The 140,747-nt window shown below is 46.9% G+C and overlaps 5 protein-coding genes across 7 annotated transcripts in view; all 5 read right to left on the bottom strand.

The window, feature by feature from the left end:
* NUCKS1 (nuclear casein kinase and cyclin dependent kinase substrate 1) overlaps nt 1-32,363 on the bottom strand; it is a 32,481-nt gene extending 118 nt beyond the window's left edge. The window contains exons 1-7 of one of the 2 annotated variants that reach the window (XM_028120184.2): nt 32,286-32,363; nt 14,845-14,894; nt 12,297-12,402; nt 8,986-9,041; nt 7,397-7,549; nt 6,425-6,574; nt 1-5,317 (exon numbers count right to left, since the gene is read on the bottom strand). The exon at nt 1-5,317 is cut by the window's left edge and continues 118 nt beyond it. In XM_028120184.2, the coding sequence (XP_027975985.1) occupies nt 5,118-5,317; nt 6,425-6,574; nt 7,397-7,549; nt 8,986-9,041; nt 12,297-12,402; nt 14,845-14,894; nt 32,286-32,302 (732 nt within the window). In that variant the 5' untranslated portion in view covers nt 32,303-32,363 and the 3' untranslated portion in view covers nt 1-5,117. The remainder of the gene's footprint in view (nt 5,318-6,424; nt 6,575-7,396; nt 7,550-8,985; nt 9,042-12,296; nt 12,403-14,844; nt 14,895-32,285) is intronic. The other variant, XM_028120186.2, reaches the window with a different exon arrangement.
* An 8,240-nt stretch (nt 32,364-40,603) lies between these two features.
* On the bottom strand, nt 40,604-47,158 carry RAB29 (RAB29, member RAS oncogene family). Its single transcript, XM_028120353.2, has 5 exons — nt 46,562-47,158; nt 44,472-44,543; nt 43,390-43,571; nt 42,975-43,096; nt 40,604-42,676 (listed from the first exon to the last, which is right to left on the bottom strand). The coding sequence occupies exons 1-5, from the start codon at nt 46,683-46,685 to the stop codon at nt 42,565-42,567; spliced, it is 612 nt and encodes a 203-aa protein (XP_027976154.1). The 5' UTR covers nt 46,686-47,158; the 3' UTR covers nt 40,604-42,564.
* An 11,360-nt stretch (nt 47,159-58,518) lies between these two features.
* Nucleotides 58,519-79,963, bottom strand: SLC41A1 (solute carrier family 41 member 1). 2 transcript variants are annotated; one of them, XM_028120041.2, is made up of 11 exons: nt 79,877-79,963; nt 77,108-78,155; nt 69,667-69,774; nt 68,469-68,540; nt 67,675-67,819; nt 67,403-67,549; nt 66,622-66,769; nt 65,695-65,774; nt 64,647-64,781; nt 64,155-64,303; nt 58,519-61,019 (listed from the first exon to the last, which is right to left on the bottom strand). In XM_028120041.2, exons 2-11 carry the CDS (start codon nt 77,480-77,482, stop codon nt 60,834-60,836), a joined length of 1,545 nt encoding a protein of 514 aa, XP_027975842.1. In that variant the 5' UTR covers nt 77,483-78,155; nt 79,877-79,963; the 3' UTR covers nt 58,519-60,833. The 2 variants fall into 2 exon arrangements, with proteins under 2 accessions (XP_027975842.1, XP_027975843.1); XM_028120042.2 differs by lacking the exon at nt 69,667-69,774.
* A 9,314-nt stretch (nt 79,964-89,277) lies between these two features.
* PM20D1 (peptidase M20 domain containing 1) lies at nt 89,278-114,160 on the bottom strand. The gene is made up of 13 exons (XM_028120054.2): nt 113,937-114,160; nt 110,336-110,422; nt 108,626-108,858; nt 107,918-108,004; nt 106,706-106,839; nt 106,292-106,411; nt 105,496-105,571; nt 105,062-105,123; nt 104,739-104,817; nt 102,769-102,840; nt 97,526-97,694; nt 94,993-95,092; nt 89,278-93,799 (listed from the first exon to the last, which is right to left on the bottom strand). The coding sequence occupies exons 1-13, from the start codon at nt 114,103-114,105 to the stop codon at nt 93,676-93,678; spliced, it is 1,512 nt and encodes a 503-aa protein (XP_027975855.1). The 5' UTR covers nt 114,106-114,160; the 3' UTR covers nt 89,278-93,675.
* Nucleotides 114,161-125,360: 11,200 nt separating this feature from the next.
* Nucleotides 125,361-140,747, bottom strand: part of SLC26A9 (solute carrier family 26 member 9) — an 18,398-nt gene continuing 3,011 nt past the window's right edge. The window contains exons 3-20 of the mRNA XM_028120314.1: nt 140,719-140,747; nt 139,897-140,072; nt 138,002-138,166; nt 137,276-137,428; nt 136,889-136,971; nt 135,981-136,128; nt 135,558-135,671; nt 135,267-135,344; nt 134,615-134,710; nt 132,619-132,725; nt 131,901-131,970; nt 131,671-131,763; nt 131,425-131,538; nt 130,531-130,812; nt 129,406-129,460; nt 128,164-128,309; nt 126,614-126,685; nt 125,361-125,408 (exon numbers count right to left, since the gene is read on the bottom strand). The exon at nt 140,719-140,747 is cut by the window's right edge and continues 82 nt beyond it. Of these exons, the coding sequence (XP_027976115.1) occupies nt 125,361-125,408; nt 126,614-126,685; nt 128,164-128,309; nt 129,406-129,460; nt 130,531-130,812; nt 131,425-131,538; nt 131,671-131,763; nt 131,901-131,970; nt 132,619-132,725; nt 134,615-134,710; nt 135,267-135,344; nt 135,558-135,671; nt 135,981-136,128; nt 136,889-136,971; nt 137,276-137,428; nt 138,002-138,166; nt 139,897-140,072; nt 140,719-140,747 (2,029 nt within the window). The remainder of the gene's footprint in view (nt 125,409-126,613; nt 126,686-128,163; nt 128,310-129,405; nt 129,461-130,530; nt 130,813-131,424; nt 131,539-131,670; nt 131,764-131,900; nt 131,971-132,618; nt 132,726-134,614; nt 134,711-135,266; nt 135,345-135,557; nt 135,672-135,980; nt 136,129-136,888; nt 136,972-137,275; nt 137,429-138,001; nt 138,167-139,896; nt 140,073-140,718) is intronic.

The raw sequence follows: 140,747 nt of genomic DNA, 5'->3' as shown, positions 1-140,747 counted from the left end.
AATAAAGGGGACAATGCCAACATGCTCAACAATAAAGGGTTCTTTTTCTTATTTTTTTAATACAAAATACAAGCAAAGGATACACATACTCAAAACAGAGCTCAGGAGCAGACACGCAGTCCTGGAGACCCTTCAATAAAAGAAAGCAGGAGTTTGTTTTTTCTTTGTCTATGCAGATACATACAGAGACTGGGATATGTAAAAATTAAGTATCACAAAAGACCATCACACAAGTCTACCAATGCATGTTGCATCTATAATTCACGAACATGGTCAACAAAATCATGTTCACTTCAACCTCATTTCATTTAAATTAAAAAAGAAATCTTTTAAATAAAGTGGTTACATTCAAACTTTAACTTCCTTAGTACCACACTGCAGACGTCAGCACCGTGGTGGTATCGCAAGGACACTCAACCCCCTGGTGTCTGATCATGTATCTAGCAACACTGTAGTAGTAAGAAAGGGATGCCCCCATCTCAGCCCATGGACTAATTAAATACATTTAAACAGGTTCCTCTCTATAATCCTTCCTGCTCAGAACGTAGATTAAGAACTAAAATCAAGGAAGACTGGGAGTTTTGGAGCTGGCAAAAACGAAGTCTGAAAGATGAATCAAGGCATACAATTACTGAGAACTTGGCTGCTGCTTAACCTGGCAAGTCTTCAAGTCTTTCCTTAAATCTTGCAGGAATTAGGTGTATAAGGTTTGTTGCAACATGTTCATGGTAAACAAACTCTACTTAGAGCTCTTATTTACAAATCTTGTAACAAATACTTCTGGAGGAAAAGAAGAAGTCACTAATTTCCCGAAGACAAAAGTTTACTTGCCAGACATATACAAACACACACTCACACACACACACCCACACAATACTTCGGGGGGTTTTATACATGTTATTTAGGGCATAAGCTGAGTACTATACCCCTACACCCCATTGAAAAAGGAACAACAAAAAAAAAAATCCCAATTTTACCCTCCCCCCATAAATCTAGAAAACCCTCCCTTCACCCCTGATGTACAAAGTGTATGCACAATGGTGGCATTCCACCAGCCAGACAAAGCATGCTCAGACAGATGTCACCAGCTCAGTCCCTCCATTGGCATGGCAACAGGCAGGTTTACAGGAATTTTCCCAATAGTGGTTAATACACAGTCAGCACCACTGTGAATTTTGTGAATTAGGCTTCGAAAAAAAAGTGTAACTTAGGGATTTGGGATTCAAAGAGTCATTTTGTGTCAAGTTTATCCCAAGATGAAGGGAAAACGGGTTGCAGATGGAAACTTGGCTAGAGATAGCTTGATGTCCCAATATTCAAACTAAGTCCCTTTTCCAATAAACCCAGCTCTATGCACAGAGAAAAGACAATTTTCTGACCCCAAGAGCAAACAGCTTGTTATAGTTTCCCTATCCCGCGACAGCAAATGTTTATTACTTGTCCTGCTTAAGTATCTGTCTGAATGCCATTCAAGAGCAGAGCCCAGGTTTTGTCCTTTCCAAACTCCTAAGGTGATAGTCTCTTCACAGTGCGGCTACTGGTGACGCAGGAACAGAAAGAACTCGTCAAATCCAAACGCCCACTCTTTAGAAGAGCAACAATGGCCACATGATCTTTTATAAAGCTCTCCCTGTTGCTCCTGGTAAATTCTGCCCTTGCCTTCCTACTACTCTCAAAGCATCTCCTAAACTGGTTTAAAGAAAAGCACCTCCTTCTCCCAACCAGTTCTCTAAAATCCACTTGTTACTTGTACGTTCACGGATAAAAGAAGAAACGTTTAAAGAAAAAAAAAAAGCATCGAGTTCAGTCTAGCTGACCATATTCATGAGTGTCAAAAACTTTACTGGATTGTAACCTCAAATTCCACTCTTGATTCGTTACCTAAAAGAAAATGCTCTTTCAACAAGTGCCAAGGGTAAGTATGAACTGAGGATTGAAACGGAGGCAAAACAGTTACTGTGGGGGGAAAAAAAGCAGTATGCAAGCTCCTTCCTGGGAAATCAACTATTCTTCTTCCAGAGGAAACACTGTTACCTCCCTAAAGGAGGACACACCCCTTAATTTCCCTTCATGGACTCCACAGGGAGTGGGGCTGTGAAAGGGAGAGACGCTTCAGAAAGCAGGACAAACCTGTCACTGAAATTAACATGCGCCCTGTGGGCCACTCGGGGGCTCCATCCGAGGTGCGGAGGGCTAAAAGCAGCAGGAAGTTACAGATTGAAGAGGATGCGAGCTACCCATTTCTAGCTGTGGACGCTGGGGAGGGAAGTCTGGAAATACAGCATCGTAAGAACCAGAATGTAGTGTCAGTCAGCATTAGCTGCCGAGATCCATGTTCCAGAGGGAAACCTAACAGAGCTAAGAGAAATCAGGTACCACAAACAAGCACCTTCCGAGGGAGTGAATGTCTCACTTCCTGAGCATGACGCTCTTGCCCCTTCGCCACAGGCTCGCTAGGGGTAAAAATGGGATTGAGTCAAGGATGGTGCCAATGGCCACTGTCAGCTTCTAGCTTGTAGCCTGGTCCTGACGCCGCTGCCAAGCCTGACTACGGAGCACCTATTTCCAGTTGAGACACCACAGTTGTCCTGCTATATGCACGCATGATTTGAGGGGAAGGCTAGAGTGTTTTAAATCATCAATAGAAAGTGGAGAAAACAAAGGTCATTCAGAGCCTGTCTCACCTGGGGACACAGATCCTTTTGTCTAGTCCATTAGAAATATATAAGATATTTTTCAATCTCATGAATTAATTTTTAAAAAAGGGATCGCAACCAAATGCACACAAGTCACCTAGAAGACAGGATTACCTCTAAAGAATGAGCGTATATCACAGAGATGTTAGTGCAGATTAATATATTAAAGAGACCGCGTTACATAAAATACCGAGGCTAAAGTTTTAAAAGACCCCCCTCATCTTCACGAAACATAATCTAAGAAAAGTCCAAATGTTACTAGGAATGTAGGACTTATAAACCCCTAAAAACAGAAGTGCATGGTGGAAACACTGAGAAGTCTTTTACTAGATGAACAAGAACCTTCTTGTTAAAATTGGATACCCAAACAAACCCACTAAAGCAAACAGAATAATCTTTACCACCCTCTTACAGAGGTCACCACTCTAAAGTTAACCATCATGAAAGATAATAATCCAACTGCAACTTACGTTCAAGTTTTGCATTTTTGGCCAAGTACTAAAATCTCCAAATTCATTCTCTAACGCGCGCCGCGCACAACAGTGAAATGACTCTGCCATTGGGTGTTATTTTAAAAAGTCAGAGTAAGGGTAGTCTTGAAAGTGTCTTAAAAATCAGAGTAAAAACATTCCTTAAATAACCTTTTGTCCTAGGAATATCTGCAAGAAAGCCATGTTGTCTGAGAGAAAAACATGCTCTAACTTAAGACAGAAAGAAAACTGCATAAGATATTGAAGCAGCACACCTACATAGAGGCAGAGGTTAAATTTCACTATTTTTTTTTTTCAACTTATTAGCACACTAAGACCCCTAACCCTTGCTCCCTTGAGCTCATGGTATCAGGATGTGGAGGATCAAACCTACAGAACGATCTCCTGACCACTTTCATAAGGCATGGAAAGTCTGTTCTTGGTGGCATATAGGCTCCTAACCACATGGTCTCCGCTAGCCCTGAGCCCCTGAAACTTCTGCTTATGCAACGTGAGCAGTAAGCAGGGGCACCAGGAGAAAGACAAAAGCAAACTGAACGGTGTGGGAGCAGCATTTACCATACTCCCAGTCAAGCACAGAATGTGAAGTAAGTGAAGAAGAAAGCCAGGAGAAATCATGTCTTAGAGCAGAACTGGCAGGCTCTGGGGATGGGGTATGCAGTGGTATCCTCTGCAGGAGCAGGAAGCCGAGAGATGCACTTCATGTGTCTATGAAGAAATGGGAAGACAGGTGTGTGAAAAGACAAATGTTCTATCCCCAAATAAAAACAGAGCATGGTTCATGGGATCTGAATGCACATTTTTGGCATAAAAGAATTTCAATTTTCTATTTTCATAAAGGAAAAATCTCAAGTCTTTGTGATTGAGTTTCACATTAATTGGTACTTTATTTGCTTAAAACCTAAACATTGTCAGTTAAGAAGAAATCCACTCTGGTGTATAGATCTTGCCATTTAAATTCTAAGGTTTTTTTTTTTTTTTTTGATCCTTGGTAAAATTTTATCCGAGAAACAGAATAGATAACATATATATTTAAAAACATGAACCATTAGAGAACGAAATAGGAAATCAAGAGTGATTTAAGTTTTGGTGGCCCTTGCCTTTTTTTTGTTGTTGTTCTTTTAAAGTTCCTGAAAGACTGTAGCAGGATAAAAGGATCACTGGCTCCGGGTCTCGTTGAGATAACAAGTGATGAAATTAAAAAAAAAAAAAAAAAGAAACAAAGAAACAAACAAACAAAAAAAAACACCACACCCTCAAACAAGGTCAAGGAACACCATTCCCTGCCTTGCCCCCAAGGTAAAAAATACGAATACTTTTAGTAACAATTCAGAATTCATCTTTATGTCCTACCTGCCCCATCAGTGGAAGTTTAACATCATGATTTTTTTTTGACATCTATACTTATGTATATAGACATATAAACTTGTATTAGATGACAAGTGACTTTTTTAAGTCCAGGTAGAGAAAGAAGCAATCATTTTTAACCAAAACCCTTCTATGTTTTTTTTGATTATGATTCAACTTGCTATCGCTTAGCAAAAAGCAAAATTTCCAGAGTGTTCATCTCAAATCTTATTGCTTTACAACTGTGGTATACCTTCCATTAAAAATAAAAAGGTGAAGCAGTCAATCCAGTGATTACTTTGACATGGCTTTCATTGGGAAGGGGTGGGAAAGAGGGGTGATGGCAAAGAGAGGACCAATAGACAGAAAGGTAAATTAAACTTACAATGGTTCTCTTAAAAAAAAAAAAAAAGAGCGAATGTTATTTTCAAGAAAAGGAAAAAAAGCATTGAAAGCCCATGAGTCAAGCCACAGCCAAAACCATGTTCTATCTTAAGTAGGTTTTCTTTTTTTTCCCCCTTTTTCTTTTTTCTTTTTTTTTTCTTTTTTTAATAAAATCTCTCCCCAAACCATCATCACTTTTTTAATCCTCCCCAGACTGGGCTTCATCTTCAGACCCTTCATCCCCTGATTTCTCAGGTGGAGGACTTGCAGAGGGTTTCTTTTCTGGAGGGCTTTCTGGTTCCTCGTCTTCTTCTTTGGGAGAAGGAGTCTTTTCCTTTGATGCCTTTGAAGCTGTGGGGCGACCCACCTTCCCTTTGCCTTTCACAGGGCTTGGCGTCACTGGAAGAAGAAAAATACCAATGTAGGGAAGGGAAGAGAAGAAAAGATCTTTAAATAAAAATCGGCTATAAAACAAAACTTTAAGAATTAAATCTATAAAGACCACACCCCAACTGACTAAAAATCAAGGTGGGCACTGGTTTCCATTCACTCTTGCCAACACTATGGTGCTGCGTTAGCAGTAATGTTTATAATAAAGAAACAGGATGCTATAGAAACTGCATACTATCCTTAGTGGTTTGTGAACACAAGTTGTTTATGATAAAAGTCACGTCTAAAAAGCAGGTCAAAAAGAATGGATACAATGTGAGTAGAAACAGAAGTCACCAAAGTTTTAAAAAATTTTTTTCTAAGGACGTGTCACTCATTTTATTTTTTTAAGTAAACTCTACACCCAACGTGGGGCTCGAACTCATGACCGAGATCAAGAGTTGCATGCTCTACCACTAAGCCAGCCGGGTGCCCTCATCGAGGAACTTTTGACAATTCCATGATTCCTAGCAGTAAGAAGTGATGAGTAAAAAATGTACAAATCACCAGCCCTAGCTGTCAGAAAAAAACCAAAGCAAATCTAGCTTTCTGATTTCACAACAAACGAGCTGTGACTAGGAGACTATCTGGTAGCAACCACAATGGCGCCGAGCAAATGAATCCGTGTTGCCAAATGTGGTTTTATTCTGCGAGCACAAAGGATGGTGTAAGCATCAGACTGCAGGATTGAAATCTATGATCGCAGGTGTGCATTTTCGCAATTTCAGGTCCTTCCTAGCTGCTGGGGTCGTGATACGGGCGGGAAAAAGCGCAGGCCCAGTTCTATTGCTGCGATGTTTGTCCGCAGTGCCGGCCAACAGGTCGCTGCCAAACCTGCTGGAGGCGGCGGCAGCAGAGGGACGGGGCTGCGCCGCCAGACTCCTGCAGGGGCCACAGTCCTTATGAATAAATAAGTGATCCTTCCTGGTGTGGAAGACCGGATCCTCGCAGAATTCTCTTATTCTCGTGAGGTATGTGGCCAACGCTGAGCCCTAATGAAGAATTTCTGTAGAGAAAGTTTATTGGTTCTTGAAATTTTTCAAAGCAGCCATTTAACTTTACTTGTAGACAACTCACCTGTGGCCTTTAGCCTGGGCTTGGGCATTTTCTTTTCTTTTCTCTCAGGTTTGGACTTCTTAACCATCTTTTTGTTTTTCTTTTTTGAACTGCCATAGTCACTATCATCATCGTCTTCCATTAGGAAGTCTTCATCGCTGCCGGAATCTTCTGAGAGGAAAGAAGAATTTCAACGTCCAACTTAACGTATACATCCTTCCAAGGGAACGAAGGGAGACAGTGCTAAGCATGACGGGAGGGTGGGATCTGGGAGTCAAACACTCTTGGATTCCGGTGGCAGCTGTGCCCCAATCTGGCTGGAGTCCTCGCCAGCCCCATCTGTAGGGTGGGTTTAGCACATGCGCGCGCGCGCACACACACACAGACACAGACACACGCACACGAGAGCTGCACCACTGACTTGTTCAGTCGGTTGAAAACAGGAAGAGATAAAACTTAATCTGAATAAAAACTGACGCCATCGCAAACTTTTTTTTTTTCACCAGTAACTTTTGGTAGTTCCATCGTTCCCCTATAGTACCGGGGAGACCAGGGAAATGAAACAGAACCAATTTAGTGTGTTTGGTCCAACAATGAATAAATGAAACGAGAAAGCTAAATACAAAGCAAAAATACATGTAGTTTATTAATCTGAGTAACGTGTGAAACATCTAAATCCTGCTACTAACACTTTTTTTTTGTTAGGGGAGGAGGTCTACACCTTCTGCTCCCAGGCCAAAATACAAAACCTAATCACAACACCCACCATGTAACTGTTGCTTTAACAACTGTGTGTTTAGTATTTGAGTTCAAATGATGGACATCATAATCAAGAGAATCTAAAATAACCAATATCAAAAAACAGCCATCTCTTCTAACAGCAAATATCTAATTTAAGGGACTGACTGTAACATTTAGCAGCCGCAACAACACAGAAGTAATCAAGGTCACAAACTACAATCACGACCCGAGTAACAAGTCAGCTTCACGTACTCTCCTGGAACGGTGCCTCATCTTCTTCTTCTTGCTCTTCCTCACTGCCCACATCTTCCAGGAGCATCTCTCTCTGTTTAGAAGCTGCCTTAGAGGCTGCCTGCCGTTGCTGGCGCACATTTTTATGATCTTCTTTTTCATCTTCGCTGTCCTCTGTAAGATCAAAGTTACAATGCAGCGATCAAAGAGTTGTGCATTTATCTGAAGGCTGAAAAGGCAGTATGAGATAGAACCTGCAGCTTTATTTCATTCAAACGGGGTACATCCTATCCTTAAAAAGTCCTACAAAATATACGAAAGGGGAGCTAAAATTCAAAGAATGAACTTGAAAAAGATTACGTCCTCATTACTGCATAGAAAATAGCTTGGGCATGTAGTTTTAAGTAGTCATAAAGCTGAATTTAGGTGTGAATACATGCTTCCTGTAATGTATTTTAAACTTGTATCACTGCATTGCCCTAAAACTATCAATTACATTTCAATCTCTGTTCACAGTTTTTAGAAACTAAAGTTAAATTTTTTATTTTTTAAGAGAGAGAGAGAACACAAGCGGGGGTGGGGTGGGTGGAGGGTTGGGGGGGAGGCAAGGAGGGGCAGAGAGGCAATCTAAAGCAGACTCCACACAGACTCGGGGTTCCTGATCTCAAGACCCTGAGATCATGACCTAAGTTGAAAGCTTACCGAACTGAGCCACCCAGATGCCCCTAGAAAAATATTTTTAAATAGAAGAGGAGAAGACTGTCTTCCAATGGTATTATTCTAAGTTACAAAACCTATTTCTTGTCAACGTAGGCAGTCAGATAACAGGCTAGAAAAGGAATGAAAGCGGAGTGAATTCAGTGGAGTGAATTCAGTGGAACTTTGTCTACCCTGCACATATTAGCTAACAGCAATCTCATGTAAAGGGAGATCCAGACAGGCAAAAGCAGGGGCGTGTAAGTCAAAACTAAAGTGATTGGGAGCAACACGGAATAAACCCTCTATACTGAGAAGAGTTAAATTCAGAAATATAAATACCAACAAGTAATCAGGATTTAACATTTTGCCATGGAGTCTTTATTAATTCCTTTGAGTTAAAATTCTTACCAAGAAAGCTTTCTCTGTGACTACTGTTTCAAAGGACTACTTGCCAGTGAAACAGGTAGGGGTGAGACTACCCTTTGCTTGCTCTTTACCCCAGAGTTCATCACCGCCCCCCCTTTTTAGAGCTTTATGTCACTCAGTATTATATATGCTCTTTTAAATCAATTTAGTTTGATGTCTGTTATTTGTTCATGTAAATGGTTTTCAATGTCAATTATGCAGGAGAATAATCTCTAAATATTTTTAAAAAACAAAGCCCCAATGTCCCACTGAAACCTACTGAATCAGAAATCCTGGGGTGGGACAGAGCAGGTAAGCCTGTTAACAAAAACCCTCACAGGAGACTGTAGTAAGCCACCAGCAAGGAGCTCTTCAAAGATGGAAACCTCTCTGTAATGCCAGTATTTACAACAGTGCCTGGCATTATTATAAAACCACTTATATTAAAATGTCCAATGAATAAAGATATAAATCAATCACTTATTACATTAAAAACTGTTTATTACCTGCTGAGTGAGAATCATCCTTCTTGGTTTTCACATCTTTTTCTTCGGAGTCCTCACTAGAAAGGGAAAGAGGAGAAAGTTTTAAAAGTCTTATTAGATCAAGGGGCGCCTTAGATCATCGGGCTCCCTGCTTGGCAGGAAGCCTGCTTCTCCCTCTCCCACTCCCCCTGCTTATGTTTCCTCTCTCGCTGTGTCTCTCTCTGTCAAATAAATAAAATCTTAAAAAAAAAAAGTCTTAGATCAAAATCTAAGTGAACACAGATCCCTAGTGTCTCTCACAGGGAAGAACACCGAAGAACACCTCTTTTGTAGATGAAACACTCAAAACAGATGCTGAGGCGTGAAATTGCTTCCATTATTTCCCTAACTTTACAGGGATGCTAATGAATAAGCACAATTGTATTGACTTTTGGAAAATACTGCTTCCAAAGACCCAAAGGAAAAAAAGAAGCTACCTCAACACGGGCTGAAAATTTCTCACCTGTGGATAAGGCCTGGTTCACAAGAACATTTAATTTTTTTTTGAAAGATCTTATTTATTTATTTGACAGAGAGAGAGAGAGAGAGAACACAAGCAGGGGGAGCGGCAGGCAGAGGGAGAGGGAGACGCAGACTCCCCGCTGAGCAGGGAGCCCAACGTGGGGCTCGATCCCAGGACCCCGAGATCATGACCTGAATCAAAGACAGACGCTTAACCGACTGAGCCACTCAGGCGCCCCTCAGAAGAACATTAATAAAAAAACAATTCTCTGTTGTCAGAGGCAGAGTATAAAAATACTAAAAGTAAATTACATAATGAGTGAATGGTGCGAAAGTAGGCAAATGAATGGACAGCACCAAATATAGATGCGAAAACCACCTAGAACACAATTATTAAAGGAAATTGGAGTGCAATTATATAAATTACAATATCTCAAAATTTATCTAAAAATGAAAATAAGTCAACAACTATCTCCCATTTTTTGCCTCTAATATTTTTTCCTTTTTTTTTTTTTTTTTAGGATTTTATTTATTTATTTGACAGAGAGAGAGACACACACACACAGCCAGAGAGGGAACACAAGCAGGAGCAGAGGGAGAAGCAGGCTTCCTGCACAGCTGAGAGCTCGATGTGGGGCTCGATCCCAGGACCCTGGGATCATGACCTGAACCGAAGGCAGACGCTTAACGACTGAGCCACCCAGGCGCCCCGCCTTTAATATTTCTAATATATTAGAAACATAAACACATAGACCTGCCTTGTATCATGGAGAAAATAAGTCAGCTCAAGATCACTGCAAAGTAAAATAATAAGAAGGTGCTTCAAAGTTCAATGGAAAGTTTTATAAAACAGTTTTTTTAAGTCACAAAGATGCACACTTTATGTAGTTACAAATCTTAGCTCGGGAATCTGGGTTCTAGTGTCCTGTCTGTCATTAATTAGTTGTATGATCTCAAGCAAATCACTTGTTACTCTCTTCAGTGCTAAAATTTTATGATTCAATGAGAAATTTCAATAAACAAAAAAAGAAACAATCATACATAAAAACTGCCTTCATAGCTTTTTCAAACAGCAGGTCTTGTAAATCTCTTTCGGTATTTCCTATAATCTAGACCACACTCAAATGACAAACTACTGAACCCAAGATTCCCAAACAAAGAGAAGAACCAAATACATTTCCTTACTAAGCAATCTGATCCAAGACACGCTGTAGTTCTGAAACCTGTGACTACTCTAAATGTTTTTATGCAAAATAAGCACTTAATTCACAAGTTACAATGATGAAGAACGATTACTTTTTCTAGTTCTTTTATTACTGGGTTTATAGAGACCATTACTACCTTGAGTCCCATTACAGTAAAGTTAAGTAAAAGCTGAACTTTTAAGTAGAGACCAATAGAAAACTCAAAACAATAATGGTCTGAGGAAATAAACTATACAAGGTGGTTAATACAAATGGCAATAAAAACTGTATTTCAACCGCTCCTGACACTTAGGAAAGAAAAATAAAACCAAATGATTAGAACAAGGAAAAGTTTAGGCTACATATTAATTATATTGATGAGACACTGTTAACTGGTAGCAGGGGACAGAGAAATTCATTCCTAAGAGAAATATAAAAAATGAATATAATGAAAGAGAATCAAAGTTGGGCTGCTATATAAAACTGGATTAGAGATATACACTACAAAACCATGGAAGACCTGTCTCCCCACAGCAAAATTTTGTCTTATTTGTCCTCAAAACCACGTTTCTGAAATTTTCCAGGGAAGAAAATATTGGAGGTAAATATTGTTGTTTCTACAAATTTAGCAACCTGTGAATTCAGAATGGAAAGACTTCTGTGTGGGGCTTTATAAGATTTTAGTCCTTGAAGGCTAAGTATCTTGGAAGAACTGGTAAGAAAAGATTTCATTTCTTTGAACTCTCCTACTTAACAGTATTATTTGGAAGTAGTATCACCTAATGGTTAAAACGTGGACTTTGGAGTTCAACAGACATGGTTCCAAAACCTGTTGGTCCATTTGCTGGATAACTTGGACAAATCACTGAACCCTTCTCTAAGCTAGTATTACCCTCATAAAGGTGTTATGAGAATTAAATGATAATAAATATAAATTAGCACATAATAGAGACTGGCAAAGAATCATAAACAGTAGCGATCATCATCATCACCATTACCATCACTAAGAAGGTCTTAAAGTTACACAACACTGAGTATGAGAGTGTGCAGATCTGTGATAGCAGAGACAAAAATTACAGTGCTAGTCTCATGAAGCAATTATAGTTAAAATCACAACTCCTGTGAACTTGTTTATAAAACTAAAGGAAAGGGGAACAAAAACCCCCATGAATGATTAAGGTATCTGAACAAAGGAGAATTGATTACAGACAGTAAAACTCAGCAGGCTATACAACTTAAGATTCTATAACCTTTAGTTATGATTCTGCCAGTGCTGGGTGACTGAATGGGAGAGATCCCGCATTCTGCTATCACTACAATGAAAATGTCAATACTAACGTTAGGTAACAAATTACAACATACTTAAAACAATCTCTCTGCTTATGCTCAGGGGTTTGAGGTAATGACAAAAGTATTCCTGGAGATCACCTTGGATTCCAGCTTGAGTCCAAGCAAGCCTCGCGACCTTAAAGAGGGTAACCTCTAGACTCAAGAAGCACGCCTGAGATAGTAAGAAATATGCAAAACAACACGAAGTGGACAATAAGCACTTTCCCAAAGTAAACAGAGATCCCACCAGTTTAGAGCAGAGAGCACCTCACCGCAGTGGGGCAGTGTAAGCAGGAGCAGATTAATAATGCCTCTTACCTATCCTCCTGTGAGTTCTTCCCAGATCGCCTCTTATTTTTAGCTTCTCGAGGAGATGACCGAATTTTCTTAGCTGGAGGGCCTGAATCTCTTCCATAATCTTCATCTAAACAGAGCATTTTTCAAATTCAATGAACTATATTATGACTTTTACATGTAGAAATTATCACTGCTTATTTTTGGAGATAAGTATCTCTCAAGCTATTTAAATGGTGACGGGGCAGGATTTCCCAAATAATTTTCTTTCATTTTTTAAAAATAAATTGTTTTCAGGGCGCCTGGGTGGATCAGTCATTAAGCGCCTGCCTTCGGCTCAGGTCATGATCCCAGGGTCCTGGGATCGAGCCCCGCTTCAGGCTCCCCGCTCAGCGGGAAGCCTGCTTCTCCCTCTCCTGCTCCCCCTGCTTGTGTTCCCTCTCTCGCTGTGTCTCTGTCAAATAAATAAATAAAATCTTTAAAAAGAAATAGTTATCTAGCCCAGTCCCTTTTAGTCCTCATGTGTTTACTTTAATATGTCCATAGCCAACTATCTCTTACCATTTCGTATCCTACCATTTAATTTCTTAAAGATACTGCCATGTTTCAACATCTTCCTATTTACATGAAAACTATTATAGTAATAAAGCAATACAAGCATTTTAGAATGTAGAGAACCCACAATTCTACAACCCTAACACAATTACTGTTATCAAGTAAATTGCTTTTAAACTAAAGTATTAAATGCAGCATACTCTGACACTTGAAGAAAATACCTCTAATTTCAAGTCCTATAGAACTAAAGAAAATTACCCAATCTTAAAAAGTTTTTTTTTGTTTTGTTTTTGATGTAGTGTTCCATGATTCATTGTTTGTGCATAACACCCAGTGCTCCACGCAGAATGTGCCCTCTTTAATACCCATCACCAGGCTAACCCATCCCCCCACCCCCCTCCCCTCTAGAACCCTCAGTTTGTTCTTCAGAGTCCATCGTCTCTCATTGTTCTTTTTTTTTTTTTAAGACTTATTTATTTTAGAGAGCGACTGCACGCATGTGAGTGGGAGGAGGGGCAGAGGGAGAGGGAGAGAATCTTCAAGCAGGCTCCACGCCCAGCACAGAGCCCGACATGGGGCTCAATCCCACGACCCCAAGATTGTGACCTGAGCCAAAATCAAGAGTCAGATGCTCAACTGACTGAGCCACTCAGGTGCCCCCGAAATTGATTATTTCTAAAACTGTTTACTACACCATTATATGTAACAGTGGAGAGATCTGGAAGTAGTCTGGAGCTTTAGCAATTATTAAATGGTTGGACACATTATAAATTCCATTATGGAATATCACACAACCATTAATAGGAGTTTCTCAAATAACTTTTTTTTTTTTTGAGATTTTGTTTATTTATTTGACAGAGGGAACACAAGCAGGGGGAGCGGCAGGCAGAAGGAGAGGGAGAAGCAGTCTTCCCACTGAGCAGGGAGCCCGATGCGGGGCTCGATCCCAGGACCCTGGGATCATGACCTGAGCCGAAGGCAGCCGCTTAACGACTGAGCCACCCAGGTGCCCCTCAAATAACTTTTTATAACAGGAGAAATATACTTATAAGCAGGAGTGGGACAGAACCCAAAATTCTACTGCAAGACTTCAACTACGTTTTTAAAAGGGAGAAAAGACACAGACTTTTTAAACAAAAAGGTTAAAATGGCCATTTGCTAGCCAAGGGACCTTGAATAATATCTCTGCCTCAATTTCCTTATCTGTAAACAATAACAGTATTCCCCATTTTAATAGGACTGCTCTACTAAGGATTAAATGAATAAATGCAAATATTTAGCAGCATCTAATAAATGTTAGTAATTCTTCTGGGAGGTTGGATTGTATGTTATTACTCTTTTTTACATTTCTGTGTTTTCTAAGTTTTCCCAAATTGCACATATTACTTTTCTAAGTAAAATTAGATTAAAAAAAGGAATAGTAAATGCATCTGGAAAATAATGAGAGTAAGGACATATTCTAAAGAAACCTTTTATGGCTAAGATTTAAGACATATTATTCAGGGGTGCCTGGGTGGCTCAGTCGTTAAGCGTCTGCCTTCGGCTCACGTCATGATCCCAGGGTCCTGGGATCGAGTCCCGCATCGGGCTCCCTGCTCAGCAGGGAGCTTGCTTCTCCCTCTGCCTGCCACTCCCCCTGCTTGTGCTCTCTCTGACAAATAAATAAATAAAATATTTTTTTAAAAAAAGACATACTATTCATTCCATGATAAATTAGTTCACAATCCAAGATGTTTCAAAATACTCTCATTTAAGTTACTTTATTATGCAAAAAACTTAAACTAATATAAGGTACAAGTTTTGCTGTGATTGTAGCTGGGGACATTATCAACTAATAAATACTGCATCAGAATTACTGCACATTTAAACTATGGAATCCAAAACTGTAAGAAAAAAATTAAGTATTTATTATCAATGACTTAACTAAAGAAAGTTAAAATCCATGCAAGTTCAACTTTTGTTTTGGGTGACACAGATCTTGATATAATTTACAATTTACTGAGATCATGAAACTTACCAGCATCATCAGATTCCTGAAACTGTGAATAATCAACGACCTTTCTATTTCTGTAGAAAGAAGAGACTCTAATTAAGATCATAAAAATGTAGGGCTTTTCTATGTATTAAAACACATGCTCCTATTTCATAAACAAAATTACAACTAGCTCTGTGAAATTTTTCAGTAAGCCCCCACCTCAGCCAAAAAACCTTCACATGTTGTTACAGAAAAGTCTAACTTAAATCAAAAGTATTTCAAACTACAATTCTCCTACTGCTCATCTCAATGATAGCTCAATTATTCTCTCCCTCAAAACCTCCCACCTCCCAAAACACACTTAAACAGCAAAATGAGCCAAACTACCACATGAATTCATTAATGACACAGAAATATCACATATGCACCAACAAAAACTAAATGTTTTACATTTTTTATTCTTACTGCTATACACACATACACGTGTATACCTGATAAAATTATTACTGATTTTTTTCAAGGCAGAGTGATTTTTAAATATAATAGTTACATTATAATATACAAATTATGGTGACAGTAGATTAAGCCTTACATAGAAGAAAAAATAACTGATCCACTCAGAAGATTTTTTTTTTAAAGATTTTCTTTATTTATTTGACAGACAGAGACAAAGCGAGAGTGGGAACACAAGCGGGGGAGTGGGAAGGGGAGAAGCAGACTCCCTGCTGAGTAGGGAGCCTGATGCAGGGCTCGATCCCAGGACCCTGGGACCATGACCTGAGCCGAAGGCAGGTGCTTAATGCCTGAGCCACCCAGGCGCCCCAGAAGATGCTTTTTATTAAATGGTCTGTAATTAAGAAAAATATGAAAGTCTTACAAATTTATGTATCTACTTGACTCAATGATTTTAAGTACTTTCTACTAGGTAAGGCATCTTTAACAACTTGAACCAATCTTAATTTCCATTTTCCTACTTCATACTCTAAAAGTTTAAAATTCCTCCTTTAGAGATATATAAAAGCTTCCATGTTAGTATCCAAATAGCCTTGCTTTCAAAAGAGCCTTCCAGGTACTGTACCATTTAGATACCGAACAAGTGAACTGAAATTACTAAAAGAAACACGCCACCAACTACACTTAAACCTGAGCAGAGGAATATTCCTGATTTTATAGATTAAGACATCATTTATATCCAAAGACAACATGCTCAGAATTCAAGCATACATACACAATTTCTATGTAAGATGTGAAAATGAAAGGTGTAGGAGTGAATTCTGAAAACATGGGGCTTAGATGTGGAGAAAGGTATAGCCATACCTTGGCTTTGGAGAAGAAAGATAGGCTCTTAAGGGATTTTGCCTTCTGTTTTTCTTTGGTCTACCAGCAATGAATTATCTTTTCATTGTACTGCCTCGGTAAGTCAAGATGCAAAACTATAAAATATGCTCTAAATATGTTTTGTTAAAAGCAGCTGATTTTACAAATAAACGATACCATTGTATTAGGAAAGTTAATTTTAAAAACATGACTATTAATTCCACTTATATGAGATATCTAGAGCAGTCAAATTCAGAGACAGAAAGAATGGTGGGGGCACCTGGCTGGCTCAGTTGGTAGAGCATGCAACTCTTGATCTTGGGGTTTTGAGTCTGAGTCCCCGTTAGGTTTAAGAGATTACATAAAATAAAATAAAATAATAAAATAAAATAAAATAAAATAAAATCTGGATGGCTCATTGAGTTGAGTGTTCGACTCTTGGTTTTAGCTCAGATTATGATCTCAGGGTCTGGAGAGCGAGCCTCACAGCTGAGTCAGCTTGAGATCCCCCCACCCTCTCTGCGCACACTGCTCTCTCTCAACTAGATAAATAAAATCTTAAAAAAAATCTCCCTCTGCCTGCTGCTCCCCCTGCTTGTGCCCTCTCTCTCTCTGTCAAATAATCAAATAAATAAATAAAATCTTAAAAAAAAAGTTAAAACAATTAAAAAAAAGAAAGAAAGGAAGGAAGGAAGGAAAAAGGAAGGAGAATGATGAGGAGCGCCTGGGTGGCTCAGTCTGTTAAGCGTCTGCCTTCGGCTCAGGTCATGATCTCAGGGTCCTCGGATCCAGTCCTACATTAGGCTCCCTGCTCAGTGGGGAGTCTGCTTCTCCCTCTGCCCCTCTCCCTGCTCGTGTTCTCTCTCTCAAAAATAAGATAAAAATAAATAAAATTAAAAAAAAAAAAAGAATGGTGGATGCCAGGGGCTAGCGGGAAGGAAGGAGATAGTGAGTTAATGACATGTATAGTTTCACTTTCACAAGAGAAAGAGTTCTAGAGATTGGGTGCATAACAGCGTGAATGTATTCAACACTACAGACCTGTACACTTAAAAATGGTTAAGATGGTAAATTTCATGTGATTTTTACCACAATTTAAAAAGAATAAAATATTTCCTATAAAAAAAGACTAGTTGGTGGGGCGCCTGGGTGGCTCAGTTGGTTAAGCGACTGCCTTCGGCTCAGGTCATGATCCCGGAGTCCCGGGATCGAGTCCCACATTGGGCTCCCTGCTTAGCAGGGAGTCTGCTTCTCCCTCTGACCCTCTTCCCTCTCGTGCTCTCATTCTCTCTCTCTCAAATAAAATCTTAAAAAAAAAAAGACTAGTTGGGGGGCTGATAATTAAATGCCTACTATGTTTTAACAAAATAGTGATTTTTAATGAGAGATACTATGAAAAACAGTATAATGACTATGTTCAGCATTATTTAGGATCAAAAAAATGGGACATGTAACCAGGAAAAGAAAAGTATCCAGAAGAGGGAGTTTGAAATATTCATCTCTAATAGTTAATGTACAGGTTCTGAAATTGCAAGCATAATAATTCTAGTTTATCCATGCTGGCGGGATTGCAACTAAAATAATGGTACAATTTCCGGGTACCACATACCAATAGATATATTTTATGAGACTATATAAAGAAGGGTAACCAGAATGGCGAAGGGTTTATCATATGTAAAGCAACTAAATAAACTGGAATTTTTAACTTGTAAAAGAGAAAACATGTTAGCTACTTTAAGGCTTTAAAAATAAAAGAGCAATGAACATACAAGCTTATTAGCTTCCTGATCAGATTAAGTGTGGGTTCAACATAAACAACTTTGTAACAGTTTGCTAAGATAGTTACTTCCTTAGTCTGTCACAAGGAATACTCCAGAATGGAATTATATAGTAAAAAGTATAGAATCTTTGTTAATAGGAATCTTGGGTTCTGGTTCTAGAACTTTGGGCAAATCACATAATTTCTTTGGGCCTCAGATCCTTCTCTGCTGGAACTGATGGCCTAAATTGCTGGACAGATCTCAAAAGTTATGCCATATATATTTTTACGTTTATTTAAGTAATCTCTACACCCAGCATGGGGTTTTAACTCATAACCCCGGCATCAAGAGTTGCACACTTTTCCAACTGAGTCAGCCAGGAACCCCTATGCCATAAATTTAAATAAAATTATTATTAAAGTTCAAGGAAAAAGTTTTCGTCAATTGCAAATGGTCAACTATCCTTCTGTGTATGACACATCTTAACTCATATCGCTGTACCATTTGTTTTCTTCACTAATCTAAGCTTCTTGAAGGTAACAATGGTCTTACATCCACATTTCCCCCCATTTTTCCTTTTTTTTCAGCCTTTCTTCCTTCCTTCCTTCCTTTTTAACCACAGAGCAAGGTAAAAAGTAGACACTCAGATGTTTCTAATTTTTTGCTCTTAGGGCAAATTTAAGAGCTCTGTTAGAAACCTAATTTTAAAAGATACTTGAGAGGATAATATCCAATCTCCTTCAAGTCTTTGAAGGCCTTATCTTTTGCCACTTAATCAAGCAACCCGGAAATTTGTAATTCCTCCAATCAGGTTGTTTCATACCAGTTGGTCATGTTTCTCCTTGGCCTACACTGCTGCTTGCTTCACTCCCACTCCTATCAGATACAACCTCACCTCCTCTCAACACCTTTAATACTCTATTGATACTATATAATCTACTCAATTTGTCTTCCCTACTAAATGTGAACTTCTTGAAGACAGGGGTTGTCTCTTCTTCATTCAGAACACCAAAATCAAGAAATGCATTTGATGAGCAAATGGACTTGGCATCTGCAAAGGGTCAGGGTGGGAAAGGGTATCATGAGAAGATGTATGTAGGAGCCTTCAGCCTATCAGACACTTATTTCCCACTGCCCTTAATGACAAAAGAAAATTTAGTTTCCTCCGTATGAAATAACTAGTTATTTTAAATCTAAGAAATTAAAAAGGCAACTATTTGGTACATTTTCTTTTAGCTTAGTTTTTAACAAGCAGAACTACCAAAAAAACAAAAGTGCCATGTAGACCGTACTGATATTACAGGAGTAATCAAATTTAAATTTTTCAAAATTAAATTCAGAGGCCACTCCCTCATTTGAAACACAAAATATTTTACCTTCAGTTATGTCAAATGGTCAAAATTATCAGAATTCTCTTATGTACATAATAAATGTCATTTATCACAGAAACTATAAAGTCCAAGTAAAGCAAAATGTAAATATAGAAGCAAATCTGTCTTAAGGATAACTAGGCCAAAAAAAAAAAAAAAAAGAATGCATCCATCCATAAATGTTAGAGGAAAAAGAAAAAATAATTTAAAAAAGGATCTGCATTAACAAGGGTCATTCATAATAACTCATTATAATGATTTATAATAATAATTTGGTTCATTTCCTGCCTTCTAAAGATACTTCAAACCAATAGTAGAAATACTATTCCATTCCTTACAGATTCACCTTATTTAGGGTGGAAATCACGCCTACTGAACTTACTCCCATGTAAACTAAAAACAGAAGATATATTGGGATGGAAACACATTTTTGAGTACTATATAAGTCTAAGGGCATGAGAACTTCTACTTTGAGTTGAAAATAAAGAAACATTCTTACTTCCTCAAAATACCATCACTTAAATGCCTGAGTCTTCAGTGTAAAATGACCATCGACAACTAGGACAACTAGAATGGGGAAGACAACACAAAATTTCACTATAGCATAGAAGGTTAAAAACAGATTTTTGAACTGGGTTAAATCCTGGCTCTGCCACTTACTAGTTGTATGTCCTTGAGCAAGTTACTTCCCCTCACTGAACTTCAGTTTCCTCACCTGTAAAATAGGAATAACAACACCTCTCTCTCAAGATTGTCGTGAGGGCCAGCTACACAGCTAGCCAATAAAGAGCAGCTATTATCACCTGTAAGTACTAATTTGTTCCACCCAGAATACCACTGCAATTATGAATATACACAAGTAACACTTTCAATTATCTGAGCATGATGATTAACTTGCTGTTTTAAAGTATGTTATGTCTTAGGGAAAATCCATGTATAACTTTTGACTCCTACCCCCAAACTTAACCACGTAATAGCCTACTGTTCATTGGAAGCCTTACCAATAATATACACATATTTTGTATGTCATATGCATTCTTACAATACAGTAAACTAGAGAAAAGAAAATGTTAAGTAAATCCTAAGGATGAGAAAATAGATTTATAGTACTGTGTTGTATCTACTGAACAAATCTGCATAAAAGTGGACCCACGTAATTCAAACTCAGTGTTCAAGAGGTCAACTGGATAGGAACACAGAAACTTCAATTAAGTTTTTTCTTACTTTAAAAACATACATGATCTCTCTGTCTAGATTCTAAATGTACCTTGGTCACAATGAACCAATTCCTGAATGATCACCAGAGGGCTCTGAGATGAGAAGTCCCCACTTTTGCTCCAGGTTAAAGTGCAAAAACAAATGGTAAAAGCGGGAAGCTAGACAAAGAACATGAAAAGATCTGGTTTTGGCACAAATGGGGATAATTCAAGCAACTCAGAAGCAATAGGGACTTTTTTCTTCCACTCTTAATCAATTTCTTTCTACTAAATACTGATAAGTCTACACCCAAAATGCTCTTTCTTAGAACAGTGACTAAGACCAAAACAATGATATTCCTGAAACATGAGGCACCTCTAACCAACATTCTGAAGAGTCAAGGATCAGTGTTTGAGATGAAAATTATCACACCTTTGAAATGACCTGAGAGAAGATTAGAATCTTCTCTCTCTTTTTTTTTTAAGAGATGGAGACGGGGGGGGGGCGATGGGGAGAGGGAGAATCTTAAGCAGGCTCCATCTCACAACCCTGAGATCATGACCTGAGCAGAAATCAACCAACCGAGTCACCCAGGCACCCCCCGCCCCCAGTCTCTTTTTAAAAGTAAGCTCTTGGCTCAACACAGGGCTTGAACTCATGACCCTGAGATCAAGAGTTGCATGCTCTACCAACTGAGCCAGCCAGGTGCCCCTAACCCTCTTAACTTAACAGATGAGAAAACTAAAACCACATAATCCAGCTCTACTTTATAACAAGCCTGCACATCAAAATATGGAGATCAATAACAAGCAAACTTGGGGAGGAAGCAGAACTTCCGAATATAATTAAATTATTGACACCCTAAGCTTTATACTACCTGAAGAGCACAAAACCATTTTCTCAAGGCAAACCGGAGAAACTTTTACACAATCTATTACATTATTAAGCTCCATCAACAGACTATTCTTCCATTTTCACCCTGAAGAAGTTCTGGTCAATGCAGGGAAGAAGCATAAAAAAAAAAGAATCTACCTTGCTAACTTTCTAGAATTTAACAAGTTCCTCATTAGACACTTAAAGCACATTTGAAATCTGAGTTTTGAGAAACCTAAAATAACCAACATTGCTCTTTTGACTAATCACCTGGGTGGTAAACATCACATTTGGTCAGATGAATGAGATCCTATAGAAGTGTTTTTCAGTTGATAGGTCACAACCCACGACTGGGTCCTGATATGAATTTATTGGTGTATAACCTGCATTAAAACAACAACAAAGCAAATCAAAAATATCAGAGAAAATTGTATCTAAATAACAGTAAGTTCCTGACACTTGTTTCAGGTATTTGTGTTCTTGTGTGTAGCGACCTCATCAAACAAGTTCGAGACCCACTGCTTTAGAATAAAAAGTGGATTGCAAAAAGAGATTTCTCAAGTCATTATTATTTTTACCTTTACAAAAAACAATTTGTTACTGATCCATGGCAGCAAAAGAATAACTTCTCTTCCTATTTTAATTTTTTTTTTTTTTTGTAATTATTAAGCAGGCTCCATGCTGGGCGTGGAACCCAACATAGGGCTTGAACTCATGACTCTAAGATCAAGACCTGAGCTGAGATCAAGAGTCAGAGGCTTAACTGACTCACTCAGGTGCCGCCCCCTTTAAAGGTTTTATTTAGGGACACCTGGTGGCTCAGTTGGTTGAGTGGCTGCCTTCCGGCTCAGGTCATGATCCCAGGGTTCTAGGGTTGAGTCCAACATCGGGCTCCTTGCTCAGCAGGGAGCCTGCTTCTCCCTCTGCCTGCCACTCCCCCTGCTTGTGCTCTGACAAATAAATAAAATCTTTAAAAAAATAAAATAAAGGTTTTATTTATTTACTTAGAGAGCGCCTGTGTGGGGAGGAGCAGGAGAGGGAGAGAGAGAATCTTAAAGCAGGCTCCATGCCCAGTGCAGAGCCTGAAGAGCACGTCTCGGGGCTGGATCCCACAAACCAGAGTTCATGACCTGAGTTGAAATCAACCGACTAAGCCACCCAGGTGCCCCAGGTTTTATTTTTTTAAAGTAATCTCTACCCCTAATGTGTGGCTTGAACTCACACCCCAAGATCAAGGGATGCATGCTCTACTAACTGAGCCAGTCAGGCACCCCTAATTTCCTATCTTTTTAAAAAACTTGATTTTTCAAGTTTAAGCACTAATAGAATCTACCCAAGTTTGGCGGCTAGTGGTGGGGCAGGAAGTATGGTGACGATGATGACACCAGGTGTATTATATGTACTAGAACTACTAGACCTTAGACAATCTAATCCAGTCTTATCCCAACCTTGTTATCCTAGCGATGAATGTCCCAGAAGGGAATCCTAAGAACCTCTCATGACCTCACCAAGAAGGTGAAATCTGCCCCTAAAGTCATGTCTACCTCCTGGATTACCATGGTTTAAATCTAACCCCTCCTCCACAGAGTAGCCCTTACACTTCATAGGACAGTTTCCACTTTTTTCTTCAAGGCTAAATACTAGGGTTCCTTCAACCCTTCCTCGTGACTTATTTCAAGCATCCTCATGACCTAGTCACTACCCTGCATACCACCTGGGATTTAGTAAAGTTTATCAAGTAGTGCCCCAATCTAATCATAACAACACAATAAGGTTTACAAAGGTGTATGTGGAAGACAGAAGGAGATCAGGATTACAAATTTCCGCCTCCTGTTCTACGCTGTGTTTGTACTAATGTAATCCAAGATCTCGATTGCCTTTTGGGCTGTTATATCACACAACGTACTGGATGTTGCAATTCCAATAACCAAAACCTCCTTTTCCCAAGATCTAAAACCTTTTTGTACTTCATTTCAACATATTATTTATCTTCTCAACTTACTATCTGCAAATTTAATCAACACTGGCCAAGAACAAAGTCCTTTAAGGCATCAGTGGAAATGTTCTTTTAGGTTGACCTAAACCTATTCATCTGCCTTCTCTGGATACGGCTATTGAGGTCCAAGTCCATCACAGTGAACTAGCTTTCTGCCTACATGTCTTCATTTTTGCCACAAGGACCTCATGTGAAGCTCTATCAAAATCTTTGTTGAAAGAGAAACCCAGTGGGGCTCGTGGGTGGCTCAGTCAGTTAAGGGTCCGATTCTTGACTGCCGCACAGGTCATGATTTTAGAGTCATGAGACTGAGTCTCAAGTTGGGCTCTGGGCTGGGGGTGAAGCCTGCTTAAGATTCTCTCTGTGCCCCTCCCCTGCCCCACTCACTCTCTCTTAAAAAAAAAAAAAAAGGGATGCCTGGGTAGCTCAGTAGGTTAAGCATCTGCCTTTGGCTCAGGTCATGATCCCAGGACTCTGGGATCAAGTCCCATATGGGGCTCCCTGCTCAGCGGGGAGCCTGCTTCTACCTCTGCCTGCCCCTTCCCCTGCTTGTGTTCTCTCGCTCTGACAAATAAATTTTTTTCTTTTTTAAAGATTGTATTTATTTGACAGATAGCAAGAGCGGGAACAGAAGCAGAGGGAGTGGGAGAGGGAGAAGCAGGCTTCCCGCCGAGCAGGGAGCCCGATGTGGGGCTGGATCCCAGGACCCTGAGATCATAACCTGAGCCGAAGGAAGATGCTTAACTGACTGAGCCACCCAGGGGCCCCAATAAATAAAATCTTTTTAAAAAATGTATAAAAAGAGAGAAACCCAGTATTTTTACAGTATTCTTTTACTCTAATTAAAAAAAAAATGGGTTCGTTTAAACCAATGATAGTTAAGCTTTTAAAAAATAAACGTTTTTTGTCTGAACGAAATATTCCCAGGAACCACAAAATAAAACACAGCGAGTAAAAAGTAAAAGCAGCATTATAAGAGCATAAAGTTGTCTTATAATTTCAAATTTAAAGAATTTTCTCATTACAGATTTTCCCAACTTCTGTTGTCAAGATAGGTTTTCTAAAGATTTCCTGGCCAGATCAATTTGGGTATTATCACCTCCTTAAACAAGTGAAAGCTTTGAAAGTCCTGCATTAAAGAAATCTGCTTAACTTTGATCTCTAATATTTTAAAGACAAAATTTGAATCCAATGCTTGTGATATCCCTGAAAGCCAGCATTAGGAAGACTACTGACCTCGGACTGGCTTTTTAAGAGCCCACGCTGAATTTAAAATTATTACAACAGTAGTTACTACGATGCACCAGACACTTCACCTAAATTCTCATTTAATCTCACAATCTCACAAGAGGAGCTAATTAACATGAATTCAATTTTATCTGAAGAATCTAAAGGTCAAATAGGCTCAGCAACTTTCCTACCATTGCAAGTAATAAAGCCAATTTTCCAACTCAAGCCCATCTGAACCAATACCCCACAGGGCACTGTTGTTGCCTGTAACCTCTCAAACCTTCCCTTCCTGATCGTTCACAAATCAAACTCCTCTACAGAACGGAGACTACTGAAGTTTCTGCCTATCCACATAAAGTTCCTGTATCACTACACTACTCCCTTAAAACTTAGGACATTTGTCTCTCTCCATTCTTCTATTCCTCAAAGATTATTCATATGCCACATTTTCTCAGGACATTAAGAACATTAGTTCACAGAAGTCAGGATACCCGAACTCAAGAGTAACTTCTTAAAACTGTTTCATTCATCTTAAGCTTTAAGTTCCTTTTGGCTAAGATTTATTCCTTTGACTCTATCTTGTATCATTCTGTTACAACTAAATGTAAAATTCAAAATGTCACACGATGCAAGAAAACAGTTAAGTACAATAAAATGAACATTCTAGGAAAGCACTCCTAGGTTTCTTGGATGGAGTTTCTAATTTCTGAAAAGGGGAGGCAGTGAAGGAGTTTTGAATGATGAGCCAGACAGGTGTTTATTAGCTCACTGTCATAATCCCCTACTAAATCTTTTATCAACTTGCTAATGTTTCAGTCCAGATGAATAAATTTTAATAGGACACTTCTTACTCCTAAAAAATAGTCGGTTCCACCATATTCTCTCCATATAGGAAAATATTTTGTCTAAAGGTCATGAACACAGATTTCAGTGAGTATAAAATATTAAATAAAACAGTCTAGATTTTTCCCAACATGTAAGTTGAATGTAAAACCTATGCACTTAGGGACAGAGAAACCTCAAGTAGGTCAGACTGAAGGGGCCTCCGAAGCGCACACTACCCCCTAGAGTCCTGTCTGCAGCAGAGTGTCTCGGGAACCTCAGTGGACTCTTCCAGTGGTCTTAACTCAACCACCTGGCACAAATCTGCAGGTTGTCAGGTTTAGTGACTCATTACAATGAAGGCAATGGCACATCAAAAGTTTGGAGTACCTCACCATACAAAGGAAAACAAAAGCGTTTGGGGAAAGGTAGATTTTAGGGGAAATTTAAATGAAGCAGTATCTTGATAGGCTCCAAGCACAGGGAGAATGTGTTTAATGGGGTTAACAGCAGGTCTGACCACAACTGGGTCCTACTTCTTGGCAGAGAAGTTAAGCTGGATGTGGAATTGGGTCCAGCAGCTCCTCATCTGAAGCTCAAGTTGTAAACTGAGTTCTCCAAGTCAAAAGGACCTAGCTCTGACAAGTGTGGGACTTCATTTTTACTAATTTCAAACAGCAAAGTTTCTGACAGTCTCCGCTTTTAGAGAATCATTTCTTAGTAGGAAAGCAATAGTCACTTGAAAGAGGATTGATCTAAGTCTTACAGCTGCAGCTTATCTGTGGAAGACAGCCAGCCATGTTTGTTATCCCAGCCCAATGAATGGCAAGAGTGGATTTTTTATTTCTAAGTGGAGCTAATGTTTACTTTCTCCAGTAGTTCATCTTCTGGGTCATTTTTGCTTGACAGATGAAATCTCTTTGAAGATCACCTTGCTTAGCAAGTAACTGGAGAGGTGCAAATTAAAAAAAATAGACATGCACGAAGCAGCACCTGAAAATATGCAACACCCAGTAGAAACACTCTTTGGCAACCTGTGGTCTCTCTGCCTAAAGTATTTCAAAGACCTGTAATTACGGCTATTTGGATAGTAGTTATCTAAAAATATGGCAATGCAAGTCTCCAACCATCAGTTCTACTTCTCAGAATCTAGATAGAAATAGGTTTTTTAAAAAACAAAAACAAAAAACAAGGGGATGCCCCAGTTTGACCAAAGTGGTCCTGTGCTAAATCCAATGGTTTCTATTGTGCACAACATGGCGGTCTGTTAACTGCTAGCTCTAGTCTCAACAATCCAAAAAGCTACTTCTTCATAATCTGGAGTAATGAGATCATATTTATTCCTATCTTTGCAGCTGAGAATTTAAAAATGCAAACAGAAGTAACATTTCATGGCATACTCAATAGCTTCATTATTATTAAGTTCAAGTAGTCGAAGTTTGCAAAGCAACCCATCTGGCTGTGCAGGCTCTAATTCTTACTAACTCCAGAGGAGCACCATTCACAGGACTAGGAGATGGTGTCCTAGAATTACACACTACAGTGGTGACCTTGTTTTGTACTTCTGGGAAAAACAGGCCATATGCACAAATAAATAAAACCAATTGCCCTTTCTTTCTTCAAAATTTCTTCAAAATTACTGTCTCCTTAATTTTATTTCTAGAGTTGAAAGAAACCTATGAAAACTGTAAAATGCTTCATAAAGGCAAGCTACTATTCTAATGACGTGCAACATCTCCATCCCTAAGTAGAAACCAGAGCCTGTATTGCCTGATCCCCAGATTTCTTTCTGTACCATGTTACCTCCCCCCATTAGTTTTATTTAAAACACTAAAAATTCAACCACTTACCTTAGTTTGTAAATTTGTCAATTAAATCATCTCCAATTTTTAATTAATCTTAATTTTCCTTCTAATTTTAACATACTAAGTTTTACTATGGGTGTTGAACCTTTCCAAATGCCATGTTTTCCCTTTGTTATTTTTTTAAAGTGAGCTCTGCACCCAATGTGGGGCAGGAGCTCATGACCCCAAGATCAAGAGTCACATGCTCTACTGATTGAGCCAGCCAGGTGTCCCCTCTTTTTGTCTTTTAATATGATGTATCAGTAACAGATTTTTTTAAAAAAGATTTTATTTTTTTTGACAGAGAGAGACACAGCGGGAGAGGGAACACAAGCAGGGGGAGTGGGAGAGGGAGAAGCAGGCTTCCCGCCGAGCAGGGAGCCCGATGCGGGGCTGGATCCCAGGACCCTGGGATCACGACCTGAGTTGAAGGCAGACACTTAACGACTGAGCCACCCAGGCGCCCCTATCAGTAACAGATTTTAAGTTTTGTTCCTGGGACAAATCCTACTTGATCCTATTTAATACACATTGGATTCAGTTAGCTAATACTCTGGCATATCTGCATCTATACTTGTATGTAAAATGAGTCCATTAATTTTCTTGTGGTGTCCTTTAGGTGGCTTTGAAATCTATTCACTTAATTTAGTCAGGGAGTAAATGCCTTGTATTACAAAATGTATACATACTGACAGCAATGCCACTTATCTAACGTCCGCATTTCTCCCCCCAGGTGTCATGCTATTTCACTGCTTTTCTCTCTCCATTCAAGTTATCTTCCTTTAACCCCTTCACATATTCTATTCCTTCCGAAAAAAATTCTTTCACCCTCCTCCCCCATTTTAAAGTTGCTCCTCCCCAACAAAGTCCTATTATGAACTGTAACCCCTTCCAAAGATGGCAAAATGCGCTACTACCATGAGAAAGAATAACACCCTGTGGCAGTGTGTCTCACGGGGAAGATCACATTGGTTGTGGCTTGGTCAAACTTGGATATGAATTCCTGCTTCACCTCTTCACAGGTGAACTGGACCAGTTAATTTAGCCAAGCCTCAGCTACCTTACATATGCGATGGGAATAACATATACCTTGCTTGAAGAGTTGTTTGAAGAATGTGAAATATGTGTAAAGTTTCTGGAAGAAAATTTGGCACAAAAAAAGTTGCTCAGTGATAGTTCTTTTGAGTTTCGATGTGATTTTATTTTTTCTAAAATTGAAGGTTGAAAAAGTACTTCTGTTAAAAGTCCACAATCTCTAATCCACAATTTAGAAATTCAAAAAGTTCTGAAAACCAAATGTTTCAGGTTTACCTGAACAATGAGGGCTTTTCGTTGCATTTTTTTTAGTGTGAAAATTCAGTTTTATTAGAGATATTAAGGTGTTTGATTATAGAAGTACTACTGCAGAACTCAATGGTGATAGCCCTTAAAGCACAGTATAGGCATCATTACTTTTAAAATTTTTGAAAATAATTGAACTTCCAAAACACACATGGCCCCAATGGTTTCAAACTATACAGGGATTGTAGACCTGTTACTACATAATATGCAGAATCAAATATAGTCAATGCAAATCTAGTAGAAAGCAGAATAGCTAAAACTCACGCAGTTTAGTTTTGCAAATATTTTTACACTTTAATTCCTTTGGCTTCAAAGTCATCACTGGTAAACTGAAGGAACTGGACTTAATCTCTGAAGTTTTTAGTTTTTCAAAAACATACTTTTAGTTAAAAAGTATCTCTGAAAATTATTTTAAATTGAGTTGAAAAAAACTGCTTTTAAAACATTTCAAGTAATTTTTTAATCAACCAGTATGAACCTATGCTTTCACATCTAAACTTTCAAGGTTAAAGATTCCCTGCAATCTCAAGTACTAAACAAAAAACAACCAGATATCAAGTTATGTTCTGAAGAAAGGAGCAAACATTGATCTGAATGACTTGGATCATTTTCAGTAAGGGAGGAGGGTCTTTGAAGAATACACTAAGCTGAATTTCAAGAAGCCTGGTTTCAAGTCTGGACAAGTCAGTAAATCTCTGATTTTTCTTCCTCATCTTTTACAAGTAACAGCATTTTCCTTCCTTCCTCACAAGAATCTTGAAAGCACTTTGAAGAGTTAAAAGTGCCCTATACTACAATAACATCAATACTTACAGGCCGAAGGTAAAAGTGATTACTATTCAGAAAGGGTGAAGGTAAGCAGGCCTAAGAATTAAGAAATCTAGGTTCTAGGCCTAACCTCTGCATCCAGTGTGTGATGCAAAACACTTCACTTGTCCAGATCCCCATTAAGTCACTTGTAAAATGAATTTGCCTACATTTCTTTCTAGCTCCAAGATTATTTTATGCTATAAAATTGAACCCAAGGCCTAAAATATTTGAGCTGTCATTTCTATACAATGAGTCAGATGCTGTAAAAGGTAGACACAGCAATACTGTATGAACAAAACTTATATGTGTTGCACACATCTATGGAAAAATCTGCTCCAGCTTATCAGTTCATCATTCCCTGCACATGGAAATTGGTGTCAAGTAGCCATTAGTACACGTCTAACTCTTCTTTAAATGCTCTGGTATTAAAATGAATAATACTTACAGTAAATATGAACACCAGAAAAACCTCCAAAATTATATATACGCCCTAAAGGGCAGAGATATGCCCGAAAAGAAGATGCGCTGACACTCATTTTCCAACTTGTGCTTTTTTTGGGGTTTTTTAAACAGGTTGATCATTCTGATATCTGGTCAATGTCTATCATTATTTTTTTGTTAAATGCCCTCAGGTATATAGATTCTTCATTTACACCATGGAACAAAAGCACTTCCCTAAGACAGGACTTTTTTATTGCAAAATTTAACAAACCACCAAACTCAAGTTTCATTCTTTCTGCTTTATTATTGGTCATGAGTATATTAAAAACTTTAAAAAAAGTTACAAAGAGACTTTAGTCACTAAAATATATAATCAGAAACCAAGTTGCTTTAAAATTAATAATATGAAAGTGACCCCAAAAGCCAATATATTAATTTCATTCTTCAATTAGGGGCAAATAGACAGTTAAAATTACTTTTAACAACATAATGAACAAGAAAAAAGTTGTGAAGTCTCCAAAAAACGCACAGACCCATGCTCAATATATCCCCACCTGGTGATATTTAAAAAAAAAAAAAAAAAAAAATCAACGTTTTCAAGTGAAAAAAAGTTCTGTTCGTGCTCCAATATCTAAATCTGGGAACACAAATTCAGGCAGATGAGTATAATAAAGTCACAGCAATAACATAAAAAGTCATCAAAACCTAGTGAACCGAAGTTGAAAGGTAGAAAAAAATAGTCCAATTTCACCACACAGTAATTTACTTCCAGAGACAGGAGATCCAATCCAGATGAATCAAATCTTTATTACGATATTGTCTATTTAACCTGATCCTAAAGAAAATATTCTACATAAATTGATGGGATACATTGATCAATTTTCATGCCAAAAAAAAAAAAGTATGCATACTACATAATCTGAAAAATCTATTCAGACTCCTTGCCAGAAAGTGGGCAAAACTCTTCCCGGTGGCGATGGTGAGTTATCAGAGATGCGGGTAGAAATTAGAAGGCAGAAAAGCAGTCAGGTAGTTAGTTAGCACTCTCCTCATGCCCACCCCGAGCGTAGAAGTATGCAGTCCCATACCACCACCAGTTGGAGACGGATGCTCTAGTCAGGAGATAGAACGGTGTGGAACAAAACCCTTTCCCGGGTTCCAAACCTCTCTTTAGAGCTCTAGGTCAAAATACTTCCGTTTCTCACAAAACTTGGAATGAAGAAGGGGAAGCGACAACTGTTAAAACATTTTAAATCTAAACCTTTACCTATTTATCTAGAAAACACCATGCGAAGCAGCCGATTCCTTACATCGAAAGCGTCACGGACACTACATTAAAAGTAACAGTTATTTGCAACAGCTCTCCTTCTAAAGGCCTCAGCACATTGGATTAAGCCACACCCCTCCATAAATGGCACATTCCATACAATAGCCAGGAGGACGGCAAAGGGCGATTCCACCGTCCGCTGGGGAACAGCAAACTTGTTGAAATTCTCAGAATCAAGTCTACTGGTTACCTGAATCTAGTCCCTTTATTATTAGGTTATTTGGGGGGAAAAGAGAGGGTTACAAAAACATCCGAGACACGTACGCCGAGCGAGCGTAGAGACAGGCAGCGGGAACGAGAACCACACGGGATTTGGGTCGTGCTGTTAACCCGCACCTTCCTGAGTAGGGACATTTCCCCGAAGAAGGACATTTCTAGTCGGAGGGAAACAGCGAGCTCGGCGTGGGGGGAGGGGGCAGTTAACCCGCTCCGAACTCCGAGTTGGGGGAGAGGCAGCAGTCACTATTTTCCAGGGCCCAGTCCCAGGCTCTCACTTTTGCCGGAGGGGAAAAGAACGGGTCCCGCCCACGCCCGGCCCAATCCGGGAGGCGGGGCCCTGCAGCGACCCTGGAGGACAGAGGCGGGGCCGGGTGGCAGTGCTGCCCCTCCCCCTTTGCATGGAACACCCCCGTCCGCTAGAGAAAGAGGGCTGAGTTCCCCCACCCCCACTCAAGCAGAGGGGGCAAGGGGCCACACGGTCGTCTCAGCCCCTCCTCACTTAGGGTGGGGTGGCGAGCCGAGCCCGAGCCCGAGTCCGACTCGGCCGGTCTCCCCGCAGGCTCCAAGGGGTTGGCCCCGAAGAGGTGGGGCCTGGGTGGGGGCGCTGACTTCACACCCCTCCCCCTCCGGCCGCTGTCGGTTCAGGGAACACCCCGCCCGCTCCAGTTCGGCGGGTGGGGGAGGCAGCAGAGCAGCCCGGAGCCCTGCAGCGGCGCGGGGCGGGGAGGAGCGCGCGCATGGGCGCGCGGCCGCCACCCCCGCGTATCCCCGAGCGCCAGCAAGGCCCCCCACGCTCAAGGGCGCGCGCGGGCCCCGAAAGGGAGGAGGCCGCGCGTGGCACCGGAGAAGGCCGACTGCAGGCTTCTGTCCCCCAGTCCTTCACCACTCACCCCCAACCCCCTCCATCCCGCTCCAGGCCTCGGACTCCGCACTGACCTGACAGGCCGAGACATGTTCGCTGTCGAAACGGGACCGAGTCGAGAAGCCAAAGACCAGGACCCCCCCCACCCCGCGCGCTCGGCGCCCCACCCCCCCCAACTTCGGCCGATGGGGCCGCTGCCGCCGAACCCCGAACTGCTGGCTTCTCAAACTCCGCTGCTTCTTGGTTCAGGGCCCCTTAATCAGACGAGCCCCCCGCTCCCCCGTCTCTTCAAAATGGATGAATCAAACCAGCCGAAAATGCGCCAAAGCCGCGGTGCAACCAAACGCACTAGGCCTCGTGGGCTCCGCCCCATCACGCCCGGTCATTGGCGGTTTCTGCCAGATGAGCCGAGCTCATTAGCCCGTTTGAATCATCACGTCTCCCAGACTCCGCCCCGCGCGCTGATAGGCCCCACCTCCTCCGTGGGGGTCCTGTTAGTCAAGATGCTCTGAGAGCGCACGGCCGCAAAACAAAAATGGTCGCTGGTTGGCCCGCCCCCTGGTTTCCACTCCGGAATTGCAGATTCGTTTTGGGTCGCATCTTGGAACGACTAGAAAAAAAGATTTACATAGGGTTCAATGTCATTTAGTGGTAGTTTAAAGATGTTTCATTTCGCTTGCCTTGATCATCTAGAGACTGCACAAATAGCAAAATCCGTGGGATGGGCAGCTGATTCGTCACTAAGGGGCTGCTTCAGAATTGGAGGGAAATTCCATAGGTTCAAAAATTTTTTGACCTTAAACGCGCAAGCTCTTTCCCTTGGCTTCAGCATTAGCCCTCAGGGACCCCAACCAATGTTGGAGCAGAGAGACAGGATCATAATCAAGGAATAACTTCATTCCTAATTTCCATTCTCCATTCTGGACCTTGAGATCCACTTCAGGGTCATTAGAGTCCCAGTCTCCGACATTACTTCAGGAGCTTAATGATTAGAAGCATGTGCTCTGGGGCCACAGCGTGTTTTGGTTTGAACCTCAGGTCCACAACTTAAGTAGTTGTAGAACTTTACCTCACTGTGCCTCAGTTTTCTCAAGTGTAAAATGGGGAACAAAAATACTTACCTCATAGGACTATTAGAATTAAATGAGCTGAAATATGAAAAGCCCCTAGGACGGTCACCGGTGCAGGGTAAGCGATATCTACGTATTTGTTAAAATCAGTTTTTGAAAAATGACTTGATCCTCGGGTGGGAGTGGGTGGGGTTGGCTCAAGACTCAAGACAACCTAAGGCCGCTCAGATCATTCCATTTAAACTCATGAACGTTTGTTGGACGCCTAAAATTCTCAGAGGTAGAGCTGAGGATCCTATGGGAACGACTAAGGTTTACTCCACCATTGTAAAATAAATTTCAGTGCCTGCCAAAGCAGCCTGTTAATAACCAACTGAAGATACACTCTATAAACAAACAAACCTAGCACTCACTGTCTGCCTCCTGAAAATCTCCCCTTATAAAATCTGGCTTCTCTAAGGGAAGAGAAAGGCACAGTCTACCAGTGAAGCATTAAACAAGTTATATTCTCCCTTTAGCCAGGTCACTCTACCCTTTCTTCCCTGAATTTGTGTGTGTGTGTGTGCAGTAAAAAAGTGCAAACATTAAATTCACCATTTTAACTATTTTTAAGTGTATAGTTCAGTGGCATTAAGTACATTTACATTGTTGTACAACTCTCACCACCATCTCTCTCCAGAACATTTTCATCTTCCTGAGGCCCTGTACCATTAAACACTAATTCCCCATTCCCTCTCTCCCCAGACTTTGGCACCCATCATTTTACTTTCTTTTTTTTTATGAATTTGACTACTCTAGAAACCTCATATAACTAGAATCGTATAGGATTTATCCTTTTCTGCTGACAGATTTCACTTAGCATAATGTCTCCCAGGTTCATTCATGTTTTAGCATGTATCAAAATGTTTTACTTTTTAAAGGCTGAATAGTTGCACCTGGGTGTTTCAGGCATTAAGCATCTGCCTTCAGCTCAGGTCATGGTCCCAGGGTCCTGAGATCGAGCCCTACATTGGGCCCCCTGCTCCGCAGAGAGGCTGCTTCTCCCTTTCCCACTCCTCCTGCTTGTGTTCCCTCTCTTGCTGTGTCTGTGTCAAATAAAAAATAAAATCTTTAAAAAAAAGGCTAAATAATATTTCAATGTATGTATAAGCCACATTTTTGTTTACCAATTCAACTGTCAGTGGACACTTGGGTTGCTTCCAAATTTTCACTATTGTGAATAATGCTGCTGTGAACATGGGTGTACAAATATCTCTTTGAGCCCCTGCTTTCAGTTCTTTGGGGTATATACCCAGAAGTCGAATTGCTAACCATATGGTCATATTGTGTTTTTTTGAGGAATCTCCATACTATTTTCCACAGCAACTGCACTGTTTTCATTCCCACCAACTCTGCACAAGGGCTCCAGTTTCTCCACATTCTTGCCAACACTTCTGTTTTTTTTTTTTTTTTTTTTTTTTGGTAGTAAGCATCCTTAATCAGTGTCTGAATATATTTTGACTAAGTATATTGTCAAGCATATGATTGTTAAAAATCCCAATGCAGAGACTGGGGTGGTGTAATGATCATGAGTGACTTTGTTTTTTTTTTTTTTAAGATTTTATTTATTTATTTGAGAGAGAGAGAATGAGAGAGAGCGAGCACGAGAGGGAAGAGGGTCAGAGGGAGAAGCAGACTCCCCGCTGAGCAGGGAGCCCGATGCGGGACTCGATCCCGGGACTCCAGGATCATGACCTGAGCCGAAGGCAGTCGCTTAACCAACTGAGCCACCCAGGCACCCGTGACTTTGTTGAAGGTTGTTTTATTAGGGCAGATTGCTGTTATTTTAGAAAATACCTTTATTTAGTATTGTGAGATGAGGCAGAGATATTCTTGTTACTCATATCTTAGGTAATGAAAGGAACTGGCCATAGTCAACATGTCCAGGCAGGTGGAAAGTTCAGGGCAGGTCTTCCAGGCCTTGCCCTCCTAGTTTAGTTCAAGGCCACTTGATAGATGGCCACTGAATTAAGGCTCTTCCTCTTCCAAGGTGAGGGTCATACCCTACTCTCTCCTCACTGCAACTTCAGCTAACATCTTCCTTCCATTTGCCTGTTCATTCACTAAATATTTCAACAAACACTCTCTCTTAAGAAGAAAGTAACTGAAGATTTATTTGAACTTCTAGTTTACTTTTTAGTGGACAAGTACTGAATTATGCCCTCAGGAGCTCCAACACTGTCTCCCTGGCTACCGGAACCTGGAATGAAGTCTTCAAGGTCAGTTCCCTCTTGTCCATCCCCACATGCTCTGCTGTAGGCACATGTCTCAGCCACAACCAGTCTGTTGGAAAACTGAAGACATCATATGATAGGCTAGACTTTAAAAGCAGCGTCAGACAACACTGAACGGACAATATACATCGTAAAACTATGAAAAACTATGAAAACAAAAAAAAAAAGGTAAGGAGACAGAAAAGACAGTCATTCCTTTTCCCTGGAAATTGAGATTTAATGGGCCTTTTAAACTCAGTGCTTAATTTCCCTAGGATTGTAGTTCTATTTTGGGAAGCAGTCTTCTCCTTCTCCCATCAGGGCTTAAGACGCTAAGAAGTGGCAGTGCTGGGGTGGCCGACTGAGGACTCTTCCCTGTCCCTAACAAAGACCCATTTCCTTCAAGGCTATGCTATAGTAGCTGGGAGATTTATAACAAATTTTGAGCACTTACTCTGTCCTTGGCACTTCTAGTTCTGTGACCTTATGAAAGTCATCCAACTAGATCTAAAGACAGACACTACTTCTATTGACCACAGGACCACAGAAAGCTACCTGTCTTTGAAGACCCTGTCAGGAAGTTAAAGAAAACTTCTCCTAGGCTTCTTTTTTAACTTCTACCTCCAAACTGCTGATTCTTGCTCCGCCATACTCATAAGAAAGGATGGGACAGAAGGGCTGTGAGTCTGGTTCATCTTTCTACAACCCCAGAGGCTGAGTAGCCTTGGAGGCAGGTTCATGGTTTGAGGAGGATGCTCCTCTGCCCTCAGATCACAGCCAGAAAAAGATTGGGCCACAGTCAATTTAAACATTTAATTTCATTTTCTTGTGTATATTTCTCCTGCTCCAGACTTCTATCTTCCTCTCTACTTTAAAGAGTGTTAAGAGCTAAGGTTAGGTGGATTTCTGTAAACAGAGATTTTGTTTGGGTTGTGGGACTATGGGTGGATTGGATTTTTCTTCTTCATTTTCCTTCACGAGACTTAAAATTTTTCATGATAAAAGTATTAAAAAATCTGTATACCCATTTAATAAATTAGTCTTTGTTTCTGTTGTACTGAGCATTTGTTATATGGAAAAAATTCAAGGATGCCATCACCAAAACACACACATAAAAAAGGAGATGCAGTGTATTCTGTAGTGAAGGGTCATTTTCTGGAGTCATACTGCTTGAGGCTAAAAATCAGTTTGCCAATTGCTAGCTGTCTAACCTTAGGCAAAGCCTGAATTTTTTGTGCCTCCGTTTCCATATATATACCTATCATAGGGTCATCGTGAAAATAAAAATAATCCATGTGAAGTGCTTAAGGGAAATACTTAGCTTATAGCAGTACTCAGATGTTAGCTACTGGGCAGCAACAGTTGAAAATGGAAAGGTTAAAATCCCTGTACTTGCAAATAAGATAGCTGATATTCAAAATTAAATGACAGTCACTGCATTTGGGTGACATATCTTAAAAAGTGGAACTTGTTGATTAAATATCTTAGGATATAGAGCACTGCATTCTACTCAAACTGCACTTACTGGGGCCCTAAATTTAATATGGAAACATGCATGTCTCCATTCCATATATGAACATGGTCTCAAAAGCTAACATAAACCAGAAGTTCCAAACCTCAAAAGGGTCAGTTCTGTTTCTCTAAATGTTTGGACTGATTTCCCTTCTTTAAAGATTCTTTAAAAATTTTAAAGTCATCTCTACACCCAACACGGGGCTCGAACCCACAACCCTGAACTCAAGAGTTACACACTGACTGAGCCAGCCAAGCGCCCCTGGGCTTACTTACTAAAATAGGTTTTTCAGGTCAAATGTTTCCCAGAAACCTAAATGACAGAATGGAGATGGGAAATTTGAAGACTTGCAGTTATGTCTTGGCTTTATTACAAATTCAACCAGCTGCCTTTCAAATTTTGAGACATCGTTCCCTCAAACATAAAATGTGAAGAACTGTTTGCCTTCTTATTTCAAAGATAGCGTAAGAAGCATACACAACTCACAAATCTGAGGGAAGTTTGTATCAAATTAGGTATTAGCAGTCAGTGCTACTGGGCTGCCCTCCTCACATCATGATCAATCATAAAATGCTTACCTTATCTCCTTGCTCTTCCTACTGGTTCTTTCCTCTTTATTCTCATTACTGTGTAGTTAATTCCTAATCACATAGACTTTGAGTGTGAATCAAATTTGAGTATGAAGAAAAGGTATCATAACACTACCATCATGGGGCACTTGGGTGGCTCAGTCAGTTGAGCGTCTGACTCTGGATTTCGGCTCAGGTTATGATCTCAGGTTCGTGAGACTGAGTCCCATGTGGGGCTCCTCACTCAGCGGGGAGTCTGCTTAAGATTCTCTCTCCACCCCTCCCCCACCCGGTATGCTTTCTCTCAAATAAATAAATCTTTAAGCAAAACAAAACACTACCATCACACAACGAAATACTTTGAAGTGTAGGTGATACTCAATTTGACAAGGCAATGGAGTGCCCAAATACCTGGCCAAACATTATTTTGGGTGTTTCTGTGAGGGTGTTTTTGGATGAGATTAACACTGAAATCAGTAGACTGAATAAAGCAGATTACCCTCCGTAAATGTGGATGGGCCTCATCCAATCAGTTGAGGGTTTAAAGAAAACAAAAGGTTGACCCTCTCCTGAGTGAGAGAGAATTCTCCCGGGTGATAGCCTTCAAGCTGGAATATCAGTTCCTCCAGCCTACCAGCCCTGAGACTCGAACTGGAACATCAAGTCCACATGTTGGACTTGCCAGTCTCCATAACCGCACAAAACAATTCCTTATAATAAATCCCTTTACGTATGCACATATCTCCTATTAGTTGTGTTTTCCTGGTGAATCCTAATACAGAGCAATACCGTTATGTATTGAAATTCTGCAGATTAAATTCAAGAGGATTCAAATTATGCTTGAAAGCCAGAGAGAAGGCAGAGTTTTTCTACCAGTGAAGGCCATATGTAGATATATTCTCGAGTCTCAGGGATTTATGCCCGAGGCAAGAATACACATAGTACTTTTCAACACACATCACTTTCTAGGGGCTTCCTACCTGTTCCAACTTGCACCCTTGGGGATTACTTGGCTTTCATAAATGAGTCACTTACATAGCTGAAGCTTCTTGGAGAGGTTAAAGGGCACTGAGGTTTGTTTCCTTGGGCAACTGTCAATGGATCTCATAGAATACCATGGAGATATTTACACCTTCTAACCATACATAGCCTTAGATCATGTCAAAAGCAGACCACTGCTTACAAATGGACAGAGACAGGAAAAGCCTCATGTTAGATGGGACAGTGTCCAGGACAGAAGACCAACCACTTAAAGAAGAGTTAAATCTGGAGATGATGGGACAGAGAAATTTTTTTTTTTTTTAAGATTTTAGTTATTTATTTGAGAGAGCGTGAAAGAGCACTAGCAGAGGGAGAGCATGAGGGCGGGGAGAGGCAGACTCCCTGCATAGTAGGGAGCCCAATGTGGGGTTTGATCCCAGGACTCTGGGATCATGACCTGAGCTGAAAGCAGACACTTCACTGACTGAGCCACCAAGGCGCCCCTGGAGATGATAGGACATAATGAGGAACCCAAACATACCTTAGAATAGCTAAGGCAAATGAATTCGGGAAATCATCTTGGGAGTAATGCTGGCTCATTAGTGGTAACAAGAGTAAATCATCACTTACTGTGGAGGGGCCTTCCTTGACCTGTGGTCTCTTTTTCTCCACTTGTTTGGTCACTCAGCTATTCTGTTCAAAGTCCAAAACCAGGGCAGGGGCGCCTGGGTGACTCAGTCGGTTGAGCATCTGACTCTTGATTTCAGCTCAGGTCATGATCTTGCGGTCCTGGGATCACGCCCCGCATCTGTCTCCATGCCCGGCAGGGAGTCTGCTTGAGGATTCTCCCCACCCCCCCTCACGCTCTCGCAAATGAATAAATGTTAAAAAAAAAAAAAAAAGTCCAAAGCCAGGGCAGTCACAATCCCACAGCTCTGTTCTCAGGCCTTCCTTGGGTCTCTTAAAAAACACTCTGCAGGAAATGCTTATGTTTTCTTTTTGTCCAAAGACCAGCTGAGTGGCTGGAGGGGCATCTTGTCTCAAATATGGAACCTTCTCTAGGGAAGGGTTACAACAATAGTCATGTTCCAAACAATCGTATCAAGACGTAGCATCCAAATGACAGGATGTACTTATTTTTTGTATGATTGTATTTCTAATCATGTAAATATTTTCCCCTTTTTTTAAATCTTCAATTGTTTTCCCTTTTCTTTATGGATAGGGACATAAAGAGGAATTAGTTATATTTCAATTTCTTCTTTAGTTTTCAGCCCTATAATGCTCACCGCTTAGGAGAGAAAATCCAAAAGGGCCAGCCTCTAGCAATGCTTGAAAAGGCAGGTAAATCCTGAGTCAACACACAGGAAAAGAAAACATACTCAATTTTTCACAAAGGTCACATTTCCAAGCAGTATCTGGAATGTCATATCAAGTACTGAATTAGTATTAGGCAATTGATACTAGTAAATTAATAGATAGAGTAACATTTACCTTCATTTTTAAAGAAGGTATTTAAGGGCGCCTGGGCGGCTCAGTTGGTTAAGCGACTGCCTTCGGCTCAGGTCATGATCCTGGAGTCCCGGGATCGAGTCCCACATCGGGCTCCCTGCTCAGCAGGGAGTCTGCTTCTCCCTCTGACTCTCCCCCCTCTCATGCTCTCTCTCTCAAATAAATAAATAAATAAAATCTTTAAAAAAAAAAAAAAAAGAAGGTATTTAAAAAATGGGCGCCTGGGTGGCTCAGTCAGTTAAGCATCTGCCTTTGGCTCAGGTCATGATCCCAGGGTCCTGGGATCGAGTTGTACATTGGCCTCCCTGCTCAGCGGGAAGCCTGCTTCTCCTTCTCCCTCTGCCTGCCACTCCCCCTGCTTGAGCTGTCAAATAAAGAAATAAAGTCTTTAAAAAAATTAGATAAATAATAAAGTCTCCATTTCCCTAACACTCTTAAATTATCAGTATAAAATAGCATTTTAATAAACTCACATTAAAAGCCAATAACTCCCATAAATACAAGACTTATTTTGCCTTTATTTGTGACTTTGCAGAGGTTTAAGCCAGTAAATAAAAATCAGTTTTCTTTTCACATAAAGGGACTTTGCTATTCCACTCTTATCTTCAGAATCATTGTAATAAAAACCTATTTGAAAAGGGTAATACAAAAGAGAACTTCAAGGTCTTAAAACACTGTGCAAAAGTTAGTCACTGGCGTTAAAAGCAGACAAACCAACCAACCACTGAAGGCCTGGCTCCTGTTCTCTTTCTGATATTTGGTCTCTAATCATTTGCTTAGGAGAGCAGTTTCCAAAGTCTGGGGTATAGTGAAATCACCTGGAGAGCAAACAGAGCATAGGGAAACCCAGGACCATTTACTCAGGGAATGCCTGGGTCTCTGCATCTTTACCAAATTCTCCAGCAATGTTTTCCAAACCAGGCTGGTCAAATGACCTGGGTACCTTTGAAAAACAACAACCATATATTCCCACACCACAACCCTGGAAATTTTGATTCGGGAGGCTTGAGTTTGGGACCCAGAAATCTTAAAACGTACGCATTTTATTTAAAAAAATTTTAACAGGGGCGCCTGGGTGGCTCAGTTGTTAAGCATCTGCCTTCGGCTCAGGTCATGATCCCAGGGTCCTGGGATCGAGCCCCGCACCGGGCTCCCTGCTCTGCAGGAAGCCTGCTTCTCCCTCTCCCACTCCCCCTGCTTAGGTTCCTTCTCTCGCTTTGTCTCTCTCTGTCAAATAAATAAATAAAATCTTTAAAAAAAATTTAATAAACTTCCCAGGTGGTTCTGATAAGTTGATTCGGGAACCACTTACTTAGGACACACATTTAAAATAAGTGTCTTTCAAAGAACTCTAGGTCTTTGAGTTCACAAAGAATATTCATAACTTTGGATAGGTCATAAATCACCATCCTGTGAGAATTCAACAAATGAAGCTGTCGAGAAGTGATTTGATACGAAAAACCCTACCCGATTTAGCACTTAAATTACTTAATGATTTTCTCTCTATCTACTCTCCCCACTCAGGCAAAGGTCTGTACATAAAATTTGTTTCCTATGGCTGGTAAGTGCTAGGCACCCAAAGTGCTCAGAAGCAAGTGGCCCCACAGGATTTTGTTCTGTTAACCTCTCCCTCTTCCATTCAGACTCCCAGGGCGGTAAGGAACAGACCTATTTCAGGGCACCACAGCCAAGTGATGTCACCCTGCAGCATTAGGCATCAAGACATCAACCCAGAAACCCACCCGTAGGGAGATACTAGAAAACCCTAATGGGACAATTGTTTCTTTGGGGAAAGAAATGCTCTCATCACACACAACAGGTAGTTTAAAAGCTTGACTATTCCTGAAGCCAAGACAAGAGAAAGCCAATTATGACTTTAGAAGCTTCAAAAATAGTGACTTTTGGGTTACCTCCTGTGACCCAGAACCCATGGATATTCAGCCCCACTTCTTGCCCATCTCAGAATCAGAGGTTTAAATTCAAAGTCCAAGACAGAAAGAATCTGAAAGCAATAACCTATGATGAATTTGGGAAATGCCCTTTGCTCTCATTTTCCTCGAAATCTGAAGTCAGATCAGACTGAGATATCCACATCCGTCAAATGGAAAAAGAAACGCAAAAACAGGTGGCAATTAGGATCCTTAAAATACAGGTGCTGATTTCTAATGCTCCCCACAAGAGTCTGGGATCACAAAATGAGGGATAAGGTGATCTTTCTTATACAGAAGGTACTGAGCCATGGGAGCCGGCAACAAGTAGGAATTTGCGAGATGCAGAAAGGCACACAAGTCCCAGGTCTTTCCTTAGTGGCGATGGTCCTCCTTCCTGGATAACTGGCAGGAGACAGTCCAAACGTACTTAATAAGATTAATAAAATTAATAAGATTGCTGGGTGGGCGTCCGAAGGGAAGAGATGAAAAGACCTCCTAAACGTAGGAGAGAAAACAAGCCAGACACTATTAGCAGCAGGCCCAGCTGGAGGAGGCCTTGGTCTGTAGATTGATATAGTCCCCTTGAGTGGATAAAGACATATCTTCTCTGGAATTGCTCATCATCTTTTCAATAAGGACTCTAAAAAACAAACAAACAAAAGACCGATAAACTGGAGGGAAGAAAGGGAGACACGGCGGACACTGTCTGTCTGTCTTATCACCAGATGGCATTCAGTCAAGCCATGAAGTTTAAATGCCCCTTGGTCCCCCCATTATCTCAGGAGAAAGGACAGCATCCCTGACCTTCAGAAGCTGGCATTCCAGTGGCTCAGCCTGCTCTTATTTGCTCAGAAACAGGAAAAGAAGGTCCCAGGGGCGTGGCAGCAGCAGGTGGGTGAATCTGTGTGCCTAACCCCAGAACAACATGAGCTACTCACCTCATGGCCTCATTAATATTTTTGTTCTCCTTGACTGATGTTTCTGTCCAACCCGTGAAACCATTCTCTTTACTGAACCGGTCAACCTGGTCTCTGCTCACTGCCCAAGGGGACAGGTCACACTGGCAAAGAGAGTACATAAAAAGGCAACACCATAAACTTCCGGAGAATAGGAACACTGCTCAAATACTTCCGGATGTAAAACCTTTCCACCAGTGGCTAAGGACACCAGCAGCTAAAACCTGGCCAACATTCTTCCCAAAGAAAGTCCCAGCATCCCTTGAAAGAAGGTAGAGATGAGTTTGCCAACTTGAGAAGGGGAAATGGATGCCCAGAATCAGAGAGCGTTTTAGACATGCTTACTCTCTGACCACAGAGAGAAGCCAGGGGCCATTTTCCTAGACTGACCACATACTTTGTTGGCCAAGAGCAGACAGGGCACAGGCTCTCCATTAGGCAGGGTGAGCTTGCTGTCCAAGTCCTGCTTCCATCTCTGGCTATTGCTGAAGGTCGTGGCGTTGGTAACATCAAACATAATAACACAAGCTGAGGCGTCCCGATAGTACAGTCGAGTCATGGAGGTGAAGCGCTCCTGCCCTGGGAAGAAAGCAGGGAGCCCTTGGGAAAGTGATACTGAGAACCAGTATCATAACCCCTCCGACACCCTGCCCTTTCTACCTTCCTTGTCGGGGAGGGCAGTATGCACTGTGGCTGAGTCCAGATTCTGCACCCAGACCACCCAAGTCCAAATCCCTGCTCTGTCATTTACTATCTGTAGGGCTTTGGGCAAGGGAGGCTTTCAGTGCTTCAGACTCCTCATCTGTAGAGCGGGGACAGAAGCAGTAGCTTTTCTCACAAGGTTGTGATGAGGATTAACGAGTCACTGAATCTCAAATGCTTAGGAAAGTGCTTGGCACATAGTAAAAGTCACCTATTATTATTATTGCTTCTATTTTCTGGGGAATCTTCTTTCTCCCCAAGGTCAGCTGAAACGCTAGAAAAAGCACCCTCCCTCTGCTGTGAGAGCACCCACCCACGGTCTGGACAATCTATCACCTTGCCAGCCATTCCACCCAGGGACAAAGGGCTCTACATTTATCCAGGGCAAAACATCTACAAAAAATATCTACAAACTCTCTACATCCACTCAGCTTATGTGTCCTCTGAACAACTCAATCATTCCAGCTCCAGGAAAAAGCCTTCTGGTTTTGGGGCGCCTGGGTGGCTCAGTCAGTTAAGCGTCTGCCTTCGGCTCAGGTCATGATCCCAGGGTCCTGGGATCGAGCCCTGCATCAGGCTCCTTGCTCAGCGGGGAGTCTGCTTCTCTCTGCCCCTCCACACCTCTCCCCACTCTTGCTCTCTCTCTGAAATAAGTAAATAAATAAACTCTTAAAAAAAAAAAACAAAACTTCTGGTTTTGCTACCCCACTTTTTCTGAGAGCTTGCTGATTAAACCAAAATTTCTTCCCTTGTTCTTATCCCATCTTCCCAGCCTACCTGCAATATCCCACAGCTGGAGCCGCACCATCTCGGAGTCAGACCACTGGAGAACCTTCAGAGCAAAATCCACTGAAAATACATGTACAATTGAATAAAATTTACCTTTAAAAAAAATCCATGAATAAGCTCAGATCAAATATGCAGTTATAACCCCAGAGACACACAACTCCAGTCCTATGTATCTATTTATTTTTAAACTCTCAATGGGTTGAGATGAGCCCACATGCACGCTTTAAGTGTGGAACAGACAATTCTTTCTTTTTTAAAACATTTCTAATTTTATCATTATTATTATTATTGTTATTTTTTAAGTGAACTCTACCCCCAACGTGGGGCTTGAACTCACGACCCCAAGATCAAGATGCACATGGGTCTTCTGACAGGGGCAGCCAGGTGCCTCCAGGTGCCTCCGGCACAGATCATTCATTACCACTCTCTGAAGGGGTCTTCAGCTTTTACTCTCTCGACAAACTAATGTATTTGATACTACTTGTCTCTAAGGCTGGGGATAGGTGGGTGGGAGCAATTATGAAAACAACTCCTAATCTCAAGTTAAACAGTTTCTGGAAGGTCTAGGGGGTTTTCTAGGGGGGAAGAGATGATAGGGCAAAAGGGGGAAATGAGGTAAGTGTGGTGGATTTTGCATCTTCCACATTCAATTTCACTGTTGGTTTCTAATCCAATTGTATAATGAGAAAAACACTGGGGGGAATTCTACACGCTCCACGAGGCTGTAGGGATGATTTTGGATGGTAACAGATGGGGTCAAGGGAAGAGGTCCCAGAGGATTCCAAGGAAGAAGACACGGTATGGAGGGTACTTGAGAGCTGTGTGCGAATCTGTAGAAGCTGAGACTCCAGGAGCTAAGCCTGAAAGAGTATGCCAGGGGGAAAACCTTTTGAGAAGGAGAAACAGAGTAACTTCCCAGATTTGGAAGTACATTTTCCACATCTGTGACAGAAATGAAAGCTAGGGGAAATTTAGAATAAACACTGAAAAAAAATTAGCCAAAGCCATTATTCCTTACCAAAGGAAAACTAGGGCAATTGCTAAAAACTAATTAGTGAAACACTTTTAACCAAACCCATGAAATAAGAGCCCTCATATTATTTAGGAGTGGAGGGCAGAATGGTGGGGAAATAGTCTTTCAAACTTCAAACCCTAAATGCTGCTGGATGTTCTCAAGAGGATGTTTTCATTGCAATGTTAATGCTTGTTAATTTTTTAAAAATTCTACAACGATCACCAGCACCCATCTTCAAAATTTACATTAGTGCAGGGTTTTTTTCCTTAAAAAAAGTTCTCTTAATGTTTGTTAACTCTCCCCCTTCACCAGCTCTTCCCAACTAAAGACCTTAACAAAAAGACATTTCTACTTCTGGGGGGAAAAAAAAGGTTGAGCCCAAGGCCATCCCTAGAAAGAAATGAATGAACTTCTTGGTGTTCCCTTCCTTTCTCCCCTCCCAAGCTTGAGAGAAAGGGGAGTGGGAAGATAGGTCAGATTCCTTGAATAATTTCTAGCTGCCTTTATTTAAGCAATCCATGGACAAAAATGCACACCGCTCCTCAGCCTTGGTGAGCATCAGATTATGTGGCTCAGGGGCTCTCCCACTCAGGCATCCCCAAAACAAAGGTAGGATCCTTAAGGCCGGACAACACCTTTCTGTTCATCAGCTACCCGTGAGAGGCAGGCCAAGAGCCCCGGCTGACACCTAACCAGGCCTCCTCGAGGGGTCCCAGCGGCCTCGGCTGATCGCAGAGATTTGCGGGTGACCGCTTGGAAGGTTGCAGGAGGAGACCTGAGTTCCCAATTCCCCCGAGAAACGCAACAACTGCGTATTTCCTCAACCTCCCTTTCCCCATTCCTCCTCTTCACACCTTGGCCCAATCTCCTTCCAGGCGGTCAGCTCGGACTGGGTGAACCTAATTGGGGAAAACCCAAGAGAAACGTGCAAATCAAACACCCGGCAAGTCCTCCCTCCAAGATCCCAGACACTTACTTCCTGACCCGAGGAAGGACCCAAGGCCACGGAACCCCCGGCTCCCCACCCGCGGGGGTCCACCCCGCCCTCGCGGCGACGTCTCACCTCCCACCGTGGACTTGTAGTGTTTGCTGAAGCTGTCCTGGGAGTATCGCTGCACGAGCGACGTCTTGCCCACCGCGGCGTCCCCCACCACCAGCACTTTGAACAGGTGATCGCGGCCGCCCATGGCTGGCCGCCTGGGCTTGTGAAGCAGGCGGCGGGGTGGGGGGGTGGGGGGAGGGAGTCGCTTGCTTTAACCCCTTCGGCTCCGGGGCACCTACAAACTGAAGTCCGGCATTGCAGCCCACCGCCGGTTGGGGCTGCTCTGACGAGAATGCAGAAAGGGAAACTTTGCACTCAACCTTTACGCGCTTCCTCCCCGCCCGGCCGCAGCCTGGGTGGGGCACAGGGCGCGAGCTCCGAGCCCCCGGACTGTTTGCACCTTCTCCCCCACCCCGCCCCGCTGCCGAGAAACGGGACGCGACGCCGCGGTGCCTCGCTCACCGGGACTTCCCCGGAGCGGTGCCAGCGGGCGACTGAACCCGGGGCTAGCTCATTTCACAGTCGGGGTCAGATGATGGGGTCCTCCCCGCCCGGCACAAACCAAATTCGGGGGAAAGAGCGGCTCACACGTGGATTCCCGGGATCCCGGACCGCCTGTCCCCGTTCCTCCGCACGCGTCACGTGCGGGGCGGCTTGGAGCACTACATTTCCCAGCTTACCTCGCGGCGAAGAGACCTAGTAGAGTGCAGAAACTTGCCCGCGAGGCCTCCTGGGAAATGTAGTTTATGAACTACTTTTAAAAAAATCTACGCAGAGGGCGCCTGGGTGGCGCGGATGGTTAAGCGTCTGTCTTGGGCTCAGGTCGTGATCCCGGGGTCCTGGAATCGAGTCCCGCATCGGGCTCTCTGCTCCTTGGGAGCCTGCTTCTCCCTCTGCTTCTCTTTCTCTCTCTCTCTCTCCCCCCCCCCGTCTCTCATGAATAAATAAATAAAATCTTAAAAAAAATAAAATAAAAAATCTACGCAGAGTTTCAAGGCTTTCAAACTTACACGGTTCGAATTTTATTTTCAAGTAATTCTGGAATAGAAAGATCCTTTGGAGGCTCTTTGTTCCACATGACTTCACCTGCCTAAATCCTTCCCCAGATAGATTTCTCATTATCTTTAAAGGTTTTATGGAACTAAGATTAAAAATTATTCCATAGATTCCATAAATTATTCTACTAATAGAAGCTCAAGCCTCATCCTTCATGCTCCTAGCAAACTCCATTTGCTATTTCTTCAATTAGATAGACAAACCCAGGATCTTATGAATATGAGGGCTAGCCCTTTTATTTACCATATGACCCATTATCAGTCAGGTTCAGGGACACTCGATCAAGAGACTAACCCTTAGAAAAACTCCTGCCGTTAAATGTCAGTTATTATCATTTGATAATGGCCACAGTAGTACAGGTAGAAAACAAGAGACCGTTCCTCATTCTCACTTCCACTATTTACAGTCTATCATTTGAGCTGGAAATCAACTGGAGTACACTGGGAGTCCTCCTCCATCTGTTGCTGGGGTTGCTCATAAATAATCATTAAAGTACCGTTTTGCAAATGACTTAAATTTTCCAGCCTATAACTTTTCTGACCTTAGTTAAAGACTTAAGGGGACATGAGTTTCCTGGCAAGCAAAATAGCTCTGTTTTCTGGGCTGTTGTCAGGAAGAGAAGAGAAAACAGCAAGCCCATGGGAAACACAGCTCTGCCCAGGTCTCTTGATAGAGAGGCTATAACTTATACCCTCCGAGGAAAGACAATCAGCATGGTTCTCAAGGTATTCAGCCCAAAATGTTTGTTACCCAGGTATGGGAGGTCAGGCTGGCTGCCATCTTCCCAGATGCGGCTGTTGCTCATAAATAATCATTAAACTACAGTTTTGCAAATGACTTAAATTTATTTTACTGTGGCAGGAAGATTTAACGTAAGACCTACTCTCTTAACAAATTTTTAAATGCATAATGCAATTAAAAAAATACAAATGTTTAAGTGTGCAGTTGAGGTACTGTATCGTACAGCAATCTCTAGAATGTACTCATCTTGCTTAGGCCCATTGATTAGTAACTCCCAATTCCTCCCTCCCCCATTTTTTGCCAACCACTATTCCACTCTTTGATTCTACAAGGTTGTCTATCTTATTTTTAAAAAAGATTTTATTTACTTATTTGAGAGAGAGAGCACAGAGGGAAAGTGAGAGGCAGAAGCAGACTCCCTGCTGAGCACAGAGCCCTATGAGCCGGATACAGCACTTGATCCCAGGACCCTTAGATCATGACCTGAGCTGAAGGCAGACACTTAAACAACTGAGCCACCCAGGTGCCTCATATTTTTATTTTATTTTTTTAAAGATGTATTTAGAGAGAGAGCTTGCACTCATGTGCACGCACACAGCGGGGGTGGGGGTGGGGGTTGGGCAGAAGTGGAGAGAGAATCTCAAGCAGACTCCCTGCTGAGCTCTCCTGACTGAGATGGACTGGGGGCTCCATCCCATCACCTGAGATCATGACCTGAACCAAAACCAAGTCGGATGCCCAGGCACCCCTAAATTTGTCTACTTCAGATATCGTATAAATGGAATCATGTCTTTCTGTGATTTGGTCATTTCACTTAGCATAATGTCCTTAAGGTTCATTCATGTGGTTGCTTACTGCAGAATTTCCATTTTTATAGAAGCCTGAATAATATTCCTCTGTAGGCATATACCACTTTTCTTCATCTATTCGTCTGTCAATGGACATTTAGTTTGCTTCTATGTCTTGGTTATTTGTGAATTGAGTTGTAATGAACGTGGTAGTGCTAATATCTCTTCGAGATCCTGATTTCAATTCTTTTGCATAATTACCCAGAACTGGGATTGCTGGATCATATGATGGTTCTATTTTTAATTTTTTGAGGAGCTTCCATACCATTTTCCAGAGTGGCTGCACCCTTTTGCATTCCCACCAACAGTGTGCAAGAGTTCCGATTTCTCCACATCCTTGCTGAGAGTTGCCTTTTTTTTTTTATAATAGCCATCTTGACAGGTGTGAAATGATATCACATTGTGGTTTTGATTTGTATTTCCCTGATGATGAGTGACATTGAACATTCTTTTATCTACCTGTTGGCCGCCTGCATGTCTTCTTTGGAGAAATGTCTGTTCAAATCCTTAGCCCATTTTTAAATCACATTATTAGATTTATTTTTGTTTTTTGCTATCACAGGCCTAGAGCATTATGAACACTTCCTTTTACACACATCGTTTTACAGCCCTCTTTTAAAAAAAGCCAGTCACCACATCTTCTGATTCTTCTTTCAAAAACATTTCTCACCCACACTTTCTGCTTCATATTCAGTATCCCTTTCCTGGTTTAGGCTTTCATTATCTCACACCTGGATCATCTTCAATAACCTGTTTATTGGTCTCCCTGATTCGAGTTTCTTTTATCTTCAATTCATCCTACACACTGACCAGGATGATTTCCCTAAAACATCATTGTTTGTTCCTTCAACTGTCTATCTAGCAAGTATCCAAACACTTGGCAACCTCCCTGAGCTGATATCCAAAACCCTCTATGCACCGGCCCCACCCTCCCTAACCAACTTTATCTCACCTGATCTCAAATGTGAATTTCCCCCTTCAAAAAGGTCAGGTTCCTTATGCTCTTTAAAAGCCCAATTTCATTTCTGACTTTGCACCTTTGCCCAGGGTACCTTACCTATCAGAATACCCTTCAGGCTTCTCTTCACATACCTCTCTTTCCTCACTTCAAGTTCTCAAACTTCTGTGTGCACAAGAATCACCTGGGGCACTTGTTAAATATGGACATTATGATCCAGGGGAATCTGTCTTTTTGTGTAGTACTAACGTGATTCCTAGACCAGATTCCACTTTGAGAAATGCTGTTAAGAGCTGACTTAAGGGGCACCTGGGTGGCTCAGATGGTTAAGCGACTGCCTTCAGCTCAGGTCATGGTCCTGGAGTCCCAGGATCGAGTCCTGCATCGGGCTCCCTGCTCGGCGGGGAGTCTGCTTCTCCCTCTGACCCTCTCTCTAATGCTGTCTCTCTCATTCTCTCCCTCTTAAATAAATAAATAAAATCTTAAAAAAAAAAAAAGACCTGACTTAAGAGTCAACTCATCCCTGAACATTGCCTTTATTACTGCAGCCCTCAAAACCTGTAGCATTTACAATCTGCTTGACTTGTAGTTACCTCTGTGACCAATTTATAAATATAGAACTTATAAGCCACCAACATGTTGCAAAGTAAACAAGGACTTCAAATAGAAAATTTTGGTTTTGGGCCCTGTTGTCTGTGAAAGGAACTTCCTGATGTTTCCCAAATCAGAAATGTGAGAAGCAAAGATTTTATTATTTATTTATTTATTTATTTATTTATTTATTTATTTATTTGATACACAGAAAGAGAGAGAAAGAGAGAGACTGAGATCACAAGCAGGCAGAGCGGCAGGCAGAGGGCGAGGGAGAAACAGGATCCTTGCTGAGCAGAAAGCCTGACGTGGGACTTGACCTCGATCCCAGGACCCTGGGATCATGATGACCTGAGCTGAAGGAAGACACTTAACTGCTGAGCCACCCAGGTGCCCAGGAGCAAAGATTTCAGAGGGTAGTTAAGCAAGTTCCTGGTGTCCCCCCCAAATCACAGAGTTTCTATCCAAGGAGTGACAGTTCCTTTGTTGGGGGCCGGGTGTATTTCTTGACAGTAAGTTGCAGTTTCCCAGAGAGGCAGTTAGTTATAAATAAGAGGGAGGGAAATCCCATTCAGAGTGCCAGGCAACTGATTTGCATATACATGTTTGGAACACAGTTGTTTGGAAGCTGGGGAAGGTGGTAAGCCTTGCTTTGTTACTATCATACTTCTTATAGCTGTCTGCCTCCCTCCTTTTTCTTTTTACTTCTCACTTTTTATTTTGAAAATGTTCAAACCCACAGGAAAGTTAAAAGCGGAGTACAATGCATAGCAGTACATCCTTCAGCCGGATTTCAGTGACTAACATTGTGCCCCATCTGCTTTGTCTCTTTGTGTGTATGGAACCATTAGAAAGTAAGTAGTACACACTTCATCCCTAACTACTTCAGCCCACAGCTCCTAATAATGACCATCCCTTATAAAACCCAAACACCAAATCACACCTAAGAAAATTAATCTTAGGTCAAGATTATCATACACAGTGTGCCTTTACATATTTCTATAGCCATTGAAATATTTTTTCCTGCCTCTGATCTAGAATACAAAGTTCATGCATTGTGTTTGGTTCTTTTATTCTTTTATTTCTTTCATCTTTTTTTTCCTCAAGATTTTATTTATTTATTTGTCAGAGAGAAAGCGCACAAGCAGGGGGGGTGGCAGGCAGAGGGAGAAACAGGCTCCCCCCCTGAGCAGGGACCCCCGATGTGGGCTCGATCCCAGGACCCTGGGATTATGACTTGAGCCGAAGGCCGATGCTTCACCACCTGAGCCACCTTTTTTTAATGTAGAACTATGCTTTGTGCCATATAGGACCCAGTAACCATGTGTGGTTATTTACACTGATATTAATTAAAATTAAATACATTTAAAAATCAGCTCATCAGTCTTCCTGGCCACATTTCAGGGTGCTCAGGTGCCACATGTGGCTAGTGAACAGTCCAGATGTGATGGTTTCCACCATCCCAGACAGTTCTGTCAGATGGCGTCAATCTGTAATCTTTTGTTGCTTTTCATTACATTGATTTTCTTTTTAAAGAATCCAGGCCATTGTCTTGTAGACAGTCTCACACAGTCTAGATTGTCTGTTTCTTTAAGGTTAGATTCTGGAAGAACATTTTTTGGCCAGAGCCCTACACAGAGGATATATTCCGTCACTAATTGCATATGTTTGCTGGTGACACCTACGGCATGAATCAGTAAGTACTTATGGAAGAGGTGACCCAGCACCAGCACTAGGGAGCTTGACTTCAAATAGAAGAGCAAAGGGTTGGGGCACCTGGGTGCCTCAGTCAGTTAAGCGTCTGTCTTTGGCTCAGGTCATGATCCCAGAGTCCTGGGATTGAGCCCCGCATCTGGGTCCTTGCTCTTTGGGGAGCTTGCTTCTCCCTCTCCCTCTGCTGCTCCCCCTGCTTGTGCTCTCTCTCTCTCTCTCTCTGACAAATAAATAAATAAAATCTAAAAAAAAAAAAAAGAAGAAGAAGAGTTTTTGTGGTCTCCAGAGCCTCCACCCACTGTGCCAGGATAGAGAGGAAAAATGCTTTGTGACATGAAATGCAGACTGAAGTGACATAGCAAGTGGCCCAGCCACACAGAGGGAGGGGAGGGACAGGCCCAGGGAAGGGTGAGGCCATGGGGCTCTGGCTGTCCGTCAGCCCCAAATTCCATGCTCCTTTAAATAATCATAACTTTGGGGGCACCTGGATGGCTCAGTTGGTTAAGTGGCTGGCCGGCTCTTGATTTCAGCTCAGGTCCTGATCTGGGGGGGCGGGGCGGGGGTCCTGGGATTGAGCCCCTTGTAGGGCTCTGTGCTCAGCGGGTTGTCTGCTTGAGGATTTTTTCTCTGCCCCTCCCCTTGCATGCGCACGCTCTCTCGCTCTTAAATAAAGAAATACATCTTAAAAATAAATAAATATCATAACTTTTTGGTGATTGCTTTGGGCACAGGAAGCAGCTTGGTGAGATGCCTGTGACCCAGCTAAGCATTCAGGCGGAAGGCTTCACACCAGAGTCCCCTAGGGAACCCTCTAGAGAGAGACTGGTAGGCTCAAAGAACAATGTGCTGCTCACTCCTCCACGGGCTTGTGCCCTGAGTCTGGGGTTAACTTTGCACCTGGGAGTATCAAGGGAAAACATCAAACTCTAGTTTTTACACTTTTGTTGTCACATTTGCCTCCTTGGAAGGATCCCCTCCCTTCCACCCCAAATAAGGACCAGGGAAAGAAGATAGAAAAAGGGCAGAAGCTAGAGGGGAAATTTTTGTTTAAAGGACTGAGGGTGTGGTCCCAACTGTCCATGTGGCTCTGGGGGAAGTTGCTTCTGTAAAATGAAGGTGTTCCCTTCCAACACAGATGATTCTGTTCTAATTTTCTATGTCCTTTTAGCTCTGCAAGAGGGGAGGCAGGCAGGGATTATTGTCCCTCTAGGCCATTCTCAGTTGCCCACCCACAATCCCTTGCCCCTCCACCGACACTTGGAAATACCATTGTGTCCCTAGCTCTCTCAGAGTTGAACTCTAACACGAACATGAATGAGAAGTCCTCAGGCAGGAGACTGAATGGAGGTATACACAGATCTAAAGAAGGAATGCATTGATCTGAAGGGAGGTTGGTCAACCTCCAAGGCAGAGAGAAGAGACTCTGAGAGTATACTGGCCACACCGCTTCGGGCTTTGTCTGGTAGACACCAGAATCTTCAGGGAGTATCTGGCTGTCTGTCAGGTTTCCCTATTGTGGAGACCCACAGGACTGAAACAAGACCTGGTACCATTATATCTTCATGTTATAAAACGAACTTCTCTGTTAGGATTCTAAACTCCCTGGGTGCCTTCTGACCACCAGCCTTCCCACGTAGCTTGCCCCAGGGAACGAATGTGCTGGGTAGGCTGACATGTCTGTTGGGCCCATTTGGTCTTAGGTACTGGCCTGAGTGAGTTTGTGTGTCCAAGTCAGCTTCCCTGACGTGATTTCTGGATGGGAGCGAGTTTCTGAGCCTCTGAGGAGGAAGCCAGGCTCAGGGCAGGGTGTGTTCACCCAGTGGAGACGTTTCTGTGAAGACAGGGGGTCCTCTTCACTGCACAGCTTTCTCCCACTTCAGCTGCACCCATGTCACTGATGAGTAATACCCAGGACAGATCTGGGTCTGTTAACTTCTTGATTCACTAGTTCCTTCCTATCATCCCAAACTCTGTATTCTGAGTATTTCTCTTCTCATTTTGCTCTACCACCAATTCAGTCAACATGATATGATAATAATAGAAGCTTCTGCTTATTGAATCCTCTGTTGCCCAATGGCCCCACAAAGAAGGCATTATTGTCCTATTCTATAAATGGCACAATTGGGGGATCACAAGAGGCTAATTATGACAACCAGCTGAAAGAGGTGGGATTCAAATCTATGTCTGTCTACCTCTAAAGCTTGTGCTTAATTGTTATTATTATTATTTTAAATATTTATTTTTAAGAGAGAGAGAGTGCACGCATGTGCGCATGAGCAGGGGGAGGGGCAGAGGGCGAAGCTGACTTCCCGCCGCCGAGCAGGGAAGCTCCCCGACAGGGGGCTCAATCCCTGGACCCCAGGATCATGACCTGAGCCGAAGGCAGAAACTTAACGACTGAGCCACCCAGACACCCTTATTATTATTATTTTAACAATTAAGCTCCATGAGGAGACTAGGAAGACTTCCCGGAAGAGTTTTCTAAGTTTCCCTTATTCTGAAAGTGGACATGGGGATTTTACTTATTGAGGCCAAAGAATAAGATTCTGCCTTGCTTGGAGAAGCAGCCTGGTGATCGCGCCCGGTGGGAGCAGAATTCCAATGATGCCGTAGGGTATCCCAGAGGATTCTGACTGCCATCTTTGACCCTGATACAGGAAGCAGATAACCCAGATTCTAAGCAGAGCAAGACATACGAATGTAGGGGCACCTGGGTGGCTCAGTCATTAAGCATCTGCCTTCAGCTCAGATCACGATCTCAGGGTTCTGGGATCGAGTCCCACATCGGGCTCTTTGCTTAGTGGGGAGTCTGTTTCCTCCCTCTCCCCCTGCTCATGCTCTCTCTCTCAAATAAATAAATAAAATCTTCAAAAAAAAAAAAAAGACATACAGAATGTAGAAGCACAGGTGGGCACAGGATGCCTTGTTCTGTCCTCCACGGCGTGGGAGCTAGCGGAGAGAAGGATCAGTAGCTGCTGCACCCCAAGCTTGGCAGTGGTTCCCCCAAGAGTGCCTCAGGCCTCGGGGACATTCCTCCACCCCAGCCTTCCTGAACCCAGACAGAAGGACAGTTCGGATTTTGGCCTGGCAATCAGGAAATCTTAGTAAATATTTCATATTTGACCGGGCATTTATTCTTTGAAGCTTTAGTTTTTCTTTCTACAGATTTATTTTATTTTACATATTTTTTTTTCAAATTTAAATTCAAGATAGTTAACATATAGTGTAATTATTGTTTCAGGAGTAGAATTTAGTGACTCATCACTTCCATCCAACACCCAGTGCTCTTTACATCAAGTGCCCCCCCTTGATGCCCATCCCTCAGCCACCCCATACCCCCACCAACTCCCGTCCAGCAACCCTCAGTTTGTTCCCACAGTTAAGAGTCTCTTATGGTTTGCCTCCCTCTCTGTTTTTATCTCATTTTACCTTCCCTTCCCCTATGTTCACCTGTTTTGTTTCTTAAATTCCACATGTGAGTGAAATTACATGATATTTGACTTTCTCTGACTGACTTATTTCACTTCTTTCCACAGGTTTCTAACTCCTAAAAACCAAACACTTCATTTCTGAATAATTTGTGAGGTAGTCAACAACTTGGGCAATGTACTTGAAACACGTGACAGTCTGTGGCAGAATCAAGGACAGAAAAACACGTGGTTGTTCCGGGCCAACCGCAGTCTGGAACTCCCTTAAAGCCGTGTTCTCTATCTACTTGTTCAACATTCCTTTGATAGGAGTTAAGAGAAAATAATTTCTATAATGTTCAAAATAAGGTGTTTTTTTTTTTTTTAACTGTTTAAAAAAATGTCACCAACAGCTCGGCAGTATTAGTCCCCCCACACTTAACTGAACATGAATATTGCCATAAAGTCTTTCAAAGTATGGTTAAAACAATCTTTTTTGGCTGGCCAAACTGTTCTCACTTTTCTGCAATTTCTGTTTTCTTTCAATCTGTTTGTTTGCTTGTTTTTAATTTCCCGAAGCCAGTCGTTTTCTTGGGAGCCACATGAAAAGACTATCTAGATAATGTACTAAAATGCAGTATGGTGTGGTAAAGCAGCACGATACTGTCCATTAGTCGGTTTCTGGATTTTAGCTGAAGGAGAGCAGATTTTAGGAGACTGTCCCTGGCTCTGGCGGATCTTGGGGCTGGTGCTGTTGCCTATAATTATGTTGCAAAGATACCATCAGGGAGAGACTGGCGCCTGGGAGGCATGTTTTTAAATGTCCACTGGAAGATATTATCTATTTCAGTAGACAATTAACATTGTGCGGTAATGTAAGGTGTCTCATGGGCAAAATTGAGATAACAGGCACCATATTTCTGATCATTTCAGCAATGCCTGTGTGTTCTCTATATAAGGCACCTTGGCCAGCTATCTCCTCTGGCTCCAGGCATGGTGGGGAGGCACTGGGCTGAGAGAAACCTGGGTGGGAATGTATGCCCTTGGGCAAGACACTTAACTCCTCTGAGACTCAGTTTCTCTCTCGTAAAAGGGTGATAACATCAATTTTGCAGAGTTATTAGAAAGAATATTGAAGTTGCAAATGAGGCCATTATTATTTAAAAGTATATGATATAGTATAATATACTGTGTATGAAAACATTATATAAATAATAATTTAGCAATTATCCTCTTTTTGTTAGCCCTAATAAATCTTACTAACATATTGCTTCTTTGAAGAGTTAGTCCAAGAGCCCAGGCCTGTTATAAAACACTGATTTCTTAAATGTTCTCACCAGAAAAAACACAAACAAACAAAAGAGGGTAAATATGTAAAGTGATGGATGTGTTCATTAACTTGATGGGGGGGATCCTTTCACAACATATACATATATCAAATCATCAAGTTCAATTTTAAATACTTTACAAGTTTATTTGTCCATTATACCTCCATAAAGCTGAAAAAAAAAAAAAAAAAGGCTGCTGACTGAGATGAGTAATGCCCAGCATTTACTGTAGGCTGGTCGAGGCCTTCACACGTCCTGTGGCGGAAGTGTCCTGTGTGGGCAGGGGTTCCCGGCAGGGGCTTTGGAGTCAGACCTGGGGGCGCTGCGCTAGGGCCCTGCTCTTCCATTTCTGACATCTCAGGAACATGGCTTTGTCACAAACCTGTCTCATAAGGCCACGTTGTCACCCACTGCCCTCCCAACTCCAGCCACATGGGACTCCCTGTGGTTCCCCAAAGCTCCAGGCTCCTTTCCCTGCTTAGCATATTGTTTCCTCTGCAAGATGCCTTCCTCTTCCCACTCTCTGCTAACTCCTATTCCCCTTGGCTTTTTCCCAGACTTCCCTGACCCTCAAGACTGGGTTAGGTGTCTTTCCCATCTGCCTGCTCCCCTAGCCACCCTCCGTGTACCCCTATGGTCATCATACTGACATTGCTTTGTCATTGACCGATCCCCTCACCCTTTAAATATGGACTAGTATCTTGGGGTTTGGTGGGTGCTAGGCACAGAGCTTGGTGCTTTATGTGCATTACCTCGCTGAAGTCTCCTAGCAATTGTAGGAAAGACGTATGAGTGCAGATAAGGAAAGCCAGGCTCAGAGAGGGTACAGGATTCCCTAACATCACACGAGGGCAAGCAGAAGATCTGGGATCTGAACCGCCCGTCTGACTCCAAACCTTTTGTAAGTCATTGTAAATTTCTAAGGGCTTACAGGGCTGAGCACAGTGAAGCATGTCCCTGTAAGTACTCGACAAATCAGAGCTGTTATAATTTTAACCCAACCAGATGGTAAGCCTCTGCAGGGAAGGAATCTTACCCCACAGATGCTTGTGCCCCGCAGCATGGTACCCTGACCAAGGCGGGCTCAATGTGCGGAAGGCAAGGACACTGCACTGGCTTCTGGCCTATGTCCCAGAACACCACTCATTGTTTCTCAAGAAATGACTGATGTGTGTTGTTGTTGTTGTTGTTTTTATCACACATCTCTATTTAAGAGCTGTTTCCTTTTTGGTCATGCTCTGGCCCCGTTCCACTTCTGAGTGAGGAGGAGGTGGGACTCCAGAGGGGATGCAGAACCACTGCTTTCGGGTGAGACACACAGGAACCAGCAACCACCTAAATAAACGTCCTCTTTATTTTACCAAATATAATTTATCAGTTACGTTGACATTTGTCAATTCAGTTATAGTAACTATAAATAATTCTTTTAAGACACAGTTCTGTAACTTTTTAAGGATACAAGAGTAAACCAATGTTGCTCCTTGCAGCCAGGCCAAAAGTACATGCAGTCTGTGCAGTCGGGGAGAGGGGAAAGGAAATGAATCTTCCGTGAAAGTCTACTTCATTTTCTCTCCCTCTCACCCCGTGGTCCTCCCTCTGCTCACACACTCGGGGCTTGGGGCACGCCCACCTTCCTGTTTTTTCAGCAACGGAGGAGGCTCCAGGTCTCCAGGAGAACACAAGGGGGCACAGCCTCAGAGGCAGGGGCGCTGGTTTCGGTGCCTGTACAAGAGTGTGTGTGTGCAGATGTGTTTGCAGGTAGAGGGCAAGCTGGAAGAGGGCCTGAGGGAAGAGCAGAAACAAGCCTGGGCTGGTGTTAATGAACTCTGCCAGCCCCAGCCCCAACTACATAGCCTCTACCATTCCTTCCAATTCGAAGGCTCCAGAAGGTGGCGTGGGTGGAGTCTCTGGAGGTCCCAGCCAAGGTCTCAGGATGAGGCGTGGGGCTGGGAGGAGCAAGGGTCCCTGCCTAGCCTGCCCCTGGAGATGGGCCCTTTCCACTACAGAGAGGAGGGTCAATGGGGAGGCCGTGCGTGGAGAGGCTAGGAAAAAACCTGCATCTGAACACTCAGATTGGCACACATGCGAGTGTGGACAGATTTCTGATCTGGTCAGAGCAATGGGGGGGGGGGGGCTGGATGCAGAGGCTCCAGTGTTCCCTGAAGCTTGCACTGGGCAGAGAAGAGCACAGCAGCTGGAGACGTCCAGCCTACTGGGTCTGAACCCTCTTTCGGGTGGCCGGTGGGGAGAGATGGAGGGAAGAAAAGGTGAGGAAGGGTAGTTCAGGGAAATGAGCTGCTGGTGGAGCGACGGGGCTGGGGGCTCTCGCTGGGGTCGGCACCGCACAGAGGTGAGATTCAGAGGCAGAACCTGGCCTGATAACAGACCGCAAACACTTTTAGCCAGGCAACTTTCTCCGTCGGGTCGGAAGGGGCGCAAGACCTTTGTATCTGGAGAATGAGCTGAACTGAGAGCTGTTTCCCTGGCCACTGGCACAGTACCTACCACGCAGTGGGCACCCAGTCACTATTGCTCAGTGTAAGCTTCAGACCGTGCCTGCACAAGAGCTCCTCTTGGGGAGGTGGTGTATTTGTTGAATGGGTGAATGAGGGCAGAAGCCAAGAGAGAGGAAACCTGCCCTCCACAGCGCGGCAGCAGGAATGATCTCAGGAAGTGACGGAGACTAAAGTGGCCACATAAAATGTCCTTGGTGGCAGTGAAACAGCCCTGGTTGCCCTCTGTCTCCCAACCATCCTCCACGTACTCGCTCGCTGTCCCTAGTCTCGGAACCCAACCTGGCAAGCTCTGGGAAAGGTGGTGTTGAGAGGCAATGAGACACGAAGATTGAACAGAGATAAACAATCGGTCCTCTGGGCCCAGGGAGGATGTAGATCTTGTTAAACCTATTGGTGGACATGGGTCAACAGAGACCAGGCTCCTGCTCATTTCTTCCCAGATGTGACGATCAATGGGAAAAAGATCAAAAGGAGGGGCTGGCGGTGTTTATCAGGCAAATGGGTAAGGGATGTGTATACACTTTGAATGGTTAGTCCCCCTCACTCTTTTTGGGACGAAGGGCCGAGGATAGGGCTAGAGTTACAAGGGGCCAGAAGCAGCTATCTTTTTACTAGTGCTTTGAAGTTGGTCCATTTTTAGAAAAAAGTGTGTGTGTTTTAGGGGGATGGGGGAGGGGAATGATACTCATCTCTCTGTTCAATCAAAAAGAAAAAAAAAGAGAGAGAGAGAGAGAGGAAACCAAAACAAACCCAAAAAACCAGAGCCCACTCACAAAGGGTTTCTCATTAGGGCCATGACTGAGTTTGCTAAAGCTAAACCAAACGTCCGCAGATCCTAGATGGAAACCCCTGCCCCAATCCCCCTCACCTGGAGGCACCCACCATGAAATTGCACTTGGTGATTGTCTCAAAAAATCTACTTGTACTGCTTATCTCAGTCCATCTGTCCTGTCGGAGTTCTTGCTATACAAACTTGGCTCAATGTATAAAAATTCCCATTGAAAATAATGAGAATTCGGTATCAAAGTGAAGTCGTAGAAAGAGGTGGGAGTGTGGAGTGGGGTGGGGGAAGGAGAACAAAAGAAAAAATTCGAACAAAAGTGCAGGGGGTAGGGGGAAAGGTTGAGTGACCAGGCTAGTCCCCGACATCTGTGTCTCGGTCCCCAATGAGCCAGAGGACATGGAAGCTGAGTGCTAGGAGCCCAGTGCCAAGCAGGTCCCCCAGAGCGGTCAAGTACGGGATGGAGAAGTTGTCCGGGTCCAGGCCCCGGCCCCACATCCAGTGCACCATCCAGTCTGCGATGTACAGGAGAATCAGCACCTGCGGAGACAGAAGGGCCCGGCCTATAACCTTCCCCTCTCTCCAGGGGGAGCCAGAGGCCACAGGATAGAGCACATTCATCGTATCCCTGGGGAATATGCTGCGATGGTTCATCTTGCCACCCCAGCCACCGCTTTATGATCCTCTACTGCACAGTCACCGCCTGGAGCAGACCATCAGCGTCCCATGAGCCCTTTGCGGAGCATGATGCTGCTACTCCCCAGGACCTCCCCCATCAGCATCACATTCTGCTCCCAAATTGACCAAACGGGGGACTACTTCATCTAAGTCCTACTTATTGCAGCAATTCAGCCCTCTTGCCTCTAATTCTGGGTCATCCTATTCTTGGGTCACTCCAGTGCCTGCCATGTGGGCCTCTCCGGGAGCCTGGCAGGGGGCTGGGGCCTGGAGCTTGCTTTTCACACAGGGGTTTCTCCTCGGAGCAGAGCGGAATAAGGACAGTGTTTGAGGCTGCTGCCGGCACAGTTGTCTGAGTAACAGTCGATTATCCCAAGCTAGCTTCCTCCTGACCATTGCTCAAACAATGCAAGTCTAGTTTAACATGAGCCCTAGCAAAATAGAATTACGAGTAAGTCAGCCGAGTAGAAAGCAGAGAGTACATATCAACGCAAAAGACGTTTTGGATTATCTGCTGCTTTATCTGTGCCCTTGCTTCCCTTCCATGTCTACAGATCAAGAATGATCTCGATTAGCCCTTTGCTAGTGGGCACAGGACCAGTGGCATCAACAACAGCTGGAAGTGCGTTAGAAATGCAGAATCTCGGGGCGCCTGGGTGGATCGGTCGGTTGGACCTCTGCCTTCGGCTCAGGTCATGATCCTGGAGTCCCGAGATCGAGCCCCGTGTTGGGCTCCCTGCTGGGTGGGGAGTCTGCTTCTCCCTCTCCCTCTGCGCCTCCCCAGCTCATGCTCACCCTCTCAAATAAATGAATGAAATTGTTAAAAAAAAAGAAAAAAAGGAAATGCAGAATCTCAAGTCCTGCTCTTGATCTCCCAAATCAGAATCTGCACTTTAGCAAGACTCACATACACTTTGAAGTTGGCAAAGCACTTGATCTGGAATACCAGGGGAGAGTGGGCAGGCCTGCATCTTCTCTACGCTCAGCACCATTCCTGACATGTGGGCTCCCTAAATGACCGCATCTGCGTGAGAATGAAATGCTTTCTACCGGTAAATCTCCAACACAGTCATTTGGGAGGGAGGTTTTACTCTTGACTGTGCTTTGCAAAAACTGTGGTATGTAAATTCTGCCTGAAGAGGCTCAGATGCAGGAAATGGAGACCTTGGGGGAACCTGAAGCCAGAACCGATACCTAATTTTAGGCCAGCTTGGTGGTTCTCCTGTCTTCTCCCCGAGGCCGCCAGAGGCTCTGGTTCCAGCACCCTTCATGCTGCCCCTGCCTTGCACGCAGCTGCCTGGTGCTCCCAAGGCCTGCCCCCGGCTCTGCATGAGGGCCAGCCCCCCATCGCTTTGCACCCTTTCCAGCAGCTGCAGAAGAGTCCCATATAAAGAGTGTGGCCCGGACGACTTCGGGCCATGCTCCAGGAAGAGCATGGCAGCAGCCCTCCCTCACTGCAGCCTCGTCCCAAGGACACATGGCTGAGCCGGAGGGAGCAAAGCGATCAGGAAGAACCTCTCCAGGGCACTCAGTGCCCTGCCCTGGTCCGCCACAGGTCTAGGGAAGACCGCAGAGGTGAGAGTGGGAGCCCAGGGCTAAGCCCCAGCCGCAGGCCCCCGGCATCTCCGCCCCCGCTTTCCCCACCGAGGGCACTTAACTCCTCCGTGCTGGGCAGTGCGGCAGCAGGGCAAGAGCATGTGGCTGGTTCTCGGCCCAGCCCTCGCCAAGATGTCCCAACACACAGGCTTTTTAAGGTTTTAAGGTGAGAGGCTGGAGGACGAGCGGTCACCCAGAAGGCACTGGTTAAATGAAATTACGTACATCTACAGGGTAGAAGAACGCAACCATAACGAATCAGGGTGCTCTTCTCTTTATGTATTGACATGGAATGATCTCGAAGATAAACTGTGCTGTGAAAACACAGGGTGTGGACATTGCGTGGACTATGCTACATGCGTGTTAAAAAAAAGGAAAACAAGAAGAATTATACGTTTGCTTGAATAAATATAGAAGAGGCTTGAAAGATATACAGGACATGGACTACGTGGACGGCGGGGAGGGAAGAGGCTGGCTGGCAGAACGAGGGCGGGAAAGAAGAGCTTTCACTGTGAACCTTTAAAAAAGTTTTGAACGATGGGACTGTCATTACCACTCAAAAGTCAAGTCTATGGCAATTGACAATGTCTGACAGGGCGAGTGTGGCTCCACGGGGAGCGTGGGAGGAGGGCTGGTGGGCAGGGGACAGTGCTGTGTCTTGACCGTGGTGCTGGATGGACGGATCGACACGGGACAGAACTGCACAGAATTACATACACACGCACACGCACACGGGTGTGTGTAAAACCGGTGTAATCGGAGTCAGCCCCGTGGATAGTTCCGACGCTGACTGGTTGGTTTTGTGACTGTACTGAGTTATGGGAGATGTTACCGGTGGGGGAAACCGGCTGAAGAGTACATGGGGCCTCTGTGTACATAAATTATGCAACTTCTTGTGAATGTATAATTCTTTCAAAATAAGAAGATGAAAAAAACATGGGCTAACACTACAGGGGGGGGAGTGGATTGTATCACGGAACGGCAAGGCTGGACGGGGTCCTCCAGATGACCTAGTTTGGTGGTTTTGACCCTCTTTTAAGTTGTGAAACCCTTCATTCAAATGACATGTTCTAAGGAAGGCCCAGCATGCAAAACAACCGACAGGAGCTCTGTGGCCAGGCCAGTGGGGGTGGTACCCCAGGCCCACCTGCCCAGCACCCTACAACCACCACCTGCCTACAAACCACCACGTTGGGGCCATGCCTCTCAATTGGCAAATGTATCCCGGAGGCTCAGAGAAGTAAAGCAACTGGGCCAGAGTCACACAGCATGTTGGCGATTCTGCCGGAACCACGGCCTGTTCTCCGGGGCCCCTGTCCCGTGTCTCTGGGCCACCCAGTCCCAGAACGAGAGGCGGCAGAGGGTGCGGCGGGCCCTCCCCGCGCTCCTGCCCGCCCGTACCTGGAGCAGTGCGGCTGTCATGTAGAAGATGATGAAGACGAACGTGAGCGTGGTGTGCCCGCCCTGCATACAGCTGATGGTGTAGAGGAACACCAGGTGTCCCGGAACCACAAGTAGGAAGAGGACTCGGGCCGAGCGAGAATTCACATCTGGGACCAGGGGAGAGAGCGGGGGGCGGCGGGGGGGGGGGAGTGAGGAGGAGGAGCCCTGGCCCCAGAAGGCCTTTCAGGCCGGAGGTGCCCCGCTACACCCCAGGACGGCAGGTGGCTGATGGTCTCTACCGCTCCCCCCCAAGGTCCCCAGCCCCCATGGCGCCCGCGGAAAGGACAGTCTTCCTGCCTGGGATCTGTTCTCCAGAGAGCTGGTGAGGCCCAGCAGAGAGGGCGAAGCTGCCCAGCCAGGGCCCAGATGTTTCGGAGGGGAGGTTCCCTCATTGTTGGCCCCCTCCCTCCGGGGCTGGAACGGACCAGGAGGCCGGGACTCTGTCATTACCAGGACTGAAGAAGGTGGTACAAGGACTGGGGCAGCGGCGAGGGGCTTGCTCAGAGTTCTCCCCTGGCATCCCATTCATGTGCAGGAAGGTGGAGATGCGGCTGGCCTGCACTGCCACCAGATTGCCCCCGACACCTGCAGAGAGACAGAAGCGCTGAGGCGGGGGCAGAGTGAGGCGTGGGGAGGGCATGACACATTCACCAGTGCCCAGGAGGAGAGTGAGACGCCAAGAAGGAAGACAAAGACATCCCCCGCACCCCCGTTCCGGGAAGTCTTCCAGGTTGCTTCTATCCTCCCCTCTGCGGAGACGTTGGCCAACCCACGTGCCCCTAGGGTGCTGAGAGTTCAGGAAGGGGCACGGGCAGATCTGCACACTTAGGCAGCCCGTGCACGTGCAGCCCCACACAGCCGGGGCGACAAGGCCGTGCCCTGCCCAGCCCCTCTCCACAGCTCTGAGCAGACCCAGGCTCCTGTGCTGGTTCTAGGAACCAAGATCAAGTGTTGGGTTTGAGCTCTGGCCTCTGGTGCCTCTCCTAGGAACGGTGCTTGTTGTTGTTTACCCTCCCACCCCCGACCTCTTCCCTGCTCTTCTCAGCCTTGCCTTGAGCTCTGAGAGGCTGGGCATCACCCACGCCATCACCTACAGACCGCATCACCCACGCTCCGTTGCTGGCTGCTTCTCATTGGGTTTCAACAGGAGCCAGCAGGACACACTCAGAGAGGGTGGAAGGAGAGAGAGCTCAGGTATTTTTTTTCCTTATCCCTCTCTTTTTGGCAATGGCTTGCCCCTGTCGGGGGCAGAGGAGTGTTCTCTCTAGGCTCCTCTAACATTATTTTCTCCTCTTGACCCTGGAGGACAAGGGCTTCTGGTTGTTGCTAATCTCTGGGTCCCTCCCCGGCTCCCCGCTCTGTGAGCAGCCCCCTTGATAGAGTCCTGAACGGTCTGAGCCGGATGCTCTTGCTGCCGGAGTCCTGACTGATACAAAGGCCCCACGTCCTTTCCTCCTGCCCCTCTCCTTTCCCCCGGCAGCTGATGCCAAGACCTCACCATTAATCACAGGCGTGAAGACAGCCATCCCTGCGAAGTTGGGGTCTGAGACAGTCTTGTCCAAAATGAGGCCTCCCACACTACACAGACAAAGACAAAGTGACACAAAGATCACCGACAGGTTGTATTTCAGTTCCGGGGATGACAGGCCCATCTGGCCTTGGGGAGCAAGGGGCTCCCAGGGCTCCCTTGTCTCCTAGTCCTTGCCTCCTTTGCCAGAACCAGTTGCTGTTTATTATATTGAGACTTGGCACAGCGCCCCCCAGAGCAAGCTGGTGGCACGGGGTCAGGCCCCTGCCTCCTGTACCTGCCCCCCGACCCCCAGGTTGCCTAGAGGAGCCCAGGGTGAGCAGCCCACGAGGACCGCTGTTCTGCCCACTCAGTTTTTATTTCCCCTTGTGGTAACAGCACCGGCCTCTTCCCCAGGAACTACCTCTCTCAAACTCAGTCACTATGGTTCAGGTGACATTGCTCCAAGGATGGCTAGGCCCCAGCCCCGTCCAATCAGAGCATCACTTCCCTGAGGCCACAGTGAGTCAGGGATAGCCCTGTGAATGGATGAGAGCCAGTGAAATTCTCTGGTGGGACTCTGTGGAACTGTGAACTTCTTCCCACTGGAGTTAGTATGAACCTGGAGCCACAGGCCATCATAGGGAAAGGCAGAGCCAAAGAGAGATACAGAACATCGCAGCCCTGATGCCCCTGAATCCAGCTCTGCCATTTTCATGCCCTAAGCCAGTGCACTCTGCTTTTTAAGGAAACCCACGTCAGATGGTTTCTGTCACATGTGACAGAAGGACATGGAGCCGATACACTCTGGAAGGCGTTTCTAGGCTCTGTACCACATTTCCTGTCTCCAGGGCTCAACAGGGAGGCTGTGGTGGGGTGAGAAGGGGGTGAGGGTGTGTCCCAAAAGCCCAAGCCTACCTGCTGATGGCCATGGCAATGATGACAGGCTCCCAGCCCGAGTACAACACCTCCCTTGTGGCTGGGCTCCGTCGGGCCAGCACCACCCAGACAGGCAACAGGGCCACGAAGAAGGCACACACCAGGGGGTAGATGTATTGCCAGTCATCTGACGGAGGCAGAGGCGAGAGGAAGGTGAGCGCTGCGGCGCCCGGCTCCGGCCTCCCCTGGCTCGGCCCCAGCCACGGCGCTGGTAGATCAGCAGGAACCCCACACCAGGTGCCTGGATCATCCATCCTCCCTGCAAGCCCAGGAGAGGGGGGGCGGGCAGCCTTGTCCTTTGTGTAGATGAGGACACCAAGCTGAGAGCTTCCCAGGCCTGGGGCTAATCAGGGGCAAGAGACCAGCTTCTAATGTTCCTTGCTTGGAGCCCCAGAAATCCCTGTCTCCCCCGCTCCCCCACCCATGCTGCAAGCAGATTCCAGGCTTCAGCTCCTCTCCTTCAGCCTTTCACCTTTACTCCTCCAAGGCAAGTAGGAGTCCACAGGACCAGGCAGGAATATATTTCTCAGATACTTTCCCCTGTGCCCCTGCTGCCTTGCGTGACTTTGAGCCAAGCTCGGGGCATGGGGCGGGGGGGGGGAGGCGGGGGGGGGCCGGGGGAGTTAGTACAAAACTGCGCTCCGACCACATGGTTAAGAACATAGGGGAAATCCTTACACCTTTGCAAACCCACTGCTGTCTCTCCCAAATCCCACCCGGGGGTCCACCCTGGTCACACCCTCAGTGGCCTCAGCCTCACCCCGCTCCAGGTAGAGTCCCCAGCTGATGCCTGAGAGCAGTGCCAAGGTGATGAGGTCACCCAGGCTGGCGGCAATGGGCGTGGCCACGTTGTCTGGGTTGATTCCAATCTTTCGAGAGCCAATGATGACTCCAATCATGATCATACCTGGGGAGGAAGGGGAGGGGCCAGGTGGTGCGAGAAGAGATAAAAGGGGTATCAACGAACAAAAGGAGATTGCAGGTGCCAGGCCCGGCCCTCCCTCCTCCCCCGCCCCTCTCTCCCTTCCTTACCCAACACCAGGGAGGCAATGAAGGCCGTGGCCACGCTGCCGGCACAGAGCAGGAAGGCGTGCGGGATACTGAAGTGGCCATCAGGGATCCAGCCAAAGACAACGGCTGCGATGGATGCCAGGAAGCCCACGACTGTGGCCTGCACCTGAGGCGGAAGTGGTTAACTCAAGAGAGCCAGGGGCAGCAGGGTTCCTAGCGCGGGTGGCCCGAGCGCTGGGCCGGCCCTCTTCCTGGCTCTGTGCAGCCCCAGGAGGCAGGCTGCGCTGGACTGTGCAGTCCCCCCAGGCTGGAATGATGTCTTTATTTATTTAGTTTCACACCAGACACTGGTCCTGGGCAGCACACCCCGCAGGAGCCCAGGACACGTTACTGGCTGAAGGAGCCAGTCATCCCCTCTGGGGACTGGGGTGAGAATCAGCAGAGCCTGAGCCTTCAGTCAGGAGACAAGGCCTGGGACTCGAGGGGGAAGACTCCCAGTCTGGAACCCGTGTCGCCTCACATGGGGATGGGACAACGGTGGACGAGGACAATCCTGCCCTCCCGAGTCCGATTTGTGGGAACTCGAGCCCAGTGGACCCCCGCAAGCCGAGAACTGACATGGGACCTGCTGGGGCCCTCCCCGTCTTGGCCGCTTGCCTGGGAAACTTGGTTACCTCCTAGAGCTGCTTCAGGAGAGGCCAGCTCAGCAGGATGCTGGCGCCTCACTCACAAGCTGGCTGGGGCTGAACTCAGCCTTTCAGATTCCTGACTAAGGGGGAAGCTTAGCCCACCCTCTCTAGTCTCTGCTTTCTTACCTGGATGAGGGCCATGTTCCCAGTGATCATCCGCCAGAGCTCCTTGGGTGTGTCCATGTGCCCAATGTTGGCCTGGGAGAAGGAGGGGAGGCGGGGGCTGGAGCTCCAGGCTGGGAAAGGCCTGTGGCTCCATCTGTTAGGACCCTGCCTGGATCAGGAGGCAGTGAATGGGGTCTAAGACGCTGGGACCGGAACATAACCGGAACATAACCCCCAGGGAAAGTGAAGCAGCATCACGGGGGCCGGAAGAAGGAAGGAGCTAAAGAGCCTGAGCTCCTGCAGCTGGGCGGGGGCAGAAAGGGGGCTCCCAAGCCAGCCCCCTCTCTTCTCCTCAGGACAACTGCTGAGCAGAGGCAAATTCCATCCTGTGTGCCGGAAATGCGGAAGCCCGTTTCCACATGGGTCAGAGGGACCCGATCACTGGCTCTGAAGCCAGCTTGCCATTCTAGGGCAGGAAAGGTCAGCTGCTGGTGTGGGACTGAGGCTGCAAAAGGGTTTGGGAAGAATGAGGTGGCATGGGAGTAGGCCGGAAGTCAGGCAGGGTGGGCAGGCTGGACAGGCTGCCACTCCCTCTGCTGCCGTCTCTAGACTTGTAGCCACATGGGCCATCCCTGCCACCCGGCTCCCCTGGCCTCCTGAGTTTTATTGCTTCCCACCTCCCACCCCATGGCCCTATATCCGGTTCAGTCTCTGGGCCATCATGGCTGATCTACGGGGCTGTGGGCAGGGAGAGTGATAAGCAGCCCTCTCGCTGTCTATTCCCTTAGTGAAGAGTAAGCTGCCATGAGGGAAGGGGGAGGGGATGGATGGGGGTTGGGAAGGCCTGGCTCTGCTCCTGCCCAGCTGCGGAGTAGGGCTGGAGATCAGAGGAGGCCCCCGTCTGTGCAGGTGGAGGGACCAGCATGATGCTTGCCTGTCAAAGCTGCACAAACAGTCACGAGGCGGGTTGCGGAGCAGGGGGTGAGGCAACGGTCCAGGGACGGCTGGGACATCCAGAAACCGAGCCTGGGAACCACTCTGGGCAGGGAGCCCCTGTCCAGGAGCAGGACACCCAGGCTGGGATCTCCCTACACCTTCCCACCCCGGCCCTACACTCCAGGCCTGGGCGCTTGGGAAAGGCCTGCAGTGATCTCTCAGTCCGGCTCTGTGCTGCCCCAAGTCTTCTGTGTGTCCCATGCTTCCCCGCCAGGACACTCACTGCAGTGGACAGCCTCGATGCCAGGGTCATTTCCAGGTTCCCCTTAAGCCCCAGCAGCGCAGGCACCAGGATGAAGACCTCTGTCACCTTCTGGAAGACTTCCCAGTGCTACAAGGTGAAAACAGAACCCAGGAATTTCAGTGCCCCAAACGGCTGGCATCAGGTTGAACAGAGAGTCTGGGATCAGAGGCTTGAGGAGGAAGTGCAATCAGCAGGGTGTGAGCACGCCAGCCGCCTTTTCTCCAAGAACCCTGGACCCAAACCAAGACCATGGTGCTCCAACAACACAGCCCCCCCTTCCTGCCACCCAGAAACGGGGAGACATGGATGGGCTCATCCAGGCAGGAGACCTCAGCCTGGCTTCACTCCCCCGCCTGCTTTCTGGAGGTGAGGGACAGGAGGTGAGGGCCCACACGGCTGTCACCCCAGGCTGGCTTACATGCCAGAACTCCTTTGTGATGCCCCCTCAAATAGCAAACCCCAACCTCTCTGCCTTCAGTCCAGTTTCTCCGTGGCCTCAACCTTGGGTGGTGTTGTCTCAGCTGTTGAGAGCTGGGCTCCATGGGGCTGGGGCTGAGGAGATTAGTTTGTTTGGTTTCTGTGTCCAAGGGCTTTGGGCCTCAGCCACAGCAACTCTCCTCCTCAACAGGCTCTGAATTAACACTGGGGCCCCCAAACCTCTGCGTGCTGGTTCGCAAGAGGCTTTTTATGTCTCCTCTGCAGTCCCTCACCCCACATACCTCCCCCAAGCTCTCAGGAGAGGCGAGGGGGATCTATACTCACTGCAGGATATGTTCCCTGCAGGAAGAGCACTGGACTAGGAGTCAGGAGACATGGGTTCTAGTCCCGGGCCTGTCAGGCTTGGCTCTCCTACCAGCTCCTTCAGCCAAGAGCTGTTCGGTGCCGACTGCCTGCTAGGCTGCTTATAAGCACTCTACGTCGTACAGTTCCTCATTTCGACCGATCAACAGTCCACTCAGATGGGGGCTATTTTTAATCCCCATTTTGTGAATGAGGAAAATGAGTTTCAGAAGGCACTATGCTTGTTTGTGCTAAGGGGGAAAAAACCAAGGAGCCAGGATTGGCTATTTGAAAGCTACTTTAATTGCAAGTGAAATTGAAGACTGGCAAAAAAAGCCTGGGTTTGCGTCTCCCTGCCCGGTGCTGACTGCCACATGGGTTCCTTTATTTGTTCTTTATTTGTTTTAGGAATGGTCTGGAGAGGGAGGAGGGGGCAGGCGGCCAGGCGGGCGTATGGAGGTTGACCAGAGGGTCATGGTCAGGAGGCAGAGCGCTGTAGGTGTGAGGACACCGGACCGAGAGCCTTGGGTCTCCTACAGAGACCACAGGGATGGGCCTCATGCTACCTCCCCAGCGTCGGCCCACACGGACCTGCCTGGGGACCCCAGACACACTACGGGGGGCCTCAAGCTCCCGACTGTAAAATGTACAATTCAGGGGCCACGTCGGAGGGTCTCTAAAGGCAGTTCCGGCACTGCTATTCCATAGTTAAGAAGGAGGACAGCTGCAAATCAAACCCGCAGTGAGATTTATCACCTTATGCCCACCAGGATGGCTACGCGGAGATACCCCAGAAAGCGACAAGTGTCGGCAAAGGGTGTGGAGACACCCGAACCCTTGTGCACTGTTGGTGGGGCCATGGAATGCTCCACTGCCTATGGAAAACGGTGGGGAGGGTCCCCCCAAAACTAAAAATAGAACTACCACATGAGCCAGTAATCTCACTGCTGGGTATATATCCCAAAGAAGCGAAAGCAGAGTCTTGAAGAGATATTTGCTCACCCACGTTCCTAGCAGCATTATTCACAATGGCCGAGAAGTATAAGCAACCGAGGTGTCCACTGATGGATGAATGGACACACGAAAGGTGTATATGTCCAGTGGAACAGTACTCGGCCCTCACAAGGAAGGACATTCTGACCTGTGCTACAACATGGATAAACCTTAAGGACATTATACTAAAGTGAAAGAAGCCAGTCACAAGAAGACAAATACTGTATGATTTCACTTATATAAGGTATCTAAAGTAGTCCAGTTCATAGAAATAAAAAGTAGAATGGTCGGTTGCCAGGGGCTGGAAAGGGATTTCGTGCTTAGGGTTTGTTTTGCAAGATGAAAAGTTTCAGAAATGTTGCACGACAATGTAATATACCTAACACTACTGAACTGTACATTTAAAAATGGGTAAGGTGATAAATTTTGTTATATGTTTTTTTAACATAATAATAATAATAATAATAATGATAATAGCAGCAGTAGTAGTAATACAAGATGAGCAAGGAGTATCAGAGGGGGCCAGGGCTAGGGCCCGAGACCTGGGGAGGCTGGACACCAGGAGGGCCTGTAAGGTAAGGATTTCTCTTTTCCTGTCAGAAAAAGAGAAATGCGTTTTGTTTGTGTGCGCGTGTGGTGGGGAGAAGACCGTACCTGGACTCTGGGGGAAGGGCGCATCTCCTTAGGGCTAGAGCACACGCTTACCTGAGCTCCTGGTCTGGCCCCTCACAGGCGGAGGAGAGCGCAGGGCTCTCTTTAGGGGAGCCCCTCTCTAAGACTACGGATGGGAAAGAGTCCCCCCCTGCCCTGCCTCCCTCTTTCCTAGCAAGTTGCTGAGCTTAGAGGTACCCGCAGGAAGAGGCAGGCCCTCGCAAACGCTGGAAGGATGCGAACCCCTTGTCACTCTTGAGGTGCCCCGAGAGCAGGCGGCCCCAGCGAGCCCCATCCAGCCTGGAGGAACTGGGGCACTTTTCCTCTCAGACACGGCTGGTGCCTACCACTGGGGTTCCAGTTCCCTGCAGGCCCGGCCATATGGGGCTGTGCCTCATCCTTTCTCCCCTAAACTGGACAAACAGCTCCAAGGAGGGGAAGACTTCCCCTCAGCTCCCCTCCCCTCATGAGGGTGGCTGACTGGGGGCTTTCAAAGCTTCTCTCAGAGCACAGCCTCATATCGCCTCCTCACTGCAGACCATCTGCCCCTCCCTTGGCTCAGCGTAGGTAATGTATATGAGCTCCCGGAGTCAAGGAGCCTGGAAAGAGGTATGTTAAGTGTATGCATGGAATACCGTCTAAATTGTTTGTAAGGAACACTGTTTGTCTTTGTGATTATTTAAGAAAAAGAATGTAGGAAGCGCAGCTAAGCCCCTCTCAGCCCTCCCAGGGCCCTCTGCCTCCCAGCACACTCGTTAGCAGGACCGAGAAGGTATAGGGTTTCAGAGGTGATGAGCTGAGAGACAGGCAAGGGGAGCAAGCCGCCACAGTACCAGCCCCTGTGCAGAAGTCTTTCCAGCCCACACAGAATTCAGCCTGGGATCTCACACCACCTGACCAGCAGCCCAGCAACGCCCTGAGCTGGCACGTGGCTCAGAGTAGCCAATTCCTAACACACATACTTTCTTCACCCACAGAACCTTCTCAAAGAGGCAGCTCAGGCGGTCTCTCTTTCTTCCTTTGGCCTAATTCAGGCCCATCCTGTTCATCTTGGCTGGGAGTGCCCGCCTGCTCCTGAAGTCAGACCTGTCAGCCAAGCCTGCACCCACGCCTTCCAGCTCTGCTGGGGATAAAAAAGGGAAGCAGTGCCCCACTCGGCAGGGGGAGGGCGTCCACAGACAGCACTGCTTTTCAGAAATGCAGCTCCTCTCCCCTGTCTTTCTCCGCCCTTGACAGGGGCTGCGGTTGGGGGCTCATTGGGCTCTGCTATCCCGGGAGGTGAGAAATGAGACTGCTCCCCCCACACCCCAAAGTAATCCTGATTCAAAGCGATCACCCTAAATCTCGTACCTCAGCGGCCTAGCCGGTACCTCTCCCCCGTCCTTCCCTATTGCCTCTTCCATCCCTTACCTCCTCCAGCCTCACAGACTGACTCCTGCCCGCTTTCAAGTATTCTGCCCTGAGCTCCCTTCCCCACCACACCTCCCCGCCTCCAGACGGTAGAAGCAGGGAGGAAAGTCACAGCCAGGAAAAGTTGGAATCAAGACATTAAGAAGACGAAAATCCCTATAGGTAAGCTCTGAGCCCCAGGTTGTGGGAGGACCCCAGAAGCTGGGCTGCAGTTGAGCTTTCGGGGTGAGGACTGAGTCTGATCACCTGTCTGAGCCTTTCCCCCTCTGCAGGCGTCCGAGGTGTCGGGCCTCAGGGCAGCGCCTGGGTATTCAGGGCTGTACGAAGTGTGAGAAAGGAAGTGGTCAAGGACAGGATCCGAGAGTCCCGCCCAGGAGCGCCAGCAGCCCTGGGAGCAGGCCAGCCAGGGAGGATGCCTCTTTCCCCTCCCCCCCACTTTCATCTTGGTAGGCTCTTCCATATACACAGCAGGGCAGAGAGGCCGGAGGAGGAGGTATTTGGGTGAGGGGGTTGTCTCCTTTCCTTGGGATCCTCAGCAAGTGAGTAGTGAGTTAAAATAATACCTGTCTTAACACAGTTGGGAATTCCAGGGAAGGTTGGTCCACCACCTCCTGTCTCCCCTATCCCTCAAAAGGCCGACAGCAAAGGGGAGTGACTTCGGGGGCAGGCAGGCCCTCCCAGCCAGCATGCAATGGCCTAGGACCAGACTTGGGGGGGCGGGGCCCAGAGCACCTGTGGCAGATCCCCATCCAACCATATTCAACCCCCTCCAGTCCCAACATGGGGCCCAATCCTGCTTGCCTTCCTAAATATCACGGCAACTCGCAGCCACGGTGGGATTTCGGAGCAGGTGGCTGGCCCTTTATCCTTTTCCTACTTTTGGCCAGTATAGCAGCCCCTTATCTCACTGCCGAGGCTGGCTGCGTGCGTCGACTGGGTGAGAGGGCAGATAAGAGGCAACAGAAATGACCTTCCAGAAAGAGACTGAGTCTTCTGCAGTAGTAGGGAAAGATGGGGGGTGGGGGTGGGGGCGGGCCCTGGACCAAGGAGACATCCGCACCAACTCGGACTTCTGTTCATTTGCTCTGAGACGCTGGGGACACCCTATAGCCATCTCCTCCAGATGGCCCCAGTCTTTTAGGCACTCCCAGATTCTGTCCCACCGAAGGCCCGCTTAGCTTATGGAGGGAGGATGCAAGTGTGAAGCCCTAGAAATCATCCTGCTCTTCCTGAATCTGAGACTGTCAGCCACCCCTCCCCCGGCCCCCCGACCTTTGCTTCCCCGGATGTGGACTCAGAATCTCCCTGCAGTCCCATGGCCTGGTCTTTCTGCACCCTCCTCCTACCCTGGTATCTCTGTAGCCATCTGCAGGGCCTGCTTCAGCCCAGCTGTGGCAGGAAGGTTGGGGGAGGGGGACAAGGACAAACCAGCCATTGTCACCCACATCCGTGGACCCTAGCTCTGGGGTGAGTCTAAGTGCCACACAGAGGGCAATTGCTGGCCCTCTGTGGGCATGTTGGGCAGGCTCCAAAGGTCCCTACCAATGTCTCAGGCTCAGGGGTGCGGGGTGGGGGTGGGGCAAGATGTCAGAAGCCTCTTCCAGCTCTGGAATTCTCCGAGTATGGGGGGAAAGGGGTGGGGGTGGGGGACTGCTAAGGACCTTTGTTCTTGTCCACTTTAGAGTATAACTCCAATTGTTCTGGATTCTGATCCACCCTGTTCTTCAAGGGAAGACACAGAGAGAGCAGACTCCTGCCGAAGTCTTTAACCAACTGGTGAACCATGGACATGGTGTAGGCCATAGAGGTTAACGGCACGGGCTCTGAGTCAAGATGACCAGGGACAAGTTACCTAATCCCTCTAAGCCAAAGGCTTCCTATCGACAAAATGGAGAGGATTATGGTTTCCACCTCATGGGCCCACCTCCAGAAGGGCCCAGCAAATGCTGTTTATTATTACTGTTATTAGTATCCAGAAAATAAAACAACTGGAACCTGGCTCCCTACCTCTTTGTAAGTACCAAACCAGAACCCCAGAACTCTTAAGAATGAGAATCAAGGCCACCGGGAAGAGATGGAAGAGTCTTACTTCTCCTCCTGTCACTAGGCCCCCTCACGGCCCTCGGAGGTGAAGCAGCCACTAGGGGGAGGAGTCCAAAGCCTACCTTCCCAGCTCCAGGCTGGCTTCCCAACCTCCATGAGGAACAACCCAGAAGACAGTAGGGTAGGGGAGAGGGAAGGCAGTGCAAGGCGCTCTGGCATGACATAAACACCATCCTCATTAGCAAGCAAGCTTCTCCTAAGGGCTCAAGTCAAAGTGGTCCAGGTGGACACCGCTGACGGAACCACCTACAACCGACCACCCTCAGTTCCCTGGGACACTGGCATAGTAACCTCCATCCCACCAGCAGGCCTCTCTGCATCACCGCACGCGTCCTTTGTAGAACTGGCTTGGCACCGGGGAGGGGATGCTGAGTTCCATGTCCTCCTGGGAGATTCCATGGTTAGGGACAAACTGGGAGGTCCCCAGGGCCAAGGCCAGATCTCCTCTGGTCTTTGTATTTCTCCAAGTACCTAGGACAGAGCTCAGCACTCAGCAGGACTTTGATACCTGCTAATGATTTACTTCGATAAACCTAGCGCCTCCGGTCTAACTCCACTGGGCTTGTCTTCCTGCACTTCAAAAAACTTTTCCCAAGAAACAAGACTGGGACCTCTTGGACCTGAAGGTTCTGGGTGAGTCCTAACGTGCAGTAGGTTACATAGCATATCCCTGGCTCTCAGCTTCCAGGTCCTGCCAATTCCCATCCTTAACTCTACCCAGTAGCCTCGCAAAGAGCCCTCTTTGCCCAGCGCAGGTTCATGAAAGACAGGTAAGAAGCCAAGAGGAGAAAGAGTTCTGCCCAGGCCTGGTTACATTCTGTCCCCATTTACACCCCATAGTCAGCACTTCCAGGTCTTGCCATGCCAACCCCCCACCCCACTTCCTGCCCAAATCATGCATCAGATGGCATGTGCCCACCCCTGTTCCCCAAGGAGATCGTGCCAAGGTTCCAAGCAGATAAGCAACAGAGAATGCTTTTAAGAACCTTCCCACTTAATTTGAGACCCTCTTGGCAGCCGAACAAATTCCTGCCCAGCAGGGGAATGGAGGGGAGACTTGAAACTGAGCTTTCTATTGTGGGTATCCTTCAAACCCCAAGTGAAGGGAAAATAAAGCATAAAGAGGAGTCCCATCTAAGTGTCTCCCCTACAGAGCTGGGCTCAGGAGGAACGCCCAGGAGGGATGGCAGGCAACAACCTCATTCCATCTCTCCTCCTCCAAGCCTGAGCTCTGGAACAGATTCTGCTTCTGTTAAGCAATGCTGCCCTGACCACCTCCTCAGGGCTACTGGGCTTCCTTGAGGCTTCCATAGAAAGTAACTAGACCGAGAAGAAGTCGAGGACGTGATCCAAAGGGAAACGGTTCTAAGAAGCAGCAGCTGCTTCTCACAGGGAGGTGGAGAGAAAGCTCCAAGAGTCGGTTTCGCGGGAGGAAAAGGTAGCCCCGGGCTCATGGTCAAGAGCGGCCCTCCCCAGGTCCTACCTGCACGATGTCCAGCACCATGCCAGCAGCCACAGTCCCAAAGCCTGCCAGGAGGAAGGGGAACAGCACTTGCAGCCCAATGGAAAAGGAGGTCTCCTTGAGCGGGGAGGGCGGTGCGGGCCCCCGGTCCGTGCTGACGTCATCACTTTCATTGCTCTGACTCCCGTTCTCCAGCAGGGCGTCCTCCTCCCGGACCCCCTTGGCGTTGGCCCGGGACTCAATCACCACCACCTCCACCCCGGCCCCATCAGGCCCCAGGAACTCTGAGGTCCCGGCCAAGGGCTCTCGCCCGGGGCCATCTGAAGAGCAGGGCGAGGGAGTAGGGCCAGTCCCGTTGAGCTGGTGGGCGTCCTTCGGCTCTGGCTTAGAGGACATGACGGGAAGGGAGGAGGGGAAGGGGAACTTTCCTTTCTCTCTCCCTCTCTTTTTTTCTTCTTGCTTTCTCTCTCTCCCTCTCTAAGTCGGGAAAGCACTTAGTCTTGGGGTGAACCCAGGCTTGGGCGCCGCGGGACCTCTTCCCACGGCTCTCCGCCCCTACCAGGTGCGGCAAACGCTGGTCCCCCGACAGGCAGCCCCATCAAGCACGAAAGCCGCGAGCTGGAGGGAAGCTAGAGACTCCCCACCAGACTCCGCGGCCAGCCACTAGGCGAGCAGAGGCCTGACTCCGGCCGGCCAGCTCGGGGCCGGGGGGAAACGTATCTGGCCTCTTAATATTCTTTGGTTCTGAGCAGCAGGGTCCTCAGAGCAGGGGGCATCCAGAGTAGAAGTGCCCAGCCAAGTCCGTGGCGCCCTCTGAGGTGGCCCTTCTTTCATGAAAAGTAGCTTGAGTTCAAATCCTGCGGAAGGCAGCCTCGGCCTAGGGCTGCTGCTCCGGCCTGTGCCCCCGGCTGGGCTCCTTCAGCTTCCCACAGCTCCTCCGGCTGCGCTCGTCCCGGCGCACTGTCTGACGTCCTTCCCCTTTCCTCCAGAGATCTCCTTCCTTCCTGGGAAGACCTTGTCCTGCCCCAAATCCCTGGTCCTTCAAGTCACGGGAATCTGTGTGGAACACCTGATGTGGAAGGAAGAAGACAAAAAAGAGAATGTTATGACATGGCCAAGGACAGCTCATACCGGCACAACTTTCCCACAAGGCAGGCATAAAGGGTTTGCTCGTTTCCTCCTTCTTTTCACCACAACTGCCCATTCCTGCCCTGTGACCTCTGGAGGCCCAGCAGGCGCGACCCCTGCCGTCCTGCCGCCCGGCAGCTCACCGCCCCATGGGGATCACCACGGTAGTCAACAGCCACGAGATGGGGCCAGCCTGGGGAGTGGGACCACGTGGCGCAGGAGACCTTGACGTTGTCTTCTCAGTGACCAGGGGTGGACACGGATGTCCTGGGGGAGATCCCTTCTTGAACGCTCATGAAAAACCCAGGGTTATTTAAGTGTGGTCTCCCAGTGGGGTCAGTTACAAATTCAGTCGCAAGCTCCCTGCCACACAGCACTCACACTCCACTGCAGAAAGTGATTGTTTATAGTCACAAGACAGCTGGGCAAGACAAATAAACAGGGAGAATCTGATCATTAAATGAAAGTCTCCAGACCCCCAAATGCCCTAGCCCCCGAGAGGGGGAAAAAAAACCAAACCAAAACAAAACTAGAAGGACTCCCTGGGCCATGGGGCAAGGCTGCCAGACCAAGGCCAAGAGCCAGAGGCCTACCCACTCCTGCCCTTGAGAGTCAGCAGTGTTACAAAAAGCTCAGACGCTGACTGGGATCCAGGCTTCTGTCTCTACTTCTCTCCCCCTGCTCTTGGCCCTGTGGGTTTGTCAGATAGGACAAGAGAGTTATCTCAGTTTGAAGGAAAAGAAGGTAAAACTATTGGTTATTATGAGAACATTTCAGTTCCCTAGGTTCGCCCTGTTCCCCAGGGTTACTGAGAGTTGGATATAGTGGAATTCTAAAAAACAAAAACAAACAACAAAAGCAGCAACTAAAAAAAAAAAAAAAAAACTAAAACAAAGCAAAGCAAAATACAAAGCAGCATAAGCCAAAATGCACTTGCTCCCAAATGCAAGCCTCTAGCAGCAAGGGCCCCGCTTTTCTTGTTTAAGGAATCCCCAGGCCGTGATCCCACTCTATCCCATTTCACCAAAACAGTTCGTACAAGGAAAAATAAATTCAAAGCGAATTTCCCTAGGTAGGATGACCAAGGACTTAAGTATTCTAGACACACACAATTAGTCAACTCCAGTTTGGGAAAGGGTGATTCAAAGTCCAGTAACTGACCCATGGGAATTGTTTTCTCTTTCTATGGGCTCAAGTCACACATCCAGATTCCCTTTTCCAATCTCCTTAAACACAGTCCCATGGTTCCCTCAAAGACCCTCACTAGAGATCCAGAAATTGCCCTCAGGGCAGGAGAGAGTCCACTGCTCCTACGCCAGCAGTGTGTGCTAGAACTTGACCCTCCCTCCTCCTCCTGTCTTCCTGGCAGGCTACCTAAACTGAAGGGGGGCTCCCAGGAAGAGAAGCCAGTCCCTCACCCCACTCCTTCCACTAAAGAGACTTCGGACGGGCCTAAGGCCCTCGGATGAAAGGAGCAAAAGTGAACCAGGATGCCCTGAGGAGGGAACAAAAAAGACCCGTTTTAGTATCTGCAAACCCAGGGAGGGGGAGAAGTAACTGGGTGGCCGCCCCCGCCTCTCCCGCATTCAGACTCAGCAAATGCGCTGCGCGCCAGGGCTCCCGCCCTCCGCCACCCACCGCCCCAGACCCACCAGGACTGACCTGCCTCTCGCTTGGGAGGAAGGGGGGCGCCTGGCGAGTGGCAGCAGGGACCCGTGGTCTCGGGGGGTGCAGGGTTCCCCCTCTTCTCATCACTCCTCCTCGGCAGTCCTCCTCGGCCCCCGGCGTGCCCCCCTCCCCCGCACCCCCGGCCAAGGCGAGCGTCCAGCCGCGACCCCCGGCTCGCTACATTTCGCCTCTGCGTTACAGCGAGGCCGCCGGTCCGCTTCCACGAGGGGTAGGTGGCCGGGGAGGGCAGGATATACCGCCTCGGGCCCGGGCGGGGGGGGACCCGGACGGGGGGACCGCGGGGCTGAACTCACTCGCCCCCAATCGCTTCTTGCCCGCGGACTCGGGCCCGACTGGTTGGCTGCTAGTGCTAAACGTGATCTGGGGCAGACTGGGTGGCACCCCCCCATCAAAAATAGGTTCGGGATGGACAACGGCAGCGACCAATCGGAGGCCGGGCAGGGGGCGGGCTCAGCCTCGGCGCGGCCCCTTTCCTTCGCTTTGTGCCCGGGAGGCGGGGCGCCGGCGAAACGCGGTGCGAGGAGTGACGGGAGCTGCGGGCCGGCGGCCGGTGCCGCGAGCTCGCGGGTCCCCTCGCCCGGCGGCCGGCGACCCGAGGTTCCCGCTGCCCGGCGCTCGCGGCGCAGGGCAACCTCCTCCGGGGCCGCCCCGCCGGGAGCCCCCCTACGCCCTTCCAAGGCGTGTGCGCCTGTGCGCGTTTCCTCGCGCATCTTGAGTGTTTTCTCCAGCCTGTGGCCTTCGGGAAGACCGGGAAGTGTCGGTGCGGAGCCAGCCGGCTCTGACCCCGCGGGCTCAAGCAGCCATCCCCGTGCTCCTTTCCGCGCTCGGCACCCGGAGAGAACCGTCCCCACCTCGTTCTTGGACACAGCCCCTCTCTTGTTGGCTCGGCACCTCGCGCTGCCTCCGGATCCCGCGTTCCTCTAAGCAAATGGCTCAGCCCTGACGGAACCGGCCTTAATAACGTCCCAGTTTTGGAAGGGGTGGGGATGGGCGGGCGGGAGGGAAAAGAGGTCAGACTCGCGCCTGGGGTCCCACGGGCACCACCTGAGGGAGGTGCCGGGGGCGAGGGGAGCGTGGCTTCCTCTGACCCACTGATCTTGGTGGCAGCACAGGGGAGAGAAGTCTCCATCCCGGGCTAAACGAAATCCAACTTTCCCTGACGCACCTTGTGGCATCAAAGAGGGGTGTTCCCATCTCGCCTTTGCCACTTCCTCCCTGGGGTATCTCCACCTCTCCAACGCAAACTCAGTACCAGCTCTCTTCGGGATGTTTTTGTGCAGGGGGTGTGACCTACCCCAGAAAGGAACTGCCACCCCCCAGGTTTTCCCCTCTTGTCAGTGGAACCTGTGACCAGTGGTTCCTTCCTGCCCTTTTCCACGGGAAAGGTGGCTCAGGGGTCATTCTAGGTGACTCCAGACCACTGGATGGGTTTGGGAGCAGAGATGGGCCTGGAGAGAGGAGAACATAGTACTGTTGGCTGTCCTTTCCTCTCTCAGACACACAAGAACACACACGCAGCAACCTGAGCAGGTCATTCCTTTGGACGGGGGGACAAACATGAGCAACCTGGCCCCCCACCTCCCACTCTAGTACTTAGGATTATTTCAGTTTAGCTGCTAGGACATTTGCATCAAGGGCCTGCAGTGTCACAGGATCTCTATAGGAAATGTTAGTGTATTAGAACTCCAATTTTGGGGGCGTCTGGGTGGCTCACTAGGTTAAAAGTCTGCCTTCAGCTCAGGTCATGATCCCAGGGTCCTGGGATAGAGCCCCTCGAAGGCTCCCTGCTCAGTGGGGACTTTTCTTCTCCCTGTCCCTCTGCCCCTCCCCCGCTCCTGCTCGCTTTCTCTCAAAAAAAAAAAGAACCCCAATTTTGGCTTCAAACCCTGGGTCTCTTTGCCTGGAGACAAAAGTAGCTGCTAGACTAGGAAACAGTGGGCTCTATACAAAAGGATCCCTTTTTGAATAGGGGGTGTAGGATTAGGTGGGAAATTAAGGCTGATGTATCTGGGGACTTTTCAGTCAGGGGCTGGAGACAGTTCCCATCCTGTCCCGTTCAACAGTCTTCTCTGCTGCTTTAAATCGGTGCCACAGCTCAGCCGCCTATGCAAAATCTTGAGCTCCCCCTATTCCCTCCCCACTTTCCATTTTTTACCCACCTGAAAACAGTTCGCTTCTCCTGTGGGTTTTGTTGTTTTTAATCAAAGTATACCAGACATGTGTGAAAATGCACAAAGCCTAAGTGTACAAGTCAACAAATTATGATAGTCAACATACCCATATAACTGCGACCCAAACCAAGAATTAAATTGTTACTGGAATCCCAGAAGCCCTCCTCACTTTCCTTCCCAGCCACTACCCCACCTTCTTTACCAAAGGTAACCTCTAACACCATAGAATAGTTTTGCCTGGTTTTGAACTTTATATAAATGGAACCATTTGTGTAGGTATTATTTTGTGTCTGGATGCCCTCAATATTATATTTGTGAAATTCATGCATAACACATTGTGGTAGCAGTGGCTCATTCATTTGCATTGCTTTACTGTATGGCATTAAATGAACATACTATAATTTATCTGTTATTTTGTGGGGGGGTTTTGTTTGTTTGTTTTTTAAGTAGGCTCCATGCTTGTGGAGCCCAGCGCCGGGCTTGAACTCACAACCCTGAGTTCAAGACCTGAGCTGAGATCAATAGTCAGATGCTTAACCGACTGAGCCACCGAGCTGCCCCTGTTATTCAGTTGTTGCACATTGGAGTTGTTTCCAGTTTGGAGTTATTATGAATAACGCTGCTGTAACTATTTTGTTCGTGTCCTTTGGTACATTTCTGTTCATATTTCTGTTGGATATATACCTAGGAACAGAATTACCAGGTCATGGAATAATCCTATGTTTAGTGTTAGTAAATGCTCCTAAATAATTTTTTCAACTGCTCATGTTAATTACACTCCTGCCAGCATGTCTTAGAGTTCCAATTACTTCACATTTTCGGCAACACTTTGTTTAGTCAATCTAAAAAGATTTAGGGCGCCTGGGTGGCTCAGTTGGTTAAGCGACTGCCTTCGGCTCAGGTCATGATCCTGGAGTCCCGGGATCGAGTCCCGCATCGGGCTCCCTGCTCGGCAGGGAGTCTGCTTCTCCCTCTGACCCTCTTCCCTCTCGTACTCTCTATCTCTCATTCTCTCTCTCTCAAATAAATAAATAAAATCTTTAAAAAAAAAGATTTAAAAATTTTAGCCATTCAGGTGGGTATATAGTGGCATCTCATTGCAGTTTAAATTTACATTTCCCTGATAACCAATGAGGTTAATTAAGCACCTTTTCATATCCTTTGTCATTTGGATATCTGTTCAAGTATTTTGTCCACTTTTTGGGGTCCGTTTTGTATTTGGCTTTCTGTCTTACGGCTTTGTAGGAGTCCTTTAAATATTTCAAATATGAGTCCTTTGTTGGTTTTAGGTATTGCAAGTATTTCTCTGAGTATATAAATACAGAAGACTTTGGTTTTGGGGTCTTCTGAAGCCCCGGGACCACTGGGACAAGACTGTGAGCTCTGGGTCCATTTTGATCACTCGTGTATTCTCAGTTCCTGGCCCTTAGTAGGACTCAGAAAATACATTGAATGAGTAATGGATGAGATAGATAAGACTCATCCAGGTAGTTTGCCGTGTGTTGTGCTGATCCCTAGGGTCAGGCATCGAGAGGGGCTGGAGGGAGCAGATTTCCTTCCAGCCCAGCCAGCTGTGACCTTGGGAAGGGGAAGACACCCAGCCCTTCCCTACTAAAAGAGCAGAAATAGCTACAATCTGTGAAGAGAGAAGCACGGATGTAGGGAGCAGAGGTCACAGATGAAAAGACAGGAACTAGCAGCAGGTAGCAAGCCAGCCAGATGCTTTAGAAGGAGGGACTCAGCTGGGGGTGGATGCTCAGAGACTCTCAAGGAGACGGTGAGCATCACAGCAGACAAGAATCTCCAAAGTTCACATGGGCCTCCTACTGCCTCAGGACGTGCCCACTCCTAAAGCTTGTTAGCCGAGAGAGCTCTCCTACACTTAGACACATTTTTCCCTCTCTGAAGGCGCTGCCTTGAGACTTTGGTTGCCAGGTCTCGTTCCCACCTCCACAAGGGGAACTCTTTTTTTCAGATCTGGGCTTCCTCGTGGTCTGTAATGTCCATCCTGAAGATGGAAGATGATTACGTCATTGCTAGTCCCTTCTCCAGGAAGTCTTTCCCCAGGCCTGTGGCATTCTGTAGCACTTCTCTGTCACTGTCTTTCACCCCAGTGTCCTTTCTTTTTTTCCTTCAGCCACAGCAGACACCAGGTCAGCTCAGAAGTCTCTATAGGAGAGGGATTTCTCCCTTGCAACACTCTAACACACTCACAGCACCCCTCTCCCCGGTCCCTAGAAGACAGTGAGGCTAGTGGTGGCTTCAGAATTTTCTATATAGGAGGACTTTGGGGTAGAAAATTGGTGGGAGAGGAGCTAGATGGTGTGTCATCAAGTGGTGTTTGTATAGCAACCACAGTATTTTCACTTAGAATATGAGATTTTTCAGTGGGGGTGAAGGATTTGGGGGAAGGGGGAGGTGTTGCTCACCGACAGGGGCCTGTGGAGGAGCCTGTGAAGGAAGCATCTCTGTGGGGGCAGCCTGCTGCAGTCTTGCTTGGTACTTTTCCTAATAGGGGTTCATTTAGCCTCAATCCTGAGGTCTTCCATGGCCCGCGGCCTTCCTTCAGGGACAACTGAAGTCTACTAATGGCTTTTCCATGGACTACCTGGATACTCATCCTGAAACATCATGAAATTCCAGAGCCCTGCACATCCTGGATCCCCTAACCAGCCTGTTATAGTCACAAGACTAGCCTGACATGGCTGGAAACTTTTCTGTCTTTTGTTTCTGCTGGGGAAGGGGTGCCCCCTCCCATTTTTCCCCTTGCCATAACCCCTCCCCTGCTATCTCCTTCCCAGAGGTCAACTTCTTTCCTGCTGCCCAGAGCTGAGGTGATATCCCCTTCCGGCTTCATTCAGTTCTAGGAGGATGTAGTGATGGGGGTGGGATAGGGAAGTGTGGCCATCTGTGCTCAGGGTTGGTTGTTCTCACCACTGCCTTTGCTTCCCTATAACTGAGCTGCCCTTTCCCAAAGTGCCCTGGATACTCTCTCTGGATTCCTTTGGGCAGGAAGGTTCCAACTATTTCGAAGCTGCAGTTCTGAAATCACTGGGTATCGCTGGAAAGCCCCAGGGGCAAGCAACATTGTCTGGTGAACTATAACTGGGGATATAGTAGTAATCTTTGAGAAGAAGTGCACCAGAGTGGCGCATGCCCCAGTTTTGTAATCACATGGGTTTGAATCCATGCTTAGCCACATATTAGGTGTGTGACCTTGGGTAAGCTCCTTCATGTCTCCGAGCCATATCTATAAAATGGAGACACTACTCTCTTTTTCAGAGATGCTGTGAGGATTAGTGATAATCCAGCATTTGGAACACTTCCTGCACATAGTAAGAATATTATGATTCCACCAAAGAGGAAGAGGCACCATCAAGAATTAGGCATATGGAGGGGGCAGGTCAGACTCTCTCTGGGATGCACACTGAAGTCTAGACTTTGCAGACTCTGAGGGCACTCCTAATTGGGAAGGGTTAAAGATGGACAATTTTCAGCATCGTGGATGTCGGTGGGGAGCTAGTCTCAGGGCAGCAACCCTACAGTGGTTATCAGCCAGATATGGGTAATCTTTATCTTTCCAGAGCCAGGATGCAAGAGGATCCTAATTTGCAAACCAGGTTATCGTTTTAAACTGCCCTCCGTGTTTACTGTTCTTTAATTATCCAATAGCCCAGTGTTTCCTAAACTGGCCTGGTCGTAGGAATCACCTGTGGGCACTTCTTTTAAAATATGGATTTCCAGGCCTCTCTTCTGGAAATACTGTTTCCAGAATCTGGTGCCAGGCCAGGAAATCCACCCTTTTATTTTTTTTCAAAGATTTTATTTATTTATTTGACAGAGAGAGACACAGCGAGAGAGGGAACACAAGCAGGGGGAGTGGGAGAGGGAGAAGCAGGCTTCCCGCGGAGCGGGGAGCCTGATGCGGGGCTCGATCCCAGGACCCTGGGACCATGACCTGAGCCGAAGGCAGACGCTTAACGACTGAGCCACCCAGGCGCCCCAGAAATCCACCCTTTTAATTGGTGCCCCAGATGACTCCCGTGATCTGTCCAGTTTGGGGAATGGTGCCCCAGCCTGGTGGTTTTTAACCATGACTGCATATTAGAACCTCCTGGGAAGTGTTAACAAAAATATACCTTTGTCGGGGCGCCTGGGTGGCTCAGTTGGTTAACCGACTGCCTTCGGCTCAGGTCATGGTCTCAGGGTCTCAGGACTGCCTCCCTGCTCAGCGGGATTCCTGCTTCTCTCTCTCCCCCTGCTTGTGTTCCCTCTCTCGCTGTGTCTCTGTCAAATAAATAAATAAAATCTTAAAAAAATATATATATACCTTTGTCATAGGAGGAAACACTGAACTTTGTCTGGGAAGGCTGTGGAAGTCTTCCAAGACATGGAGATGCTTCAGTTGAATCTTCCTGTGTGGATTTATCTATTCACTCCCTTAATCCTAATAATTACACTATGAAGTAGGCTGTTGCAACACAATAGGTCAAAAACAAGTCCATGGATGGGAGAAAGGTAGGTATTTTGAAAAGTTATCTAGGTTAGTCATTAGGGAAACGCAAATCAAAATCACAATGCAATACTACATCACACTCCCTAGGTCGGCCATTAAAAAAAAAAAAAGCAAAGCCCAGAAAATAAGCCTAGGTTGGCGAGGATGTGGAGAAGTTGAAACCCTGTATATTTGCTGGTGAGAATGTAAAAGGGTGCAACCACTGTAGAAACATTTTGTTGTTTCCTCAAAAATTTAAGCATAGAATTACCATCTCCCTAGCAATTCCACCCCTAAGTCGATGCCGTAAAGAATTGGGAATAGAGAAAAGCATTCTAGTTGGAGGAAACAGTGAAATGGCAGGCAGGCCAGGGAGAATGTGGCATTTTTGGGGAACAACAGGTTTTTCCATATGTAGGGGGATGCATGTTGGGGTGCGGAGGGAAAAGACAGTGTGGTACTTTGTGATGATACCAGTTACACAGCTTGAGACTTATCTTACTTGGACTTTTTGTTTGATGTGCTGGTTTTGTTTTCCCAAGTAGATTGCAAGGTCCTTGAGCATAGATGCTTTATTTTTTAAATTTATACTAATTTTTAATGCCTAATATTTTAAAATTTTTGTGCTGTTGGCTGACACGTTCTAATTTTTTTTTTTTTTTAAAGATTTTATTTATTTATTTGAGAGAGAGAGAATGAGAGACAGAGAGCACGAGAGGGAAGAGGGTCAGAGGGAGAAGCAGACTCCCTGCTGAGCAAGGAGCCCGATGCGGGACTCGATCCTGGAACTCCAGGATCATGACCTGAGCTGAAGGCAGCCGCTCAACCAACTGAGCCACCCAGGCGCCCTGACACGTTCTAATTTTTAGAAAAGATTATTTTCTTCTTTTTAAGAGTAGTTTTAGGTTTACAATAACATGAGAGAAAGGCGCAGAGACTTCCCGTATACCTCCTGCCCCCATAAACATAGCCTCCCCGTTATCAATATCACTCACCAGAGTCGTACATTTCCTACCAAGGATGAATCAACATTGACATATTGTAATCCCCCAAAGTACATCATTTACCTTAAGGTTCCCTCTTGGTGCTGTACATTCTATGGGTTTGGACAAATGTATAATGGTATGTTTATCATTACAGTGTCATACGGAGTATTTTCACTGCCCTAACAATCCTTTGTGCTCTGCCTATTCCTAACACCACCTCCCCACGACCACTGATCGGATTATTTTCCTGTCTCCATACTTTTGCCTTTTCCAGAATGTCCTATAGTTGGAAACATACAGAGTGTAGCCTTTTCAGACTGCCTTCTTTTACTTAGTAATACACATTTAAGCTTCCTCCATGTCTTTTCATGGCTTGATAGCTCGTTTCTTTTAGTGCTGAATACTATTCCATTGTGTGGATGGACCCCAGTTTATCCACTCACCTACTGAAGGACATCTTCCTTGCTTCAGAGCTTTGGCCATTGTGAACAGGTCGTTGTGTAGATAAATGTTTTCAACTCTTTTGGGTAAATACCAAGGAGTGCAATTGGTGGATCATATGGTAAGAGTTTTGTGAGGAACTGCCAAACTGCCCTCCAAAGCTGCCATATTATTCTGTATTCCCCCCAACAATGAAAGAGAGTTTCTGTTGCTCCATATCCTCACCGGCATTTGGTGATGTCAGCGTTCTGGATTTTGGCCATTCTAATAGGTGTGTGGTGATATCTCATTGTTTTAATTTGCATTTCCCTGATGATGTATAATATGGAGCATCTTTTCATATGCTTATTTGCCATCTACATATCTTCTTTGGTGAGGTGTCTGTTAAGGTCCTTTGTTTTATTATTTATTTATTTTTAAAGATTTATTTATTTATTTGACAGAGAGAGAGCACAAGCAGGGTGAGTGGCAGGCAGAGGGAGAGGGAGAAGCAGACTTCCCAATGAGCAGGGAGCCCGATGTGGGACTTGATCCCAGGACCCCAGGATCATGACCTGAGCCTTAGGCAGACGCTTAACCAACTGAGCCACCCAGGCACCCCAGGTCTTTTGTTTTAAACATTTTTTATTTAAATTCAATTAATTAACATATAATGTATTATTCTTTTCAGAGGTACAGGCCTGTGATTCATCAGCCTTGTATAATACCCAGTGCTCATTACATCACATGCCCTCCTTAATGTCCATCACCCAGTTACCCCATCCCCCATCCCCCTCCCCTCCAGTCTGTTAAGGTCTTTGGCCCAATTTTTATTCAGGTTGTTTGTTTTCTTTTTGTTCTGTTTTAAGAGTTTTTTGGTATGTTTTGGATAGCAGTCCCTTATCAAATATGTCTTTTGACATTTTAATTTAAACTTACAAATTGAGTTCTCCTTCCTCAATCAGACCCTCAGATAGTGAGTCTCATTCACTCTCACAGTGTCAATTTATGATGTTAGGTTGATAACTCCCAAATATCTCTGTCTTAGACTTTTCTTCTGAGCTCTAGGCTTGGATGTCTCAGCACTTCCAGCTCATGATATCCAAAATGGAGCTTGTCATCTCCTAGATATCTGCTCCTTCAGTAAATGAAGTCACCTCCCATTTGCTCATGTCAGCCACCTGGGAGTCATTCTTGATGCCTTCCTCTACCCTACCTCCCCACTACCCATCAATCACCATGTGCCATCCATTGACTCCACCTCCTAAATACCTAAAAAAAAATTTTTTTTATTGAGGTAAAATTCACATATAAAAATGAGCCATTTTAAAACATACAATCCATTGGCATTTAGTACACTCACAATGTTGTGCAACCATCAGCTTTATTTAGTTCCAGGACATTTTCATCACCCCAAAAGGAAACCTTTTACCCATTAAACATTTACTCCCCTCTCTCCCAGCTCTACTAGCCTGCTTTCTGTCTCTGTGGATTTCCCTATTGTGGACATTTCATATAAATGGAAACCACGCCATAGGTGACCTTTTGTGTCTAGCTTCTTTCATTCAGCATGATGTTTACAATGTTCCTCCATGTCGTAGTGTGTGTTAGTATTTCATTCCTTTTTATGGCTGAAAAAAAGTTCAGAGTATGGATATAACATTTTATTTATCCCATTCATTTGTTAATGGACATTTGGGTTGTTTCTACCTTTTGAATACTATGAATAGTGATGCTATGAGCTATTGTGTACAAACTTTTGTTTGAGTACTTCTTTTCCATTCTTTTGGGTACATATGTAGGAGTGGAATTGCTGGCTCATATGGTAAGTCTACATTTCACTTTTTGAGGAAACAACAAGATAATGAAATCTTAATAGATTTCAAAACCCAGGGGTGGGTCTCCTGGCTGGCTCAGTCGACAGAGCATGCTATTCTTGATCTTGGGGTTGTGCATTCAAGCCCCACGCTGGGTATAGAGATTACTTAAAAACAAAGTCTTAAAAAACAAACAAACAAACAAACAAAACCCAGGGTGCCTGGCTTGCACAGTCGGTCGACAGTGTGACTCTTGGTTTTAGCTCAGGCCCTGATCTCAGGGTGGCGGGTTGGAGCCCTGCTTCTGGCAACAGGCTTGGCTCGGGGTCTGCTTGAGATTCTCTCTCCCTCTGCCCCTCCCACTCACGCTCTCTCTCTCTCTCAAATAAATAAATTTAAAAACAAAAACAAGGATGTTTCTGCCACTTGGGATTCAGTGCTGGTGCAGAGCACTGAATGTGTGTCACCCCACACACATATTCCTGAGACTAACACAGTTCAGGACCCAGAGAAATACTTCTCTACAGAGCTTGCCCTATGTCTTCAGAAAAAAAAAGAACACCCTGAAGATGGGTAGGTTCTGTCCCTGTGAACTTTTGAGACACAACATGGCTTTGGAGTGCAGGGATGAACTGAGCTGTCGAAGTGCTTAGCTAAGAGAAAAGAAAATTGACTTGTCAAATCCTTCCTCTTGATAGCATGACTGCAACGGATTCCTGCATGACATGTTCTTTCTCAGCAGTGCTGAGTGTCCATTTTCTTATTCCTCTTTGAGTTCCAATTTCTGGTTCTGGACGTAGTCATGAGCTAGTGTAGTATTTACAACATTGCACATGGTGGCTGAGGAATATCTTTTGGTATTAAACACTTTATATTGTTCTTACACTTTTATATTTGTAGGTTTGGATGTAACATATATGAAGCATGATACTTATCCTTTCTATTGACAGCTACATGGACACTGAACAGTAAAACTGCAAGTAGTTTCCTTTTTATGGAATTATTTAGATTTAAATTTTCAAAAAAAATGAATGCAGACTTTGTGTCTTTCTACTATCTCCTCTGGGGGGAGAAGAATATTGGATTCAGAATGGCCAAGTTTTTAGCAACCGGGTTCAACATCAAGGGACTCCAGCCACACTTTACTCCTTTCCTTTCCCAGCCTCTTTGCTTACGACTATTTTGTCTTCCTTCCAACCTCAGGGCCTGAGGTGTGAGTAAGAAGCTTGAGCCAAGTCCCTAATGGGGATGTAGGTTTATTGCAGGATCTTTTTCAAGGTGGATTTGGGGAGTGGTAGATGGATGCAGGTAGGGGTGGAGGAAAGTTCCAGATTCATTGCCCCTTTCTGCCCAGAGTCTTAGAGCTCATGTTGTCCTGGTGGGCCAGCACTCTCGGCCACTCTTTTCAGAAGCCTTCAAGGGCAACAGGGCTGGAAGGTCTGCATTCTTCGAGCTGGGATTTGGAGCTGTTCCCTCTCAAGAACCTCCCTTCCCACTCCAGAGTCTGGAAAGACTATCCTTTCTGGCACTAGAAGAGAGTGGTGAGACCCAGTGGGGACAACGTCCCTGCTCAGTCTTCTCCCAGTTACCCCATGGATTATTAGAGAGCCAGCTGTCCCCAAACTCAGAGAAGGGAAAAAAGCTGAACCCAGAAGCTGGGGTCGGGGTGCTAAGGAATGTTGACAGACAGAGGGAGAGGTGTGAATAGAGAGAGGTCAGCCAGGGGAACAGCGAGAGCTTGAGCTAAGAACCAAAGCCAATGGTAAAACAGCCTTTGTCCTTGATATCTCCTTGGATCGAAATGAATGAGCTACACATCAGAGGTTCTGGGGGCAGGCGGTGTGGTGCAGTTGCAAACTTGGACTTGGGGATTTTTGACTGGCATTTGAATTCCGGGGCTGCCCTTTAAGAGCTATGGGATCTCGGGAAGATGACCTCTTTGAGTCTCAGTTTCTTTCCTCTTCAGTACTCTTAGCACAGGCTTTGGACTCAGAGAGACTTTGCCCCCAAAACCTGCATGACCTTGGGCAAATTACTTAATCTCTGGGTCTTAGTTGCCTCATCTATAAAATAGGAGCACTAACACCTTGGAGCTGTTGTGAGGATTAAGTAAGATTATGGATGGGAAGGAGATTCCATTATTAATTAGGACCATGGAACAATGGTGCATTTGGGGCCAGGTGACATGGGCTTGGATCTGCCCCCAGCTAGGTGTGTAGCCCCTTTGAGGACCAATTCCTTCTCTGTAAGAAGGGGTAATAATACTTTCTTCATGGGGCTCCGATGAAATAAGTAAGGTGTACGAAAGCACTTTGTACAGCTCTGTACGAAGGTGAAGGATTGTCTGTTCTTTAGCTCACCCTCTAACAAAGGCTGAGTAAGTTCTGAACTGGCCAGAAAAAGGGAGGGTGAGGGAAGGAATGTGAATCTTAGGGGGAGTAGCGAAAAAGCTCAAATAATCCCCACACTGTGTTTCTAACTCTTTCCATTAAGCCTAAGCTCCAAGGAAGAGCTCACGGCCAAGGGCATGGAGGGAGGTAAGGAACTGGGGATATGGGGATATTGTGAGGTGGGAAAAGGAGCCTTCTGCTGTCAAACCCCAGGAAGGCACAAAAGGTCCTTGGTGAGGCAAAAAACAGGGAGTCTCTCAAGTCCCAGCTCCTCTGTGTCTCCCTCTCTGACCCCCACTCCCTTGTGACTCACAAAACTCAGCTCCCAGCCTTGAGCCAAGAAAGGCTGCCTTCCAATGCCCCCTACCTGGCAGCTACTAAGCGGATTCCAATATGCTCAGGGTTGGATTCCAGAGAAAGAGGACTGTGGGGGCTCTGCTGTCCCCTAAGGCAGAGTAGCTTGCCCCTCCTCTGCCCACCACCTGGGGCAGAGCCCCTCAAGTCAGGCTCCTCCTTGCTCCCCCACCCCATACCCGCCACTTCCCTTTGAGAGGCAGGAACTGGGACTTGATGCCAGAGCACGGCTGGTCCTGGGCCTCACGGCAGGGCAGGATCATGAGTGCGCTTCTCTTGGGAGCTCAGCCTATAGGGTGTGCCAGGGAAATGTTTCCACAGATTAGTGCCTCCTGGGGTGGGACAGCAGCAGCAGGCTGGCAGGGACAGGACAGGGGAGGGAGGAGGGAGCAAAGCCTGGGGAGCCCTTGGGAGGAGCCCAAGGACTGAGGCTTTCTTCTCTGGGCTCCAGCCTCCAGAACCAGGGGGCCTGGGGTTCCTGCAAAGTCCTCTGCCTCAGTTTCACCTCTCAGTGACTGCTTGACGCTACATCGCTCACTTTATTGGACTGGTTGTTGTGGTAATTACGGTAGTATCACAGTTTGACTAAGTTCTGCGCCAGACGTAGAATAAATTGGAGGGATGCAGGGGGAGGGATGCAGGGGCAGGAGAGGAGAGATGAAGGGCCAGCTAAAAAATCCAAGGCAAGGGGGAGAACGAGAAAGGAAGTTACAGCAAAAAGAAATATATCAGTGATGGAGACGGCAGCCTGGCGAGCATGCCCTAAATTACACGCCTCTAGAAGGTAAAACCTGCTTGAGGTTTTCCAAATCTGCATTTGTCAAGTCAGGCCTTAACAAAGAGCAGTTAAATAACCAGTGTAAGACCAACCAGCCTGGTAACTTCTAAGATCGGGACAAGAAGGCAGTAAATGCTGGTCGGCCGAGGGATGCAGATGCTTGGAGGAAGGAAGAAGCCAGATTCCTGCTGGCCCTGCCCTACCCCTTGGCCTTGATCTTTGGTGACTTCAGGAGCGAGTAAGGCCGGTGGGTGATGGATCACCAAGTGGTTTTGACCCAAAGTTTCATCAACATTAGCTTTCCCCTTTGGGTTAGTCACGGCTGGGGTCAGGCAGCCCTAATCCAGCTGGCTCCTCGACCTCACAGTTCGTGCCGGTGAGGCGCTGGCTCCTGGTCTGCATCAGCATTCTGGATAAACTCAAAGATGAATTTCACCTGGGTCTCATAGGCTGGGACTGAGATTTTCTCATTGATTCCGTGGATGCTGAGCGAGAGAGATTTTGGGGAAGAGAGGAGAGAACCAACTGCTGTAGCGGAAGTGGTATTACAGAGTACCCCCCACCCCACGTCCCCTGAAGCCTTTGACCCTCTAGGGGTAAGAAGTGAGGTTTCATATGACACGGAGGTCGTCTCTCCAGGGTCCAGCCCCATGGCAGAGAACGGTGCGGGGAATATAATAATAATAATAATAATAATAATAATAATAATAATAATAAAATCCTGGGGAGTTCACAGTCATTTCCTGTTCGGGAATCTTATGTGATAATTTCTCCTCTCAGGGGAAATTATCTTCTGAATTCTCTTTCTCTTAGGCCAGAGTCCCCCCTGGCCCCCACATTACTAAGGGCACAAAAGGAGAGAGACTGCCCAGGGTCCCTGTGGGGCCTCTACTTTACCTGGGAACTTCTCATCAGATCTCGTGCCAACGATCTGCCTCCACACAATGCAACACACAACCGAACCACACATGTAACCACAAAGAGGAAATAGTAGCAACTTGCTGCCCCAGTTAACAAACAAAACCCATGAAGCATGTTCTTATGCTCATATTCAAATGTTTTCATTCTATTGGCCTCTGACTTTTGGTGGGGAAATCAGGTCTGGGTATGATAAGGAACAGAAAGATAAATGGAATGCAATACCCCCCACCTCACACACACCCCAGGGCTAAAAATTTGCTGAAGAACCCACCCATAAAGTAGTAATTCACACATAGTAGTTAAAATTGGTGATCATGTCTTAGATTCCTATAGTGTGTTTTCTTCTGAGAATTCAAAGCATGTGTCTGCCTTTGACCACATAGAGGTCTGGACTTCACTGAGTAGTAATCGAGAAGTCTAGAGTCTCCCTTTTTGGGGAGAAAATGGAGTCCAGAGGTAAAGTACTCTTCCAAAGGGGGGGTCACACCCAAGGGTCCTACTTCTACCAGGTTCTTTCCAATCATCTGATTATCTCCATCCCAGAAAAGTAGTGGCCAATTCCCATACACTCTGGGGAGTAGCAAGACCCTAAGACAATGAGGAAAGTTGGCCAGTTGGGCTCAATAACGTCTTCATTTTAGTTTGTGCAAACCTTGGCTTTCCCGCATTCTGTGGACTGGCAGGAGAATGGGGTGGGAATGGGTCAGATGTATCTCCTCCTTCACCCTTGCTGTTCAGATCTGTTCCACTCACTCACCTACGGAAGCTCTGAGGGTGCAGGTAGAGGGGGTTGAACCGGTAGATGCTGGTGGTGAGGTTTGTATAATGTCTGCTGTCTGTGTTGCCAATACAAATGCCTAGACAGGGAAAATCAAGAGGAACGGGGCTTTATGGGAGACACCAAGCCAAGGTAGTGGTGGGAGGTGGGCTGACTGGAAAGGTAGGACCTCTGGGTCAATAAGAATGTCACCTGGGCCCTCTTGGGAGCCTGCAGCTATCAATTTTTGTCCTTCAAGCTACCCAGTCTCAAAACCTCACTAAAACATCATTTCAACCAGAAGCATGGAATCTCCTCCCCAGGACATTAGTGAGTTATCCCTTGAATGGTCCAGACTGAAGTGTCCTCTCTTCATGATGACCAGGGGGGCCAACACCTTCATTTTATACCCTTAGCTGGGCTATTTCAGAAACTGAGCTCTCCAGAAATCTAGATATCAGTTCTTTATTGCTTTAGCTCTCCTTATATCACCCTAGCTCAGAAATGAATACCCTCCAGAGAGCTTTACTGCTATAAAGTGCAGTCCTCTTAAAGTAGAACATAATTTCCTGTTATTCTCATCTTCTGAAGGATGACTTTGTCTTCCAAGAGTCAAACTTCAGGTTAAGAAAGTCCCAGGATAGTCTCAGTGTCTTGCTCCCTTGAAGGTAGTAGCAGCTCACTCCACGCTCCAGCTAGGGCTGGGACTTGTCCCCAGTGGGAGTGTTCTCTGAGAAAAGACCCTCTGAAGCACCGATTAAAGAATGATGGGATGATTTCAGATGTTAATTTGTGTTTTGTTCCATTTTCCACTCCTGGTTTCAAATGGGTAACTAGGCCCTTCAAACTCCTTGCTTTGGGGATTTCTGCCAGTTGATGTCTGCCTATCTTTTTCTGTAAAGGCCTAACCTTGTTAATGAGATTATGGTGGTTGACCCAGAAGGGAGAGGGTAGCTCAGGGAGTCTTTGAAGGCCAAGAAAGAAGAATCGGGCACTAAGAAGGCCAGGGTAGTGGAGACCCAGGCCCTTGCTCTGTGGCAGGAGTTTGAGGAGGTGGCAGACCTCAGAGGGGACGGCTGCCTGGTATGCTCAGGGAGTTGGGGTCTTAGGTTCAGAGTCAAACAGGCCAGGAAATCAGAGGAAATCTCCAACCTGAAGTGACTTTCTAGCTAGGCCATGGATGTCCAAGGTAACTGCAAGGACCGATGACCACTGGCCAAGGGACTCCCATGCTACGTTGCTACCAAAGACCTTGAGGGCCTGATTCAAAATGAGGGTGGTGGTGGGGGTGCTTGGAGGCCTCAACAGTTCCTGAGGTTGAATTTCCTGAGGAGTGGGGCTTACAAGCCAGATTTAAGTTGATTAAAAAACAAGGCTGCCCTTTTCACACCTGAGTTTGTGGGTACAGAGCATCACTGTATTCTCCTTAAGGGCCCATTCCTAGCACAGAGGCGGGGCCGAAGTATGCACTTAGAAAATGAGGGAATCCGGGGCACCTGGGTGGCTCAGCCAGCTAAGTGTCCAACTCTCGACTCTTGCTTTTGTTCAGGTCATGATCTCAGGGTCCTGAGATCAAGCCCCACCTTAGGCTCCATGCTCAGCACAGAGTCTGCTTGTCCCTCTCTCTCCTCCTGCTTGCTCTTGCTCTCACTCTCTCTCTCTCTCAAATAAATAAACAAAATCTTAAAAAAAAGAAAAAGCAAATGAGGGAATCCATGATTAAACCTAGATTTTGAAAAACCTGGTCTTAGAATTAGAGCATCTCCTCCTCACATCATGGACCAGAGATCCTCACACTGTAGTCAGCCATCACCTGGTCTCAGAATCCCCTGGGGGATTTGTTAAAAAGGCAGATTCCAGGGTCCTCTCCAGATTTGGTTAGCCTGAGTCTTTGGGGGTGGGTCCAGGTAATCTGCATTTTAATAAGTTCCCTAGGTAATCCCCTTCCACTCTTAAATTGGAGAACCACTGTCTCCCCAGCATAGGTTTGGAAGGTAGGCTGGAAGACTAGGGAAGGGGCACAGAGGCACTGCTGCTGGGACTGGTCTGGGCTGGGAGAGAGGAAGGGGGTTCATGCCAAAGGTATAGGTGGGGAGGCATTTCTGAGCTCTGTTGCTGAGCTATTATCCTAGGATAGATCAGAACCAGCCTTGGAGAAACTTGGCCCCTCCTGTGGCTCCTCCAGAGGAGTGTGTGTGTGTGTGTGTGTGTGTGTGTGTGCGCGCGCACGCGCGCGCGCGTGTGTCTGGTGGGGGGGTCTGGGCTGGGCTGATCCTGTCTTCCATGCCAGAGCGGCTGGCCTAGGTTAAGCTAGGACCCAGGCAGGACTGACCTAATTTATTGTTTCTGCTCTTTTCCTGTTTGCTTTCTGACTTCCACTCCAAGGGGAAAATACAGTTCTAGTCTCATCACGAGGGGAAGCAGCCAGATGTTTCCAGGCTGAACAGCTGGGGTGGAGGTGGGGCAGGAGACATTAGAGAGGAAATAGTTCCAGCCCCCACCTACCTCCAGCCACAGCTGATGAAGTCATTACCTGGGACAACAGTGCTGACTTCCGGGAAGATGGACTGTATGGTCTGGCGGAGCAGCTGGTAGCCCAAGGCCTGATGATCGGAGGGGCTGACAGGGAGGGGGTCAAAGGCAGTCAACACGTGGAACTGGATCCGGTTGTCAGCCACAATGTTCTTGACGAGGTCTAGGACCTTGAGGGAGCAAACAGAGGGAGTTTGAGTTCTTACTATCTGCTATCCAAGTACCATATGAATTGAAATAGCCCTGATTCCTCTCCAGCAAGACAGTGCCTTGGAGCTTACAGGGGAGCTCATTTTTTGCACTGGGACCTCAATTTCAGCTGACTGGCTGTAGGAGATGGAAGAGTTGGGTTTTCCTGGTAAGCAATCTACAGCGTGGTAGACTGAGGTTAAATGTTCAGGAGGCTTGCCTTACAGCCACGAGGCAGGCAGGGAATTGGAAAATCAGGAAATCGTGTGTCCTTCCTCTTAGGCTGTGAGTCATGGGCCGGGTGGAATGTAGAAGACACGGCAGAAAGGGGAACACGACCATCTTGAGGCAGGGTGACAGATGTGATGACCTCACTTCAACATGGGAGTGTCAGACAGTTGAGGAAAGGGTCACACACTTTTCTTCTGGGCATCCCTGCTTCCTGTTTGTAACCAACTGCACTGGAGCCAGGAAGATGAGCTCAACACAGACAAAAAGTCAAGAGTTGGGGGACTGGTATTCAAGTTTTCTCTTTGCCTCCTTTCCTCAGGAAGGAACCTGAGGAAGCTCCTAGAAAATTCAGTCTGAAACAACTAGAGCTGAATCCAGCACAAGTCCTGGTCCCAGGCAGGACATAGACCAGACCCTGAGGATCAGGTCACATGGAGACATGTGGGAATGGACCAGGAGGCTGGCTTAGGGGGGCCCCCCAGCCCACCCCGCCACCCAGGGAAAGCCCCAGTACCAGTCTCAGCCCATCTGATCAGCAGTTGCTTTGGAACTGCCTTTGCCCTAGAGGGGTGTCCCACAGCTGAGGCTTTGTGTGCATGCCCTTCTCCTGCTCACTGTGTCTTCTCCATCCATTCCATGTCCTTCCTTCAAATTCTGGCTCAAAATCCACACCACTGAGGAATCCATCTTAATGAACACTGTCCCCTTTGGGGCCGGGCTCTACACCACCTCAGCCTGTATGTGCTTTGGAGGCACATCCCTGTGAAGTCAAAGACCAGGTTCAGATACCCAGCCCAGTGACACTAACTGTATAATCCTGGACCAAGTTACTTCATGAGCCAACTCCCTCTATTTTTATTGGTTCATATCTTTTAAATTTCTTGTATCCAGCATCCATTGCATGCCTTTTATGTTCCTGGTCCTAAAAACACAGAAATAAGGTAGCCCCTCCTCTTGCATCAGGACCTGGCCTAAGAGTTAGTGGGAAATCTGAGCTCTTGTGGCCTCTCACAGAGGGTGGGGTCCCATCTGTGTACCTCTTCAGTTTCTGGAGGCAGGAATGTTCAAGTAATTTGGCACAGGGGTCAGCAGGCATAGTCCCAACCCACCTTATAGGGGATGACTGGGAACCTCCCAGTTGGTTGAAGGTAACTCAAGACTATGTACTAATTCATGTGTTAGAGGATTTAGGACAGAAGTGCTGGAGTGAAAATAAGCTCTGATAAGTGAGTTGTCCACCCCCACCCCCAACTAACCCAACAAGCAGGGAATTTGGTTTGGCTCAGTGGTGGTTTCTAAGCCAGAAATAGGACCCTCATTCCTTTCCAGACTCAGCTCCTCGCATGCTTCTAGGGGACACTGTCATGAAAAGGGGTACTCTTGAGATAATGCCCCCCCATACAGGTGAGGAGGAGGGACTCATGAACAGTAAGAGGGACCTCAAAGGTTACTTTAGCGCACATCAGTCTCTCATTGCTCTGAGTTTCTATGGCCCTTACAGTGCATTCTCATAATGTTATGTTTTCCCTCTGTTTTATGTGTAGATATGTTTTCCCTGGAGTGAATGATACATTTTGTTGAAGGCAAGGACAAGGGATACCAAAAACACTGGTAAGGACTTTAGAGGTAGAATTAGCAAGTCCAGCCTCCATCCCGTTTTGGGGCAAGGCCTCTCTGGGGGAGAGGGGGATAACACCCACGGAAGACTGTCATCCAGCCTGTGCTCAAATGCTTCCGTGGCGGAAGGCTCACCATCACGTGTTATCATCCATTCTGCCTTTGAGCAACTTGGTTATGAATGTTTTCTTTAGAAGGAACTGAGATATGGCTTCCTGTAGCATCTCACCCCTCTCCCTTTTTTATTTTACGTACTTTATATCCTCCACGGGATACAGTATATACCAGGCAGATCAGTGGCATTTCATCTCTGTTGAAATTAGAGGCCTGTGTCCTTGCTGCCTGGAAGCCGTGACTGTTCTATGTCAGGTCCCAGGGTAAATGTCACCTCAGAGGACTGACTCTCTGTTCCCATGCCCATCCTACAGTCACTTTGTGACACAACATCCTATGATTTTCTTTATGGTACTTGCCTCTTAAAAAATCAACTTGGTCATGTATTTGATCACTTGCTTATTGCTGTCCCTTCCCCACTAGAACATCAGTGCCATCAGGATGGGAATCTTGGCTGTCTGGCTCACCATTCTCCCAAGTGCTTAGAAGAATGTCTAGCCCACAGTAGCCACTCAGTAAACACTTGGTGAAGCAATGAATGAAGAAAGGAAGGAATCTTCTGTACCTCACTCTAGAGAGGTGCCCATCATTCACCCCTTGAGAAGCTCATTACCACCCAGGGTGCCATATTCTCCAACTCTCCTTCAAGTGGGGGCTTCCTGAAACATCTCCCAGTGATCTTATTTTTACTCTTTGAGGCCCATTCAGAACAAACCTTCTACAGGGTAGCCTATGACATTTCTGAAGACTGTTCCTCACACAAAGGTGCTAGAGACTTCTCTACATCCACGACATGGGAGACACCAGTTAGAGATGGAGGAAGAGGGTTCTGGGAACTGTTCATGCTCCCGCTGGATCAACCCCAAGGCCCTGTACCCTTGGCCTTCAGACCAGCAGTGTCTGAGGATGGAACCCGATGCATGGAAAGGGGGCATGCGGTGAGGGGAGGGACTAGAACAAAAGGGTGCTGCGGGCTTTCAGATGCTGGAGGCTTTCCATTCCTCACTGGGCAGGCGGGCGGGATGGGCCCAGGGATTCCAGGGATTTCATGAGATAGACTGGGAAGGAAGGCCACTCTGGTGGGGGACCAGAGAGGAGGGAAGAGTGCCAGAAGCTGGGGAGATGAAAGCCCCAGCTGGTGGAAAACAGCCCTTGGAAAGGGCATGGAGTTGGAATGAGGCTGGAAAAAAACTGGTAGAAAGAGGTTCAATGGGGGGAATTCAGTGATTTCCTGGCCCCGCGATCCTCCAGGGAGAGGACAAAGGTTGGCACTTGATGAAAAGCAGCAGAGCCCAGGACTCACACCGGTCCCAGCTTCCCCTGAATGCTGGGTGACGCCAGGCTGGCCATCAAACCATCCCCCCACGCCCTGCAGTGAGGGGTGTGCCTCCCACCCTGTGTGAGGACAAACAAAACCCTCCAGGGGGAAGAACTTAGGGAGAAAGGACCACAGAAGTCTAAGTGTGGCTGACCCTTGAGGATCTGCACCAGAGACTCAGGGAACACCACCTGCCCCTAACCCTGCTTAATTCTGGAACGTACTAGTCATTCCGTAGTTGTTGGGTTGCCTCTTGAGATCATTTTTTGAAGGATTAGATTTGCCTTTTGAACTCTTTTTTAGCTCAACCTGCTGTTTAAATAAGCTAGCCTTTCCTGCAGATGCCAAACATTCTGCACAATGGCTACTCAAGGCCTGTATCTTTCGGCTCACATGTCACTTCCCCGGGGAAGTCTTGCCTGACCCTACACGAGGTCTGGTTCCCTGTTATGTCTTCCACTAGCACCTGGTCCCTCTCCGTCATCACAGCTTGCAATTACGCACTGATTTTGATCATTTTTAAAATTGATGTTTGTAGCAGGCCACTGCCAGGCTGTCCTCGATCCTCTTTACTTCTAATTTTATACATCCTTCCTGTGGGATTTTATTGACTCTAGAGGTTTCATTTATGTTAATAACACTCCAGCCTGTATCTCTAGTTCATTCTCTCTCCAGACCCGAGGTATTTATAATTGCCTATTTATAATGTATAAGCGTCACAAACTTCTCAACCATTATACTTCTCTGTGAACATGCTCTACTTCCTGAACTCTCCATCTTGGTTAAAGGCTTCAGCCCCTGGCCAACTACGCAGGTTAAAACCCTTGGAGCTGTCCCCCGCCTTTCTGTCTCCCCTTACCCATGACACACGACATTCTGCTGAACCCATGTCTCCCACCCTGGCAGGTGCCTTCTCCGCCCCATCACCTCCGCTCGGTCCGCTGCCTGAGAGGCTATCACAGCTTCCCAACTGTCTTTTCCTACGTTGGCACCTCCTCTGTATTGCCACCAGCACCGTCTCCCCAGAAGCACATCTGAGGACATCACCACCCCGTTCGAAGACCTCTCACGGTTCCCTCTGTCCACGGCACACAAGGCCCTGAGCCCAATGCTCCACTCCATTTTCACCGCCTGCCACTTCCGCCCGGTCTCTCCTCCTCTATAGCCTTACTTCACTTTAGCCTGACTCTGAATGCCTGGCTTCTAGCAAAGTCCTGTTTGTCCTTTACATCGCAGCTCAAATTTCTAGTGGTCAGAAAGCACTTTCTGGATCCTCAGAGGCAGTGACAATCCCTTTCTCTGCACTGGTCCTTTGGCAGTTTGTTCATCCTGAATCGTTTTGATTGTGGTCTGAGGGTATGGTGGTTCTGGAGCTAGACTGTTAAGATGTGTCATCTTGGGCATGTCACTTACCTGCTTTTTTGATCTGTGGCTCAGTTTCCCTGTTAAATAAGGATGATCATAGGGTGGTCGTGGGCATCAAACGAGCATGCATATACCTTAGAACAGTGCCACACACCAAGCGAGCCTGTGGGATGTGGCTGCTACTATTATTATCATTTATCAGACTCAAAGTTCCCATGAACCAGAAGTCTCCTATCCTAGCCAGCTTCCTAGAAACCTCCGAAGAAGGTTGAACAAACGCTGTTGAATGAACCAACCAATGCTGGTTGAAAAATGGTGGCTGGCCAGCCCTGGGATGGCAGCTACACCCAGATCCTGAGCATCACACATCCCTGATACTGAACCTGTGGTTGGGAACGGAAGTCACGCACCTCCTGGACAGTCTGCGCAGGGTGAATCCGGATGTTGATTATGGCCTGGGCCACCGGTGGGATGACATTCACCTGGAGAGAGAACCACAAACCCTGGCCTGAGCCACATGTGCTCCCCGCCCCGGGAAAGGCCGGGAAAGGCCAACGACCACCAGTAGAGAAAGAGGAAGCCAATTTGATTGAAAGGCACAGGGCTCCATTTTCAGTGGGCCCCTTGTCTTCCCGCGGCCCTTGACAGGTGGTTATGTTCAGAGCTAGAGGAGGTGTCTCTGCACTAGGCCAGACTTCCATGCTTCTTGGTCATGGACAGGGTCAGAGAGAGCTGCTCAGAGTGAGACTGATTTCTCCGGGACCACACAGACCTCTCTCTCCTGACCCCGTGCAGTGTCCCGGGCGGTCTTCCATGTGCGCTCTCTTCCCGGGGCACCCAGGCCATCCCTGCTGCCGTTAGTGCTCACTCAGGACAGGGCACCCCGAGCCGCTGCAGGCCCCCATCACGCTGTGCTTGATCCCCGAAGGGGGCGAGGATAGTGGTTTCCCACGTCTAATTGCAAAATTTGACTCCGTTCTCTGCCCGCCCAGGAAGAACCCAAGACTAACTGGAGAGTTAGGCTCTGAGTGGATTTTTTTCCTCAGAAGCCATGAGAGAACAGACTCCCTGACTCTGACTCTTTCTTTGAGCTGGTTTGGTGCAAAAAAGCACCAGAGCAGGGGCAGGAGGGCTGGGCTGTTACAAATTAGCTGTGGGATTTTGCATAATTATAACCTGTTTGTGCCTCTGTTTCCTGACTGGCAATTGGGGCGATGGTACCAGGAGGGCTGTGAGCAGGATCAAATGGAGTGACAAATGTGACAGTATTCTGGACAGATAAAATGGCATTCACATGCAAGGACATGGTATTCTTATTTCGGGGAACATTCTAGGCAGCTGGTGAAGACAGCTCGGGTCCCGCGGACACACTAGACACTCCTGTCAGTGATGCTGGGAGTTAACTGAGGTGCCATTCATTGTACTCAACCTGGGCTCCAAGTGGCCAGAGCTCCACAAGGCCACCCAGGAAGCTAGGTGCATGGTGCTCCCTAAAGTCGTGCTGGTGGTACTGGTAGTCACTGGACCGGTCTCACTTCTCTCAAGATTTCAGAAAGGCTTAGGCCCAGGCTACCCAGGGTGGCTGTGGCTTGTTCCTTTAAACAGAGATGCCCCTTCATGGCCAATCCAACTGGAAGTAGACCAATTTGCCAAAAAGTAGTTCTTGGAAAAGAAAAATCTATCAAAGTAATAATTCACTCAAAATTTATTTCTACAAGTGAACTTCATATAGAATTGATGTCTGTTCAGATTACCCAGTATTTAATGTGTTTTGGGAAATGACTAATATATGCCTTTAGGTGTTGTATGTATCACAAATGTTATTATAGACTTTATAAATGGTGGGTGAGTTTCTCTCTTTTGACTCAGGGTAGCATGAGGGGAAAATACATTAATCATTCATTAAATTTGTTAGGTGGATCAATCTTCCAAAGTATGGTGAAGAATAACCAAAAGATCCTTGATGATAGAAAAGTTAGAACCTTTAGTGTACCTGACCAAATGCTAGGTAAATATTTAACATGTTGAATGAGTATTGTTCAGAAAAATTAACTCCCAAATAACTCTCCTTCATACCAGTATCAGGATTGTTTTTTTTGAAGGGGTACAGACCCAAGAAAACTGAGAGGGGCCATGGATACCCCCTAAAATACACAAATATAAAATCTGGCCAGCAATTTCAGAGGGTTTGTAGACCTCAGTTAGAACACTTGCTCTTGAGGATTACCCAACTGGTATCACTGAACAGTTCAGCACTGGGCCTTCCTATTATTCAAATTGAATTCAGAGAAGGAAGAAGGGGCTGGGAGATAAAGCCAAAGGATGGAGAGGTGGGTGGACAGTGAGGCAAAGGTGTAGGGGAGGATCCACGAGATGGTACCTTGACTCCTGCATTGAACATGGTGAGTGCTGTGGTGGTCCTGACCAGCGCATTGGTTATGTAATTCCTCTCCATTAACCTAAAGCAAAAGGATGAAGGTCAGACATTAGGAAGGACTGTCCAACGTGGAGAAAGAACGGGTTGGAAGGTCACCCACTTTCCTGAATCTTGGAGATCTTTGAGACTAGGAGGGACATCCTATACATGAATTAGATGTAGCATCTGGTGGCAAAGGGATGACTAGTAAGGCCCAGTTAAGCCAAGGAGAGGGGACTGGGTAGGTTTGGGTTGGAGGATGAGAAGAAGGAAAGGGAAAACTTTACCTGCTTACAAGGGGCCCAAATAGCCACAGGTTGCTCAAGATAATATTGGCAGGGAAGGAGAACTGAAAGGGAAAGAATGAGATCAGCAGGATTTCGGAGGGGTCAGCATAACAGGGCCACCGTACCCGAGGCCTGGGTCTCTCCCTGCTGTAGATCTGCCTTGAGGGCCCTCGGTGGTAGCCTTGAGTGAGGACGAGGGGGAACCAGCTCCCAAAGGGTGCCTGGTGTGTCAGGTCTTAGGGTCTCAGAGAAGCACCAATACCCCTGGGAAGAAGTCAGATCCTTGCGTCTCGGCTCAGCCTCTGGCTGAAAATAGGTGAGCATGTGCATAGCACGGGTCAGCAGTGGGCCCCTCTACTACTCTGGAAGCTACTTTTCTGCCACCCTTTCTTCCTCTGCCACAGACGACCGGTATGGGAGACGCCTTTTCCCACCTCATGTGCCAGTTCCTGCAACGTCATTTTCAATGGGCCGCTTCCAAACATGTTCGGCATTGGTGTCTGCTCCAGGCTGGAAGAGAAATGGAGTTCTCAAGACTTCCCCAACCCCTGTTAAAGATCAGTGATCTGAAGGGAAGAAGGAGGAAGACAGAATTTTTCAACAGGTCTGGCCAGGAGGTGTCCCATTCAACTTCTATCATCTCCACCGACCCACCTGTTTGGAGACCTCAACGCACAAGCGGGACCACTTCTAGTCCATCGGCAGAAGCTGTCCCTGTCTACCAAGTCCAAGCAGGTACCCCGACTCTCATGTCACTTACCACACTGTAGGGGAATTATCAGTCTCTGTGGCTAACTGTGAGTTCCTTGAGGAAAGGGACTGTCTGTTTCTTTCCGCTGCTGTACGCCGACCCCTGGCACAAAGCCTTAAGCATTGGTACTCAGTTACGTATTTAACTGAATTAATATACTTCTTCTTTCCACTTTGCTAAGAAAAGCCAGCTGGAGGGAAGCTTTGCCGTGACAGACCCTTCTGTGCTCACCCACAGCCTGCAGCCCTTATGTCCTCACCTAGCTTTTATGGGTCAGCTCTTGCTTGCAATATGGGTAGATCCTTCTCTGACCTCTCATCCCTGCCTGGGTACTGGTGGCTCTGTCCTCCCCGCAGCCCCCATCATGGTGTCTCAGTTCAGCTTCAGGGCAGGAAGCTTAGCCCCTTCAAACTCAAAGTGGGAAAGTACCAGGTCTTCCATCCCGAGTCTGGCAAGGGAGCGGGGCCCGTGTTGCTTACCGGCTGATGGCGGCTGCGAGGACGCCGATGCTTGTCTCCTTTGGGGGAGCTGAGGAGTGGCCTGGAGTCATGTTTACTTGCAGCCTGAGGTTAATTGAACCCTTCTCTGAGACTGCAATCCTGTAGGAGAGGATCAGAGAGGGCCCTCATGACTTCCTCCCACCTTGAATTTTCCCAAGGACCCAGAGGTCTGCCTGCACAGTGGTCTGGTGGTCTAGGAGATTGGCTTCATGCTGCTTAAAAAAAATTGACACTAGAGGAGAAAGGGAAGGGGGAGCCCAAACCTGGTTGACATTCAGGGCCAGGGGAGTAAAATAAAGAGTTGCCTCAGTATGGCTTACAGACACCATGCTGGGGTCATCTGTCATGGGGTGAGAACACCTTCCAAGGTAGAGGGTGGGGTACTTTACTCACATGGCAAAGGGCTTCTTGAGGTGGGGAATGAAACCATCCAAGATGAAGTTACCCTCGTCCACAATGAAGGCTAGCTTGATACCCCTTGCCTGTAGCAGGGCTGAGATCTTCTGAGCCCCATTCTGCCCTGACACCTGCAGACATTAAACCCACGGCCACAGTCCTTCTCAGCCAGACCTCCAATAGCGAATGGAGACCCATTCAACATAGCTGGGGGCTCCAGAAACTCCCTGCCCAGCCTCCTTCCTGGGGGGGGGGTGGGGAGGGCAAGGGGCCTAGACAATCCTGCTTCACAGGACCCTGGAATGTCACAGCTGGAGAGCTAAACTCATTTTACAGATGAAGAGATTGGGACCCATAGAATGAAATGACTGGCCCAGGGTCAAAGTAGGTGACATCACTGGAAATAAAACACTGATTCCTTGCTCCCTGTTGGTTCTCTTTCTATCACACCCATATTTCTCAAAGTGTCATTGATGGAACACCTACCTGCTTCAGATATTACCAGGCAGTTTGTTAAAAAATTCAGATCTATGCCTATCACTAAATGAAAGAAGCTGATCTGAAAAGGTTATATACTGGATGAGTCCAACTATATGATATTCTGGAAAAGGCAAAACTATGGAGACAGTAAAAAAAAGAATCCATGGTTTCTAGGGGTTGGGGGAGGGAGAGAGGGATGAATAGGTGGAGCACAGAGGCTTTTTAGGGCAGTGAAACTACTGTGTGAAACTATAATGGTGGACCCATGTCACTATACAATTGACCAAGCCCATAGAATGGATGCCAAGAGTAAACCCTAATGTAAACTAGGGATTTGGGTAATTACGATGTATCAATGTAGGTTCATCAGTTATAACAAATACCCCTCTGCTGGGGATGCTGATAATGGGGAAGGCTGTGCATGTGTGGTGTGGGTGTAAGGGAAGTCTCTACACCTTCTCAATTTTGCTGTGAACCTAAAACTGCTCTAAAAAAATAAAAACTTTTAAAAAAACGAATTCAAATCTATGGCACAGGGTCCGGGAATCTGCATTTTGGTCCAGGGCCTTAGATAGTTCTGGTACATAGATACCCAAGAGTTGGCAAACCCCCACACCATATTCTGGAGACCCTGCAGCTAGGGAGCAAACTGGGCTAGAGTGAAACTACCCTCCCCCTTGCCCCCAAACAGAGGTCCTAGAGATGGTTTATAGGGGGAGGAGGCTCTACCTCTTCATCGTGGCCCAGAGCAATAAAGAAAGATCTTCGGGGGATGTAGTTTCTGTTCAGCAGGAGCTCCAGGGCCTGCAGGATTGCCTGGGGGAAGAAGCAAAAGGGAAGAGGGAGAATCAGGGCATCGGTGACATTCAGCTGCCTGCATCAGGGCTGGTGGGGCTAGCATCGGACACTCTATTTATTTTTTTAAAGATTTTATTTATTTATTTGACAGAGAGAGAGACAGTGAGAGCAGGAACACAAGCAGGCAGAGTGGGAGAGGGAGAAGCAGGCTTCCCGCGGAGCAGGGAGCCGGATGCAGGCTCGATCCCAGGACCCCGGGATCATGACCTGAGCCGAAGGCAGACACTTAACAACTGAGCCACCCAGGCGGCCCCGACACTTTTTTTAAAGAGAACAAATTCAAGTGGCCCCGGGGGATGGGAGGTGAGGAAGCTTAGCCCTTTACCAGCTGGAGAAAAGCATAAATGGATCAGTGCAGAGCTGAAAGGGTCTCTGGAGATCATCTACTCTAGTCCTTGTTTCACAGCTGAGAAATCAAGACCCAGAAAAGGACAGTGACCACGTGCTGGCTGGAACCCAGGGTTCCTGGAGCCAAAGTTCTTTCTACCATAACCTCCCGGCTCCCGGGGGTCAGCTGAGCATCCTCATCCTGGGTGACTCTTCAGGGCCCCTGGGCAGAGGGAACAAAGCATTTCAGACCATCAGAGAGTTCTTGTTGTCCAGTGTGCCTCGGCCGTGGATGAAGCCATCACGCTCCAAGCCAGAGAACGGGGGCACCTCCCAGCCTCCGTCAGAGGCGGGTACCACGTCACTGTGCGCCATCAGCATGTAGGGCTGCAAGCCGGGGTCTGAGCCTCGGACGGTGAGCAGGTGGCTGTAGTCTCCTATGACTTCATGCCGGATAAAGCTGGTTTTGAAAACTGTTGGAAAGACTAGGGACAAAGGGATGAAAAGCAGGGAGAGAGAAAGCCAGATTTAAACAATTTCCTTTGGTTTTCCTACCATGTAATAGAAAATGCCTACCCCCGTCCCCCCTTTTTGAAAACATGCAGCATCCTGTAGGAAGCCTTCTGGAACAAAGGCAGTGTGATTCCTGATTTGCCTGGACAATCTCTAAAATTCCTCTTCCTCATATTTGAATGTGCTACTACTATGTAATAATGGACACATCAAGATTCCATCATGGTGCCAGCTGATAGGATCAAGATCTGGCTTGGTCTGACCTGTAATAAGTTATCACTAGTATACGCTACCAGGCTATACCAGTGAGGGGTGTGTTAAATTTTAAATATAGTAGTCCCCAATAGCCAAATTACTTGGGACCAAACATGACCCTTATATTAAAAAAAAAAAAAGAGAGAGAGAGAGAGAGAGAAAGATCTTTTTTTACTTGAAAAATAATATAAAATAATATTCCTACTGTGTGTGTCATATGGAGAGAAGATTGCTCTGTCTAGCACAAGGCCACACTTCTGCGTGCAGGTGTGGATGTTCTCAGGGTCACTCAGGTTACAGACAGTGTTAGAGAGGGGGGCTACTTGCTGTACCTAGGTCAGCTCCTCCCAGCCCTGACAACTTTGGAGGGGGTGTTTTTTTTCTTTGATTTAGGAAGAGGGCTCACTAGTCTCCATGAGCTTTTCATATGGGGACTAGTCCCAAGTCTCCTTTTCCTTCTTGACCCAACCCTTCTTCAGTTCACGTGGGGATGAGGGGCTGATATGGCAGCTCATAGTTGCTGATGGCCTCGAAGCTCAGAAACGGGTCAGTAAAGAATCTGGGGAAAGGCCTGGGTGGGTGGAGTGTGTACATAGGTGTGTAGGTGTGTGTATGGAGGTAGTTGGGAGGAGCACAGGGCATAGTTCTGGAAACTTGCACAGGAAGAAGGAATTCCTAGTTGTACCTTTTTTTTTCTTTTTTAATTTGAGTATAGTTGACACAAATGTTCCCTTAGTTTTCGGTATACAACTTACTGATTTGACAGGTTTATATATTATGCTGTGTTCACCACATGCGTAACTACCATCTGTCCTGATACATGGCTATTAGAATATCACTGACAATATTCCTTATGCTGTGCCTTTTATTTCCTTTCCTCATCCTACCTTTTTATTATATCTTATTTACTGACTGTTACGTATTTAGGGCAAAGATCGGGAGAGTTCAAACTCCAACCTAACAGCTATGTGCTTTAGTTTTTCAAAGGTCCAATAAATCTAGTCTCTACTCTGCCTCCATTCTGACTCCTGGGGTGCTTCTATTCCTTCCCACTGTGCGTAAACTCAAAATAGGCCCACAGCAATTTGACTGTCCTCTGGTCAGTAACAAAAGCTTCTTCATCCCCCTGTAAAAGAACTGTGTCTGCAGGGCTATGCTCCCCCCGCCCCCGCCCCGCCCCAGCTTGTGGCTGACCTGTACGAATGTATTCTCCAAACTCGGCCAGGGCTGTTGCATTAACGTCCTCGGGGCTGAAAGACACTGTTGGAATCCGGATGGCACCTGTCAGGGGCGGATAGAGATGTGAGATTACAGATGATATCAACCATTGGTTTTCCCACAGCCCTTTGTGCACAGAGAGTTCTTTCGCATTCAGGATCTTATTGTGGAGGGCAGAACAATCCTATGAGGTAGGCACTGCTATTTTCTCTAATTTGTAGGTGAGAAAACAAGTTTAGAGGGGTTAAGTGTGCTGCTCAGGACTGTCCTGAAATAAGCAGCAGAACTGGGATTTAAGCCCAGGTCTTTCAGGCTTGTTTAGACTAATATGGTTCTTCTTCTTTTTTTAAAATTTATTTGACAGAGAGAGAGAGAGAGAGAGCACGAGAGGGGGGAGGGGCAGAGGGAGAAGGAGAAGCAGACTCCCTGCAGAGCAGGGAGCCCAATGCGGGGCTCGATCCCAGGACCCCAGGATCATGACCTGAGCCGAAGACAGGTGCTTAACTGACTGAGCCACCCAGGCGCCTCTAGACTAATATGGTTCTTAAAATAAAGTCCTATGTTCACGATAGCATTATTTACAATAGTCAGTATAAGAAAAACAAACGGAGTGTCCAACAATATATGAATGGATAAAGAGATGGTACATCATTAAACACCAGTAAATTCTGCCAAATTGTTTTCCCAAAAGTTTGGAGCAATTCATGTTCCCACCAGCAGGGCATGTGAGTGCCAGAACCCACCTCCACACGCTGAGAGTTACCCACTTTTTGCAAAGTTTGCCCTGTGGGTGGATAAAAAAATGAAATGCTGTTGGTGTTTGCATTTTCAGTTCCCTGACCTCCAAGGCAGCTGAGCATCTCTTCATATGGCCATTTGCATTTCCTCTGCTGTGAACTGCCAGGCTCAGCCACTCAAGCAAGCCCCTTAATCTTTTTGCCTGTTTATTTTCTTTCTATTGGGCATTAAGACCTACGTCTGGGGCTGTTGTGAGGACCAAATGAGTTAATACTTGTCGTGTGCTCAGAACTGTGCCTAATGTGCTGTTAAGGGCTGAATTAATGCTGGCTTTAAAAGGGTCTATTTGTGGGGCGCGTGGGTGGCTCAGTCGTTGAGCGTCTGCCTTTGGCTCAGGTCATGATCCCGGGGTCTTAGGATTGAGTCCTGCATCGGGCTCCTTGCCGGGCGGGGAGCCTGCTTCTCCCTCCGCCTGCCGCTCTCCCTGCTTGTGCTCTCTCTCCGTTCTCTCTCTCTGACAAATAAATAAACCTTTAAAAAAAATAAAATATTCTATTCGCTATATTCATAGTTGCTTGGATTTACCCAGAAGATCTCCAGAAGGGTACAAAGGAAGCTAATACAAGTAGCTACCCCTGTATATTTGTGGGGGTGAGAAAGTGGTAGTGGTTGGTGGGGGGCGGGGCCACCAAGGCAGGGTGGGACCGAGACACCCGCCCCGCCCCCCCGCAGACCTCTTTCACTATCTTGGGTTTGGTTTTAACTATGTGAATGTACTACCTATCCAGAAATAAAGGAAACCTTTTTTAATTGGCAAAAAAAGATACGGTTTTATATATATATATATATATAACCTAGAGGGTATTATGCTGACCAAAAAGTCAGACAGAGAAAGACAAATAGCATATGATTTTACTCCTGTGTGGAATCTGAAAGAAAGAAAGAAGCTAAACAAATAAACAAAATAAAACAAACTTACAAATAGAGAGGACAGACTAGTGGTTAATAGAGGAGAAGGGGGTCAACCATGTGTGATGGAGGGTAACTAGACTCGTGGTGGTGATCACTTCTCATTGTACACAGATGGCAAATTATAAAGCTGTACACCTGAAACTTTTATAATAATAATAAAAAGAGTTAAAAAAAAAAAGAAAATAAAGTCCAAGATGGGGGTCGGGTGGGGGGAGGTGGACAGGAGTAGATTTTGGACCGTGACCTTAAGTGGGAAGCGGCTATGAATTGCTTCTAAGCCTCACTCCGCCTATGGAACCATCATCCCTTCGATGAACCAGAGAAGTCCACTATCCTGGGTCCCTACATGAATGAGGCTTTGTGTGCAGAGAGTAGATTTATTCCTCATGGACTGGCTCATCCAGAGTCTCAATGAACTCTCGGCCAGGGCCAGTTTTTGGGCACATGATACCTGGGAAGGGGCGGATTTAGAAGCTCCCAAACAAACTCCTCAGTCCTAAATAATCTCATCTACTTTACCCAGATGTCTCAGTTCCTGAACTACTTTTAGGTTTATCCCTTTGAGCCCTGAACGCTTTACACTTTAAAGAGATCCATTACTATATGCAAACACCTATGGGAGGGGAAATGCAATAAATTATGAGAATAGCTGATTAGATATCCCAAACCACAGTGGGAAGAACAAATGCACCTAGGCAGTGCATTTATCAAGGGAGGGCCTCTGCAAGACAAGCTTACCTCTGTCATCAGTTTTGCTAAGGATTGACCCTGCATCACAGCTCACCACATAGATGGGGAAGTCAAGTTTCAAAAAGATGAATCTATAGGAGATAAACTCAAAATCTGAACTGAAATGTTTTGCCTCAAGGCATATGGCTATATAGATATAGATAGATATAGACCATATAGCCATGTGGTTATAAGGTCCCTACTTTGGGTTCTTTAAATAAGAAAGCTTTTGCTTTCTTCTGGGTGAAAAGACTCTGGGGTGAGCAGCTGCCTGCTGGCTTTCAGAGAGCTCACTATTTGTGCTGTGCTTTGGGAAAACTCTGCTCTGACTCCAGACCAATCGCTCGGGCACATGTACAATTTATATTCAATCACGGGGGCTAGCACTGCGTCCCTGCATCTGCCTGCACATGTTTATGTAGGCAGTTTCTTTTAATCCATTATTTAATGAAAGGGAAAAGACTAGAAAAGAGCTAAGCCGGGTGGTGGGGAGGATCTCATCCCATAGGATATAGCCCTCAACAGAACCTTTCCTCTTCTCCCGGAAAATGCAGACTGAGAAGGCAAATGAATTCTTAACCTTGGTTTGAGGTCTAGGGGAGAGATGTCTGTTAATTAGGAGAGGAAATTTGGACTCCTTTGGAGCTGGGTGGATCCTACAGGGTGGACCTTACAAGCGATAGATGTTATCACCCAGTGCTCACTCCTTGCTGCGGGGTTCCCGGGGAAGCTCATTAAATTTCCCCCCACTGTAGTTTAAGATAATTTAGTCTTAAGATATCACAGAGATTTAAGAGAAGTGAAAACTTTCTAAGGTTAAAAGTACAAACAAAAGCTATTGCAATACTGAGGCAAGGCAGGGGGTAGGCTGGGTGATGACCAAGGCAACGGGGGTGATGGCGGAAGCTAGAGAAGGTTCTCGGAGAGGCAGGGAACACCCGAGTCCCCAGAAGCCAGGTCTGGGGCAAGAGTGGCGTCCCCGAGCCCGGGCACGAGGTGCTGGCACTCGGGCTAGGGCTGGTCTGGGGAGTGTGGTGGGGCTCCAGTTCCAGTGATGGACCCTCTGCGGTGGGAGTGGGGCGGCACGGGTTGGCCCGAGGGGAGAGGGGCATAGCTGGGCGAAGGGTACCAGGCTCACCTTTCAGCGCTTCCTTCATCGCGAAGCGCTCGCCTGGGCTGAACTGAGAAGGGATTTGCGGCGCCCGCTGATGCCCCTGGCCCTTCAGGCCCTTCGATCTGGAGATTGTGGAGATACCTAGCAGCAGCACAGCCGCCAGAGCCAGCACGCAGACACACTGCGGAGCCATGCTTCTCTCCGGTCTGCAGCTGGAGTTTGGATCTAAAACTACAAGCTCTTGTTTGTCGTCCTGTCACAGCTCCTATTCCCGCAACTGCCTTAGCCCCACCCTAGCCCCAGACCTGACCAATCGCCGCTTGCCTGGGGTTGAGAAACAACCAATCGACGGGACGGCTCCGCCCAAGTCCGCAGGGCATTTTGGGAGTGGTGGTTTCTCCATCTGCGGCAGGCAGAAGTAGAGCAGAGGTGAAGGCTCCAGGTAAAAGGTAGGTCTTCTGTGTGCTTGATCTTCTGCTTTGAGACTCTCAGAACTCCCTTGCTGTATAACAAGCCAGTTAAAGGGGGAAGAGGCAAAATTAAATCAACAAAGCGTATCAGATCTTAATCTGCTTCTCACTTCTGAAGTTTAGAATTTGATTACCATCCCCCCGGATATGGTGGGGGAGCTTTCCTGGTCCCTGGCTTTATTTAATCTGGAATTGAAACAGTATTCCTCTATTTATAGACGTTGCTTTGAATGATCAGTTCAGAGGGCTTGCCCCTGTTTAGGAATTCGCTGAAAGTGGTTTTGATATTAATGTAAACACTGCATTTTTGCAACTCTAGGCAAGTACATGAAGACTGAAGGATTTTGAGAAAGATTGTGTTTTAATAATTTTGATGTATTTAATAAACTGAAATTTTATGAATAACTATTTGTCCTATGAAGGATAATTTTGGAAAAAAAAGAAAATTGTGGCACAGAGAATAAAATTAGATTTATTGGAGCCAGAAAAAACCCCTTCCTTTCATATCCCTTGATGCAATTTAATCCACCACCAGTCACAAAGTTTAGAATTCTCTAGAAAAAAATCAATAGTAGGGCTGTATAGCTACTCATGCCCAAAGCTGCAAATTTACACTCCTGGCGTTTGCCAAAGCTCAGAGAAGGAGTGCTCTGTTCCCTTTCGGGAATCCTACTTAAAATAATAATAATAATAATAATAATAATAATAATAATAATAATCCCAAACAAAAAACTGCAATCATATATTTACTTTTCAATAGCAATCTAAAAACAGTATTATGAAACATTTCACACATACTGAAAGCTGTAAAGAATTAATATAATGAACATTTCTGTATTCACCACCCAGCTTAAGACCTAGAACATTAAAAATAGAGTTGAAATGAGTTTTTAAAAAGTGTAAACATTGGGGGTGCCTGGTGGCTCAGTTGGTTAAGCATCTGACTCTTGATCTTGGCTTGGGTCATGATCTCAGGGTTGTGGGATCGAGCCCTAGGCTCACTGGGGAATCTGCTTGAGATTCCCCCTCTCCCTCTCTCTCTGTCCCTCCCTGATAAATAAATAAATATTTTTTAAAAAGTGTGAACATTGGCAGAATTTTTAATACAAAGTGGCTTAATTTCTACCAAACTTCAAAAAAAAATTTTTTTAAAGATTTTTATTTATTTATTTGAGAGAGAGTGAGAGAGATCACAGAGGTAGAGGGAAAAGCAGGCTTCCTGCTGAATGTGGAGCCGGATGCAGGGCTCAATCCCAGGATGCTTAACCAACTGAGCCACCCAGGTACTCCCAAATCTCAAAATTTTTATGATTTTAAAATTAATATACATTTAGGCCCTTGTGAATTATTTGAAGAATACAATAAAATATAAAGAAAACAAATCATGCTTCTTACATGGTTAGTCCTTTTTGTTTTCTTGCTTAATAAATCTTTCTCTATTTCAAGGTCATACATATATTTTGATGTCTCATCTTTTAACGTTTTAAACTTTTGTCTTTTATATGAAAACAAAAAATCATATCCAGAGATATTAACTCATAATATTTTGATGTGTTATTCAACCTTTTTTTTTTTTAAAGATTTTATTTATTTGAGAGAGAGAATGAGAGATAGAGCACATGAGAGGGAAGAGGGTCCGAGGGAGAAGCAGACTCCCTGCCGAGCAGGGAGCCCGATGCGGGACTCGATCCTGGGACTCCAGGATCATGACCTGAGCCGAAGGCAGTCGCGTAACCAACTGAGCCACCCAGGCGCCCCAACCTTTTTTTATGCCCTCAAATACTCATATATAAGGTGTATGTCTTTTTTATTTTAATTTTTTTACAAGGTTAATAAGGCTTTAATTTCACACAGACACACAAAACCCTATGCATAATTTTAGAAAGGAAACAAAAGTAAGTAAAAATGATAAAGGATATAGAGGACAGTTCTGCTAAAACACAAAGTGCGGCTCCATACAAAACAACATAAGGAATCAGAATCAAGTCACTCTGAACACAAAGAAAGAAAATCACTCCACAAGTAATGTGGCTAAAGCTGCCAGCAAATTTCATTAGGCGAAGTGTAGGAAACTTACACCCATTTCTCTCTTTATAGCAAAGTAAACAACACTGGTAACAGGCCAGAATAGGGACAGAAGGACATGCTCAGAGAGGGATGGAACCTGGAGATGAGAGGTGTGTGGTCTCACTCCCCAAATCCCCTCAGTTCTTGAAATAGACCAAGTCAGTTGATTGCTCTTCATTGTCTGACATTTGACCTACTGAACTTGGGTCTTGATCCGGACCCTCATCCCCTTTCGCTAGTGAACATGCCTGTACTTCAAACCTCTTAAAATGAACTTTAAGAAAAGTCCAATGTTACTGGGGTGCCTGGGTGGCTCAGTCAATTAAGCATCTACCTCTTGGTTTTGGGTCGGGTCATGATCTCAGGGTCCTGGCATCAGCCCTGTGTTGTGCTCCTCGCTCAGCGTGGAGTCGGCTTGTCCGTCTCCCTCTGCTCCTTCCCCTGCTCTCTCTCTCTGGAATGAATAAATAAAATCTTACCCAAAATGGGAATGCAAGCTGGTGCAGCCACTCTGGAAAACAGTATGGAGTTTCCTCAAAAAGTTGAAAATAGAGCTACCATATGATCCAGCAATTGCACTACTGGGTATTTACCTCAAAGATACAAATGTAGTTATCTGAAGGGGTATGTGCACCCCGATGTTTATAGCAGCAATGTCCACAATAGCCAAACTATGGAAAGAGCCAAGATGTCCATCAACAGATGAATATATATATATATATATAATGGAATATTACGCAGCCATTAAAAAAACCACACAAAATCTTGCCATTTGCAATGACGTGGATGGAACTAGAGGGTATTATGCTAAGTGAAATAAGTCAATCAGAGGAAGACATGTATCATATGATCTCACTGAGGAATTCTTAATCTCAGGAAACAAACTGAGGGTTGCTGGAGTGGTGGGGGGTGGGAGGGATGGGGTGGCTGCGTGATAGACATTGGGGAGGGTATGTGCTATGGTGAGCACTGTGAATTGTGTAAGACTGATGAATCACAGACCTGTACCTCTGAAACAAATAATACATTATATGTTAAAAAAGAGAAGATAATAGGAAGGGAAAAATGAAAGGGGGGAAATTGGAACGGGAGACGAACCATGAGAGACTATGGACTCTGAGAAACAAACTGAGGGTTCTAGAGGGGAGAGGGGTAGGGGGATGGGTTAGCCTGGTGATGGGTATTAAGGAGGGCACGTATTGAATGGAGCACTGGGTGTTACACGCAAACAATGAATGATGGAACACTCCATCAAAAACTAATGATGTAATGTATGGTGATTAACATAACATAATAAAATAGAATAAAAAAACTTATCAAAAAAAGTCCAGTGTTACTAAATCAACTGCTTATATTCATACTGGCATGCTTTTTATTAAAAACTTCAAAACCTCAGACATATAGCACACGTGGAAAAAAATAATTTACTGTGTGTAAATATGATACAAGAGACAAGACTTCCTTACGTCTAGTAATCAAAGCATGCCATAAAGGAGTCGACGATGTGGTGACATACAGCAAAAAAATTGTCGCAAAACTCTCAAGGCCTAGGAAACTACAGTTTCCCAATAAAATATATGTTTTTCAGGTGTTAATAAGACATACCGATAGAGACAAAATTAAAGTTTTGAAGTAATGCATTAGAAAGATGTCAGGTGGCAGAAATCTGTCCAGATGTGGTACATGCTTAAAGAGAGCGTTACTCAGTGTTAAAGCAAGATGGGGAGGAGGAGGGGCGCCTGGGTGGCTCAGTTGGTTAAGCATCTGACTTCAGCTCAGGTCATGATCTCAGGACCCTGAGATCGAGCCCCACGTCTGGCTCCCTGCTCAGCGGGAAGCCTGCTTCTCTCTCTCCTCTTTCTCTCACTCTCTCTCTGTCTCTCTCAAATAAATAAAATATTAAAAAAAAAAGATGGGGAGGAAGAAAAGGACATACCTGTGTTTTGGGGACATTGTTATGCGACTTGCATCTGGTACTGGGTTGTTGATTTTTCTCAAAGTCTCCATACGTGTACAATGCACTTGGAAGATGTAGCTTTGTTTCCCTGATTGAAATTGAAAGACTGCTCAAGGGAGGGGGTCAATTAAATCAAACAGGGCGGAGGGGGGTGGGGTTCGGGTGACTAAGTAAGGACATCCACTGCAGTCATTTCAGAGGACAAAGAAAGAAGGAGAAATAATATATTTATTTGGTTTAATATAATCTCTTTTCAGTAGATCACAAATGAGTTTAAAAACACTTTTTTTTTCGGTATGCTTCCAACTCCCATGCTCTCTCTACACTTATAACACTCAGCTACATAGAGACACTGCCCAAAATCTCTTCAATTTAGGTGTTTTCAATATGTCTGTCTTAAAATGAAAAACAGATGCATGCTATATACAAAGTTCTGTATTTTGCTTCATTCCTTTAGCGTATATGTATGTGTATATATACACATATATGTATACACATACATACATATATTTTAAAGATTATTTATTTATTTGGCAGAGAAACACAGCGAGAGAGAGAGAGAACACAAGCAGGGGGAGTGGGAGAGGGAGAAGCAGGCTTCCCGCCGAGCAGGGAGCCCAATGCTGGGCTTGATACGGGGCTCGATGCGGGGCTCGATGCGGGGCTCGATGCGGGGCTCGATGCGGGGCTTGATCCCAGGAGCCTGGGATCATGACCTGAGCCAAAGGCAGACGCTTAACGACTCAGCCACCCAGGCACCCGTCCTTTAGCGTATATTAAAAACACTTCTCTGAATTTGAATATTCTTTAAATTCTCTTACCATGTAGCATTTGATACTCAATATATGCAATGAATGTGTAAAGCAAATAACATGACCACCTCTGCAAAGATCAATAACGTTCAAGGTGTATGTATATCCTAGGGACTCTATTTTCCATTCCCTGCTCTATGTAACCACTACCTTAAATGGTGTGTGTCTGAGTGTGCTTTAAATCATTCTACCACATATATGATTACGAGAAAGAGAGAAGGAGAAAGAGAGAGAGAGAGTTTGGCTTTGCTTGCTTTTATAAAAGTGATGGCATGCTTTTCATAGTCTTTGCTTTTTTCACTCTACCAGGAGTTTGTGGGATTTGTCCAGATGTTATACCTAACTGCAGTCTATTCACATTCACTATGCATGATACTGCATCCATTCTCAAATACATAAACACTTATTGTACATGTGTCCTAAGCCACAGGGGAAAGAGATTCTCTGAGGTTTATATCTGTAAGTGGGAATGTTGGGTTGTATTATACGTGAATGTTCAGCTTTATAGGATAATGCTAAATTATTTTCCAAAGCGATTGAACTAGTTTATACTCCCTTCAGTAAGGTGTGCTTAGTATATGAGTTCCTGTTGCTTCATATTCTGCATATTCTGACCAGCGCTTGGCATTTCAGATGTCTTAATTTTGCCCATTTAGTGGCTGGAAAATGATATCTCATTGTGGTCTTAATTTTTACTTCCAGTTTAGTAGGGACTTTAAGCATCTTCTCATATGCTTATTTGATATTCTTGTTTTCTCAGTGAAATTACTATCTCTGTCTGTTGCCTATTTTTATTTTGAATCATTTGTCTTATTGGCTTTTAGGAGTTTCTGTATATTAAATACTAATATTTTGTCAGTTATACTTATGTTGCAAATATTTCTATCCATTTGTGTCATATATTTTCACATTATGGTCTTTTGATGAACTAAAGTCTTAATTTTCATTTAGGTGAATTTATCACTTTTAAAAAATCATTAATACTTTTTGTTTATTATTTATTAAGTCTCTAGTTCAAGGTCATAAATATATTTCAATATGTTATCTTTTAAAATGTTTAAACTTTTACAGTAAAGTTCTTAATCCATCTGGAATTGACTTTTTGTAAGTGGTATAAGATCAGGGTCCAATTTTATTTTTTTTCCAATTAGATAACCAGTTTTCCCAGCACCATTCCTTAAATAGTCTGCTCTTTCCTCAGAGATCTGCAGGGCCAGCTCTGTCATTTACTATGTTTTCATACGTGAAAGGGCCTGTTATTGGGCTGTTTTTTTGCATTGGTTTCTTTGTTTATTTCTATGCTAATATGACTAACTTAATTATTATAGCTTTAAAATAGTCTCCATACCAGGTGGAACACGTTTCTCTCTTAGTCTGTTAATGTAATGAATCACATTAATAAATTTTAGAAATGTAAACCACCCTGGGAAAAACCATTACTTAGATAAACCCACTGCTGGATTTTCCTTTAGGATTTTTGCAATTCTGTTTATGAAATTGATTTTGGCCTGTAGTTTTTCTTTTTAATAATGTCCTTTTTTGGATTCGGTATCAAGTGTATAGTAGCCTCAGAAGTCTCATTAGACAAAATGGTAGAGATTTCTAGCTGACCCCAGTATCCATTTCCCTTCTTTCTAAGTAGCAAGAATCCTGAGTGTATTCAGCTGCAAGACCACATTTCCCAGCAGCTGGGTTTTGCCATGTGACTACATTTGGAGAATGGAAGGTAAGCCAAAGTGTTGCATGTGACTCAAGGAGGTGTTTTTATGGACACACTCTTCTTAAACCCCTCCCTCCACGATCAGACGTGATGGCTGGAGCTCTAGCAACCGTGTTGGACCGTGATGGTGAGTTTTACACCAAGGGAGGGCAGAGAGCTGAGTTGGAAGTAGCCCAAGTCCTTGGAGAGCCTCATGACTATCCCAGCTCTGGCCCGTCTACCTTTGGATTACTTTTACAGAGAGAGAGAGAGAGAGAGAGAGACTTATTTCTACTAAATTTAAACTATTAAAGGAATGACTTTCTCCCCCCCCCCCTTTTTTGGCATTCTCTGAGATATATATATAAAATTGGACCAGAAACATAATATATTTTTCTAACAATTCTAAAAAATAAAGTAATCTGAGCCTGGTGTTTTCTCTGTTTTACTTAATGGTTATAGGGTTTTCAGATTTTCTACTGTTTTTTTATTCTATTTTGGTAAATTATATTTTATTAGCAATTTATTCATTTCGCTTAAGTTTACAACTTTGTAGTAGTTAGGAGCTTAAGCTCTGCAGCCAGATTGCTTGGGTTGAAATCTTTTTTTTTTTTTTTTCAAGATTTTATTTATTTGACAGCGAGAGAGGGAACACAAGCAGGGGGAGTGGGAGAGGGAGAAGCAGGCTTCCTGCTGAACAGGGAGCCCGATGCAGGGCTGGATCCCAGGACCCTGGGATCATGACCTGAGCTGAAGGCAGACGCTTAACGACTGAGCCACCCAGGCGCCCCTTGGGTTGAAATCTTAATCTCCTTCATGTTCACGGAGTTGTGTTGAGTGGGAAACTTACTTAAAACCTTTCTGGGGGTGCCTGGGTGGCTCAGTCGGCTAAGTGTGTGCCTTCAGCTCGGGTCCTGGTCTCCAGGTCCTAGGATGGAGCACCTCGTCGTCGGGGTCCGTGCTGAGCAGGGAGTCTGCTTCTCCCTCTGTCTCTGAGCCCTCCACCCTCCAGCTTGTGCTGGATCTCTCTCTCAAATAAATAAATAAAATCCTAAAAAAAACTCTGAGTCTTAGTTTCCTCATCCATGAAATGGGGATAATAATAGTCTGTACCCCTTTGCTTTCTTTGAGTTTGTTTTCTTTTTCTAATTACCATGGTCGAACATCTGGTTCATTAATTTTCACATTTTTTTCTGTTTTTGAAGATTTTTCTTTTTTTAAATTTTTTATTTGTTCATTTGACAGAGAGAGAGAGCACAAGTAGGCAGAGCGGCAGGCGGAGGGAGAGGAAGAAGCAGGCTCTCCGCTGAGCGGGGCTCCATCCCAGGACCCTGGGATCATGACCTGAGCCGAAGGCAGCCGCTTAACCGACTGAGCCACCCAGGCATCCCTGAAGATTTTATTTTTAAGTAATTTCTACACCCAATGTGAGGCTCGAACCCACAACCAGGAGATCAAGAGTTGCATGCTCCACTGACTGAGCCAGCCAGATGTCCCTCCCTGCACGTTTTTTGTTTGTTTGTTTTGTTAAGATTTTATTTATTTATTTGTCAGAGAGAGAGAGGGAGGGAGAGAGAGCACAAGCAGGGGGCGTGGCAGGCGGAGGGAGAAGCAGGCTCCCTGCTGAGTAAGGAGTGTGATGTGGGACTCTGATCCCCGGGATCATGACCTGAGCTGAAGGCAGCTTAACTGACTGAGCCAGCCAGGTGCCCCTCCCTGCACAGTTTTGATACATAGTATTTGCATTCTTGTTCAAGTCTAAGTGTTTTCAATTTTCCATATGATCTCTTTTTTGACTCTGAGTTATTTAGAAGTGTTTTTTTTTTACAAAAATTCTAAAGGCATCTTTTTTTGTGTGCAAGTTATCTTTTTGTAATTGATTTTTAGTTTCAATGCATTGTGGTCATTGCTTTCGAAAATGCCTATTCTTTAAAGTTGGTTGAGAATGATTTAGAACCTAGAATGTGATCAACTTCTGTAAATATTTTATGTGTACTTAGGAAGTACAAATTTTAATTGTGTACACAATTTAACACACGTCCACCGGATCAAGATTGTTTACTTTGTTGTTTAACTCTTTCATACCACACTATTTTCTTTTATCCATATGATTTATCAACAGTGAGAGAAGTATCCTGAAATCTTCCACCGTATTGGTGAATGGCTCTTAGCTCCTTGTTTCCCTCTAGGACAGTGCAAAGCAAGGCCAGCTTATTCTGGAGGTGACTTGCTTTACCTTGCTGTAAAACCACCCAAACACATGCATTTGGTTCACATTTCAAAACCACTTTATTACCAAAATGAACAAAAGGAGAATGCTGTTTAAATTAAATAAATTACACAAACATCTCGAGTCCCGGGCTTCCCCAGGGATCCCATTGTCACAGGTCAGTATCACGAAGAACATTCAAAAGTATTGAAATTCTGGATTATTTCATTATCTTGCTCTCCTTTCCTGCCTCAGTCATGTCCAGAGAGTGGTCTGTCTGACTTTGCTTATGTTCTTTTCAAAGTCTTCCAGCAGTGAAGTTTTCTTCAATGTCTCCTTCTACCCCATGTGTTTCCAATTTTACCTCCACCGTCTGAACACTTGGTTCAAAGGACTCCTCTGCTTGGGATGTCCTGAGGCTCTGTGACCTTCCCCTACCTCCTGGGCCTGAGTTGGACTTTGAAGGAGGTGGAGTAGGGGAGGATGAGTTGTCATTGGCTAAAGTTCTTGTCCCCCTGGAATTTGGCACTTCGGGTGCTGGGCACGGTGAATCCCAGATAACATTGTCTTTCGCCTTCCAAGTTTTGAGTTCCATTGGCAGCCAGATGGCATAATGAAATCACAGAGAAGCAATGCTTGTAGGCCAAGAATCTGTTGGCTCTTTGCCAGCACCCTCTCCTTTAACTCTAAGAAGACTTGCTCACTCAACACACAGACACACAATGCGGGTCAGGCTGAAGTTAGGAATCTAGGAATCAGGGCTTTTTTTTTTTTTTTTTTTTTTTTTTTCCAGGCTGGGCCAGCCCAACCTGTTGGGCAGGGTCATTGAGTTGAAGGAGCTTTGGGAGAAGCAGTGGGGGAAGACTGAAAGGTTTTCTGTGCACTTCCATGGAAATTTCCCCAAATACTTGCACATGCCATCTATTCATTTTCAAGTCAACAGTAGGGTTCCTCTATTAACCCCTCACATCCATGAAGACCATACCCCTCTTTTCATCTGTCCTAGAAGAAGATGACTTCAGGTCCTGAGTTTGTTAAGGAAGCCCATGGAGGACGACCCAATCTGGATCAGCCCTTTGCCACGTTCTGCACCCACTTGGGGGATGCCACTGGCCCTTGGGGGGCTTCCTGCCTGGCCAAAGGATCCAGGCCCCAAGCTGATAAGGGAGAGTTAAAATCATTGGCTCTTTGCCAAGTGAAAAAGTACAAAGCCGACTTCCTAAGGGGGGGGGCGCATTTCTGAAGTCAAGGGGACCGTCAGGGCTCAGGTCCCACTAGCTGGCCCTTGGTTACCCCTAGGACACCCCACCTCCCAAGTCTCTAGTACGAGAAAGGATTCCCAAAAGCTTTTATGCAGAATAAGTGGCATCTGTTACTAGGTTGCCAGAGGATTCTGGTAGCTACCCACCCTGTTCTTTTTGGATTCCCCTCTGGGTCTCAAGTGGAAGGGAGCAGTCCCTGAAGGCAGTGGGGAGAGATCACGTTTCAGAGGCTGAGGCAGCTGTGTTGGTGCGCTGCCCCTGGGGAGGTAGCTCTGGTGGCCCAAAGGGCCCTGGCCACCCCCCAGGCTAGAGTCTGAAGGGCTGAATAGCTGTGGAGCTCCCAGCAGCCTTGAGATGAGGAGGAAGGAGGCACAGTCATCAAGACTAAATTCCTGGGGTGTTGGGAACACGTGGTCCCAGGAGTGTACAGCCGCCAGGGACAGAGTTGGGGCAGCTGGAGGGGGCAAGCCATTGAGTCCTAAGCAAGTTCATCCCCGTGTCCTGTGATAGCTGGACACCATCTGACACCAAGCTGTTCAGGCCCAAGGGCCTTTGCACACTAGGTCAGCAGGGGCATACTTTTCTCTTCTGTTCTTGGCTCACTCTGAAAGGCAGCAGTCGGTGGCGGGGGTGGGGGGCGGGGGGGCAGGGGTCCCATCAGCTGCCTTGGGCAGGGCATGGGTGGGTGTGGTGGGTTGAGCAGTAGGCCTTCTCATTCTGGCCAGGGCCCTGAGCATCGGCAGGAGGGTGAAGAGGTGGTTCTCCTTGCTGCTGAGATTGGCTGGCTCTAGAGATGCCAGGAGGGAGGCAGGGGAAGGAGACAGGAGCATGAGGGGGAGGGGAGGGAGGCGCTGCGGTCCTGGTGGACGTGCTCTCCTCTACCCGCCACTCCTCATGGCCCCAGGCTCATTCTTCTTGGGAGTCGTGGATGGCATGTGCTCTGGAGGTGGCGTGGGGGCTGGCTGGGCGACCTCACAGGGCAGTCAGTGTCTCTTTGTGAAACATACTCCCGAACATCTCCTGTAAGGCCATGGAAGGACAGGGGAGGGGAAGGGAGAGCGTTAGACGCATCGAGTTCACAGGGGCTGCAACCATGAGGTGACCCTACGAGCCCCTGGTCAGAGAGAGCTTCAGGATAAGTGGGTGTGAGTGTGAGTGTGTACATGAATAAGGGAGAGGCGGGCTCAGCCTAAGAGGCGAACTGGTACGGAGGCGACAAGAGAAGATGCTCGGAATCGACCTAGAATCACCTCTGGAGGGCTCTGTGACCTCCACATGTCCCTCCTCCTTTTTGGCTTCACTGTCTTTGTTAGCTGACATGAGGGGGGAGATCAGACAAGCTGTAAAGTCCTTTCTTGCTCTGATAAGCTATCTGGGGGCCTAGCCAAGGTTTTTGGAATGTGCTGGAGATTCCACAGGAGCACAGAAATCAACCTGCCAAATCTTTGTAGCTCTGGCTCTTTCCTAGTGTCTCCCACATGCCATCAGCCCTCCCAGAGACCCTGTTCGGAGGACATGGAACTCGAGCCCAAAAGCAATGCGAAGAGGTACAGAGTAAGATGTGATTCCCAGGCCCTAAGCCAGACTCCTCTCCGGCTAGTCATCTGGGTTTCTCGTAACTCAGGGCAGTGGGGTGGTTGCTAGTTTCCCTGTCAGGATGACAGGGCCCTGTGGGGCTAGGGCATCTGTCTGTGGGCGATAACATTTGTACTCTTAGAATTCATCCTATTCCGGCCCCTCCCGGAATATAAGTTTCCTGAGGGCAGGGGCCTCACCGCTGTATGCCCACCCTGGAACTGTGCCAGGCAAGCAGTCCTCACATGTCTGTTGAATTCATGAAGGAACAAGTGAATCCCCCCACGGAGCCTGGGAGGTGGACGGGGCCAGCTATCACCCACACCTCCCCTACTTTACAGTGATAGAAACTGGGGCCCCGTGTGTTATGCGTCCGTCCAAGATCACGTGTGGATACAGCGCAGAGTTAAGAATAGATGTCAGTTCTCAAGAACCTCATCCAGTGTCTCTCCCTTCCCCATGTGAGGCCTCTCAGGGAATGAGGAGAAGTAGGGTCTGTTATTACAAGAGAGATGAGAGAGAAATGTTGTGGCCTTCGAGGTGACAGCTCTGGCTTGGCTGTGAGAGAGCCCCGCGAGCACCTCGGGTTTGGGAGGGTCTCCTTCCCGCTCCTGGCCCCATACCCCCATGCCCCCCGCCTGTCAACTCACGTGCTCCAAGTCCCAGTAGCTGGGGCTGTCCTCCTCCAAATCGTATAAGGACAGCTCCGGGTCCACTGGAGCCTGGAAGGGGGGAAAACAGGTGCAGGGTGAGCTCCGTGAGTGAATGACATGGGCTGGGGCAAATGTCAGCCTCCGGGTGGGCACCATGTTTTCTGCCACATGAGTCCCCCTCTTGCTTCTTCCCTGCCCTCCCTCATCTACCTCACAAAATGTAGCACTGGGTGGCCTTCCCCCTTAGAGCAGAGGGGTGCATCTGGGGCTACCCTCCTCTGCGGACACCTCTGAGGCAGGGGAGGTTGGCCTAGCCGAGAGTGACGATCGGCTGGCTGCCTGACCTTGGGGAGTCCATTTCCCTTTTCTGGGAATCTGTTTCCTCATCTGTAAAAGGAGGATAATCAAACTCATTTTGCGGGCTTTCTACCTCACCATGCCGTCAAAAAGGGGTGTGTGAGTGTGTGTATAATTTATATATATGAATCTATTTTGTAATATGTAAATATAAATATGTTCTATAACATAAATTATTTTAGATATATAACCATAGTAACTGGGCATCATTTGTGCGATAACAAATGGTGAGGATTCTTCTAGAATCTCCCTCTTTTTGCTCTGTGGACAAAGCTTGGGGGCCAGAAAGCCTGTTTTTCCTGCACAGTTGCTCTAAGTGTGGAGGGCGGGCGCTGGGGCCTTGTGTTTTCCTGGGCAGTCTTTCAGCACTGAGAACAGATGGCTTTACCGTCATCAGTCTCTTACAGCAAAGAGCAAATGGTTGCTCCAGCCAGAAAAGCCTTTCTTATGACCCAGGGCAGGGGAGGTTTTATATATAAGGAGGTCTGGGGCACAGAGTCTTGGGAGGTCAAGGGCAGGGGCTGCTGAGCTGGGAGGGACCCTGAGCGCGGTGGTGGGGAGGAGGTGGCTGGAGAGGCCCAGGCAGGGACCCCAGTCAGTGGGGTGGAGTTTTTCTGCCTCCCCAGCTTTCTGGAGTCCTAAACAGTGTGATTTGTAGCTCATTTGCACACCACTTAGTGAGCTAGCAAATTAAATGTCAAGTAACTGAGACAAAACTTGGATCCAGCCTCTTCATCCATCACCAGTCCGAAATCTCTAAGCTCCGCTATATTAAAACGGGCAGGCTTACGCCCCTCCCTTTGCTCAAAGCCTCTTCTAGAACGAGTGAAGGAGGAGGGTAGGTAAACAATGCCAGAATACTGGGCATACTCTAATACGCTTTGAGTGTTTGTGGACCTGGAAATTAATATCAGTAAAAGATATTACAATATACAAAGTGCTTTCAAGCGACATGAGAGGCATAATTATCAGTCTTAAAACGGAAGCAAAAGAAAAACGCTGTGAGGTAGGTGATGTTAATTTAGGGTGCTCGTTCTACAGGTAAGGAACTCTGTAATGGCGGTTTCAGAAAAGTAGAAGGACGGACTTGGTGTTGGAACCCAAAACTTCCCCTGTGTTCTTTCTCATGCCCCTGGTCCTGCCATTTCAATGCCCCAGGGCCTTGGATTCCCAACGTGCCAGGACCTTACCCCTTGGAAGTCACGTCCTGGGGCCACTTCTCTGGCATTTGCCTGGGCAAAGAGAACAGCATCATGTATGCTGGGAAAGACATGGTTGCGCTCTAGACACCCATCTTCAAAGACACCGCCATGGCTGATGTCGTTGTACACCTGGGCTGGAAGGAGGAAAAAGCTTTCAGCAAGATAACAGCCATGTGGTCTGGAGCCTGGGGGTGGGGGAAGGATGGTGAGAGGGAAGGGAAGGAAGGAGAGACAGGACGGAGCGTTGCGCTCTTTGGGGCCTCCAAAGGCCAGGCCAAGGCATTGGCCTTGCAATATCAATTCTGGACAGCAGAGGGCAACGTGAGCTTGAGGATGCTGAACCTTCAACCCAGGCAGAAGGAAGCAGTTTGATTCAGGGAGTTGGTACTTTGTGGGGATCGAGAGGGAAAGGCTGAAAACGTCCACGAGGAGGCTGCTGCCAATTCTACCCCTGGATGGTTCGTTCTTCCTCTCGTTTCTCTAGACCTTTCCCGCAGCCTCCAATGTGTGGCAGAGCCCTTACTTTTACCAGGTGCTAGAGATGATTTGCTGAGGACTGTCCAGAGAGGGAGGAGTCCACTGACTCTAACTGCCATTGCAGATTACTCCCTCCGAGCAGGTTCCACCGAGCTTGGGTCCTGCTCAGGCTAACTCTGAAGTTGGGCTGGCCCCCAGCAGGGCTCTGGTTCTCTGCAGGCAGTGGGGTGCATGTGCCCTTTCACATATGTCTGTGTGTGCTTGCCGTGGGTCCCGGTCCCCGCACTCGGCATCCGCACTCAGGATGTGAAAGTCTTCTGCCCTGTGGACATGCACCCTTTGGAGATTGTGTGTATATAAAACTGTGTGTCTCTGTGTTCCCCAGATGGCTACGGTATGTGTGCGTGTGCTTTATACTCATTCATGGGCTTGCAAGCTTGAAGAAGATCCCCCAATTCATCCAGTCAACCCCCTAATTTAACATAAGTGGAAATTGATCCCTAGACACGAAGCGACTCGGCCAAGGTTCCGGGCAATTTAGAATCCCAGTTGTCCCTTTTGGACTCCACGCCCCCGCCCCCCCCCCACTCTGTTACTGAGACCCGGAGGGTGTTTACACAATCTGGCCACAGTCTCTTCTGACTTGTGCTCGAAGCACTTATGAGCAGGTAGTAGTTGTGGGGAATTACTTGGGTGTTCCTCCCCTCCGCCCCCACCCCCAACCTTGGCCTCCTCTAAATGTCCTCCTCTCACCGTGGATGTTCACCAAGAAGACCTTCACACCGATCCTCCCGTAGGTGGAGCTCAGCTAGAAGTGTTGGGGGAAGGGTGTTGGGATAGGGAGACAAAAGGAAAGGAATGTTCTGAGTGGGTCTCAAAAGTGATTCACAAAACGCACTTCAGAGGGGAAGCCAAACAAGTAAGCAACCCCAAGAGTCCTGGCAGCCAAAGATAAAAATAGCAGCAAAGCACACGGCTTCTCCCTGGAGTGTTGGCTGCTGGCTTTTCTGGAAAGCAGGACAGAAATGGGGATTTGCCAATGAGGCGGGCACTTAAAGACACCGTGCCCCCTTCTTATGGGGTCAGATTTTTTTCTCTCAGTAGCTTAGATTTCCAGATTCCACCTCTTTCCCGACTTTGTGGCTTCAGGCAGAAGCTGCAGGAGAGGATGGAGACCTACCTGGACTCCGGGTCCAGGCTAGGAAAGCAGGCTGAGCCCACGGCTGGGGATGCGGCCTTCTGGGCACCTGGCTGATGCCCTGTGTATGATACTCAGCCTCTATGCTCTCTGTACGCCTCGGGTTTCCCTGGACTGCCTTTCTGAGCCAGCTCTGAGGCTTGTTGACTCCCTAGCATCGGAGGCGTTGCTGAAAAGCTATCAGATGGATGGATACCTTTATTCAAGGTGTCCCATGGACTGCCAATTTGGCCCGAGAATGTAGGGAACTAATATGTCTTCTTTTCTTCTCAGTTGACCGGAATTGACTGATGCTGGGTGAGGTCTGAGTGTCTGGGTGAGGGTGGGAAGGAACAGCAGACCATGAACCAGGACCAAGCTGGACTCTACTCAGAGGACCCTGGGGTGGGTTCCTGTTGGCCTGAGAAGGAACTTGGGATGGCCTCTGCTAGAGAGGGGTGCTGAGGCGGGTGGGACAGCGAAGATCCCTGTGGTATTCCTTTCTAGCCGCTCATCATCGTGGACCGTCTGGGCCTGTGCAGAGAGCAGCCTGTCCTGATCATGTCTGGGGGAAAGCTCCCTTTCGAGCTTCCTCTCTCAGCTTGTCAAAATGAGGGCTCCAGAGAAAGGGAGTGTGGGAGAACAGGGGTGAAGGTGTTGGGGTGGAGGGCAGCTGGCACTCCCTCTACCTGCGGCCTCACCTTGCCCAGGGCTTTGATGCCCATCAAGTCCACAAAGCTGACCCCACTCATATCAAGGATGATGGTGTGGAAAGTGACAAAGGGTGGGACGCTGGCCAGCATGTCACTGGGCTCACTGGGGGTCTCAGCGGAGGCTGGTGGCTCACAGTGGGCCGCTGGGGAGCTGTCAGGGCTGAAGGTGATGTAGGAGACACTGGCGCCGTTAGCAGGAGTCTGGTTGTTGTTGGGGTCAGTTGGGGAGGCATTCTCAAAGTCCTGCTGGAGTTCCTGCAGGGAGACAGTCTGTGGGGGCAGGGGGAGGTTTGCAGGGAATCACCAAACTGAATCAGACTTTGCTATAGTTGAGGCAGGGGCAAGGAATGTGCAGGTGGGGGTCAATAACGTCAAGAACGTAGAGGTGGTGAATACAAGCCCCCAGAACCCCACAGGGGAGGCATCTCCCAATGCCCTTTCCTCAGGCAGGGCCTGCATGCTCAGTCTCCCACCAACCAGACAAAGTTGGAGGACCCATCCAGGAGAGGCACGGAAGCCTTGGCCCACTCCGCTGTGGGAGAAAGTACTTTGGGAAACAATTGTGTTCCTTTTTACATGTGCCCGTGCCTGCTTGCTTCTCCCCAGAACTCCCACCCCCACATCAAAGCTGGGTGGGTACCCCAGCAAATTCACTGCTGCTCCCCATTTGGGGTTGTTCATAAGTCTATGGGCTATATCCTATCTTAGCCAGAAAATGAGGAGGGGCCATGGGAGCTCCATGGTTACCCCCAGGAGCTGGCGTCCCCTCACCTAAGGAGAAGATTGCCCAGAGACCTTATGTCTTTGCCTCAAAGGGTGCTGGGAGGCGGGGTCCCAGGGGGCAGGATCTGAGAGCGTAGGCTGTTCCTAGCGTCAGTTCACCTTGGTTTTCATAAACAGAGACTTCCTCTGCTGTGTGGGCATCAGCTTCCCCTTCTTCTGCTTCCTGAGGTATTTTTGCTTGGCCAGCAGTACTTTCTGGGGGTCCACACCCGTCTGCAGGGAGAGAACCAATAGCAGTTTGGACCTCCACCCTCTTTGGAGGTGGCCTGCCTCCCAGCCCCCTTTCTCCCATCTTCTGGTTATGCTCTGTTCAGCCCTTTTGGTCACCAGAGTTCTGAACCTTACCTTGGCAATGACCTTTTGCCTGAAGATCTCCGAGTTGGCAAAGTAGAGGGGGGAGCAGTAAGTGACAATCTTAACCCCCTCGATTTCCTGGACCTAGGACAGGGAGACTGAGCTCAGGCTGCAGAAATGTCCTTATTGGCTTTTTGTTGTTGTTGTTGTTGTTTTTAACTCTCTTTTATTTGGGGGGGGGGCAGAGCAAAAGAGGGAGGTTGTAAATTTGGATTACTTACCCTACTATAGGTCTTGGGATTAACATAAATGTCAGTGTCCATGACCTGGGCCAAAGTGTAGCCATTTCGACTGGATGAAAAGGGAAAAGAAAAAAATAAGAGCATGCTAATAGTCAATGGGCCTGGAAGGATGCTGGGATGGGAGCTGGGGCAGAAGCAGGGTGGGATGGGGTCCTTTCCTCCTCCCCCGGCATGTTGTGTTGGTCTCTCTGCACTGGAGACACATGCCTGGTGGCCTATGGCTGGGCTATGACTAGAAGGATGACAGGCGTGCCCTTGACATAGCTCCCAGCCTGGGGCTCAGCACAGAGAAGAGGTGGGGTATGCAAGGTGACAAGCTGAGGTGGCCCTGGTTCTTGGTTTTGAGTTTTCAAGAAGAAAAGACAGGGCTTCCCTCACCTAGAGCATCCTTCCTGCCCTGGCCTGAACCCTCTTCGTCTGGTGCCCCTGCCCTGTACCTCTTAACCTTTTTATAGGAAGGACACGGCATCTGTCCTCTGGACTCAGGGGAGGGTCTCATTTTGTCCAGGGACTGGCAATGCCTTTGGACGGACCCGGGGTCTTACCCTCCTGTTCTTCTCCTACTTTGTTGGGCCCCCAGCCCTCTAAGCCCATTAGGGCTTCCTCTGGGGATTTCAGGATATGGCAGTCAGTCAGCCCATCCTGGGCGCGGGGGCCCCACTGCTGTGCTTTTGAGGCAGGGGAGGCTGTTACTTACAACTGAGTCTGGAAGACCACAACCAAGGCAGAGAAGGCGACACCCACGGCCACCCCGTATGGCAGGCTCAGGAAGAACGAGGAGAGGAAGCTCACCACCCAGACGCACTGTGAGGAGAGAGATGTCAGAGCAGGTCTGGGGAGAAGGCTGCCTCTTTTGGGAGGTCTTCCTGGAGTAGCCAAGGTCATTCTCTGTTTGCGCAACCTCAGACCCGCCCTCTACTTTTCATGGCATTTTTGCGTTGTCTTACGTATTGGTGCTCTCGGTACGCTCGCACATTTCCCCTAGGCTGAGTGTGGCGAGCAAGCCTGCTTGGTTTTTAGTAGACAACCCCAGCCCACACAGGGAGGCAGCATGGCGCTGAGAGCATGAGGGTCAGATATACCTGGGTCCAAAGTTTCATTCTCCCACTTACTAGTGATGTGAGCCAAGTTGCCTGATCCACAAAAGAGTAATGATACCTGTTTCATGAAAGGATTAAAGAGTGAAGGCACCTAAGGGTCCTAGCCTAGTGACGGGCACCCAGTGGTCACTCAACAAACATGAGCTCCCTTTCTCCATCTTCTCTGTGTATGCCCAACACATGCTCAGTGGTCTTCCCAGCCTGATGGCCTGGGGTCTGGTTGTGTGGGTGGAGGGCAGGATTGGATGCAGTTTGGATGGTTGCCCCCTTGATTGTCCTTTACAGTCCCCCAAATCCCTCTAAAGGAAACAATTTTGCCCACATCCTGTAGAGAACTGTGAGGTTCGGATGGGAGCCCAAAGCACAATGTAAATATCAGGGACTATTGTCATGGCGGGATAAAAGCAGATCTTTGGGGTGGGAATTGGAATATTATTTTCCCCTATCTTCATCATTCACTGGGGGGCCCCAGAGGGACTGCTCACTTCTCTGGCTTTAAGGATCTTCCTCGGGTACCATGCGGGTAACCCCAGGAGACAGCACCATGCAGAGGTTTGCTGTCCAAGGTTTGGGTTCCAATTCCGACTCTACCACTTACTACCCCTGTGGCCTTTGACAAGTTACATAACCTCTCTGAGCCTTGGTTTCATCCTTTTTTTTTTTTTTTAAGTTTTATTTATCTAAATCATCTCTATACCCAACGTGGGGCTTGAACACACGACCCGGAGATCAAGAGTTGCACACTCTTCTGACTGAGCCAGCCAGGCACCTGTTGGTTTCATCATCTTGAAAGGAGATCAGTAAATTCTCTCTCATAAGTTATGGTGGAGCTTAAATGGGGATTGTTGTCAGAGTTGTCAATACCTGGTAGCCTTAATACTATTGTCTACCGCGAGAATGCGCTGGGACGGTGACTAATCATAACAATCAGTCATGCTTGCTGAGCATTGCATGGTTGCAGGGTGCTTTCCCATATGATCTCATTTAATCCTCAGAACCAGTGTGTGATGAAGCCATGACTATCATTGACATATCATAATGACTATCATCCCCATTAGAGAGGAGGAAATAGCACTCCCTAGAAATCTGGCAATTTACTCAAGATCCTGGTATGCTGGCTTTAGGTTCTAGGGTTTTTGTTGTCGTTGTTTTTAAGAACGATTTCTTTTTGCTTTTTTTTGGAACTACAGATCATAAAAATAATCATAGAGAAGTTTTACTGAACCCAGGACACAATTCAGACAACATGCTTCTTACTTGTATTATCTCTTGTCTTCCTCGTAAACAACCCCGGTGGGTGGGTAGAGAGAATAAGATACCCATTTCTCAGATGAGAAAGCCAAGGCTCAGAGAAGTTAAGGGACTTGCTTAGGGACTTGCTGGTTTAGGGCCAAGCCACAGAGCCAGTGAGCCGTTGAGTTAGGATGCGGACATAGGATGTCTCACTCCAAAACCTGGGCTCTTGATAGCTTGTTCTGCAATGAGGGAGGAACAGAGCAGAGGGATCACCGACAGAAAGAGCGGATAGGGCCATGGGGTTGGAGGAGGGGGCCAGGGGCCTGGAGGGATACCCTGAGGCCACCCAATACCTACACAGTCCAGCTTGCTCTTCTTCCACAGGTAGTAGGGGTCAGCGAGCTGCTTGAGGGAGTTCTTGAGGTTGACGGCTATCAGTGCTCCTAGCACAGACTGGGGAAGTGGAATGTTGTTCTTTCTCACCTGAGGTGCCCCCTCTCGCCTCCCCGTCCTACACACCCCTGACCCTGGTGTCCAGCAGGACAGAGCTGCAGTTCCAGAACATCTCTGCTGGCAGAGGCCCCAAGTCTCCGCACTCCGTCTTAGCTCTGGAGGGTGCAGGCGCTAGGCCGTGCGGCCCATCCTGGCTCTTCCCCGCCCCTCCCCTCTTGCCTCATCTCCAAACCACCCGGTGTCCAGAGCCTTCCTAGTCACACACTCCTAAGCACTTGTAAATGCTGATGGGGGGATTGACCCTTACGTCTGAAGGCTGGAGTTGGCGACCAGCCCTGCACTTATGAGCTGTACCACCACAGATCACTTAGACTTTCTCAGCCTCAGTTTCCCTCACCTGTAAAATGAGGAAAGTAGAACCTGTGTTTTCTACTTCACAGGTTGTGATTAGGACAAAGTGTGACCATGTCGGCACTTCGTAGAGGGTTATGCAACCCTTGGGGATTGTTCGTACTGGAGTCTCCCGCTGACCTCCGCTTTCCCGCTGCACTCTTACCTTGGGGAGAGGGTACAGATAGGAGCCCAGGACCAGCATGGTGATCATCACGACCAGGGACACACACAGGCTTGCCACCTGTTCCGAGAAAGGGTTGGGAACAGGGCATAGGTGTGACATTCTCGCCTTGACTTATTTCCAACAGACGCCTTTGGTGGTGTGGAGACCGATGAGGGAAGAGGAAGTTTGGAGAAGCAGCTGGCCTGGCTTGCAGGGGCCCTGGCTTCTTTGGGGGCAACTGTTTCCTTCCCCTCTCCCCTCTTCGCCCCACTCCCCTGGTGCAACGCTCACCTGGGATTTTCCTCCGGCTCCATCCACAGCCAGAGTGACAGAGAGAGCACAGCAAATGACGTGGATTTTAAAGAAGGAGCCAAAGAAATTGCTGCAGCCCAGGGCGATCATCTCCTGTGGGGACAGGGGCAGGATCGGAGGCTGGGGCGGCAGGGTGGGGGTGGGGCGGACGGGGGGTGGGCAGCGGGTATAGACCAAACGTAGTCATCCATGCAAGCTGGATCTTGGGCCTCGGACTTGAGAATGACCCTGCTGCTAGAAAAGCCAGACACTCCCAACCAAGCAGAAGTCAGCCTCCCGTGGTCAGAGCCCCTCCTCCTCATAGGCAGGCACCTTCCTCACTGCAGCCCAGAGAGAGCCCCCCGGTACATCTGTGGGGCCCGGCCTGTCCTGCTGGGCCTTGCCGGCAGTGGCCGGACCTACCTGGTTAGAATCCACGTCATAGCCGTGTTTGCCGGCCAGGGTCCGGCCCATGGCCAGGTTGATGACGTAACCCACGATGGCCAGCGAGAAGGCAGTGCCCATCATGTCCTTCCACTGGGAAACCACAGGCAACACGGGACTGGGGAACCTGCCAGGGAGCCAGAGAGGAGGCAGGGCCCAGACGTGTGAGAAGAGGGAGGGCGAGTCCTTCCTCAACCCGCAGGGACCAGCAAGGCCCCACTGTGTGCCAGGGTCTACGTCCTCAGCACGATGCTGTGGGGCAGCCACCTTTACTCCCATCGACAGAGCAGAAACCAAGACGTAGAACCTCACTCGTCCAAGGTCCCAGAGCCTGTAAGTGATGGGGGCCCCGTGTGTTCACGCCCAGGTTCTGGACTCTATGCTCATCTGTCCACAGATCCACAGCCAGCACCACTCCCTGCCCTCTCCCCCTCCACCTTCTACCCTCCACTCCTGCCAGGCGGCACAAGCACCCCCTTCCCCTCCCAGGGCCCGGCATGGTGCCTGGCACAGAGTGGATGCTCCATACGTGTTGTTTTGATGCTAATAGTTTCCTTTCCATGTGGAGGAAAAGAGCTAATGCATTAGAACCGGCAAAGAGCTGGCAAAGGGCTGATCAGAGAGGCTTTGCTTTAGCAGCATCCAGTAAATGAGACTTTTGGGGTGTGTGTGCGGTAGTTAAGATTCACTGTTGATAACACAGCTTGCATTGGCCGACTGTATGGCTCTCTTGCATAATAAGTAACAGAAACCGTTCCCCTTCGGTCGGTGTCCCAGAGTCTACAGTCCTCTTTCATAGAGGTCGTCTCATCCGGGTCTCTGAGCCCAGGCCTTCATGGAGGGGTGTTGGTAGGGGGTGGGCAGGCTTCTTGACCACCTGGACTCACCCATGTTGGATCTCTCCCACGATCTGCATGTGATACTTTTGGGGCATCTTACAGCCCCCAGAGATAGCTGTTGCCACCACCACCTGTAAACCCCAAAATGGAGAATGGGGATTGGCAGGGGTCTCTCCCCAGGCTCCCTCTTCTCTGGGGACCCCAAATCCCATTCCCCTGCCTCCTTGAAGGGGAACAACCCAAGGAGCAGGAAGAGTGGGAGCCATGTACAAGGGCATGGAATGGATTCACCCAACCCCGTGTTCTACTGGCTGCCGGTGGAGGGGGAGGTAAAAGTGGGTAGCGGCTCCCTTGGCTTTGGCTGGAGCTGAATCCCATTTCTCACGGCCTCTCCAGCCTGGCCCCCAACATCCCAGCCCAGGGCGGTGTCCTTACCACAATCATCTCCGTAGGAATGGGGAAGCGGATCCTGTGCATGTAGCGAGCATTGAGTTCCTTCACCAGCACCAGGAAGACACCACTGATGAGGGCGAAGATGAGCGAGGCGATGTTCGTGTGGGGGAGGTTTTTGCAGATGTCAATGAAGGTCTGGCGGAGAGAGCATCATGCTCATGGGCTCCCACCTCTTCTTCCCATACTATCCCCACCCTTGGGTGTCTAACCCCGTGGAAGGATGTCATCGATTCAAATGGAGGCACACCAAAGCCGAATTCAGACCCTGGTCACCCACAGCACCCCATCTCCCACTTCCCTCTCCCAAAGGGCATGCTGGGAGCTCATGCCGGGATGGGAATGCTGATTCTCTTCCTCTTTCTCTAGAAAGAATTCAAGCTCAAGAAGGAGGGTTGGAGATTAGACATAAGGAAGGACTTCCCGGGCAAGGAGGGGTTGAGGCACTACACTGGGGAACTGATGGGGAGTGCACAGCTCCTTTTCAGCAGGGATTAACCATAGAGAACCTCAGTGAGCCCTCAAAGTCACGTGTTTCACCCTCCCTCCCAAAGTGGGAACCCCCTGAAAATCCTCTCTGAACCATGGATCAACCAGCCCTTGCTTGCAAACATCTTGTAAGGAGGAGCTCACAACTTCTTCAAACAGGAACCCCAGCTCTGTGTCTGCTTGAGCCCCTCCCCATCTGCAGGGGTGTGCTCCTAGACTCACAAAAACAATGGACCCCGGGCCTGCGTAGGAAGGGATGGTCAGTCCAAAGATGTACTTGAGCACCGAGATCAGGATCTGCAGGCCGGCTGCTGTCATGAAGCCCCGGATGAAGGACTCGGAGAGGTAGATGGCCACGAAGCCAAACTGCACGAAGCCCAGGCCCATCTGAGACGAGAGAGGTGGGCGTGGGGGGACGATGGAGAAGGGTCAGTGATGCCCACACCTGCTGGACCCAAGCCCAGGCTGGAGTTCCATGCGGCAGCCCCAGGGAAATGAGCCCTTTGTGACTGGCTCTCTACTGTGCTGGCCGACCCCAAGTCTGCTTTGGGGTACGGGCCCCTTTGTCACTTCCTCTCTCCGGCCTCAGTTTTCTTATCTGAAAAATAAGCCGGGTCCTCCCCCAGTGTTTCCTCTCTCAGTAGATGACACCACCATCCACCCAGTGGGCTAACCAAAAACTTGGGGGTCATCTTCCCTCACCTGCACATCCAACCTACTGCCAAGCCCTTTAACGCCCCTGGCCAAATGTTCCGTAAACCTGCCCCAATGCGGCGGGGGGGGGGGCTCTCGGTGGCCGCCACCCTGGTCTAGGCCCTCTTGAGTCTTGCCCGGGCCTCTGCAGGGTCTCCTGACAGGCCCCCTGCTTTGATTCTTCTAATCCACCTCCCGCCTCTCTTCTCTATGGCCTGAATGATCCTTATAAACTGCTAATCCGACCCAAAGGTGCTGCGTAGGGGACAGACCTCAGCCTTCATTGTCTAGCCTCTGCCTACATGTCCCTCTGGCCCATCCCCCAAAAGCCTCCTGCTGTCCAGCCCCAAACTTCTTGCCTTGTCATTCTCTGGTCAGTTCACACTCTCAGGCCTCACACTTTGGGGTACGTTCCCTCCGCCTGGACTGTCCTTCTGTGCCTCATTCATTTGGTTCCTGTTCAACCTCTACTCATCCTTTAAGATGCAGGTCAAATGTCACCTCCTCTCTGAGGTGAGGTCTTCCCTGACTATATGCCATTTGAACATAGCTCTATTATGCGGCTTATCTCATGGCCTACAAGTTTATCTGTTGACATGGCTACTTCCTCTGCTGGGCTGGGAGCTCCTGGGGAGCCAGGCCTCTTCTCTACTTATCTTTCTCCTAAGGCCTAGCCCAGCTCCTGGCTCAGCAAAGCAACCAGAAACATTAACTTAATGAATGGACGAATTAAAGGTGTCTTCTGAGGTTGCTTCCTGCTCTTGTGTTCCACCACGCAGTGTTTCCCTTCATAAAACCTAGCAGAGGGGCGCCTGGGGGGCTTAGTCAGTGAAGCGTCTGTCTTCGGCTCCGGTCATGGTCTCAGGGTCCTGGGATCGAGCCCCGCGTCAGGCTCCCTGCTCAGTGGGGAGTCTGCTTCTCCCTCTCCCTCTGCTCCTTCCCCTGCTTGTGCTCTCTCTCTATTTCTTAAATAAATAAAATCTTAAAACAAAAAACAACCCTCACCCCCAACCCTAGCAGAGGCCTTTGCAATTTGTGCAATTGATGTGGTGCAGGTGAGGCTGTGGCTTGGCGAGAGGAGGCCGGAGGGGGATAAATAAGGGATGTTAGAGAAATAGGAGGACTGTGCTGGCAGAGGGATGGGCACTGGAGAGGGTGGTGGAGAGAGACCGTGAGCCTTCCAGACAGTCTGGGACTCAGGACAATTTTACCGGGTGCAGATGCTGGTCTTATGGACCTGCTGGAGGTGGGTGAGGAGAGACACTGATTTTTCGAGTTCTTTTGTGGCCCCGGAATGGGGAAGTGGGAGGAGGTAGAGCCCTGAATCAGCTTTAATGTCAAAACTGGGGTTTGGAGGCAGGGGCAGGACGGAAAGATGCTCTCTTGAGCCTGGGCCCTTGGCAGGGACGTGGCCGTCCCCTCACCTGGATGATGGCAGTCAGGCAGGCCAGCGTCGCTGACACGTGCAGCCTCTCGGCCTCCATGGCCGCCGTGTCCACGTAGCTCTTGTTGGTGGCATTGTTGAAGACCCAGAATTTCGACTCTGGGGCCAGCTGCAGACAGATGTTACCCACCAGGATGCTGATAACGGCAAAGGTACCTGTGGTGCCCCACCCAGCCAGCAAGAGTCAGAGGTTTGGACCGCACCCCTGGACAACAGAAAGGGGCCCAGGAGAGCTTCCCTGCCCCCAGAGGGATGGGTCCCCACACCTCCAATGTTCCTCTCCGGCAAAACAACAATGGCTCCCACGTAACCATGACCTATACTTTCAAGGTGCTTTCACCTCGGCTGTTAATATTATTTCGTTGGGCACATGAAGAAATAAGCTTGGAAATGCAAGCAGTGCCTGACCCAGAAATAGGCCTTGTGACCAGGCGCCTTCTCTCCATGTCACTTGGCACCAGAGAGCTCCAAGTGTCCCTGCCGGGACCAGCCTGAGAGTGACTTGGTAGTTTCTCACATCTGTTTGGCACTTTAGGGCACACAGTATATCCTGTTCAACCAAGTCGTCCCCACATTCCAGGGAGGGAGACAGAACAGGGAGCGCTAACCGAGTTCGCGGCAGCTATGTGGTTTCTCTAAGGTCACCGGGGACCTGAGACTGACGCTCACAGTGCCAGTCCCTTTGGGACCAACAGCACCTACTCTAGGAGGATGTGGATGGAAAACACCTGAAGGCCCTCCGCCATGCCACCTGTTCTCGGGGTCCAGGCCACCTTGCCTGCTGGGAGGGGTGAGGCCTTACCTGGCACCATCTGGTGTATACCCCCCAGG

Source organism: Eumetopias jubatus, unplaced genomic scaffold, assembly GCF_037043125.1.
Source record: "Eumetopias jubatus isolate StellerSeaLion01/CBP00866 unplaced genomic scaffold, mEumJub1_p1.0 scaffold_12, whole genome shotgun sequence".
Lineage (NCBI taxonomy): Eukaryota > Metazoa > Chordata > Mammalia > Carnivora > Otariidae > Eumetopias > Eumetopias jubatus.
This window is presented reverse-complemented; position numbering and strand designations above follow the sequence as displayed.

What these genes read in the sequence shown, in the direction of transcription:
- SLC41A1 (XM_028120041.2), bottom strand. Translation starts at nt 77,482, where the DNA reads ATGTCCTCTAAGCCAGAGCCGAAGGACGCCCACCAGCTCAACGGGACT. An exon ending in GGGACTCTACCTGGAGCGGG is followed by an intron (nt 66,770 to 67,402) that starts GTGAGGCTGAGG and finishes TGCCTCCGTCAG; the next exon opens with ATGACTGGCAATACATCTAC. An exon ending in TGACAGCCGCACTGCTCCAG is followed by an intron (nt 61,020 to 64,154) that starts GTACGGGCGGGC and finishes CTGTCTCCGCAG; the next exon opens with GTGCTGATTCTCCTGTACAT.
- PM20D1 (XM_028120054.2), bottom strand. Translation starts at nt 114,105, where the DNA reads ATGGCTCCGCAGTGTGTCTGCGTGCTGGCTCTGGCGGCTGTGCTGCTG. An exon ending in GATGAAGGAAGCGCTGAAAG is followed by an intron (nt 110,423 to 113,936) that starts GTGAGCCTGGTA and finishes CGCCCCTGACAG; the next exon opens with GTGCCATCCGGATTCCAACA. An exon ending in CTCGCAGCCGCCATCAGCCG is followed by an intron (nt 105,572 to 106,291) that starts GTAAGCAACACG and finishes TTTCTCTTCCAG; the next exon opens with CCTGGAGCAGACACCAATGC.
- RAB29 (XM_028120353.2), bottom strand. Translation starts at nt 46,685, where the DNA reads ATGGGCGGCCGCGATCACCTGTTCAAAGTGCTGGTGGTGGGGGACGCC. An exon ending in CTACAAGTCCACGGTGGGAG is followed by an intron (nt 44,544 to 46,561) that starts GTGAGACGTCGC and finishes ATGTATTTTCAG; the next exon opens with TGGATTTTGCTCTGAAGGTT. An exon ending in CCAGCTGTGGGATATTGCAG is followed by an intron (nt 43,572 to 44,471) that starts GTAGGCTGGGAA and finishes CTTTCTTCCCAG; the next exon opens with GGCAGGAGCGCTTCACCTCC.